Consider the following 144179-nt stretch of genomic DNA (forward strand, 5'->3'; position numbering starts at 1 on the left):
TCTTTCCTCTTCGTCTCTCTCTCTCTCTCTCTCTCTCTCTCTCGTTTCCGCCTTCCCTCCCCTCTCTCCAGCATCATTTCTCCCAGTCATCCACGTTTCTACCTCCACTGCTTCCCCTCCGTCCTCTTTCCTGCTTCCATCTTTCTTCTTCTCTTTGTCTGTTCAGCATCCCACTCTCGCTTCCTCCATGTCTCTCCTTCTTTACCCCTCCTCACCTCCACCTCTCCCATCACCCCCTCTTCCCTGTCTCTCCAGCATCCCCTTTTCTCTCGCCTCTTCTTTCCCCCTCCTCCATTTCCCCAACATTCTCCTTCCTCCCCTCCAAGCCTCTCCCCCTCCCTCACTTCCTACTTCTCTCCCCATCACCCCTCCTTCCTCCTCCTCCTCTCTCTAACCTCCCTCTCCCCCAGTCTCCTCCTCTCCCCTGCCTGCCTCCCCTCCTTCCCCACGTTGGATTGTGGGGCGGGCACCCTCGGGCAGCGGCAGACCTACATCCTCTCTCACTACTTCTCTCCATCCATTCCTTCCTCTGTCTCTTTCTCTCCCTTCTCTGAGGCTATCTATATGTTTTTCTTCTATATTTCTATCTCTAATATAAAACTGGTTATGCCTCTGTATTACACAATTATACCGTATATCCCTTTCTGTTTTAAAACCCATCGTTCTCTTTTCCAAACCTCTCTCTCCTTCCCTCTCTGAATTCATCTCCCGTTTTTCCTCTACAGTTTTCTCCCTTTCCCTTCGTATTTCTCAAATTCCTGCAATTTCACTGTGTTCTAATCTTTCTCTTCCCCTCTCTCTTATCTCTCCTGCTTTATCTACCTGTATCTCGCGTCACTGTTGTCTCATTATCTAGTCACCTTGCATGTCTCCCTCAATCTCTCATTCACTCACTTCACGTATCTACCTACATACCTGCCTGTCTGCCCATCTACCTATTTAACTCCCTTTTCCGACCCTATTCGTCTTCCCCAATTAATTTCTTCCTCTCACCTTTTCATTGTCAATTTTCATGCCTTCAATGACCAACGTTCATGAACTCTCTCTCTCTCTCTCTCTCTCTCTCATATATATTCTACACACCAGTACATATATCTCATGCCCTACACACCCACCATCTACGATTACTTTCTGGCAATTCATGCAAATTTCCCTTCACACATCTCTGACCTAGATGGTGTTTTTCCAGTTTTTGCGGAATTCTTTACATATTCTCCCAGTCGGCAAGTCATTCTGTCTCTCTCTCTCTCTCTCTCTCTCTCTCTCTCTCCCTCTCTCTCTCTCACATGGCCAAATCCACTCGTTCATTCATGCCCTCCCCCTCCCTTCCCTTCACTAAACCTGTCATCACCTCCCCGTACCACATACCAGACACACACACACTCACGCACACACAGCACAAGTCTTCAACCGCGAGAATGTACACAGGCTCATTCAAAAGCGTACACGGTAATTAATCCCGCTCTAAGGCATCTTTCTCTCTCTCTCTCTCTCTCTCTCTCTCTCTCATCATCATCATGCACTGCTATCCTGTTTCTAAGTTCCGCAGTCTCACATGGGACGCCTGGATCTCTCTCTCTCTCTCTCTCTCCTATTCCATATTCAATTTTTCACACAAACGTCAACCCCTGACCTTTCATGAACTCATACCCGGTACGTGAACGAATGCCCTACCTGCCCTTCCGTACATAAAGGGGGATGGTAAAGCATGCACGCACGCACGCACACACACACACACACACACACACAGTTCATGGTAAAGGCCACGTGAAGGAAGGGTCGTTACCGTCCTGTGTGTGTGTGTGTGTGTGTGTGTGTGTGTGTGTGTGTGTGTGTGTGTGTGTGTGTGTGTGTGTGTGTGTGTGTGTGTGTGTGTGTTCACAGGCAATACATGAGTGGTGTGCAAGACATAAGAGCTATGCTAATGATAATGAGTTATGTACGAGTGAACGTATGTATGCATATGTATGAGAGAGAGAGAGAGAGAGAGAGAGAGAGAGAGAGAGAGAGAGAGAGAGAGAGAGAGAGAAACACGTCCAGACAAGAGGCCCGCGCTGACTACCAGATCATACAAGCATGTCTGATACCAAATGTCCGCCATGGCCCATGCAAACCTTGTTACGCTGACGGCATCTCGTGTATGAAATGAGAGAGAGAGAGAAACAGAGGTAGGCAGACTGATCAGCAGACAGGCACAGATGAAGGCAGACAGATGGAGATATACAGACAGATGCAGGTAGACTAAGGCACACAAACCTATAGATAAATAAAAAAAAAACTACATACCGTCTACACATATATATAAGGTATATCTGAGAGAGAGAGAGAGAGAGAGAGAGAGAGAGAGAGAGAGAGAGAGAGAGAGAGAGAGAATCAACAATCCAAGGCTATAATTGGAGGCTGTAAAACGACAAAAACCACGATGGCAGACGTTAAATACTCTCGAACTATAAATGGAGGCAGGAGAGAATAATACGGGCAGAGAGAACAGTAAACAGACCTAGATGTACAAAGGAAGAATGAAAAAAAAAAAAAGCATCGATTAACATACAGGAGAGAGAGAGAGAGAGAGAGAGAGAGAGAGAAAGAGAGAGAGAGAGAAAGAGAGAGAGAGAGAGAGCGCAACAACCCCCCTGACTCCAAACGACAATAACAAGAAACAAACGAGCATCGCATACCAAGTAACGCCGTGCTAAACACTGTGTTTACCCAAGAACCAGTTGTGATAATATTTGCGTAAGTCCAACAAGTTCTTCACCTGTTATTTGTACCCTTTCTCAGTGTTATGCTATGTTATGCTTTGTTATGTTCTTGCGTCAGAGGTCGTCCTGTCACGTGGACTTTTTTTTTTCTACAGGTGAAAAATGGGAAGGGGTATTTCTTCTTTCTCTTTTATTCTTTTTTCTCTTGTCACCTACACAGACTGCATATAACTGAATGTGAGAGAGAAATGTGAGGGTATTCATGTGGCATTCGTTCTGGTGTGTGTGTGTGTGTGTGTGTGTGTGTGTGTGTGTGTGTGTGTGTGTGTGTGTGTGTGTGTGTGTGTGTGTGTGAGAGAGAGAGTCGGAAATGCTGAATGGGAGGGCAAGAATAGGGATAGTGGAGGGGATGGGGGGGAGGAAAGGGGGAAGGGAGGAGGGGAGGGGAGAGGCAAAATTGAGGTGCTTTACCATACAATAGTTAGAGAACAGGGGAGAGGTCAAAGGGTTGTGGGAGAGGAAAAGAGAGATGGGGAGGGGAGATGATGGGTGAGACTGAGGAAGGAGTAGGGAGGGAGGAAGAGGAGAGGAGGTGGATGTGGAGAGGCAAACACTGGAATACAGACGAGAGTAAAAATCGAGGGGAGAGGAGAGGAAGAAGAGACGAGTGGGGAGAGGAAAAAAAGAGACTGGAGAGACAGGAAGAGAAGAAGGGGGGGAGGAAGAGAAGTAAGCGGAACAGAAGAGGTAACAAGGAAAAAAGAAGAGGGAATAAGGTGAGGATACGGAGAGAGAAGATGAAAGGAGAGGAGGGGGGGAAAAGGAGGGGAAGAGGGATGGGGGAGGGTGGTCTATAATGTTGAAAAGATGGGTTACGGAAGACGTGAGAGAAAAGGAAGGTAGAGGAGTAGGAAGGGTCGGGGTGGAAGGGGAGGGGAATGGAGAACCAGGAGAATGAAAATAATGATGGGACGAAGATGTTATGTGGGGGAAGGAGAGGAGAGAGGAAAAAGAGAAGAGGAAGAAGGAAGGGAGAGGTACGGAGGAAACGAAGACAAGAAAGTGCAACAGAAGGGACAAGCAATTGAGAGGCTAACAGAAAGATGGAAAGGGATAAGATACAAAAAAGAGGAAAATAAGAGAGATGAGATTAACAGCAATGAGGTATAAAGACATAAAAATGCAATGGAAAGTACGGTGAATGAGGAAGGGGTGAGGAAGGGAGAGACAGGAAGGGGGAGGGGGAAAGGAAGGGAGTCGGAGAGGATGGACAGGGATGAGGAAAGGGGTAAGGGCAGGGGTGGTAGTGGGAAAGGGTGGGTTAGGGAGAAAAAATGTTCCATGCCACTAAACCCTCAAATAGGCCTACCTCAGTGGTGTACTGAGGGGGAGGGGGTTTGAAGGATGAGAGAGAGAGAGAGAGAGAGAGAGAGAGAGAGAGAGAGAGAAGGAGGAAACGATAATGTAAGCCGTCTATCCTAGCTGTATCTCAGTCAACCTAATCAATCTATTTCTCATCATGTTTTACCCATCCATATCTCAATTCATCCAGCCCACATGTCTTCAAACGGCCCATCAATCTATCTATCTCATCCACCAATCCACTGACAGCCAAAACCACATCCCATACCCCATCCAGGTGACCGCGACCAAAATACCTCCACGCGCCCAACCCGACAGGACGGGACAGCAATCCGTTATGGGTATGCAGGGAGGCCATGTGTGACGGACAAAAAAATATAAAAAAAAAAGGGAGACATACAGAATTCATTAAGAAAAATCTCCAAGTGCACGGTAAAAATTTGCGTAGGAAAACTGCATCAACAGAATTATCAAAAAAATAAATAAATAAATAAATACATCGCAACATCTTCACACAAAATACAGTTAAACAATTTTCCAGGACACGCGATGACGATAAGCAAAATTTCAACTGCTATATGAAAACAGAAGAAAAATACTAAGGATATATGATAAACAACTAAAATTTACATAATCCTAACTGATAAACGAAGACAACAAATACCATACCAATAAAATCCCACCTGGCACAAGACGAACTCGATAAATCCCAGGTGATACATAATTAACACACCAGCATTACTCAACTAACAGATGAAAATAAACAACTTCCATTTACAGACAGCGAAAATATATGAAACACCAACTAAAAAGACAAAAACAAGACATCCCACCTAATACACAAGATATAAAATCAATATTGGCACACGATCGAAAATACAAACGAGACCCAAAGTGCTACACAAAAACCTAAAAGTGTTTACCAAAAATGACCCCTTAAAAAGCACTAATCCGGTAGCCAGAGACGACCACAAACCCACCCTTCCCGTCCACACCGAACATCTTAACCTTTTTCTTTCACCCACACAAAAAAAACGCGCACCCTATTCAGGAACACTCTTCAGCTTAACCCTTTCAGTCCCATGACACTGTTTTCCGTTTCACTTTTCCTATTCCCTGACGACTGCATTAATAAGCTCAGGAAAGCGCCATGATGCTGAAGGGGGTTAATGAAGGCTGTCCCTAACCCCTCAATTTCTAAGTATAAAATCGTCTGGAAGCAGCAACAACAAAAATGAAAATGACGTCCTCGGGTTGAAGGGTTAATATCCGCATCTTTTTTAACACTTTCCTTTAAACCCATAACAACTACCACATTCACTACCAAACTTGATTGAATAACAACGTGAATAATACGACAAAGCAAAACGAGTCATGATAATACTGGACTGTTATGGAGACCTGGTTATTGTAGAAATGTGTTAAGATCCTTTACGAATATGAGGCCAGGCTATTCGGGAGGGTGAAGTGAAGGAAGGAGAGGGTAGCGGGGATGTGTGATGGGGGGAGGGTTAGAGTGGTGGGGGAGGTGATGTAGGGAGCGGAGGAAGAGGGGTAGTGGGGGGAGAGGTGATGTGGGGAGGGAGAGATGGAGGATGGGTGATGTGGGGAGGGGGGAGAAGGGGGTGATGTTATGGGGGAGGCGGTAAACAAACAAAAAAATCTGCCTCAGTCGAAAGGAATTTACAGATGGCGAAAGGAAAGCCATTTGAGAAACTCATTAGACTGGGGGTTCCACCTCCATTATCAGAAGACTGAGGGGGACACCATAAAAAATCAGAGCCGTAACCCTTTCTCTACGACCTCTACGGTACGGTAACTTATCGTCGATTCTGTTTAGCTCTGGGATAAAGTAGGGTAACACATTCAGCCATCTGTCTAATATCCAGGTATTCGCCATAGCCTACCAGCAGAACAGCGGATCTTGCAACCGTGTAATAAGAAAACCTGCTTGTACTGGTGGAGTTGATGGCATTTGTCTCACTTCCAGCACATGACACTCCGGAATTTTGGACAGGATAGCCAGCGTTGTACTCACTACAGATGCCGTATTACAAATTCTATATTCTTATGGCCAAGGACATAATTTATTTTTACCACGATTTAACTAAAGAAAGATTGTGTGTGTGTGTGTGTGTGTGTATATATATATATATATATATATATATATATATATATATATATATATATATATATATACCGTATAATTATTATTATTATCATTAATCTAACACCTTCATAGCGATTACGTCACATAGACATTCTATGCACATACTGTACGCACCAGAGGGATCTTACTCTGCTTAGGATACTTTTTCAATTGGAAGTTGGAACAAAATCATCTGTAAATACCGCAGCAATAATAAGATAAAACATACGTCATCGTACTAAACAGGTTACAAGAAGAATGACAGCAAAACTAAAAAACAAATACAAACTAAGCATAACACTATCCTGGTAACAAAAAGAATTCCAATTAAAGTAACAAGATCAACAATAGCTGGGAATTGAGGCGCAGTGTTGTCGTTCCTAATAATTACTTAATAATATTTCACCAGGACAATTAACAAGCCTATCATTACGATCTTAATCCCAGCTATCGTTATCTTATCAGACAGGTTTAATTAAAGGTAGGCTATATCCTTCTGACTGGCCAGGTGTGACGGGTAATGGCTAGAACCTGTTGAGAGAGAGAGAGAGAGAGAGAGAGAGAGAGAGAGAACAAACAATAAAAGTACAGAAACAGGAAACTATATAGGACAAAAAATCAAGTTTGTCATGGGTGGTGGACACGGAGGGTCAAGGAACATAAGAAGAAGGGAGGGGGGGAATGAGGAAAAAAAAGAAAAGATGGAGGAAAAGAGCAAATGATGGGGGAGAAGAGGGAAGAACGGAGGAAACGAGGAAGAATGAGGGAAAAGTGAGAAGCCTGAAAGAAACTAAGAAAGGATGGGGAAGACGGGGGAAGAATGGAGGAAACGAGGAAAGGACAGGAGGGAAAAAATGATGGAGGAGAGAAGGGAGGGAGGAGAACAGGAAGTGATGAAGTCAGGAAGATGAAAGGTGGGAGAAGGAAGACGGAAAAGATGGAAGACGGCAAGGACGGAATGAAGAAAGATAGAACAGGAAGAAGATGAAGTGTATGAAAAGGAAGTATGATGGAAAGAATAGAGGAAGGATGACAGGGGAGACTGGAAAGACACAAAACGAAGGATGAATGTGGGAAGAGAAACAGGGATTGCAAGAAAGGGACGAAACGCCGGAAAAATTATGTACCGTACGGAAAGAGAGAGAGAGAGAGAGAGAGAGAGAGAGAGAGAGAGAGAGAGAGAGAGAGAGAGAGGTGGGGGGTCAGAAAATGGAAAAAAATTTAGCATACCGTATTTAAAATTATGAGCCGGAGGGAAAGGGTGTGGGTCCAGAATCTTAAATCCATTTTCGTCCAGGATGTTAAGAGAGAGAGAGAAAGAGAGAGAGCTGCTAAGCATAACACTGAGAACACAATAACGAGGAAACGATAACTCTACCATCATTAAGAGTGAGGTAACAATCTGTATCACACCATACACATCAAAGCAATATTCCATACAAGTAATTACAAGGCATCGACTAAAATGAATCTCTCTCTCTCTCTCTCTCTCTCTCCACTGACCCAGACTCGCGGCTTTCTCGAAATCCTGAATATTAAATTTCTCAAAAACCTGACAAAAGATTCTGAACAGAAAAAAAAAAAAAAAAAGTGAAACTACCAATCAAGAATCGGACACGCCACAACTAATCCGAAGATGCAACAGTATGATGAAAACTCCGAACAGGATGAAGGTAACCGTGGGGGGCTCGTGGACTGGACTGTCACGACAAGCTTGGTAAATCTCGAGTTTGCATTTTACCGGCCACGTTCGCTCTTGCAATTAATTTATGATTTGTGTAACTCCCGTTAATCGATTTACCTTAAATAGCGAGTACACAAAAGGGAAATGGCTGGAAAAAGACTCAGGAAAAAAGAAAAAAAGTACCGGTATTTAAACTGTCGGTTAAAAAAATACCCGAACGCTAGGCACAAGCAACAAAATTGTTGTGCAAATCTTTTCGCCAATTCATCCTCCCGACTCCTGCTGTTTCCGCGTGCGTTCAGAGATGTTGGGCGTAATTTGAGTCTTACAAACTTCGCATTAAGTTGGCTAAAGAGGGCTTCCCTTTCTTAAATTGTTTTGCTGTTCGTTTTCTCAAGTGCGACATCATTATCATTCTTTTACCTTATCTGTCGGGAATGACACTCTTGAAGCCAGCTAGGAAGGCTTATCATATCTACGTGATCAGCGGGTCTTTCGTCACACTCGATAAGGAGATCGAAATTATTTACCTTTGCCTGCCTGAAGTAAAGGGTAAGGTTCAATGGTGTGTGGACTATACAAAGATAACACTTCAAGAGTGCATGCAATTTAAAATAATTAAATCTAGCAGATGGATAAAAAAGATTACAGATCTGGGAGTCAGTTAACAATAAGGAGGGAGTTTCGCCATAAATTAAATGGGTGACTCCATTTGTGAATCAACCACTACTTACATAACCAACAGTCTACTACAATTTCACTTCAACAGATTTCAGTCACTGTGGAAGGGTCTTTTATGGTTGGTTCTGGGGTCAGGCCATCCACCCGTCCAGATTATATACCGGTATCTGCCTACAGGGAAAATAAAGAAGCTTTGCAAGGGACGAAGCTAAGGGTGACCAAGAACCGGAAAAAGAACAGGCTGGAATTGCGAAGAGGAATGTAAAGGTAATTAAATGATGCTGTTGAATTTTAATGTAGCCGACGTAACGCTCTTTGACTTAATGCATGTGGACTGAGTGGGACGAAGTCGAAAAGTTGTGGTGACCAATATGAGTAGGACAAGCTATGGCAGTGTGTTCAGGGACAGGCTATGGCAATGTGTTCAGGGACAGGCTATGGCAGTGTGTTCAGAGTATCCAGGACGACCGTGACTAAGCGAGTACAGAAAATGTACGGTAATCTATAGTTGTACAAAACTGACTGAAAAATGTGAAGAATGGGATCAAGTACTTTTATGAAGCGATTAAACAAGTGTGAATAAATGTACGACTGAACTAAGAATTTCAAGACCAATGACGACTTCAACCAAAAGCTCCCGATCTATGCTCCCATTTATACTGTATTTGCAAATTCTTGAGACCAATTATCCCCTTCGAAACTATATAAGTTGTCCTTATCTTAGTAGTACATAAATTGTTTCGAGTAATGATGAACAGTATCGAGCAGCAAACAAACCCCAGACATTTCAAGATGTATGTGGCACGCAAAACCAAGCACTACAAATAAACTCGAATGGAGGGCGCTAGAATGATTCACTGCGTTTCCATGGTTACGGTTCTGGCGCCACAGCCTCCAGGGTCTATTTTACAAGGCCGGGTTTACAGTTGTCAAAAGTCTGCTCCGCCACCCAAGCCATGTTATGTGAAGAAAGAAAAAACGTGACGAAGCATATTTTTTCACAGGGACGATTCACTAATTATCGTCCTCTCTCATAATTATCAGTGCGGACGTCAAGCAAGGGCACTTTTTTTTTTTTTTTTTTTTTTTTTCAGAAGCATTTTTTCTAGTGTCAGTGGATGACTCTTGATGAAAACATTCTGAAGGAACACGTACAGCACTTCTTTTTTGGGGGAAGGGGGGGAACTTTTTTGTGAAGTATAACTGCAACATAAAACCCATGTTAAACATCAGTCTTCCAAGAAACTGGCCAGAAAAAGTCGAAGCGTCGTAAACCTACAGCTTAATAACTGCAACTCGTAACTCGGCAGTGAACACACACACACACACACACAAAGCTCATGCAAGGACCGCAGAATCCCACGGAACTCATTCCATCAGTCAACAAAATTTTCCACGACACCCACGCTATTTTTTATTATTCATTTTCTTTCCCATTCAAGACAGGTCCCAACACTGAAGAAAATCGTCGATGAAGGCCAACCTGGAGCGAACGTCCTTCTTCTTTGTTATCCTTGTCTTATTCTAGTATAGTCGTTAATTGCAGGAGCTGCCTAGCATGGGCCAACTGGCTTACTCCAAATATCCTCTCTTCTTATGCTTAAAGTAAATACATATACTCACAATAGAAGGGATGAAAGGAATACAGGTAATCCAGTAAAGCAAAGATACAAGGCAGCATACCATACGAACATCCGCGAGAGCAAAACAGTCTCTCCAGTCGTTTATATTGGAGAATATTATCTTAGTGCGGCAACCAACAATCACGGAGAAAAATTGGCGCCGACATGCAGGCAAAGACAAAGCTAAAGGCCACAAAGCCAATCGGGGGCGAGGGTGTGGACAGTCATGCAATCGGCAAAAACTCAGGACATGAAAAACTTAAAGGAGGGTGTGAGATGGAGTCATGCGCGGCGGGTGGGGGTGAGGCGTCATGCACACGGAGTAATAAGTTATAAGTTTCCTTGAATTGCTGTTGCAGAGACATAGATCTCACGGAATAATCCTTATTACTTCCTGCCACTCGCTTTGTAACTTAACCCCTTAGCTGCCACAGACGCACGTGGATTTTATATTCAGGCTAATCCAGATCATTTTATTGAGAAAACATCTAACAGTCCAAAGGTTAACTGAAATTGTTCGCAGCCCTCTGACTAAGAATTTCTCATTTGAATAACACCGTTTTGTGCTAGTCAAGAAAGAACGTTAGAAGGTCAATACGACGTGCCCCTACATCCCAGATACATACTACCTACACAGCAACACTGTCCTCTCTCCCGATTCTCCTTTCTCAAACCTTTCTGTGCTATCCTAACTCATTCTACATAATTAATTATTTCCCAAGGCCAAACAGTTATTAGGCTACATGGGATATTCTAGTCAAGGAAGTGAAGGGCGGGTGCTGCTCATTCTTCCACGTTTAAAATTACGATTTTATGATGGCCAGCCAAGCAAGGAGCACTCCTCCCGGATGCCCTAGGAACAAAGGCATTCGTTTCGTTACCTAACTTCATCTCACATCGCATGAAGACGCCAAACAAGGCAGGGATTGTATGACCCCAAACTCATCTGAATTTGAATACGAAGGACACGGAGGACCAAACCAGCTTTATCTGCATGAAATATTAGTGAATGTTTTAATGGCGATTAGGTGTATACCCGGTACATACTAGCAAGATGAGAGAGTAAGAGTGACGTTTCAACTACCAAGACCGCATGCCTGCAGGTTTATGTGCTTACATATTAGACGGATGTGGCATCGTTTGGATGTTGCCGACATAAACATACCAGTTTCTCGCAATATGTTTTGTAGTCACATACCCATCCCCTCCTACATCACATCCAAGGTTGTGGATTGATTGGCATCAAACCAGCATGAACATAAACATCTTCACAGGGCATGACGAGAATGCCACATCACAGTAAACGTACGAACGGGATATATTATCAATTTGTAACACATTAACAACTACAAGACTTCGATATATACAAAAAATTAATGAGAATAGTTTGTTACTGTACGTATCTCTCATACCTTACCAAAACTCTCTCTCTCTCTCTCTCTCTAGGCTATACAGTATACCGTACCTAGGCAGCTTTCCCCCAAAATAGGGAGGTTGCCGAGACAGGACGACACATTCCCAATTTACTCATCCACACAATTTACTCGTCCTTAACCCCAAGGGATAGAAGGGACAGATACTCACCGCACCACACAGCTTAAATATACAGTATATGGACCATTCCTATGTCCCATCTTTCTTTGTAATCCATGAAAAGCATAGGCTTAAAAAAAAAAAAATGTCTTGCAGCCTTTGGAAGCTGTAAAATTGTCAATGTAGTCTCAGAAGTGACTTCGATGATAATGACAATGCTGTTGACAAGAATATTTGGGAAACGTATTTTGCAATTAGGTAACAGCAAACAGTAGTTCACGTACCGTAGTTACTACATAAATGCCTATTATGATAAGGTACAATAATGTGACAATACTTAGTCCAATAGGGTAGCCTACATCTAAGTTTCTACCGGTATACCTTCTCCAACAGTATATAATTTCTTGACTCCAAATTGTCGGTTTTCTCGTTGATTTCAATACGGTACTTTGCACATTATTTTTTTTTTTCCTCCATCTGAATTCGACTATTCTCAGAATGAATCTGTATTAAAGAATCAGTCACTAAGAACGTCTTTTCCGGCAGGATTTGATGTTTCAAGGAAGTACTGTTGATGTAGTTTCTGTGTAGTAGTCTATCTCGTGGTAACGGCAAGTAATCAGTGAAATCAGCCAAACTGGAGCTTTCTTTGTGTAATTAGGTGCCGAAATCAATAATGTCAACTACATCATGCAACACAAATTTTGATAAAACCTCAATTTCAAACTAAAAAGTATAAAAGCGTTACATTTCCACAGCTTATATGCAGTAAAACTGGTAATATGGTATCAAAATACCCATGTGCACGTTGCAAACCTAGCTAACTTAATGTTATTATTATTTTTTTTTTTTATGTGACCGACTCTGGGCATAGGCTTCATAGCCTGCTTTCAAGGCCCAGTAGTACTCCTACGTACCTCACACCTCTACATGTCACCACTTCGGCGCTAACACCCACCTTCCATACTGAATACATGCTAGGGCTGTCTCATACAGGACTGGTGTATTGGTATTAGCGGGGGTATTTTTACGACATGTCGGCAGGTCTTCTGGTAGATCAGTAAAGTCTGATTTTTTATGAAATTCAAATCCTTAAACTGTTCCCTGCACCAGTGGGATTTGAACCCGGGTCCGTAAGGACTGCAGGCCAACTCTCTACCGATTGAGCCACTGGTATATTACCTTACGTTCCTTTTAATCTTTATTATCTTTGGCTTACCTTACTATATTTTTCTTCTCACTTGTTTTTATCCATGGAATTCCAAACCTACTCACCTAGATAATGGTAGCGTGACAGCCGGCCTCAAGAACAGCAAACGAACATACTGTGTCCCAATACCAGAAAAAAAAAAAATCTATGAAAGTCAAATCTACACAGGCTATCACATTATAATATAACCCATAATTATTGGATGGCTTGGAGCTACAGTGTTGTTTCATCCTGTTGCTAGCCCTTGGATGTACGGCATAAGGGCAGCAACGGTAGGCCTACCTAATCCCCTTATCGATCACATTATCGTATCCTGAAATCTGCCTTATATTTATAACGTACTGTAAACAACACTAGCAGCTACTGATTTCTCACGATTATATATATTATTAACAAATAAATGCCATTACAGGATTAAGACTCAATCACGTCTCATTCTAGCGACAAGACTGGAACAGGGTAACACTCATCCACATTCTAAGTAAGACACCAACCTCCCACCTGCCCTCTACCTCGCCCTGACCTAACACCTGACCAATGAGAAGGTCATGGAGAAGGGAGACGGGAGGCTGTGTACAAGAGAAAGGAAAAGGGTAGACAGAAGACAGGATACGACACAATACAGACATAATGCTCGAACATTTTAAACTCCCTAAACCAGCCAACACTCACACTAGTCATCCAATAAAGATTCACATCGATAACTCTGAGGCAAAGGCTATCTGCAAATTCGTCCCTACTGGGAGGCTGCCCCACTACCACGCCCCTATTAAATCACCATCTGGACCCGCCCCTGTGAACGATATCGGGAAGAATTGAGTGGTGAACATTCGCGTGCAATGTGATTTTTTTACGGCTTCCTCTTAATTACAAATTTAAAAAAATAATAATGCAAAAGAAATAGTAAGAACAGCTGTCCTCAAGACACCATTAGGCTAACTACAAATTGATTGCATGAAATGAGGCATGCGCAAACCACTGGCAGCAAACAGTAAAAATCTTGGCCAGTGCCACAATGTAAGTCCTGACAACGTTCAGCAGCAACAAGCACGGTGGTTTACTTGACACTTGATCCTTTTTGTCCAGCCTTGCAGCACAGGTGCACGATGGATCGCCACAATGAAAACATTACATATGGTTACAGCATATACTGTACATGCAAAGCTCGTGAGAGAACTTATGAACAGTTTTAGGTCGTTTCTGTTTCTTCATATAAAAATTAAAACAGCAGCCCTTGAAAGTGTCTTGAGAAATCCCGCTTACACACACACACATTATATATATATATATATATATATATATATATATATATATATATACACATACATATGCACAACGTAATTACGTTGCCTATGTAATCAGAGGCGTAATTCACTGTGGCTACATTTAACTGGTCGAGACTGCATTGTTAACGCTCAGTGTTTTGAATCACCTTCCCGAAAAATAATAATATTAATAATATAATAAGTAAGCATATCCTCTACCTAAGACTATAGTCATCATGAAGCAATTATATTCTGTTGCTGACATTTAAAATAATAAGGGGTGTCTGCCACATATGTTAATAGTCAAGGAGATAGAAGATGAGAAATACTTGAAGAATACGAGTGGAGGGAGAGGCTGGGGAATGAGAGGGGACTACTGGAAGGCAAAGTAAAACGGAGGGGTCGAGGATGATAACAGCAAAGGTACGAAAGATGGAGGAAAGGATTGTTGAGTATCAAAAAAGTTTTTGGGGTTGAGAAAGGTGGGGCAGGAGGATGGATTATTCAAGACGAAAGGAACAGGAAGGAACGTAACAGATGAGGCGGAAGGGTTGGCTAATGTTAAATGAATGGACTGAGAAAGATAATAACGAAGGAAATGGCAGACAAAACAGGGATGGATGTAAGCTTGTTTATCTTACAAGTTTCTATCCTGCCCCACACCCGCTGCAACATGACACGCACATGCAGCTTGCGCCTGTCAACAAACAGCTGATCCGGGCAATGCCGATCAATATACCGACTGTGAAGGGATGGTGAACATGCTATTGCTGGCAGCACACCCAGTGCCCTGACACACACGCAAAACATAAAGCATGAAAAAAATGGCTTACCTTGATTTGTGGAGGGCATGAACGTTTCTTCATGAACATATCCATCTTTGTGCAGAATTATGTGTTTTAAACAAACAGGTACGTTCACTTTCGATCTATCATTGTCTTTAATCTCTAGAAAACACTGGATGGAGTTGTAGCACAAGGCCCAGGCTTGTTCTTCCGAGATAGGCGCACTAAATGCAGTCAGAATGTTCTCAAGATTTATACAGCCGCGAGGGTCGAGCGCGCATCCAGTGGACGGGCGCTGCGACATCCTCTCCCTTCACAATCTGACACACCACTGACCGCCAGCCTGCGCGTTCATGCCGCGTGCGCATACCGCTCACAGAACACCAAAACATTTAAGGCTAACTATGCTATACAGCACAACTTGAACCTGAGTAACATCATTCGTCAACCAGACCTCGTATGAAAAGTTTTCTTGTACAGCCATGAGCACAGACTCGGCTCACCCTCTACTGGATTGGGGGAAATCATAGTCAAGCCTTTCCACCAAACGAAAATCTTGTTTAGTGTTAGGTGGCAGTTAGAGGCTTTGTTAAACTGAAAGATGTCACTAATATACTCGTAAAGTTGGGGAAAACTTCGAACTCCCTCCCTACTACTAGTCAACAGAATAATTCGGTTCGACATTTTTCCAGCCGTGGAAAAGCACATGTACTGTACACCCAAATAATGTTTTCCTTCAGATTTTTGCCTAGGAGGTATCTCGAGTCATCGAAGATATCTGTCTTGCTACGAGACTTACCAATGGGAAAGCTCCGATACATTATAACAGCCGGTCTAGAATTCGAAACCCAAGCCTTGAAATATTATTATTATTATTATTATTATCATCATCGTCATCATCCGGACCTCCTTTCCCACCCTAGGGCAGAGTGAGGAGTAGCAATGTCCAGACACCCAAAATTTGTCCACTCCAATGAGCCTCGCTTCCATTCACTCATCATTCAAGTCCCGGGAATCCTGGCTATTATTATGATTAATTTTATTATCAAGACGTGGAAGCATCTCAAGGAGCTGCTTGGAGTCCGTACCCTATTTAAGATTTTCATACGAAAGTGCGTCACGAGCACTCACGAACGAAGCTCCAAATGGTGTTTCACCAAAAAAAAAGCTCCATCTGGTCCTGTATCTAATTATACTTTTTTTTTTTTTTAATTGAGGCAAAGATGCACTTGGCGGGTTGATGATGACTGGCTGAATGCAACATGTCCAAAAAATATTTACTAACCCAAATTTCCCCCTCAGATATTTGCTGTCCGTTAATAATGCTAGATTAAGTAATGTTGCATTCAGCCAATAGTCACCCATCGGTCAAGTGCATCTTCACCTCGATAAAGAAAAAAAACTGAGTTGTACTTTTGTGCTTGATTCAAAAGCTTCCATTTGTTCGCACCCAGTAGGTTCATACCAATGCTTAGTTTTTGGCACGCACAAACATACGTGCTGCAGCACTTCCCATATACAGTACATGCTTCTCGCTACATTAAACCTATTTTCCCATTCGTACTTCAACATGGGAGAGGGTTAATTCTGACCAGCAGTATTCTCTCGAAGACATCATAGTTCTACTTAGTTTAGTAACGAAGTTTTAGAAGCCTTCACATTGCATTGGAGTAGAATGTCTTGGATTGGCGAATTTCAGTTATATATATTACACTTACACATTCAAACTGTTTCGTTTTATATATATATATATATATATATATATATATATATATATATATATATATATATATATATATATATATATATATATATATATATATATATATATATATATATATATATATATATATATATATATCATCCAGACCTCCCTTCCCATCCTATGGTAGGGTGAGGAGTGGCAACGTCCTGACAGCCCAAGTTTGCCCACTCCAATGGGCATTCAAGCCCCCGGAATCCTCTGTCTGATACGCCAAACATTCAGGCCCTTCCTCCACATGCGGTCAGGTCGTCAGATCACTTAAGCCCATACGTCGCTTCAGGTTAAGCTATCAGTTTTGGTTCATTTACATCCACTGTGATTGGCCTAGATTCTATATCATTTTGCTGTTCATTATTTTTATCTTTGTTGTAGATAACTGATCCTTGTTGATCTGTAACAAAAGCTTATCTCTCAAATCGTGGTTGGAGTAATGCACACACACACACACATACATAAATGAAGACATGCTAAGAAGTATAATAACATCATTCATTAGACCAACCCTGGAATATGCATCAGTAGTCTGCAGTCATCTCAAAAAGCACATAGACAAGATTGAAAAAGTTCAAAGGGCCGCTACAAGATGGATACCAAGCTTGAGGGACCTAAGCTACGAAGAAAGACTAAATAAACTGAATCTACCAACACTACAGGAGCGAAGGAAAAGAGGTGACATGATAATGTTATATAAGTGCATATCAGGGAAGGAGAAAATAGACATAAATGATTACTTAACACATGGAGAAGCATCAGCAAGAGGACACTGCGAAAAAATGCATAAGAAGAGAGGTGATAAAGACGTAAGGAAATTCAGTTTCCCAAACAGAGCAATTGACCAATGGAATGCACTACCGAATGAAATAGTGTGCGCCAAAACGATTCACAAATTTAAGGATATGTACGATAAATATGGTTTAAGACACGGGACAGTACGAGCTTGACTCATTCCTGTAAAGATACAATTAGGCAAGAACAATTAGGTAAGAACACACACCGCTCGCCGGCTCAGTGGTAACGCTCTCGCCTAGCATCTGCTAAGATAGGGGTTCACGCCTTGCTCGGGATGCGGAAAGTTTCAATGACGAAGTGGGTGGGTACTGTCCCCCTTGGGCAAGGGGATGGGTGTGTGCGTGTGTGTGAAGGTCAAAGCTTAGCCCTTAGATATTATGAGCTCTCAGCTCTCCTCCGGGAGGATAAAAAGCTGATCACAACCATCACGTGATCCTGACCAACCCGGTGAATTATACACACACACACACCATAACACACGCTCTTGTGTGTATGTGTGTGTGTGTTAAGGTGGGATATGTGGCACGCCAAGAAAGTTGATACAGGTTCGAAAATGCATAAGAAAGCAAGTTATTCAGGCTGATGTGGCTAGGGAACAATGGATGAATTTTGTACAGGTCTGCATAGTTTTTTTTTTTTTTTTTTGGATTCCCTGTCTGACAGATAAAGTGAAGCACATGAGATTTTAATGCTTGCGAGGTGAGGTTAGGATCTCAGGGTTTGAATGGTAATTGTGAATATGTCTGGCCTAATTTCACTGGCCATACCAGTGATCATAGTAGTTTTCACTATCATACTTTTATTTACTGATGAAGTGTGTGTGATGAGTGCTGAAGCACTGGGGAGATATAGTAGTTGAATGGATATGGAAGATGTGTAGTTTGCCTAGGAGGAAAGTAGAGTCCCAAAGGATTGGAAGTCAGGTATAACTATTCCCTCGTACAAAGGAAAAGGGGATATAGAAATGTGGGGTAATCATAGGGGAATTTGTCTTCTCAGTATAATAGGAAAAGTATATGGTAGGATACTTACTGACGAGTTAATAACAGAGGAATTAGTTGGAGATGAACAGGGATGTTTCAGGAAGGAAAGAGGTTGTCCAGATCATATTCATCCTAAGGTGTTTAGTAGAAAAGTTTCTAGAGAAGTGAAAGTTGTATGCAGCCTTCATGGATTTAGAGAAAGCATATGACAGAGTGGATAGATAAGGAATGTGGATAATATTAAGAATATATGGAGTGAATGAGAGGCTGTTGAATGCCATGCAGAATATGTATCAGTGCACTAGGATTGCTGTGCATGTGGATGAGGAACCGAGTGAATTTTTCTGTCTGAATGCTGGATTGAAACAGGGATGTGTCACATCTCCATGGTTGTTCATATGTATAGGGATGGAGTTACAAACGAGATACAAGGTAGGGCTTTGGATGTTGGAGCAGCCCTAATGACAGCAGCATTTGGAACTTCATGTTTTGTTGTTTGCAGAAGATACTGTATTATTAAGTGAAGATGAAGGGAAACTGGAAGGTTTGGCGAGTGAGTTTGGGAAAGTTTGTAATAAATGGAATCTAAAGGTGAATGCAGGGAAGAGTAATGTTGTGGTCTTCGAGATAAATGAAGTTACTGGATGCACAGTGAGGCTGGATACTGAAGAGATGGAAAATGTGAGTGCATTGCAGTACGTGGGCAGTGTGATAAGTAAGGATGGAAATTTAAAGGATGAAGTGCTTGAAAGGGTACAACAAGGAAGAAAGGTTACTAGTTCATTTGAATGCAGTGATAAGGAATAGGGGAGGACGAAAGTAAAAAAGTCCTGCACGACAATCTTGTGATACTACCCACTCTAACGTATGGAAGTGAAGAAAGTGAAACTTGGACCTTGTTGGAAGGACATACGGTAAGTATGAGAGCAGTGGAAATGACTTATCTGAAAGGCAGATGTAGAATTACACAGACAGACTGACAAACGAGAAAGTGACAGTGCATTGTGGTGTGGATGAGGATGTGACAGAAAGCGATAAGGAAAATACACTTAGTTGGTTTGGCCATGTGGAGAAAATGGAGAGTGACAGACTGAGAAGAGTGTATGTGGGTAGGGTGGAGGGAAGGGAGAGGAAGGGGAAGACCGAGGATGAGATGGAGGGATGGAGTGGAGGGGTATATGAGAAAAGGGGGTCTACGTTGGGGGCAGGGCAGTGAAATATAGAGGACGGCAACGTGGAAATGATTTGTTTGTGGCCAGCCCTTATGGAATTAAGGCATCTGGTTATAGAAAGATAGATGGCAACATCAAAACATTACTAAATTGGAATGTATTTTTATACAGAATGATCCCAAGTAAATTCTTCTTTGATTGGTGATTATTGTGTTCATATCTCACTTTAACCTGTGAAAGATATGTATGGGCAAACTTTATATTACTGTCCCACACAAATGTGTATACAAACACACACAGCAACTGATTTCTGTAAGAGAATCATGCACTGGGCAGTCGATGGCATGGAGGCAGGGCTCACAGGCAATGTGGGTGGGGAGTGACTTTTTGTGAGATGGAAGAGAAATCTACCTCCAGGATCCCAACTTCAAGCACCTCAGGACTCTATACCGTACCTGACTTGACACCAGAGCCACCACAAGTCATCTTTGCCGAGAGTGACAATGAGTCAAAGTTTACTCCATGTACAGCCTACAAGATGAGTGGCAGAGTAAGCAATGTAAAGAAATCTATACAGGTACAGTGTATAATAAATGTATTTCCTACCCTTTTCACTCCAACCTGGCCTGAAATTGCTCTCCCCCCATCATCACTGCTGAGTTCTCACAACAGATTATAGCACTGCTGTACAATGATTCCATGGTTAATGTGCATAACTGATACTAAACATGGTGTGTAATAACAGAACTGTGTGATAACAAAAGCACAGAACCTATGGGATCTATCCTAAGTGGTATCAGCATCCCAAGTGCAAGCCCAAATTTTCCTTTTTATGACAATTCAAACTCATCAAATACATCCATACTGTTTTGCTAAACATCAGAAATGCACATACTGTAGGCACAGTAAGGTTAACAGAATGTGATTAAAAGGGTATAAAGAAGGAGAAACATACCACAGAAAGACCCAAGATGGGCTTGAAGTAGAAGGTTCTGAAGCTAGGAGGAAAGTGAGTGGTTGCCATCACCTGGGACTTGAGAAGGGCCTCATCTTTGAATCCTTCAAGTCAGAAACCGCAAACTCTGTAACATCATTGTCGGAAGAAAGCAGCTCAGGTGCGTGATAATGGTATTTTTAGTTTAAATATGCACAATAACAGCATGAGTTCAGATTTTCCCCCTTTCCTTGGGGGAAGCAGCCTAGGTATATAGATAGATAGTGATAATAATCACTGCTTTAACCTTGGAATCACTGTATTAGTCATGAGGAAGTGCTATAACAAAGATGTGAAATAAGCTGCAAAATTGTGAAATTATGGGCCTAATTAATGTAAGATGGACATAATTTTCATTTACAGTACTAGAATAGGATTCTGGAGTCATTTATTTTCAATTATGTGTTTTTGATTTCCCACCTGGAGGGGTGACCCTCATATTTATCAGACCAGGCTTACCCCCCAATGAATTCGATATAACTAGGGTCTACTGTATGTATGTTATTGCAGTGATGACAATGAAACATTTTACAGTAATATAAATCCTTTAAATTTTTCACTAAATAAAACTTTTTTTTTTCTATAAAAGAACAAATATCTAAATACTTCAGAGACCCTTCTAAAACTGAAAATTAACACAAAAAATATATAAATAAAAAAACATAATTCATTTGGGCAATGCAACAATTTTTTTTACAAAAATTCTCTCCTTTTCACACAGGGTCACTCAACACAGCAACATCCAAATTCTTAGTTAATGAACTAAGCTAATGCATAACTATACACAATTTTTCTGCTCCAAATGGTAAGACTACCATAATACATGCAGCATAAAATAATGACCTGTAGTACTCTGTATAAATAATATTTTCAACAAAAATAAACATTCTGTTGGGTTTATTTCATTACTTAACTGCTTTCCTTCATTATTCACCTGTTACATCAATTAAACTGATACCAAAACAGAAACAGCACATACTACTATAACGCATGTACAAATCTTAATTGCTTTTGTTATTAAACTGTCTTCCTTCATTATTCAACTGCTGCATCAATTAGATTGATAAAAGTACTGGAACAAATACAATATACACCATAGTAAAAAGCAGGTACAGACCTTAACTGCATCCATTACTTAACTGTTTTCTTTCATTATTCAACTGTTACATCAATTAAACTGATTCTTCAACATAAACATGCACTATAGTAAAGCATGTACAAACCTTAATTGGTCTCTCATATGTTATAAACAATGGATAATTATAATTAATTTATAATTCCTTCTTTCTCATAATAAAACCTTTTTTCTATGGATGAAAATACTTTATGTTCTCAAAAGCCTTATAAGGATGAAAATTAAGAAAACAAAAATAACAAAATTCATCTAGCTGATGCAACAATTTTCTTTATAAAAATTCTTTCCTTTTAACACAAGGTAAACCAACACTGCAACATCCAAATTCTTAATTAATGAACTATGCTAATGCGTAACTATACACAATTTTTCTGCTCCAAAAAGTAAGACTACCATACTATATGCAGCACAAAATAATGACCCCTAGTACTCTGTATATATAATTATTTCAACAAAAATAAACATTATTTCATTACACTGCTTCCCTTCATTAGTTACCTCTTACATCAACTAAACTGATACCAGAACAAAAACAACACACATTATTGTTCTTTCATATGTTAACACAGGAATATTAAAATCAAAATGTTCAGGAATATATTAGTTTGAACATAATGACTTTGGCTTGCAATTTTCAACCAATACAAAAGCATTATACAGTAATCAATTTTATTTCCAAATTACTAAGATATAAATTATCCACTGAATTTTAAACAAAATACTGATTTGGAAAATGACTGCTGACTAAATTTTATCACAAACTAAATATACAACACAGAAAGAAATATCCTTCTACTATCATTACAACACAGATAATAAAATCAGCAACGATAAACATTGGATATACCACTGACACCGTGTCATCTTACAGTGGAAAAATCTCCACACTGCTTATCACCTCTGATGTTCTGCTCTTCTTCTCCTGGCTCAAAGACTCCTGAGACATGCTGATCTCGAAGTCATTAAGGCTCTGAAAGTTTGCATATCATCATCATCATCATCCAATCCTACACTGCCCCATGAGGAGTGTGGGAGCCCGGGGCTAGACAAGTTGGTCCTGACATTTAAGATGAGAGTGACCAGCCTCACTCATCCCTGACTGGTATTACGTGAGCAATAAATCCCAACCATCCCTTGGATATAAATCTTCACCAGCTCAATCCGACTGGGGTGCCGTAATTACCCACTAAACCACCGGGCGCCAAAATTTGATTATATGGTTACCAGCCAGTGTAGTAAATGGTTTCCTGGTGTACAGGAAACCATTTGGCTAATATCTATTTAAACACCAAATACAAAGGTGGTTTATACAAACTATACTGTATAGTATTATGCAGCAGCTCCTGGTTCATGTACCCTTTCAAAATTCTGAAGACTGCAAATATCTTACCACTTACAGTAAGCTGGTCATCCATAACTTTTGTCAACATACCTATGGATTTGTGAGGAAGGTACAAGTATACAGTACTGTGAAAAGGGAAGGATTACAGAAGGCACTACATCTGCATAATGCTAAATGCTATGAGTTTTCATGAGAGCAAAGCAAGTACGAGCAAGTGTTAAACTGAGAAAAGGTTGAGTTATATCCATGTGGTTATTCCACAACACCACATTCCCGTACCTGAGGGCCTTAGGCTTGTATGATTAAATTTAACACATATTCTCCTCTTTGACATGTCTCTCTCTTGGTAAATAAAATCATTTGACGGCAGCTAAAATAAACTATAAATGGCATATCATACTGAAAGAGATATATCATACTGAAAGAGATGATACACACAGTTTCTATCCTATTCACTAGAAGGATTCTCCCCTAAACTGATGAAAATCATCTGATGGTGGCAAGAGTAAAATAAGGCAATAATAACTATACTGATGGAATCAACTGAGTGTATAACAGTTTAAAAATGGAGTTATGAATAAGATGACAATGACTGATGGGAAAGGGAGAGGAAAACTAATGTACGGAAATGAAACTGTTGCTTGCTACTAATGAATGGGTTATAAGCAGACTGGTTTCTATGTCCGAATGAAAAATTTATCATGCAAACTGCATGGAATTGGAGAAAGACTTTAACTTGTGGATGATTCTCAATCCAGTTCCCTGCAGCATTGGTACACCTGAAGAAAAGACACGTGCAAAAAATTACCTATTGTAATTCATTATTTCAAAAACCAAAGAGAACAAAGTCAAACACAGTATGCTGTTAGTGCTTTACAATCTGCAAATGAAACACATGAATGTGAATATTGTACAGCTAATTATATCTATCATACCATACCATGTTTGTGGAAGAAGCCAAAGTCCTCTTCCTGCCAGCCAGTGAAACAGAGGTCGTCAGTAATGTCCGCTGCCTTCTTGCTTTTTTGTGCGTGGTGTTTCCAAAGTCTGTCTGTGGGTAAAATTATAAATGAATACATACAATGTAGAACAGCTTTAGCAAATCAAGCTGAATAGATGAATACATCATCATCATCATCATCCTGCCTCTTTTTATTTCATCCAAATGGTGGGGTGAGGCAGGGTCAGAGAAAGCTGGGAAAAGCACATGACTGGGAGAGTACTCAAAAGCATGCTGAATGGAATGGGACAAACTCATTCACTTACCATTCAAATCCCTAGAATCCTAACTTTATCTCAAAGGCACACCTTTCCAAACATAGGTGTTTTACAATTACCCAATGACTTTTGCACTAAAAATGGGATGCAAACCCTTTTCATGCACTCCTACATACCAATTACATTCAATGAGTTCAATCTTTTATCGGTTATTTAGCCTCATCATACAGTGTGACCTTGGAGATAACAAACTGAACAGAGGCTAATAAAGATCAAGGACTGAGAACTGCCATAAGCTGACCTTGGCCAATGCATGCAAGTATTATGTTAAGAGCTTTATAAACGTATGAATGGAAAACATCAACATTCAGTACCCCTCTTTCTTACAAAATCTCCAACATGCTTGCATGTGTTGGCCTTGATCACCTAATAGTGGCCCTCCATGCTACTCAATCTCTGGCAGCCTCCTTATGCAGTTCCTCATCCCTGAGAGGTCTCACTCTATGACCTCTTCACAGGTCTTCTTCAATCTGCCTTTCGCAACCCTACCCCCAACATTCACATTCCTCACTTTCTGCAACCAACCGTCATCCCCCATCCTCTCCACATACCCAAACCATTTCAGTCTAACCCTCCTTATCACAACACCAATACTCTCCAGTACCTGCCTTCTTCTTAACTCTTCCATCGCAAACCTAGCACCCCCAGACCTCGCATTCAAGAATGCATTGCACATCCACCTAATCATTGTCATTTCTGTACATTTGAGCCTGCATATATCCTCTTCCTTTACTGCCAAGGTCTCACTACCATACAACACATGCTGCATACAATGATCCTTTAGCATGGAGGGAGAGCCCTCTCAATGTCAGGAGAGGCAACAGCTCCCTCAACTTCCCCCAACCACTCCTCATTCTAGCCACAGAGCTAGCTCCAGCCCCATTTCCAGTGTATAACTTGTCTCCCAAGTAATAAAACTCTTCCACACACTTGAGAGACTCAACAGCGAGATCAATCCTTTCACGCCTGTCATTCTCCACATGCCCTCCCCTACACACTGCACACATGAAATCAGCATTATCTTGTACTCTACCTCTAATACCACTACATCTCTTCTGCACCCACTTATCACAAACACTGAACAAGATGAATTACAGTACACTTCCATTGCCTTTGTGACAAACCACACATAGCCACACTCCTCCTTCTTTGACAGTACCGCCACTAACCCTAGATACCATCATCTTTGTTTTATCAGCATTCACTCTAAGGCCCTTGTGCCCCATACCATCTCTCCCCTTCCTAAATCTTTCCTCTCTCTCCCTTTCATTCTCTGCAATCAACATCAAATCATCAACATACATCACCACCCACTGGAGACCATTTCTGAAATCGCATGAGTGGGCTTCAAGCACCAAGAAAAATAACTAGGGGCTCAAGTCAGACCCCTGATGCACACCAACATACACAAAAAATTCATCACTCAAATTTCTATTCACTCTCACCTGGGTTCGAGCACCCTTATACACAGCCATAACCACTCTAACCAGCCACTCCTCAATCCCATGCTTTCTCATTGCCCACTTCGCCACCTCCCTGGGGACTCTCTCAAAGGCCTTCTTCAAATCAACAAAAACAAAGTACAGATCCTTTTTCTTTCCTAAGTATTTTTTTTAAAGCTGTCAAACAATGAATATGGCATCATCGGTCCCTTTGCCTGGCATAAACCCAAACTGTGTCACATCAATATTCATTCTTTCTCTAATCATACCTTTTAGAACTCTTTCCATTACCTTCATAATCTGGTCAAAAAGTTTTAAAGCCTCTGTAATTTCCTCTTTCTTGGGTATCATCATTCCCCTTGTACACATTTACAATCACACTCTTCAGCCAATCATCTGGGATGAGACACTCATATATTGTATAATCAAATTTAATACATCAGTAACTAACCTCACTCCTATATCTCCTGAGACCTTCAGCATTTCAACAGCCAACTCAGACACATCTGGTGCCCTCACCACCTGCATTCTGCCTATTGCCCTGCTCACAGTAGCAGCATCAATCAAAGGCCAAGGGCCAAACATTGGATCTGCTGAAACCAAACCTTCCATGTTCCAGTCAAACTCCTCATTCAGCAACTGCTTATGATGCTCTCTCCAGGAATCTTTAATATCCTCACTGTTCACCACTACCTTTCCTTCATCACTCTTCACACACTGCTCACCTATGATATCCCTGTTTTCCCTCTTCATCCGACATGCCACCATAAACATCAAATTCTTCCTTTCAGCACTATTTAGGTTATCCATTAAACGTCTCTGAGACTCAGATTTTGCCCTGTATACATCTTTTCTTGCCCGATGCTTACCAGACAAGTACAGTAAAAGTCCTGTAATCCGAATGGCAGGGGACCGAGGGTCTTTTGGACTTCTGTTTTTTTTGGACTACTGGGAGGGACCTCTGAAAACATCAGAAGTATGTAGATATAATTAAATAAACATTTAAAATGATATGGGTTATTGTTTTACTCACCAGAAACACAAAGAACTGTACCAAGCAGGCACATCCAATTCGAAGAGCAAGTCCAAGCCAGATAAATCCTTAGATAACACTCAGAAATATTCAAGAAAAGCCCTGAAAAATTCGAAAAATTTCGCCTTGAAGAATTCGGAGTATTGGGATTTTGGGATTATTGGTGGTCGGATTGGAGGTCTTTTACTGTATTCCTCTTTGTTACCATCCCTTTTCCATTCCTGGAAAAGTCTCCTTTTCCCCCTTAACCCCTAGGCTATGGTGACCCTAAACATTTCCTATATCCATGGTACAGTAAAACCAGTTTTTAAAAATTGTGTTTTAACCCACTTATACCTAGCCAAACATATCATTTTAGTCAGACAAAGTTTACACTTCACACTGACAATTTGCAACACATTCATCAATCATAAGCATGCAGTAGAGGTGAAAAATGCCCAAAAGGTTCACAATATTTCACACAGCTCTTCCAGAATATACAACGCACTCTACCAGTCAGCATATCCGGAATGCTATATGCAGCCAAGGGATTAACTGCAGCTTCTATACCCTCATCCCATGTTACTTTATATCTTGGGAAGCCCTTTGTCCATCCACAAACTGAATCAGTAACTCTCAGGAGATTGTTCTTGAGTGGTTTGTACTGTTCATTAACACTTTTGTCAAAAGCTCCCTGTTCAACCACCACTCAATTTATCTTGCTATAGAAGGCATCCCTTACTTTAACACAGCTAGGGACTTTCTTATCGGATGCTCATATTCCTCTCTTCTCCACATTCTTGTTTGAGGAGGCTTATACATCGCAATGACATACGTTTTTCTACCATGATCCTGTAGTCTACCCTAATCACTTTGCTTTATTTCCAAAATCTGTTCTTCTTGAAATTATCATTATCATTATTATTATTAATATTATTCCATCCATCCATCCATCATCCAATCCTACATTGCCTCATGAGGAGCGTAGGAGCCCCGGGCTAGGCAAGTTGGTCCTGACATTTAAGATGAGAGTGACCAGCCTCACTCATCCCTGAGTGACATTATGTGAGCAATAAACCCCAACCACCCCTTGGATATAAACCTTCACCGGCTCAATCCAATTCGAGCACCGCAATTACTCACTAAACCACCAGGCGCCAAAATTTGATTTTATGGTTACCACCCAGCATAGTAAATGGTTTCCTGGTGTAAAGGAAACCATTTGGCTTGTAACTCAGTGTAGAGTCACACACAGGCAGAAGGAAGAGGAAAGAATGAAGGAAAGAAAGACAGAAGAGGGAGTGTAAAGCCATCTGTAAGCAGAAGGACAAGGAAAGAATGAAGGAATGAAAGACATAAGAGGATGGGAGGAAAGAAGGATGGAGGAGAGGAAAGGGCAGACACCCTAGAGCAGTACTACATCAAGTGAGTGGATGGTGAGTGCCCCCCACTTACCACATTTTTATTATTATTATTATTTTATAAGTCACAACCACGACACACCCACCAAATGTTTTTCCCTATCCTTCATCTGCTCATTATAGCCATTCTATCCTAGCACTTTTATATCAATGTCACCATTCAATCTGGTTTCTGTCTGACATGTTTTATCTGATTTCTTCTCTTTTATACTGTATCATCACTCAACTCCATTTTCTTGGCTACCAACCCATCCACATTACTGTTGCATACATTACTTTGAAAGAGCATAATAGGTACCTTATCTACTTTCACTATTTCATTTACTACTTTAGCTTTTCTGTTCACTTCCTTTATCCCTCTTGCTTCCTTGTTTTAAGTGTCATTAGTCATCAACAATAAAGGAACAAATACAATGATTGTCAACATGCAGTGACAACGCACAACTTCTATGGTAAAAAAAAAGGCAATAATCCTGAATAATAAAAAAGTCAGCCAAACTGTATAATTCATATGACAGTATAATTCACAAGAAATGAACCCACATAATTATCTTACCTAACTTCTCACGTCAACATGCTGTCTTCACATTCCATATGAGCCAAATTTTCTGGCCCCCCGAGTCAAATTGTTCATAATAAAAATCAGTCACAAAGCCACTTTCACACTCATTACACTAAATGTAAAAACATTAATTTTCCTGCTCCCTCTTCATTAACACCTTCATATTTTTTTTTCACTCTCCATCAGAGACTATCTACAGCATACACACATCTGGCTCATTTTATTTGATTGTCCGAATGTTCCTCTCGTTCTCATTAAACGCCCACACCACACGCCATTTTGTACAATAATTCTACTTTTTCCTTGGAGTAAATGCTTTTCTTGTGTTCTTTGCACTGTCAGAGTGCTTACGCATTTTAACTAAAGTTACTTTAGAACTACATGCTCAGAGTTCTGAGATGAAATGAGGAATGAGGAAAATAAATTAATAAATTAATGCTTCATGTTGGGTAGGTAGCACCCATCAAGCAGCAAATACTCTCATCTTTTTTTTTTTTTTTTTTTTTTTTTTTATCCAACTCACCAATGAAGGCATTAACCATTATTCCCAGTCCTTCATGTATGCAACAGGTCAGCTCTGGAACAGTCTTCCCTCTGTGTGTAATTCCCACTGCTTATGATCTCCAGTATTTCCAATTCAGTGTGTCCAGGCATCTCGAAATGAACAGATCTAGGATTTAAATCATTTAGCTTTTGTTTCCTTCTTCCTTGCATTAAAAAAAAAAAAATCAACACAACAATGAGAGTAAGGCATGTAGTGGTAGGTATCAGACGTGGGTCACATGGTCGGCTTGGGTCAAGGAACCCTAGCAGTGACCAACAAAAGCTCAACACTCAAGCTGTAAAACACAGCCATCTGGAAACTCGATACCTAAATGCACCCACTTCCCATGTAGTTTCTCCCACGCAACTGAGTGATATCGTGTTATGGAATAATAAAGGGAGAAATTCAATGCTCATGTTAAGTTTACTGCTTCCCTTTGTCTTAAATCACGACTCTACTGTATACTGCACAGGGTGATTTTTTAAGTTAAATTTGGGGGTGAGCAGAATGTGCATTACATGGCATAAAATATGGTAGGTTGGACTGTAGGTGAGGGCACTCACCATCCACTCACTTGATGTAGTGCTGCTGTCGGGTGTCTGCCCTTTCCTCTCCTCCATCCTACCTTCCTTCCATCCTCTTCTTTTTTCCTTCATTCTTTCCTCTTCCTTCTGCCTGTGGATGACTCTACTGTACACTAAGTGACAAGCCAAATGGTTTCCTGTACACCAGGAAACCATTTACTACGCTTGGTGGTAACCATATAACCAAATTTTGGCGCCTGGTGGTTTAGTGAGTAATTATTGCACTCCAATCGGATTGAGCTGGTGAAGGTTTATATCCAAGGGGTGGTTGGGGTTGACTGCTCATGTAATGCCACTCAGGGATGAGTGATGCTGGTCACTCTCATCTTAAATGTCGGGACCAACTGCCTAGCCCCGGGGCTCCTACGCTCCTCATGGGGCAGTGTAGGATTGGATGATGGATGGATGGATGGATGGACTGTTACAAATATTTTGGTTAGGTTTCAATAAATCAACATTGATATGGGTAATTTTGTGCCAAAAACAGTCTTTTCAGATGTCATCCATCCACCTTCAATGTACCATAAGATGGTGTCCGTCTGGCTTCGGCACCATTGAGAATTGTAAACATCATTACCAGCACTGTAGCAATCATTTACCACCACAAAAATAATAAGAAAAATGTGGAAAACAAACTTTAATAATACGAAGTGAACTGTTAAGGTCTTGTTACTGCTTGAACTAAACCATATATTTATTTCAACAGGCCATAAGTTAGCAGCGAGGCACCTAGTTTGATATGGCATATGTATCCAGTATGAGATTACATTTTCTCTCTTACTACGCCCTTGTCATCACTTTCTATTGACTTAACCCTTAACCACCAGGTGTCAGTACTGACCGTTACAAAAGAGATGGAGGTAAGCCAACAGGTGTCAACAGGAATCGTAGTAGTTTTCGCGGCACAGATTGAAGTGACCACCACTTGATCTCGTCACCAAAGGTTCGGGAGTGACTCCTCCCACCCGAGGAAAGCATACCTCAGTTGTCTCTGTGAATCTGTCTGGTGTAGGACGGTTTTTCTTAAACCTCTCATCCGATTACATTCCCACCTCACATGGACACCTTCACTTATCCACCCTTGCCAAGCCTAATAACAAGAATACTAAGAAAGGACTAAGTGATAGTGCCACAGGGTGTGCCTTGGATGCCATTGTGTCTAGTTTATCCAGTAATGGAGAAGTTATCACGTTGAGAGTGAAGCCAAAATCAGGGCAGCACGCAAATGCATGAACACATCCAGCTTTATGTGCCAAAAATTACTCCCCTTCATCATGTCCTTACACATCAACACAATGACCTACAGACCTGGGGATACTTTCTTTCACAAGAAGATTAGTTGGTGAGTAATATGGTCTTTAATTTGTTTCCCTAACTGCTACAGTTTCTGAGATATTAAGGTTTAGAAACAAGCTACATTCAGAAAAATGACCGTAGTGAAAGAGCGACCGTGCTATAAATAGCCTGGCGTGGAGGGGTTAACCATGCCTATGTATTCACTGGGTCTAAATTGTCATAAAAGGGAAAATTGGGTCTGAGCTTGTAGTGCCTAGGACCAATCAGGATAAATCCCATACATTCTGTGTATTCGTTATCACACAATTTCATTATCAAATGCCATGTTTGATACCAATAATGCATGATAACCAATGGATCACTGTACTACTCTATCATAACACTTGCCTAATTATGTTAGACAAGCTATGGGGTGCCAAAGGGGCTCTATCAATAGCTTCTTAGACTGTTCTTTGCAGCCTGTTTCACTGGCTATACATCTGGTGCATCTTTCACAAGAAACAAGGCCTAAATGTGTGCATAATGTACTGTACTACACAAACCTGCTCAATCTCCTCTGTTTCTAAATCCTGGAGTACTAGATCCTGGGTACTGAGGCATGGAGTGGCAGAGTCTACAATATCCAAGGTATTTTCAGCTGACATATGAGGAGGACTTGTAACCACACTGCTTTCCTCTTCCTCCTTCCTCTCCACACCTTCTAGACCACTTGGAATGATAAGTTGGGCCTGAGTGCCTACTGTCACATCCTGGGTACTGAGTGTTACACCCTGTGAGTGATTTCCTTCATTCACTGCAACCTCCATTATGTCCCGGGTATCAGTAGTTATATCCATGGTCTCATCTGGGGTGTGCGGCTCCAACACTTCAGAGTTCTTGCTTGTAGAGCTTCTCATGGACTTCCGCAATGATCCAATTTCCAAATCGGGGGTTGTGTCACCTTCACAGCCGGCATCAGAGACACTGCAGTGAGGAGTCTAAATAACAAGCAACATTATGTTACATTCAATAATGAATTTAGCTAAAAACTGAATTCAAAGTAAACTAACTGCATCTCTCTCTTTAACTACATGAAAGCAATACATAGTGGTTGCAATTAATGATCTATACAGTATATCTATTATCATCCAATCCTTTTTGTGCAACTAAATCAATTACCTACCATCTAATCCTTTTTGTCCAACTAAATCAATGTAAACTGACAACTACTCTAGCTTCATTTCTATGGTGTATTGTGGTAGCAATTACTGTACCAAGGTACATATCTCTATCATCCAATGCATTTTTGTCCCATCAGGAGCAGTGGAGTCTGGGGCTGGGCTACTTAATCCCTTTACTTAAAGCAAGCATGACTAGTCACTCACCTGTGAGTGGCAACATGTTAGCAAATAAACTTACACCACTCCTCGGATATAAACCTTTAGAGGCCCCATCTGGTTGGAGTGCATTAACCCACTAGACCATCATGTATCATCTGGTTATAAGGTTACAACCCAACATAGTACAGTGCACAATTTCCTGAATTAGAGAAAATCAGTTTGGATGGTCACTCAGTGAACAGTCACCTGAGGAGAGCACTGCACTGAGCGAATGGATGGTGGGTGCCCTCACCTACCACAAATTATTGAAGAGGCCCTGATCAGACTAGTAACTGGTCCCTCTGGATAAAATCTGAAGGACACTGCTGAGCACAAGCCAACACTGGGAAAATGAGACTTCAACCAGGATACAGCTACTCTGCAATCAACCATCACTTGCTGCTATCTTACACTCAGTAAAGTTCCATCTCATCCTTATCCTTCAGTCTTTAAGCAGCAACTTATCCACCATTCTACTGGGCTGTGATTTATGATTTTACAGTTTATTAAATTTGGGATCCTTTGTATTAGCTGATAAGAATGTGGTAAGAAAGTGAGATTTTATTTGTTTAATATCATTAACTTGCATAGGTTCTTAAAATTAAGATGAATGCATGTGGCAGCCATCTGGAGCAGAGTCACAAATTCTTTGGGTGTCTTAATGACCAACTGTACAATAAAAACACATAATAATTAATAACTTACCTGACTGCTCCTCATTGTATCTTGCTGGTGTGTATCCTGCTGGTGTGAATCTGAGTTCCTGGAGCGAGAAAGAATGTGCTGCACGAGCTTCCCACGAGTTATGGAGTAGGAGCTGCGATAAAGGTACGTGAAAAATAAATTCGTTCATTCATTCATCTATGACTAAAATAATAACAATTATACTACTACTACTGATAATAATAATACTCCAGTAAAAGCTCGATTAACCAGCATCTGATGCATCGGCACATCCATATAACCAGAATGCAAATTTGATCCGGCATGGGGTCAAAAATATTCTGGATACCAGACCCTGTTCCTTTTACTTCTTCAGCTCCTGACCCAGTTCCTTCCACTTCTTCAGCTCCTGACCCAGTTCCTTCCACTTCTTCAGCTCCTGATCCAGTTCCTTCAACTTCTTCAGTTCCTGACCCAGTTCTTTCCACTTCTTCAGTTCCTGACCCAGTTACTTCCACTTCTTCAGCTCCTGACCTTGTTCCTTCCACTTCTCCTTCTCCACTGTCTGAATCCTTATCTCATGATCCTGATGATCCCCCTATAATGCTTGATTAGTTCTGTACAGTACAGGATAAAGTAGTGTATGCAGCTAAGTTTTCAAAATTATTTTGGCCTGTAACATATGCTAAATTTGTAAAATAATCTTTGGTAATATTTGCTGGTTTGTGTTCAGTCCTGTACAATTTCTCTTGCTGTCTTTCTTGTGTACTGTAGTGTACCTGTACTGTATCTTACCTATACTGTATCTAATACTGAATACATGTAATTTACTTTATGAAATGAAGTCCCAAGTTTGGTCCTGTTTCATTTGTTTGACCTCCCAGAAAATTTCTAAGAGTAACATTTGGTTATCCAGAAAATTCCATATCCAGAATGGAAGAATCCCCATGCATTCCGATTAATCGAGCTTTTACTGTAGTAATAATAATAATAATAATAATAATACTGTAATAATAATAATAATAATAATAGTAATAATAATAATACTGAATAATAACAGTAGTAGTAGGCTATATCTATTCTATCATTCCATCCTACATTGCCCCATGAGGAGCGTAGGAGCCCGGGGCTAGGCAGTTGGTCCCGACATTTAAGATGAGAGTGACCAGCCTCACTCATCCCTGAGTGGGACTGTGTGAGCAATCAACCCCAACCACCCCTTGGATATAAATCTTCACCGGCTCAATCCGACTGGAGAGCAATAATTACCCACTAAACCACCAGGCGCCAAAATTTGGTTATATGGTTACCATCCAGCATAGTAAATGGTTTCCTGGTGTACAGGAAACCACTTGGCTTGTCACTCAGTGTAGAGTCACCCACAGGCAGAAGGAAGAGAAAAGAATGAAGGAAAGAAAGACAGAAGAGGGAGTGTAAAGTTGCCCATAGGCAGAAGGACAAGGAAAGAATGAACGAAAGGAAGACAGAAGAGGATGGATGGATGGAGGAGAGGAAAGGGCAGACACCCGAGAGCAGCACTACATCGAGTGAGTGGATGGTGAGTGCCCCCACCTACCACAAGTAGTAGTAGTAAAAGTAGTAATGATAACAAATAAATGATAATTATTAACATACACTCCTCATGGGGCAACACTGGATTGGATGATGGATGGATGAACATAATACAGTACTGCCCCCATACACACACACACGTGCACACCTACCTATCTACAGAAAGATGCCTCAATCCTGCAAAAGGGGTGACCACAAAAGTTATATATACTGTATATACAGTATTGTATATATATATATATATATATATATATACACACACACACACACCCATCTATCTATTCTATGGTCAGATGCCACAATCCCATTAGAGGTGGCCATTTGACTTTAAAGTTAGTTGTTTTACAGGGAGGGGCACAAATCTTCTGCCAACCCATTTGTTGATATGTAGGGAACTTGCATGTGCTGATTATATGGTTACCACCCAATGCTGTAAATGGTTTCCTGGTTTACAACATTTGGCTTATCACTCAATGTAATGCCAACTGAAAAGGAAAGGAGAGTAAGAAAAAGTGGCAGGAAAGATGGAAGCAACAGGATGGGAAGAGGGCAGACACATAAAAAGAATTATGGAAGTGAAAGAAGAAGCAAGCAGCACTATATACATACAGTACATATATATTTTCATTTTTGAAGGCTCCAGCATGCTTGCATGCATCAGCCTTGGTCACCCTATGGTGGCTTTCCATGCTGCACGATCTATTGCAGCCTCCCTGTTCAGTTCCTTAAACTGAGGTCACACTTAATGACCTCGTCCCATGTCTTTCTCGGTCTACCCCTCATAACCCCACCTCCAATATTAACACCTCTCACCTTCTGCACCCAATTATCATCCCCCATCCTCTCCACATGCCCAAACCATCTCAATCTATCTCTCCTCATCACAATACCAATACACTCCAGTCCCATCCTACCTCTCAACTCTTCCATCATAAACCCAGTCCCCCCAGACCTTACATGCAGGGATGCACTGCACATCCACCTAATCATTGTCATTTCTGTATGTCTGAGCCTGCGAATATCCTCCTCCTTTACTGCCAAGGTCTAACTACCATACAGCATTACACTCCTAACACATGCTGCATACAAAGACCCCTTTGCACGTAGGGAGAGTCCTCTCAATGTCAGGAGAGGCAACAGCTCCATGAACTTCTTCCAACCACTTTTCACCCTAGTCACAGAGCTAGCTCCAGCCCCACCTCCAGCACACAACATGCCTCCCAAATAACAAAACGCTTCCACACACAGAAGAGACTCACCAGCAAGTTCAATCCTTTCCCACCTGACAATCTCCAGCCTGCTCTCCCCGACACGCCATACACATAAAATCAGCATTATCTCGCAGTCTACCTCTGATACCACTACATCTCTTGTGCACCCATTTATCACAAACACTGCACAAGATGGAAATACTTCTCACACCCTTGTGGCAAACTGCACAAGGCCACTCTCCCTCGTCTTTGACAGTACCGCCACCAACCCTAGATATCATCACTTTTGCTTTATCTGCATTTTCCCATAAGCCCTTTTGCCCCATACCATCTCTCCACTTCCTAAATCTTTCCTCCGCCTCCCTCTCGTTCTCTGTAATCAACACCAAATCATCGGCATACAACATCTCCCACGGGAGTCCATTTCTGAAGTCACGTGAGAGGGCTTCAAGTACCATGATAAACAACATGGGACTCAAAACTGACCCCTGATGCACACCAATGTTGACGGAAAACTCATCACTCAAATCTCCATTCACTCTTACCTGGGAGCGACCACCCACATCCATAGCCATAACCACCCTAACCAGTCACTCCTCCAAGCCAAGCTTTCTCATTGCCCACTTCACCACCTCTCTAGCGACTCTGTCAAAGGCCTTTTCCAAATCAACAAAAACAAAATACAGATCCCTTTTCTTCCCAATATATTTTTCCTGAAGCTGTCGAACAATGAATATGGCATCAGTGGTCCCCCTGCCTGGCATAAACCCAAACTGCATCTCATCAATATTCACTCTTTCTCTAATCATACCTTCTACAACTCTCTCCATTACCTTCATTATCTGATCTAAAAGCTTTATACTGTACCTTTATAATTTCCTCTTTCCAGGCCATCACCCTTCCCTTTATACACATTTACAATTACACTCTTCAACCAATCATCTGGGACAAGACATTCATATATAGTCATATTTATCAGGTCAGTGACTAACCTCACCCCTATATCTCCTGAGGCCTTCAACATTTCAGCAGTCAACCCAGACACACCTGCTGCCTTCCCCACCTGCATCCTGCCTATTGCCTCACTCACAATAGCAGTGTCAATCAAAGGCCAAGGGCCAAACACTAGATCTGCTGGCTCCAAACCTTCCCTGTCCCAGTCAAACTCCTCATTCAACAACCGGCTATAATGCTCTCTCCATGCACATTTAATATCCCCACTGTTCACCACTACCCTTCCTTCATCATTCTTCACACACTGCTCACCTATAATATCCCGATTATCCCTCTTCATCTGATTTGCCAACTTAAAGACCGAAAAAGACCTGGGACGAGGTCACTGAGAGTGACCTCAGCAATAAGGGACTGAATAGGAAAGCTGCCAGAGATCAAGCAGCATGGAGAGTCGCCATTAGGTGACCAAGGCAGACTCATGCAAGCATGTTGGAGCCTTCATAAATGAATGAACAAAAACAAACAGAATTGTAGAAAATTGTCTAGTGCAACTAACAATGGGTTTTGGCATCATCCCATCATCCAGACCATTCTTTCCACCTAGGCATAGGGTAACATAGGGTCCATAATGCAAGACAAAAGCTGACAGAATGAGATGCAAACAAGGTCTCCCCAATTAAATGGGCCACACCCTGACTCACTTACCATTTTAGCCCCCAGAATCCTGGCTCCACTTCACAGGCACAACTCTCCACACTTACATACTTCATAATAACTTATCAAAGTCAATGCAATAATTTAGACATCAATCTACAAAACTACATTGAACACAAATATAAATCACAATAGCATATTGAATATGATAATACATGATGATATTTACTTTTTCTTCTTGATTCGCTTAATGAGCTTGTTGTCTAGGAGGTGCTGAATTACAGCCCTGCCAGAAGTGATGTCAACACCAAGTCTCTGGGCAAGATGTGCAGCTGTGAGGCCGCCTTTGTGACTGTCATGCAAGTACACTAGTGTCCGCCGGTAGAGACACAAGGTTGACACCTGGAGAGGTGGGGGGAGGAGGAGGAAAAAAAATCATGAAGATACACAACACTATGTACACTTGGCTTTACTCCTGCATGACCCACACAGCATTGTCAATTCATTCTCATCCTCAGGTATGAGGGTCGAATTATCACAACAATTTCTGAGCAAAACCTGAATCACTGGTGAACATAGGGAAGAGGATAGCGGAGTGTCAGGACTTGCTGTGTGCTCATTTGGGATGATGGGGGAATACATACATACATACATATATCTCTATATCTATATCTATCTATCTGTATATATATATGTATATATATAATACACTGTACATACATACACCGTATAAGGTAATAATTATCTTCCTACCTTAGGTTCTGTCATAAGAGATGGGTCACTGCAGGGATTGGCGGGTGTGGCACACATCTCACACACATGACGTTCTGGTGTATTACTCTCCACCACATTGAAGCAGAGCTGAAATGTTACTTCAAATAATACAACATACAATACTGCCTCACATACTGTGAGATATATGTTCCCAATATTCTTGCAAATGCTCATCTTAAAATGGACATGCCAATGTAGAGTTAACTTCCGTCTTAGGTTAGTCATAATGAAATTGATCCCAGGATTATATATCCTGTCATAAAAATGCCATCTCATTTTCATTATGGGCTGTTCTTAGTACCACCAGATGAATGTTTTTTCAATTATAAGTAAACCAATTATTAGTAATTATCTGGCCCCCCCCAAACACAAAAAACATATAAATACATCAATAAAAATTAAAATGAAAAGAAAGGGAGAGAGATTTATGGCAGACTAAAGTAAAAGCGCATTACTGGTGAGCTGACTGTTGACTGCATTTTTCATTTTGTTTTTAAAGGAGCCAACATTCTTGCATGCATTGGCTTTGGTAACGTACTGACAGCTCTACATGCTAAACAATCACTTGCAGCTTCCCTGTTCTGTCCCTTATCCTTGAGGTCGCACTTAATGACTTCATCCCAGGTCTTTTTTCAGTCAACCTCTTGCAACCCTACCCTTAAAGTTAACACTTCACACTTTCTGCACCCAATTAGCATCCCCCATCCTCTCCACATGCCCAAACCATCTCAAACTACCCCTCCTCATCACAACACCAATATACTCCAGTCCCATCCTACCCCTCAACTCTTCCATCATAAACCCAGCCCCCCAGGCCTTGCACTCAGAGATGCACTGCACATCCACCGAGTCATTGTCATTTCTGTAAGTTTAAGCCTGCGAATATCCTCTTCCTTTACTGCCCAGGTCTCACTACCATACAGTATTACACTCCTAACACATGCTGCATACAAAGATCCCTTAGCATAGAGGAAGAGCCCTCTCAATGTCAGGAGAGTCAACAGCTCCCTCAACTTCTTCCAACTACTCCTCCTCTACCCACAGAGCTTCAAGTCTACCTCTAATACCACAACATCTCTTATGGACCCACTTATCACAAACACTGTACAAGATGGAATTACTTCCCATGCCCTTGTAGCAAATCGCACATGGCCACACTCCTCCTTCTTTGACAGCAGCCACAAACCCTAGATACCACCACCTTTGTTTTATTTGCACTTAATCTTAAGCTGTTGCCCCATACCATCTCTCCACTTCCTATGTCTTTCCTCCACCTCCCTTGCATTCTTTGCAATCAACACCAAATCATCAGCATACAACATCTCCCACAGGAGTCCATTTTTGAAGCCAGGTGAGAGGGCTTCAAGTACCAGGATAAACAATAAGGGGCTCAAGACTGACCCACAACGCACACCAACAGTCACAGAAAACTCATCACTCAAATCTCCATTCATCGTTACCTGGGTGCAGGCACCCACATACATAGCCATAACCACCCTAACCAGCGACTCCTTGATCCAAAGCTTTCTTATTGTCCACTTCACCACCTCTCTAGGGATTCTGTCAGAGGCCTTCTCCTAATCAACAAAAATAAACTTGACTCCATATATGTACGGGTATGTGTGTGTGTGTGTGTGTGTACCAGTATATAGATAGATATATAGATATAGACAGATAGATAGATAGATATAGATATAAATAAATAGACTGATATACAGTATATATTAGGGTGTCCCAAGTTTGTGATGTTGATGGGATCTGACTGCTTGTCTCTTCGCCAGAGGGGGTTATGGATAACATATTGGTTGTGTGATTTTTTACTTGATCTGATGATATTTCGAGGACCTAATGTTTGATCACTTTCTTTTTTAATTCACAGATTATGGCAATGTCAGATACCAATGTGTGGCTTCTTGAAAAATCTCCAATATTTGAAAATGGTAAATCTCATTTACCAGGTAATATGGACGTGTTACTCTTCTTTTGTGGTAGGTGGGGGAGCTCACCATCCACTCACTCAATGTAGTGCTGCTGTCGGGTGTCTGCCCTTTCCTCTCCTCCATCCTTCTTTCCTTCCATCCTCTTCTGTCATTTTTTCCTTCATTCTTTCCTTGTCCTTCTGCCTACGGGTGACTTTACACTCCCTCTTCTTTCTTTCCTTCATTCTTTCCTCTTCCTTCTGCCTGTGGGTGATTCTACACTGAGTGACAAGCCAAATGGTTTCCTGTGGACCAGGAAACCATTTACTACGCTGGGTGGTAACCATATAACCAAATATTGGCGCCTGGTGGTTTAGTGGGTAATTATTGCGCTCCAGTCGGATTGAGCCGGTGAAGGTATATATCCAAGGGATGGTTGGGGTTGATTGCTCAAGCAATGCCACTCAGGGATGAGTGAGGCTGGTCACTCTCATCTTAAATGTCGGGACCAATTGCCTAGCCCCGGGCCCCTGCGTTCATCATAGGGCAATGTAGGATTGGATGATGGATGGATGTTACTCTTCTTTTACCATCACAGCAACCAAAAGAAGAAAGATTCACAAAGCCTCAAGGCTGTAATAATGGCTGTCTTCGAAGTGTGGTCAAGAGCCAACTCGAATATGGTAACTACCTTCATTCACGCTTCAACTAAACTGAGATTTTTTATTATGAGGTACCAAAACTTACAGAGAAACAAGAGCAAGACTGGAATGACTTACAACATGCAGTGGGAGGTAATCTAAGATGATATGGAGGATATTTTTTATATTGCCCCCTCATATGCTCTGAAATGGTGGGACATCCCTCTTGAAGACAAGAAATTTCTCATTTCTCAAAGGGCTGATCCACATGGGAGTTATATGGGCAATAAGGATTGCAAATTCAATTTAGCTACAAAAATGAGGCATGAAAAGAATTCTCTAAAGCAAGCTCATCCCGACAAGCAGAAGAGGCCCTACTGGTTGGTGTCACAGGGAAGGTATTCTGTGACAACAGTAGCACATTGTCAACTGATGATTACAAAGCCGTTACTTGTGGACCAAACTCCCCAAAAGCTCCACGAAATGATTGCCTGAAAGAGTGTATTAGTAACCTAGACCTGGCAGTGACTTGGGGTCATGAGGGTCCTTCTGTTCGGCAGGCAACAGCAGCAGCTGCAAAATCCAAGGGTTCCAGGGAAAGGACTCAACCAGGTCCAAAGCAAAGGGCTCCAATTGGGTGGCTGTCTGTGTCCATAAGTGATGAGCCAGCCCACCAAAATGTTCCAGTCTCTCCAAGCTGACCCCACATTCCTTGCCAGAGACCCTCCAACATGTCATTCTGCCTTGCCACAGACCCTCCAACATGTCATTCTGACTATTACTGTACTTCCATCTTGGAAAGAAGCGAGCAGAAGACCTGAAGGTGGTCAGTGATGCAGCAGAGAGAAGCAGTGCCCTCACTGAGAAATTCACAAGCAAACCTCTCTACTGTGACGAAGAAAGCCTCCAATTCCTCCTATGGACTGTCCACTTCCACCGACGGACTGTGAAGTGGAAGGGAATGAAGGCAGACCTCATGAAGCACGTGCTTACGTAAAATACACTGGTGCTAAGATGATGTTGAGGACTTTTGTTTATTTTTAATCATTTTTGAGAATGTCAACTGTTCCATTAAGTTTGGCTGAAGGAGAACTCATGAAATAAAGTACAGTACTGTGTTATTTGTATGTCAGTATCAGTTGTTTCATTTGGCTAATATAATGTGAAAGGATGTATTCAATCATTGGGACATTTACTTATCCTTCAGTCTTTCTGAAATTTTCCATGAAGTTTTCTGATGGGGAGCAATAATGGGACACAACACGAGCAAGATGGCATCTCAATATTTTTCTCCCACTCGTATGTGCCTAGGACACTCTAAGAGAGGAAAATGTGCAAAAGAAATTGAAAGTAGAGTGACACAAGGAAGAAAAGTAGCCTGTGCAATGAAGGCCTTGATAAGAAACAGAGGCTTGAGTGCTGCAGCTGCATGAGGCTTACATGAGGGAGTGTTAGTGCCAACTTTAACATATGGGTGTGAGACTATGGTGTGGTGTGGCATGAAAATGAAAAGTCAAGAGTAAGAGCAGTGGAGATGGGACTGCTGAGGAATGTATGTGGAGTACAGAGTGTGGATAGGATACGAAATAATGTGATTCGTGAAAGGTGTGGAGTGAGGAAGTTGGTGGACACCAGAATCAAAGAGAGTGTCCTAAGATGATATGGTCATGTGGAATGAATGGATAATAATAGAGTGGTGAAAAAAGTATACCTGTGTGAATTTGAAGGAGGGAGGCGAGGTAGGCCAAGGAGGAGGTGGAGAGATATGGTGGATGAGTGTTTAAGGAAGAGAGGTTTGGAAGTCGGTGAGGCTAGGGAACTGACAAGAGATCGAGCTGGCTGGATGAATGTTGTGAAGAGAAGTGCATGGTCAGGGATTTTGGCACCCCTTGTGAGCATGGCAGCGTCCAGATTGACTCAATCGGATATGTTTGTGTGAAGCTGCAGAATGTGGTGAAATGTTTTTGGCGTATCCTGTAGAGCCAGGATTCCGGGGGCTTGAATGATAAGTGAATGGAAGTGTGGCCTATTTGGATTGGGCAAGTTTGTGCTCTCTGGACAATGCTACTTCTCACCCTGCTCTTGGGTGGGAAAGGAGGTCCGGATGATGATGATGATGATGATGATGATTATATATATATATATATGCAGTATATACAGTAACCTCTCGAATAACGCGAGGATTAGGTTCCTGGAGAGGTCGCGTTAGTTAAAAAAGCATTATTTAAACATAATTTTCCAATAAGAAACAATGGTAATATTGGGGGTTATGTTCCTGGACTCTGGGAAAGTCTACCCATTTGGGAAGTTATGCTACTCTTAACTTAAAAGCGACAAAATTAATCTGAAAGAAAATCCACGTAGAAAATAAAAACAGTATATTTGGGGAGAAACAAACAACATTTGAGCCCTGGTTGGGCCGAAACATTGTTTACTTCTCCCCAAATACATACTGTTTTCGTTTTTTATGTGAATTTTCTTTCAGTTCTGCTTCATTCACGGCATTGTGAAAGTTCCTCAACATTATTAATGCATTAGTAGGTCATAAAAACACTACAGTTAAAGCAACATTTTCATTACAGTAAGTAGGTCACAAACAATAACAACACACAGCCTCACTTCATCTATGCATCACTTGATGTCTGCTGCTGTCCCTCCTCACCCCGCTCCCCCACCTCCTGCCGCTCCCCACTCTAAATTTGTTTGTCCCTCCTCGCTCTGTTGTCCTTCCTCTTCCTCTTCCTCTGACTCCTGTGGTACTGGTGATGAAGATAACTCCCTTAAGTTTTCTGTCTTCTTCATAAAGAACTGCTCTATCTTGGTCTGAGTGGTTTTCTTCTTTCTGTTCTGCAGCATCAAGTTGTAACAATTTAGATCTGCCATCGCTTTCCTGGCCAAATTTCGTCCAAAAATGAGCCAAATTGCTCAGAATGGGGCCAAACTTCATTTTCGAATATTATAGTTCGAATAAAACCAGTTTAAGCAACAGGCAAATAAAAATTTGTATTTTTGCATAACCTGCCACACACGGTCTATCAGCTCAGGACTGTCCAAGGCACGTGCAGCTAATGTGAAACCATCACGTATGTGTAAAGTCGGGTTAAATCGAGAAACCCTTGTTAGTTAAACATATCTCCTTAAATATTTGCTCGTGTTAAAATGAAAACGCATTTTTTAAACTCGTGTTAATTGAGAGGTTACTGTATATATATATACAGTAATCCCTTTAAGACCTGTATGCCCAAATCCCGAACACCCCAAGTCCCGGACATTTTGGGGTCGGGTCCTTGGAGAGAGAGAAAAAAAAAAAAAAAAAAAAAAAAAAGGGAGATATGTGTTCATACCTACTTTAAATTTGCCACACGGTGACCAACAGCTGTGTTTTGGCGTGTGGCTCCTCCGACGTCCGCTAGGGCGCCCCTGCATCCTCCCCAGTTCCCCCCTACCTACCGTTGTGACTGCACAATTCAGAGTGCAAAAAATTAAGTGCAGAGTGCAACACCGGCATGTTGCAACAGGCGTGGCACAAGTAAGAACAGAATATGCAATACTATAATTCACAGTGCAAAGGATTAAGTGCAGCGCAACACTGGATTACTGTACATGCTTCGAGTGCACCTTCACAACTGTCAGAACCATAAAGGAGGCGAGTTAATCTTCGCGATGGCCACGGACGTGTCGTAAGTACCCAGCACACTACAAAATATTTTCCATACTGTACTCACTTCTAATTTCTCATTCTCTGGTTCCTTTTCACTTATTTCATGGTTTCTGTCCCTTATTTGTGTGCACAGGGTCTTAAATAGGTGCTGTGCATGTCCGGTTGGGAGTTATTTAGGTGGCTTTCAAAGTTAGGTTGGGTTGGGGTCTAAAAGTACCTGTCCAGGGGCAATTTTCCCAAGTCCCGGACAAAACCAAGTCTTTGGCTTTATTACATCAGATCTTGGAGGGATTGCTGTATATACATACAGCCTGTCAAACTTCCTCTTTCTGCTCTCTAATCAATACTTTCATTTTCTTCAACCACATACAGTACCTAAAAAGCCATGCAACAAGAAAAACCTGTCTAGTTTTACTAGGCTCTGAACAACACAAGACAGAGATTTGTGGTCTCCCAATTTTAGGGGTAGTTCTTTCAAGGGTAAGGGGATTTCTGATCTATATAATCCCCTCCCTCCTCAAGTTGTAAGCAAAAGATATTATACCTTGTTTGATTGACATGTACACCTGAGATGCATGGGATAAGTAGGGTGTATTTGATTCGTGGCTGCTGACTGGCCGCTGATGATGTCATTAGAGTAAATGCAGGCATGTATTATAGTGCAACATGTGGATGTAGGTGTACACCTTGTGTGGATATAGTGCAACATGTAGACATAAGTGTCAACCACGGGTGGATAATTTACTTCAAACATCACTCATCGTTTCATTAAAGTTTATAATCAACTTTTTCTTTGATAACAGTAAACTTTTTATGCTAATTCTGACGTCTTTGGCTTCAGAAATTATTCCATATTTAAACTGGCTGCTTATACTGCAAGCAAATTACAAATATAAATATATACAAGTATGTGTTAAAATAAGAAAAGCTATAGATTTACAACATCAGCAGTCAATCAGCAGCCACAAATCAAATACACCCTACTTGCCCCATACATCTCAGGTGCATAGGTCAATCATACAGGGTAAAATGGATAGGAGTCTGTGTAAGAAGACTTGCAAGTGAGAACCTCAGCTTTGACTCTGATTCTATGTTGCTGAAGTCAGTACCTATGATTCTGTGGTTATGTGGTCACTCACTGCCTATGAGTCAGTGGTTATGCAGCTACTAAGTTTCTTTGCCAAACTTTCTTTAACTCTCATAGCAGTCTCTCCATGTTGGTAATAACCAATCAAATACTACAAGAAAGACTACATATACAATACGGTAATCTATAACATGAATATTTATACAGTACTTTCAATGTTTGTCAACACTTGTTTCTGAGGAATAATTGCAGATAATGAAAAAGACATGTCACCAACAACACCCTAATCCCCTCTACTGAGTCTACTACAAGAAAAACTTAATCAGCATGGTAATTTGAATCTCAAAAGTACACAAATGCACACTACACTTACGGCATGTTGCCACCAGTTGCAGATAACACACAGGATCATGACCCCATCATCAATATTCGCACCACAAGGACAACGCACCGGATACATCATTACATTAGCACTGTTGGTATTGGTCACCATCTCGGTCTTACAGCTGCTTACACTTTCTGCTGACAAAAGGATTAAGTGTTCCTGTGCAGTGGACTACTGTACATTTCTGGATCTAGGTATAGAGCAGATTACAGGTACAGTACAATATGCAGTTCATTCCAAGAGGTCCAGCAATCTTCTCACAGACCAACAGATGGTTCACACAAGGTCACAGCTTGGTACTACAATAATACTGAACTAATGAATTATGTTTGGATTATCTCATTCAACAAAGGCATTATCAAGAAATGTCAGTGGATCATGTGGAAGATCAGTGACAAGTATTTTAACATTATTCAAGTCCTCACCTTGCTTCTTGTCCCACTGGGATCAATTTCACAATCTTACATGAACAATCCACTGCTAAAGTAAGGACACATTCTCAATAGTTTTAAGCGAATCTATTTCTATTTAGCATGAGTCAAATTTGGCGTATCATTTTTCCACCAGACAGTACTGTATTGTTTCACATCGCTCTCATTCCAGCAGCAACAGATAATACATCATTTTTCTGCCCATCACTGTCATCAGGTGGGAGTATTTTCAAAAGCATTTCTTACTTAGAACGACATTAAATTCTATGCATACAATGTGACATGCAAATATTTACTGTTTGAAAATCATCATCCGGACCTCCTTTCCCACCCTAGGGCAGGGTGAGAAGTAGCAATGTCCAGACAGCCTAAGTTTGCCCAATTCAATGGGCCAAACTTCATTCACTCATCATTCAAGACCATGGAACCCTGGCTCCATCAGATACAAAAAAAAAACACCATATTCTGTAGCTTCATACCTACCAACCTGATAGAGTCAACCCTAATGCTGTCATATTAAAAAGGAGTGCCAAATCCCTGGTTATGCACTTCTTCGCACAAAATTCATTCAGCCAGCTCGGTCTCTTGTCAGTCCCGTAGCCTCATCAACTTCTGTCCCTCTCTTCCTCACACACTCATCCACCATATCCCTCCACCTTCTTCTCGACCTACCTCGTCTCCTCCCTCCTTCAACTTCGCTCAGATATGCCTTTTCCACCACACTGTCATCATCCATTTTTTCCACATGACCAAACCATCTCAGTGCACTCTCTTCAATTCTGGTGTCCACAGGCTTCCTCACTTCGCATCATTCACAAATCACATTACTTCCTATGCTATCCCCTCTCTGTACTCCACATACATTCCTCAGTAGTCTCATCTCCACTGCTCAATAACCATCACTTTACTCTTTTCTACATTTACTCTCATGGAACAACACTCACAGAAATCTACAAAACTCTGAAGTAGTCTACCAAGCTCTTGTCTGGTATTTGCAAGTAGAACTGCAGCATCAGCATACAACAAAGTTGAGATATTCCATTCATCACCATTCACTACCAATGCCATCCCTCTCTCCATTACTCGTGTTTTTACTTCCCTCATCACCCCATCCATTTATAAATTGAACCACCATGGGGACATCACACAACCTCGTCACACGCCCACAATGATTGTGAACCTATCACTCAGATGCCCATTTATCCTTACACATGCCTCACTACCATCATAAAACGCTTGACAGCACCTAGTTTACCATCTATGCCATACACTGCAAAACTTTCCACAATCCTTCTCTGTCTACTATGTCATATGGTATTTCCAGATCCATAAATGTCATAAAACACCTTAGAGTCCTTCTAACATGCCTTCTCTACTATCTGTCTTGGAAATATTTGATCCATACATCCTCTTCCATTCCTAAAGCCACCCTGTTGGTTACTCACTAGGACTTCTGATTTCACTCTTACTTTCTCTATAATAATTCTTCCATATACCTTCCCTACAACATTCAACAGACTTATGCCACGATAATTCTTGCACTCACTCACCTTTTTTTTTTGTACAAGGGTACAATCACCGCCTTTTTCCACTCTACTAGCACAGTTTCACTCATCCATGCCTTCTTACATGTCTCCAACATGCACTTCATTCCATTCTCATCAGTACATTTAATCATCTCTGCATACACTTCATCAACCCCAGCTGCTTTCCAATTTTTCAGCCACTTCAGCATTCTTCACCTCTGTGAGTGTCATGTTTTCTGGTAGTGTATTCCTTCTCTGTACACCCCCAAAACCAATCATGTTAACAGTCGCTTTGCTCTCTGCATTCCCATTCTTTAGACTTTCAAAATATTCTTTCCATCTGGTCCTCATTTCATCCCCATGGGATAATAATCTACCAATTACATCCTTCGCACTTTCACATTTCTTTCCAGTGTCACTTCTACATTTTCACACCTCTTTCCAGAAGAACTTCCTCTTTTCAGAGTAATTTGCATTCACTTTCCTTCATAGATCATCACTTACCTCCTCCCTTTTCCTCTTCACTATTCTCTTTTCCTGCTTCTTGATCTCAATATATTCATTTCTTATTTCAATTGAACCCCTGTCCTTTATCCACTCCAGCCACTTCTTCCTCTTTTCCTCCACTGCTCTCTTAGCCTCTTCATCCCATCATGCTGTACCTTTTTTTTTTGTTGTCACTCTTGCCACACCATACACCACTTTAGCATTCCTAACTAAGCAATCCTTACATACAATCCACAAGCTATCCAAATCCATTTCATTCCAAGTCACTGTATTCATCTGCCATTTCTTTGATCCTCAGCTTCTCGACTTTCTCTCCCTGACAGCTTCTCTTTCTCTTTGTCAACATCACTCCTCTCAGCTTGATCTTGCACCCCACAATCGTATGTCTTGACAAACCTCCATATCTTCCAAACTCACTGCCCTTGTACCAGCAACACCACCCAGCATCGATTTCTCTATGAGCATGTAATCAATCAGGCTCCTTTCAACATGATCTCCATTCCCTCTATACCACTTACATTTGGGTTCATCTTTGTGTTTGAAATAAGAACTACAAATGCACAACCTCCTTTCCTGACACGTCCTTCAGTCGCTTCTCATTATCATTCTCTCCTTGTACTCCATTATTACCCATCGGTGGGGGCGCTCGCCATCCACTTACTCGATGTAGTGCTGCTCCTGGGTGTCTGCCCTCTCCTCTCCTTCATCCTTCTCTCCTTCCATCTTCTTCTGTCTTTCTTTCCTTCCTTCTTTCCTTGTCCTTCTGCCTACGTGTGACTGTACACTCCCTCTTCTGTCTTTCTTTCCTTCATTCTTTCCTCTTCCTTCTGCCTGTGGGTGACTGTACACTTAGTGACAAGCCAAATGGTTTCCTGTACACCAGGAAACCATTTACTACAATGGGTGGTAACCATATAACCAGATTTTGGCGCCTGGTGGTTTAGTAGGTAATTACAGCACTCCAATCGGATTGAGCCGGTGAAGGTTTATATCCAAGGGGTGGTTGGGGTTTATTGCTCACGTAATGCCACTCAGGGATGAGTGAGGCTGGTCACTCTCATCTTAAATGTCAGGACCAATTTGCCTAGCCCCAGGCTGCTACGCTCACGGGGCAACGTAGGATTGGATGATGAATGAAAATGAATTGGCCAATGAACTGACTGTAAATGGCAGATGTATGCTATGAGCATATTATAAAGAAAAAGTTATGTGCTGATGATCAGGTTTGTGAGGCACCACCAGGATTCTGGGGGATTCAATGATGTGCTGATTATTGTAAAGACTATTTCATAGGGCTTGCTGTTAACAGTTCTCTCATTTTCATAATTTCTGTTCCATGTTTCTGGACCCTACTTCACCACATCTTTAAGCATGGAATGAAAATTATGAGTACTTTGCCTTCACATCTAAAGAAAAACTGATATTAAGAGCTGGCTACTAACCAAATTCAGTTGGAGGTGCACGTGACAATGGAGATACAGACTGGAAACTGTCAGGAGTACATGTTTGCTCCTGAGTTGGAATGTCTGGCACTAACTGGTCCTCCTGTGAACTGACTCTGTCTCGCATGTCTGAGGGCTTGTCCTGTGAAGTGTTGGAGGGAGTTGGGTCCAGAGTGGGAGAAGCAGGGTCCTCAGCAACATCAAAAGTAACAGCATTGTTCAAACCTGTTAAGACAAAAGTAAAGTTTTTTTACTGGAACAGTGAAAGTAAAGTAGCCACCTTGGCAGTCGCCACAGGGAACTGTACATGACTGAAAGCAAAGTTGCATACCTCAATTGTTACCATATTTTAGTCATGATTAAGGAAGCAAGCTTTATATATCATCATCATCATCAGCTGCAGCAGCAGCAGCAGCCACTGCTGAACAAAGGCCTCCCACAACCTTCACCACAAGTTTCTTGACTGAGCCAGTCTCTGCCATGTTTAGCCAACACACTTCTCTATTTCATTTTACCATCTCTTGCTTGGCCGTTTTCTTTTACGTTTACAATCTCTTCGAGTCCAGTCAGTCAGTCTCTTTTTCCATCTGTTATCCTTTACTCTCGATACATGACCTACCCACCCCCATTTCTATTCTTTTATAACTTCTATAATGTCTTTGACTTTAGTCTGTTCTCTCACCCAAGCTGATCTTTTCCTGTCTCTTAACCCCCGCCGCACTTATCACCTCATATAAGGCGATATGCAGGTCAATCCTGGCTGCGTTGATCACCTCACATGAGGCGAAGGGTCTCCACGCCACAATTTCGGGCACGAGGAAGCATCAGTGGTTTCCATGGGAACGTTGACTCTCCCTCTCCATGAGAACAATGACTCTCCCTATATGCCATAAGAGCAATTGCCAAGCCCTGCCACACCACAGTTGCCAAATACCGCATACTTAGTAATTCATTCTCATTCGTAGCCTAGCAATGGCAGATTCACGCCCATCTACCTCCCACCATGCTTGCAAATTATTGCCACCCTCACACCCACCCAAGAGGTGTAAATTACAAAAAGACAAGGGTGATGAAGAGTTCGAGCTTGGAAGCACTTGATCTGATGACAAAAAAAAAAAAAAAAAAAAAAAAAGTCCTAAGACAATAACTCTGGGAAGGTAATCGGGTTGATAAGAATTAGCAAGGTGGAAGTTAAAGAGATTCCCAACACTGACCTTTACATTGCTCTTTGAGAATGGGATATTGATTTTCCATTGACTTTTGTCAGTTTCCAGGTCTCACAATCGTACCTCACTGCTAGGATTATACACTCGTTATACTCTTCTTGGTTCATACGTACTGGCAAGCTAATTTTCAGGAAGTCTCTATGTTTACTAAAAGATTTCCATTCAACTGTAATGTGCCTTTTGTTAGTTTTAGTATTTGCCCCAAGTAACTGTACTCCTCAACTTCTTCAAGAATTTCTTTCCTTATTCTGATAATGCTCTTTGGTGTATTTGGGTTAAACATTTGTTTTACTTCGTTTCAGTTTTATCCCTACTTTGAGACTTTCTCAATTTTGGTCATTTATCATTTCTTGCAATGTCTCTGCTGTTTCTCATTGGCTAGTGGGCAGGTACTTCCTACAAAGGTCCTTAAATGCCTTCTCCCCACACTGATACAATGGACTTATTTAGCTCTTTGAACAGTGGGAGTTAACTGTTTGCATATATATATATATATATATATATATATATATATATATGGTGTATGGAAGGAAGAGAAGACGGAGGGGGGTGCAAGGAACAGTGTGGTGGACTGAAGAGGTGAAACAGGCTGTGGCACAAATGAAGAAAGCATACAATGAATGGATGAGAAATAGGGGTGTGGAAGAAGTTGAGAGGCGGAAGAGAGAGTTATATGTGGAAAGAAAGAGAGAGGTGAAAAGATTAGTAAGAGAGAGTAAGAAGAGAGTGGATGAGGAATTTGGAAAGAATTTGAGTGTAAAGTGGAGGGACTGTAAGAAAATGTTCTGGAGAGAAGTGAAAAGAGTAAGACAGGGTGGAAGTGAAGTAAGGAGGGGAGTGAAAGATAAAAGTGGTAGATTACTAGTGGAGAAGGGAGAAAAAGTGAACAGATGGAGAGAACACTTTAAGGAATTGTTGAACGTAGAGGATGGAAGTAATGCGAGTATAAGTGGCTGGGGAATGGCTGGGAGAAGGAGGGAGGTGAGAAGACAGGAAGAAATCAGTAGGATAGAAGTTGTGGAAGCAATGAAGAAAGTTAAAACGGGGAAAGCCCCAGGAATTGATGGAGTGTGTGGTGAAATGCTGAAGCATGGGGGAGAGATAGTAGTAGAATGGATGTGGAAGATGTGCAGATTGGCCTGGGAGGAAGGTAGAGTCCCGGAGGATTGGAAGTCAGGTATAATTATTCCCTTGTACAAAGGAAAAGGGGAAAAAGAAGTGTGTGGTAATCATAGGGGTATTTGTCTTCTTAGTATAATAGGAAAAGTGTATGGTAGGATACTTATAGACAGAGTTAGAGAAAGAACAGAGAAATTAGTTGGAGAAGAACAGGGAGGCTTTAGGAAGGGAAGAGGTTGTGTAGATCAGATATTCATTCTTAGATCTTGAGTGGAAAAGTTTCTAGAGAAGAGAAAGAAGTTGTATGCGGCTTTCATGGATTTGGAGAAAGCATATGACAGGGTGGATAGACAAGGATTGTGGAAAGTGTTAAGAATATATGGAGTAGATGGGAAGTTGTTGAATGCTGTGAAGAGTATGTACGATGGTGCGAAGGCTGCAGTGCATGTGGATGGTGAACTAAGTGAATTTTTCTCTTTGAAAGTTGGTTTGAAACAGGGATGTGTCATGTCTCCATGGTTGTTCAATCTGTACATGGATGGGGTAATAAAAGAGGTACAAGGTAGGGTAGTGGATGTTGGAGTGGCCCTGGTGAGAGAGGATAGTGTTTGGAAACTCCCTGTACTGTTGTTTGCAGATGATACTGTGTTGTTGAGTGAAGACAATGGGGAGCTGCAAGGCTTGGTGGATGAGTTTGGGAGAGTGTGTAAGAAACGGAATCTAAAGGTGAATGTAGGGAAGAGTAAAGTGATGGTCTTTGAGAGAGGTGAGGTTAGTGAATGTACAGCGAGGTTGGATGGTGAGGAATTGGGAAATGTGAGTACGTTTAAGTACTTGGGTAGTGTGATGAGTAAGGATGGAGGTTTGGAGGGTGAAGTGCTTGAAAGGGTACAGCAGGGAAGAAAGGTTGCTGGTTCTTTGAAAGCAGTGATAAGAAACAGGGAAGTGAGCATGGAAGTGAAAAAGTTACTACATGACAGTATTGTGATACCAACTCTAACGTACGGAAGTGAAGCTTGGACATTGTTGGAAGGACACAAGTCAAGAGTGAGAGCAGTGGAAATGAGTTATTTAAGAGGAGCCTGTGGAGTCAGGTGGAGAGACAGGCTGACGAATGAAGATATAAAGGAGCGTTGTGGTGTGGATGTGGATGTGATAGGAAGCGTTATGAGAAACACACTGAGGTGGTTTGGCCATGTGGAGAGGATGGAGGGTGAAAGACTGACGAAGAGAGTGTATGTGAGTGAGGTGGAGGGGGAAGAGGGAGGGGGAGGCCGAGGATGAGATGGAGGGCTGGGGTGGAGAGGTATATGAGAGAGGGGGGTGTGAGTTGGGAGCAGGGCAGTGAAATGGCAGGGGACAGGGCGACTTGGAGGCGATTTGTTTGTGGCCACCCCAGATGGGATTGAGGCGTCTGGCAATAGATAGATAGATAGGCAGATATATATATATATATATATACTGTATATATATATATATATATATATATATATATATATATATATATATATATATATATATGTAGCAGCCATGGCTCAGTGCATTAGAGCGCTCTGCTCTGGCCAAAGAGTCAGAGGTTCGAGTCCACCCAAGGGTCATTGGTAGACATCAGGAAGGGCATCCAGTACTAAAGTGCTACACATTCCAAACCTAAGTCCTCTACCCAAGGACAATGACTTGAAAATGAATGACAGAGGGACAGAAGTAACAGGAAGAGGAAAGTAAGAGCGAAAAAGAAAAAAAGGGGAAGAGAAATGTACAGACGGAAAGTGGGAGAAGGATAGAAGAAGGGAGACGAGAGAGACAGATAAGCTGCGGTCTGCCGAGATATTTCCTACTTATTAAAGCCTTTAACAAACGGCCAGTATATGGGGCACTGTACTGTTTTATATCCCATACAACGTACAGAAATCCCCAAATTATCCAGCATAAATAATTCAGTCAAAGCCACGTCAGATAATGCTCCCCCCCCCCCCTTGATAATGATGGGGCATAACCCCAACAAAAATCTTATACAGTACTATAATGCATTACTATTCAAACATAGTAAAAATAACCCCAAATACTGTAGTTTTCCTGACAAACAGTACAGTATTTTTCAGTAATATATACACCTACTGTAGTACAGTAGTACAGAAAATGATTTTGTTGATTATTCCCATATGGTTAGAGATGCACTGTTGGTTAAAGTTGTAAAAGAATGATATTTAATTTTGCCAGATTTTTGCTTGTCAGAAAATGATATTTATTGGTTAATGTCAGATAATCATAAAAGTGATGTACAGCATACTATTTTCTAATTATATATTAATGATTCCATACAAATAATGAATATGAACTGTTCATGGTCTTCTATCTACTGGTATCTATAACCAAATGCCGCAATCCCATAAGGGGTGGCCACTTGTCTTTGAGTTAGTGGTTTTACAGGGAGGGACTCTAACCCCCCGCCAACCCACTTGCTGACATGTAGGGAATATGTATGAGTTGGTTATATGGTTACCACCAGGCGCTGTTAATGGTTTCCTGGCTTACAGGAAACCATTAAGCTTGTCACTCAATGTAAAGCCACCTGAAAAGGAAAGAAGAGTAATAAAGGTGAGAGGGAAGATGGGAGAAATAGGAAGAAAGGAGGACAGACACAGAGAAAGAATTATAAGGTGAAGGAAGAAGTAGGAAGCATTACATCAAGTGAATGGGTGATGGTCACCATCACCCACCACAAATGGCCTTCTTTAATTATCATAATATAGGCTATTTTGGACATACTCGGAACCAGTAGACAATTGATTCTATCAAACTACCCTTCCCCCCTAATCTGTTAAGTTGAGTGTGGGTTTACCACATAACCAAAATGCAGGATACTAGCAATGGTAGTAAGACTGTATAAATAATGCACCTGGTGATGACATAAGAGGTGGGGACATCAGGATGGGGGAATGGCTGACAAAACTTCGGGTTGGAAACTCTGTGGAGTTGTATGGTTCTTCCTTCTGCTCCTCATTGTTCATGACAGCCTCCTGGGGATATCCATTATCTTCCACCTCCTATGGGAAAGCAAACATGGAACCAATCTTAGGGACAAATGCTACAAGAGCCTGAGATGGACTTGGAAATCTGACCTGGGAAAGTTCACAGCCTATGTGCATAGCTTACCTGAGTTCAGGTCACCAAACTCAACTTTGTCATATATTCAACTGAAGCTAAATCTAACTTCACAATGTTAGGTTCAGGCTTCCTATTCAGTCCCTTACGCCTGAGGTCACACTCCATGGTCTCGTCTCAGGTCTTTTTTGGTCTGCCTCTTGCAATGCTACCCGACATTCACAAATCTCACTTTCGACACCCAATTGTTATCCTCCATCCTCTCCACATGCCCAAACAATCTCAATCTACCCCTACCCATCACAACACCAATACACTCCAATTCCAACTTTCTTCTCAATTCCAGTCGTAACCCTAGCCCCCCCAGTTCTCGCATTCGACACACTACACATTCACCTAATCATTACCATTTCTGTACGTATGAGCCAATGAATATCTTCTTCCTTTCCTGCATAGGTCTCACTACCATACAGCATTACATTCCTAACATATACCACAAACAAAGATCCCTTAGCATGGAAGGGGAGCCCTGTCAGTGACAGGAGAGGCAACAGCTTCCTCAACTTCTTTCAACCATTCCTCACTCTAGCCACAGAGCTAGCTCCAGCCCCACCTCCAGCACATAACATGTCTTCCAAATAAAGTAACATAACTCTTCCACACACTCAAAAGACTCACCAGCAAGATCAGTTCTTTCATGCCTGACAATCTCTAAATGCTCTCCCCAAAACGGTAAGCATAAAATTAGCATTTTCTTGCAGTCTACCTCTAAAACCACTTCATCTCTTATGTGTCCACTTATCACAAATACTGCACAAGATGGAATAACTTCCCACACCCACGTGGCAAACTGCACATTGCCACTCTCCCTCTGCTTTGACAGTACTGCTACCAGCTCTAGATATCATCACTTTTGTTTTATCTGCATTTACTCTAAAACCCTCGTGTCCAATACCATCTCTCCACTTTCCTTTGTCTCCCTTTCATTCTCTGCAATCAACACCAAATCATCAGCATACATCTCCCACAGGTGTCTAAGGCCTTCTCCAAATCAACAAAAACAAAGTAAAGACCCCTTTTCTTTCCTATAAATTTTTCCTGAAGCTGTCAAATAATGAATATGGCATCAGGAGTCCCTCTGCCTGGCATAAACCTAAAATCCATCTCATCAATATTCACTCCTTCTCTAATTGGCCTTCTAAAACTCTCTCCATTACCTTCCTTATCTGGTCCAAAAATTTTATGCCTCTATAATTTCTTCTTTCCAGGGCATCACCTTTTCCCTTGTACACATTTACAATCACACTCTTCAGCCAGTCATCTGGGACAACACACTCATACATCATCATATTAAGTGATTCAGTAACCCCACTCCTGTATAACAAAGCTAATATATTATCATGTAAGGATTTCTCAATTCACAAGTTTCCATTTCTATTTCTTATCACTGCTTTCAACACCTCAACAACTTTCTCTATTCCAATTTCTTACCACTGCTCTCAACACCCCAACAACTTTTCTTCCCTGTTGCACTTCCTTCCTTTAGTTCATCTTAATACTACTAAAACTACTCACAGCAGTGTCTATATACCTATACTCTCCCTCTCTCTCTCTCTCACACACACACACATATATACAATAAACCTTCATTAGTCGAACTATATGGGGTTCTAAGGTAGTCTGACTTACCAAATTTTCTGACTGACCAAAAATACTTGCAAAACAAAAAACTATATTATCCTCCCAATAGTCACAAATCATATGATTACTTGTTTATTAACACTAAACTAAAGAAGCATTTATAAAGCAATAAAAATAAACTATAAAAGCAATTCAGTGCATGTCATAGGTTAGGCTAGGATAGGGGGTTGCATAGATGGAGGAGTGCAACAGTCACTTAATTAGGTAAAGTTCTGCACTTATTTACTTTACTTTACAATCAATTAATCTAAAATGTAACACTTGTTATATAATAAACTAAAATGCAGCACTTAGAATATAAGAAACTAAAATGTAACTCCTTGAATAAACACTCACACCTCGGTCAGAGTTCGACTTACCGGAAATTCCACCTTCTGCAGGGTCAACTTATCAAGGTTTTACTGTACATGTATAATACTGTGTATATATATATATATATATATATATATATATATATATATATATATATATATATATATATATATATATATATATATATATATAGTAAATTCAAATGAATAACAGTCACTACCCGTTATGTGATGGGGTTACGTCAGGTCATACCTTAATGTATAACGAGTTTATTGTTAATCAGGAGATTGAAATATATTATAAAAGCGGGGCTATGTCAACTCAACTTCCCAAAGTCACCTACCCAAGACTGAAACAAAAATGACAACCCACCTTAATCACTTCCTGTGTCGGTCCAAGTCGTCTCCAAAACCAAAACAAACACTATCATACCAATACAGGTGACTTACTCACGTACAGTAAATCGTTGCAACAACACAATAACCACACTTGCATAATGCTGGCCTGGTGCTACACGATGTATACTGTAGTACGATGCTTGGCTGAGAGGTGACGATAGCAAGGGAGCACACGTGAACGAGTGGAATAGACAGGGCTTTGAAGGGGTGGTGGGACTGTGCAACTGAACCAAAACAATGCTCTACATGCTAGGACCGCCATCTTGCCTGAGACGAGCGACAGTCGCCTTGCATGTGCCTGGCGCTTCATACGAAATTTTCCGGTGGCAATATTATTATATTGGGAAATACAGTACATCGTAAATTGGATTTTGGAGTGTAACTTTTTTGTTATCGTTGTAGCGAATTATCATGTACCGGTTCAACGTATAACGAGTAGTGACTGTATAAGGTATAGTTGATTTTACATGGTAATGATCACAGTGGTATCTGACAACACATTTTTTGAGAGGCTGCATTATCACCTACCATACATTATGATTTCCACGTAAGTTATGTTGGACCGAGTATGAAAAACAAGTTCATTTAAAAGATCACAATATCAACTGACTACAAGAAAATTATACCAGAGCCTACACTTTATGCCTGGTATACTAATGAACAGTATGCACATCACAGAGAACAGGCTATAATAACAATAGGTAACACAGCCAAGATTTATTCATCAAAATATATAGTGTGAACCAGGTTATATATTAAACACATACAAATGTAATGGGATGTATAAAAGCCTGCATTGCCTAGCGGCAATGTGGGGATCCTCTCTTTGGCTCAGTGGTAACTTGAGTACATATGAGGCGCGAGGGCCTGAGTTCAAATCCCGCCCAGACCAGTGATTACTTTGTTAAGTTTCATTCCCACCTTTACATTGGCTGGCAGAGGCGTGGGATGTGAGGCAGGGCTTAGAGGGCCATGATGTTGTTGACAGTATCTTAAACCTTACATCCCGGGGGTGAGCTGTCTGTGTGGTTCGCGGGCCCCCACTGACGGTGGCCTCCAGTGGGCTATGCTACCATGTGTCTTTGAAACTGACCAAATTAATCACCAGGGGGAGAAAAGAGTGATGTAATGGGGTGTATAAAAGCCTGCATTGCCTGTAGGTAGAGCGGGGATCTTCTCTTTGGCTCAGTGGTAACGTGCGCGCGTATTAAGCACGAGGGCCCGGGATTGAATCCCAGCCAGACCAGTGATTAATTTGTTAAGTTTCAAACCCACCTTTACACAAATATATCAATTTCCTAGCCCCTTCAGTCAAGGTATTTCAATCTGGCTAATACCAAATTATTGTATTCAGCTTAGGTACAACATAAATAGAGTTTCTGGGATTAGAAACAAGTACAACATACCCAGGCTGTAGGGGTTACAAACAATCTCTCTTACCTCTTCGGCCTGGGTTTGTCTTCTTCATTTATCATGGCTAACACTGATGTGTTTATTCAGCTTAAACTGGATATCTCTATGGCTGTAGGAGTTAAAATTAGCTACACAAGCAATACCAGCAATACTGGTAACAAGCCTTATGCATGAACTACATAAAATGCTTCAGACTGCAAACTGAATTATATAAACCTACAACTGTATCAAAAAGTATATTTATTACTAAGATCTGTACACATACCTTAGAACTGTTAGGAGAATTTTCATCTGTGGAGTATGTTTTCCTGTCCACACTCACCCGCACCTTCACAGTATGGAAGCGTGTACTTATGTCACCAGCCTATTGGTAAAACAGTTACATACAGCTATCAATTTGAATGAAGGCCACTTCAAGACTAGACCTTCTCAAAGGGAGAATGACAGCCAGAATTAACTCTTCCTCATTCTGGCCCAATACAGATCAGAATGGGATGTCACAGTGAGGGCAATGAATGTGGCTAGCTCTAGCTATTACACTGTATGCTTCTGTATCAGTCTGTGCAGTCGTGGTCATAAATAGTCATAAATAATCACCTATCCTCCAGTACCACATGCCTCAGGCTGGCTCCTTCATGCACGGCAAGTCATAGTGGAGTACAAATGTTCGTGGGCCCTTCGGGACCCTCGCACTTGCTCCTGCGGAGGGCTCTCGCATTTACGAACTGTTTTAGTGTAACGTTGTCACTTGGATTTTTTGCAGTTAACCAAATGATCATGTTATCTGCAGCTTCGGGAATGGCACCCAAGTTGTCCGAACGCAAGTCCTAAGCACACACACAGACACACAGCTACTGCTCCAGTTTATTTTAGTTCTACCTCTGGCCAAAAGATTCTACGGAGATCCTATGCCGGGCTTCGGAAGCAGCATTTTTCAGTCAAAATGTGATCACTCATTAAATATAGTAACGCAGACACACGGCTACTGATACAGTTTATTTTAGTTCTACCTCTGGGCAAAAAATTCTACGAAGATCCTATGCCAGGCTCCAGAAGCAGCTTTTTTGGGTCAAAATGTGATCGCTCATTGAATATAGTAAAAGTTTTTCAATTGTGATGGGACCAAGTTTTTTCACATCAGCAAATTTTTTGCAATTTTTGTGCCAATTTTGGTGCGATTTGAATGTGTAGTTTCGGCTGCCCAAAACACACACACACACACACACACACACACACGCACGAATACTGCTATAGTACATTAGATGAGGGGCTGAAAGGGAGGGGTCAGAGAGAGACAGGAAGGTGGGTGGGGGGACGAGTGATGGTGCGGAGGTGGAGTGAGCGAGGGGGGGGGAGGTAAGGGGGAGAGAGAATGAAATGCGAAGTGGTGGTCACATTATTCGTCTATTTTCTTTCATTCAGGGCATGATATAAAGGAGTTAATATTTCATAGATAAGGCTGCATTACACCTTGTATAGAAATGTCAAATAACAAGCTTTAGATAGGTGGTGATATCAAGGGCTGACTCGTGAGAGAAATATACTGACGTGACAGATCAAACATTAGTGCAGAGCCAGAAGTTTCCAGCAAAACACACTATTGCCTTGTCCACCAATTTGTAACTAGTGGTATTTTGTCAGAGGAAAATATAATTCCGAGGTGATGAGAAGGCATTAGGGTTGTTGGATGGCCATTCAAAGCCATACCAGCATGAGTCCAAGCAAAAGATTGTGAGAGATATCGTTATTATATCCACCAATGTGCATACAGTAGACATAAAATTTATTTACCTTTTATGCACAATTATGTTAAACAGCCTTTTCACACAGAGATGCCATAAATAGTTGACATGATGGTGACTGTACACAGGGAGTGTATACCGAGAGGATGATCATATTTACTGTGGACACAGCCATGTCAAGGGTTGCATATGATATTTAGTTACAAAAATTAATTACTAGTAGGAGTACAGGACCTTTCTTACATTACAGAAGTCAAAGCCATCCAGATTCCATTCTGCATCCACAGTCAAACACGAAGTGGTGCCAAGGCACAGCAGACCCATCCCCGGCAGTCATTTTAGTGCTGACATATAAAAACAACAGGATATCTAGTCAAAGATGTCATATATCAAATCTGGAATAAATCAGGTGAAAATTTACAATTTTATGCCCATTTGACCCACCTGACATTGACCTCCTAAACTGCTAAATGGGGGGACCCCCCTGATGTAATGAGGCATGTTATAGGATGCAGATTTTGAAAGATGCACCTTTAAGTTTTGGTTTCACGTCGATATGACGAATTTGAAAGGGGTTATGGCGAATAAACTTTTTTTTTTGGGGGGGGGGGGCTACAACCTGGGCCATGGCCCAATTTGGCCCAAAATTTATTCAGGTGATCAGAAGGTCATAGCTCATCATCCCTGTAATTTTAGTTAAAACCAAACCAGTAGTTTTCGCATAAAGCTATTAACAGATAGACAGACAGATGACAGACAAGCCCAGTTAAAACAATATCTGTCCCCGAGCCCCTCCAGGGCGGGGAGAGGTAATTACACGGATAAAAACAAATACCTGGCTCTGCACTAATGCTTGATCTGTCACATCAGTATATTTCTCTTGTGAGCCAGCCCTTGATATCACCACCTTTCTAAAGCTTGTTATCTGACACTGCTATACAGCATTATCTACCAAACATTAACTCCTTTATATCATGCCCTGAATGAAAGAAAATAGACAAATTATGTAACTACCACTTTGCATTTCATTCTCCCTCCTCTACCTACCCTCCCTCCCCTTTCTCCCTCCACCCCAGCACCATCATTTGCCCCACCCACCCCCACCCCCATCAGCCTTCCCTTCTCTCTCTGGCCCCTCCCTCTCAGCCCTTCTTACTCCAGTGACTTGCCACGCATAAACGAGCCAGTTTGAGGCTCGGAGTACTTGAGGATAGGTGATTATTTTTGACCACGACTGTACATGTCATAGGTGTAAAAAATATTTTTAAGTAATGACCTATTTAAAATTCATAAAACACACACACACACACACACACACACAAGCATTACAAATTTAAAGGCCCACACATGAAACTCAGGACCTGTGACAGAACAGTGTCAATCAAAGCTGCAATACACACACACACACAAACACACACTAAATATAAAAAAGAACCTAAGCTATTTTATGGGTCTGTAAATGGTAAAATGGAAGTTAAGGACAGTACAATACGACTGAGAGATGGAGACGAAACTTACAAAAGAGAAGATTTGTGCGAAATAATGAAGAACAAGCTGCAGTCAATGTGTTGGAAGAGGAATTTAATGAACCTGAAATGGAACCCAGGATGACGAGAATAGCAGAAATTGCAGATGACATGAATGAGGAGCTACAAATGATGAGGGACTTGGATGTGGGGAAAGCAATGGGACCAGATAGTGTGGCTGGGTGACTCCTGAAAGAATGTGCTGACCAATTAGTGTGGCCTATTTATGTCATCATTAAGAGCTCTCTCGAAAACAGACACTTACCTCAAGACTGGAAAACAGCAAAGAGAGAGGAGACAGGGAAGATCGACTCAAGTACAGACCTGTGTCACTTATTTGTGTTGTTTGTAAAATCTGTGAGATAATAATTAAAAAAAATGGATTTAGTATTTAGAAGACAATGAAGTGATAACACCAAGACAATTTGGTTTTAGAGATGGAAGATCTTGTGTTACTATCCTATTAAGCATCTACAGTAGGGTAACAGACGTCATACAAGAGAGCGTGGGGTGGGCAGATTGTGTCTATCAAGATCCCAAGAAAGCATTGACAGGGTGCCATATAAGAGACTGCTGTGGAAGTTGAAGACCTTTGGAGGAGTGCATGGAAAACTATTAAAGTGGAAGGAAGATTATCTGATAGGAAGGCAGATGGTGACTGTAATAAGGGACAAGGTTTCACAATGGAAAATGTGACCAGACGAGTACTCCAGGACTCTGTCTTAGCTCCAATTATGTTTCTGATGTATGTAAATGTTTTATCAGAAGGCTTGAATAGTTACATGAATATGTTCACAGATGATGCTAAAATCATGAAACATATTAATGTACAGATAGTTGTAGAGAACTGCAAGAGGACTTGGATAAACTCCACAGCTGCAGCAAAACTTGGAAAATGGATTTCAGTGCCAAGAAGTGTCATGTATTAGAAATGGGAGTAAGTGAAAAAAGACCACACTGGACATACAATGTGGGCAATGAGATAATTAGTAAAAGATAAGGAGGATTTGAGAGTGATTGTTCAGGATGACTTGTCACCAGAAAAGCATATTAACAGAATCATTGGAGGCACTATGGAATACTGACCAATATGAGTGGCTTTTACTTATATGGATGAGGAAATGCTGAAGGAGTTGATAACGACCATGATAAGACCAAGACTAGAGTATATGGCTGTGGTATGGTCACCTCATTTGAAGAAGCATACTGATAAACTGGAAAGGGTTTAACAGATTGCTACAAGGATGATAACATGCTTAAGGGAACTGACCTATGAGGAGAGATTGGAAAAAAATGAAGTTAACAACACTGCACGAGAAGGAAAACATGAAACTCGACCAATTAGAAATGTAAGAGAACTGGAAAAGGTGGACAGAGAGTGATCACAATGTTGACAAATGTAAGAGAACTGGAAAAGGAGGTTAGAAAGAATCTTTTTGTGTTGGTTGATGGAAGAACAGGAGGTCATGACTTCAAGTTGTGGAAAAGTAGATGTCTTAATGATCTTAAAATATACAGGTTCCCGAATAGAAGCATGGGTACTTGGAATGACTTAGACGAGGTAGTGGTGCAGGCAAAAAGCATTCATATGTTTAAAACTTGACAGGATAAATGTAGATATGGAGACAGGACATGAGCTTGGCTCAATTCCTGTATACTACAAACAGGTAAATACAAATACACACACACACACACACACACACACACACACACATATACAGTATACACATACCCGGATAGTGATTGGTTTCTCACTGAACCAGAAGCAACTGTGACCACCTTCCTTAAACCCTGGAGGCTCATAATCAGGTGGAGTAACTGTAAAAATTAATACACTGTAATTAAAAAAAAAAAAAAAATACATATGAATACCAACACTTTCCAGTCCATATTACCCAAAGCCAACTCTACAATTATTAAACATAAAAATTCATATTTACATGGTACGTGTCCAAAAAATATTAGTTTTCCATCTACAGTGAATTCAAATGGAAGAAAATAGTAGGCTTCCTTTCCTTGATGTATTAGTCCATAGACATGGCTCTTGTTTCAGTACCTCTGTTTACAGGAAGAGTACCTTTACAGGACTTGGTTTTAATTTTTCGTCTTTTGTACCCGGGGTCTTTAAACTCAACTCAATTAAGACTTTGTTAATCAGGTGTTATAATCTTTCCTCAGATTGGAATCTGTTCCATTTAAAAATTAATAGGCTGAGAACCCATTTCTTGAATAATGCATATCCTTTGCATCCTTTTGAAAGTACCTTGCATATGGATTAATTATTCAGTTGCACAAATCCTGTTTTTTAGTTCCTAAACAAGTATTTTACATTAGTCTCCCTTATTATGGGCACAGCATTTTCTCATCAGAAAGGATCGAATTAAATAAAATGCTTAATATAGTTCATCCACAGGTTTCATTTAGGTTCACCTTTACAAAGTCACATACTACAGGTATAAGGAGAGATTCTCAAAAGCTTTATGCTCGAACATTGTGTATAAGTTTAATTGTTCCTACTGTAATGCCGGATATATTGGGAGTTATATTTGAAACCAGAAAATTAGAATGTTCGATCACAAAGGCCTGTCATATAGAACCACTTTACCACTGTCAAACCCTCCCTTCTCGGAAATTAGGGAACATTCTCTTGTTTTGGGTCATAGTTTTGATCTGGATGATTTGAGATTTTAATGACTAATAGAGATAAAACTAGTCTTAGAATAGCAGAATCATTGTTTATACATGACTTAAAGCCTTCATTGAATACCTATGACTCTTCCATTAAATTATTTACCAACTGACTCATTATGATTCCACTCAGCAGTCTCATACAGCTCAACCATGTTTACTTTTTCATAGGCTTTTGTGTACTGACCAGTGGCTTTGTGTAGTTGTCTTGGTGCAGGCCTGTGTAAGTTAACTCTTTAGTAATTTTGTGAATGAAGTATAAATACTGTAGGTTATACCTGTATATATATTTTTATTACAACTTCATTTTTAAATTTTTGTATATATTTTAGTCGTATTCAGTATTCTGTGAAAGAGGTGTAATTTTTGCAACTTCATTTCTCAATTCATTTTCTATATATTTTGCTTTTGTCTGATGATGGGGCTGGATTACCTCGAAACGCCACTACTGCAATAAAACACGAACATGGTCAGAGTTCATCGTGTCCTTGTCCTGGTCTTCAGTTTTATCTGTGCCATCAGGTTCCCTACTGGATCCTCAGTTGTTAATATTCTATATATATATATATATATATATATATATATATATATATACAGTAAGGTCCCGGGTTACGTCAGAGTTCCGTTCCTGAGACATGACGTAAGCCGATTTTGAACGTAACTCGAGTTTTATACAGTACGTCGTATGATTATGCTTACCGCAATGCATCTTACAGATTTTTCAACCATACATTGCATACTATACATGTAATAATCTTATAACAGGTATGTATAAGAAACATAGTCTTTTGAACTGATGATATTTATTGAATAAAATATAAGTTGTACTAGCTAAGAGTCTTCGTCACAGTACCGCACTCGCTGCGGTAACAGCACTTCTCATCGTCATGGCAGCAGAGTTACGCCACCACTGCCTCACCCACAACTGAGTCTGGCTGCCGCTCCCTCACTCTCCCGTCCTTACACACGTGCACACTGCCAACACACATTTTATTCCTATATTCAAGCACTTTTCATACTTCATCATACAATAAAGTTTACTGTAAATTACTGCCGTAAAATATGAAATAACATCATTACCAGCACGATAATGTAAGCATTTCTAACATCAAGTTTGATGGCTTTTTTTTTTTTTTTTTCTCACTCGGACAGCAAAATTATTTCAGTGATAAAATGACCGATTACTGTATGGTACTGTAATAAAAGATGCATACTATGTGTCACTACATACCTTCTGACATCAACTTGACTCGTTACTGGGGTTGCGATGTGGAAGGCACTGCATCAGGGGAGTCAGGGACCGGAGCAGGGGAGTCCAGGGCTGAAGCAGGGGAGTCCGGGGCTGAAGCAGGGGAGTCAGGGGCTGAAGATAGGGAGTCAGGGGTTGACGATGAGGATGAGGTAGCAACTGGTGGTGAAGTTGTGGCTCGGTGTTCAGTTAAGCAGAAAAACTGGAGAATTGAAGACTGCTTGGCGGCATATTTCTTTCGTCATAGATTTGACGATAACAGGACACTGCATCCTCAATTCCCCTGTACACTTTGGCAAACCTCTCTGCATTTGGGTCCTGATCTTCAAATGCAGCCATTGCTTTTTCTAGGAAGTCGAAAGCATTTGCCATTTCCTTAATCTTAAACTGTCTTAGCGGTTCTGCCTCATCACTTTTTTCATCATTTTCCATTTGCTTTCCTAGGTATAGCAAGTCTTCATTACTCAGCTCTTGATCATGTGAATCAACAAGTTCATGTACATCACTCTCGTCTATGTCCAGATTTAAATCGTTTCCAATTTTCACACAGTTGCGCTTGACTTCGTTTATACTGTCTTCATCAAATCCTTTAAAGTCATTTACGAGGTTAGGGCACACTTTTTCCACACTCCGTGCATATTTGTCTCAGTCACTTCAGCCCAACATTCTCCAATATTTTTAACTGCCTTATAGATGTTGAAATCTTTCCAGAATTCTTTGAGTGTTACTTTACCATTTTCTGTTGCTCGTATTGCCTGTCTGAATGTTTTTCTCAGGTAGTAAGCCTTGAAAGCTCTTATTACACCTTGGTCCATGGGTTGTAGGATTGATGTTGTGTTTGGTGGCATAAACACAACTTTTACATTAGGGTGCAACTCTGTCAGGCTCGAAGGATGACCAGGAGCATTATCAATAATGAGAAGAGCTTTGAATGGCAGATTCTTCACAGCACAATACCGTTCAACCTCTGGCACGAAACACTTTGAAAACCAGTCAATGAAAATTGCACTAGTCACCCAAGCCTTTAAATTACTTTTCCAATGAACTGGTAGGCTAGCTTTAAGGATCCCTTAAGAGCTCTTGGATTTTCAGGAGTGGTACACGAGTAGCGGTTTTGAGCTTGAAATCGCCTGCACAGTTTCCCCCAAAAGTAGCGTTAGGCGCTCTTTGGATGCTTTGTGACCTGGCATGGTTTTTTCTTCTTTAGCAATATAGGTTCTGTTAGGCATTCGTTTCCAGTTTAGTCCCGTTTCATCAACATTAAATATAAGTTCTGGAATGTAGCCTTCCTTCTCAATCAACTCCTCCAACTCTTTAACGATATTTTTGCTGCATCGTCATCTGCACTGGCTGCTTCTCCGAAAATTCTTTTGCTGGTTAGGTTTGCTCGAGCCCTGAACGCAGGTAAACCAACCTTTTGATGCCACAAATGTCTCGTTGGTCTCACTTTCCTCACTTTTTTCTTTCTTAAGGTCTTGGTAGAGTGTGCGTGCTTTTTCACAGATTAACTGTTCACTCAGAGGCATGCACCGTTGATTATTGTCCTCAATCCACAGCATTAGCATCCGTTCCATCTCAATCAACAGTCCCGATCTTTGCTTGGTAATCACAGTTGATTGCATGGGAGTTGCACCTTTAACGTGAGTCAAGATACGTTCCTTGTCTTTGAGGATGGTAGCTACGGTAGTACGGCTCATCCCAAGCGCATGCCCGATTGCTGATGCCTTTTCTCCTTTCTCATTACGCTTAATAATATCGACTTTTTCACGTAATGTGATGGTCTTGCGTTTCTTGGAGTCGTTATGGTCACCAGGAAGCTGTCTCTTAGGCATCTTGGAATCAGGATGGCGAAAAACACAAGAAAATGACGGTATCACTGTATCAGGCGGTGGTAGCAGTGAGACTGAGAGCGATTGTTGGTAGTCAAGAGTGAGGCGGGAAAACGCCAGAGACATCTCGCGGTACTTAGCAACGCTTCAAAACCCACTCTTTACGTATTTTTTCTTTATTTTCTTATATTTTAAAATTTCCACTCACGGACCGACTGTCGTAACCTTGAATTGACGTAAGTCGATACTGACGTAACCCGGGACCTTACTGTATACACAAGCGATGGACTGATTCAAATGTAAGTGTGATCTATAACCAAAAACTGTTCACTGCGTACCCTAACCATACACAAGCAGTCAACTTACGAAAGTAATTGGTTCTTAACCCCTACACCGAGGGCATGTTTACCAATGTTTTGCGTGTGTCGCGGAGTTATTCGGGCTCCGACATACTCTCAAAAAATATTTGCCAAAAATCAGCTATTAGTCCTAGAATATTAAAATTACATATGCTTATGGCACATACCTTCAGCTTTCTCCTGGAATGTTTGTTGAGCCTTCGTCGGTTACCGTAGGACTTGTGGAGACCTCTGAAGTTGGGTAACGAAGTCTCCACTTTACACTTCCCGACAACCCGTAATATGATTACCACAGCCAGATATTAACACTATAAACACTACTCTATGATTTTCAAGTAGTTTGGGATCCATACTCCAAAAAACAAAAAAAACACTGTGAAAGCAATGAAAATTACGAGCGCGTCTGACCATCGCACTTGCGCTAATTCGCTCTTGGTACTCTGTCATTTATTATTCATAAAACCCCTCACACTTTATATTTCTATTACTATATAACACTTATATATATCTACAGTCTTTATCCATAAGTTTCCTTCAGTAGTATTAGTTTATTGTCACTGTAGGGATTCAATTTCTTTCAGTAAAATACGTAGCATTCACTTTCTCGTCCTGTATACTAGCATTGAGAGTGATTCTGTCACTTTCAGTTTCACTCTCGTAACTCATAGTATTCAGACATGCTAGAGTGAAACTTTCACTTTCATTACTCCTAAGGTATATACTCGTATTCTTGTAATACTACTCATTTACATTTCTAATTACGTTCTCTATTTTATTTACGTTATTTACATTTCTATTTTATTTACACTGTGTTATGCACTGTCACTTGAAGTAACCTGTAAAACTATTTTCCACTGCTGACGTATATTCACATTCATTACTTTCACTTGCTGTTTACACATTATTTACAATTCCACTTGCACTGTTTTACTCAACAGAAAGATCGTAGTCACTCATCAATTGTCAGCCCTTTACCTCTTTCCACATGAGGTTTAGTAGGGGGTAAAGGTCACAGGGCCCTTTGCATGGGAGTGAAAAGTCCCTGAAGCTAGCAAGAGCGAACAGCCGTACCTCCACACTGGAAGATGAGAGTGAACTGATAAGGGTGGGCCGGGGTGGTGGCCTACCTAGGGAAATCAGTACTCCCAACGTTAGCCTCTTGACACAGCTAATTTATAGCAGTGAAATGATTGGCAGGAAATCTAGACAATACATTATAAATTAGGTAGTTCCAGGTGAATATAAATATCACAAAGGTTTCTCCCTTCCCTCCTTATATGTATATTTATTACGAAAATAGATTATACAGCATATTTCAAGGGGAAATACACAGCGAAAATTAGCGAACGAGTGCAAGTGAGGTGTTGTCAGGTGATAATTAGCCAATTCCAGGTGTATGGCACTCTCACTTATTTCTTTCTTGTATATATTATTTGGTATAAGAATAGGGCATAGGGCTTATTTCAATGGATGAAATCAGTGAAAAATTCCAGGGAAGATTTACTTAGCGTAGCACGGCCGGGCAGGCGAGAGGATAGGGTAATGGAGGGGGGTTGGGAGGGGAGTCAAGAACGGGGAGAAATGGCTAAATTGTCAACAATGGATGGGAGTACAGATGAGATTAGGAGTGCTGACTAGTGTTGGACACTGGCAGTACTGATAGATGATACAAGCCCCCACCTGGAAGCCCGAGTGAATTCAAAATAACACAGAATCACAAAAGCGACGCCCCGCGGTATGATCCCTTGCTCCCAAGCGTCACGAAAGTGACGCCCCGCAGTTAAGGGGTTAAAGGTCTTTTGCAAGTTGTTTTTTTTCGTAAGTCCATCTCTCATTCTTATACTGTCTCTCTCTCTCTCCGACCCAACCCTAATCCCATATTTACTGAGGTCACAAACTTCTTTCCCTCTACTCCATCACCTTTCTACTCCATACCTACTTCTGTGCTATCCTCTCTCTCTCTCTCTCTCAAACCCAACTCTAATCCCATAATTACAGTACTGAGGTCACAAAATTCTTTCCCTCTACCCCACTGCCTTTCTACTCCATACCTACTTCTGTGCTATTCTCTCTCCCTCTCTCTCTCTCACACACACACACAGATTAAAGCCCATTATTGTCTCTACTCCTTCACTTATCCCCTACCCTTCCCTGAACTGCAACAGACATGTTGCCGGTTCTGGGTAAACATGGCAAGTGCACTCTGCCATGTACTTAGAAACTTACGGTATATGTATCTTTTAATTTAATTTATCATTTGCACTGATCAAGACGTGATAACTTTAATTCTTTGTGTGCTGGAAGGAAACAGCCACCATGATGGCAATGATGTCAGTATTCATACTGCAGACAACACTCCAATCCATCATACAATACTTTACCAGTACAGGAGATAACAGTTGTACCTACATGGCCACCATAGATCCAAACTACCCCCTTCAGGTATGTTGTGAAGGAATACTTTTCATGGTGTAAATGGGTGGTACCTGTTAGGTAAGTAAATTGTGGTGAAATCGACCAGAAGCAGCTTACAGCTACACCATTCACGGGTGGTACTTGTACCTCATGAGGTGGAAAGTGTTTAATGTATGACGTACAGTATCAGTCGTATGAGTTTATAATGGCATTATGCTCATGCATATTTAATATTTGGCCTCTTCATTATTAATTTTCTGAATGAACAGTTTCAGTGAGCGACTCTGAACTTGATTGTAAAGTACCTTCAGTAGAGTGCGATGAAATACCGAATCGGCGGTCATTTACCGTACCAACACCAAATCGGTACTTTTAATTAGTGTTATACATTTGATCACCATTTAGGTTCATACTCACCTAAATATCTGAAATCTGGTCAGATTTTTGTATTTGATTTTATTTAAAAATCAGGATTCACAGTGAAAATGCGCTAAAATTAGCAGGTGTTTCTCCTTTAGCTCAACTGCTTGCCTTGGCAGACTTCTGCTTTGTATAAATGTTAATTTAACATACAAATGCATTTATTTGCACTTTAAATCAGTATTTGTGCAAAACAGAAGTCTGTCAAGGCATGTTGGCAATCTAAAGTAGAAATACCCGCTAACCTTAGCACGTTTTCGCTCTGAATCCTAATATTCTATTAACAGTTAAATTAATCTTAGTTTTTTTTACCGAAATCCAGATAGTTAGGTGTATATGAACAAGTATGGTGATGAATATAATATTTTTACAACAGTAAAGACTGCATTCCAGCACTGGGAACTTCCGACGAGCAGCCAGCCACCACTGCTTTCGTTTATTGTTACTGGCTGGTACACAAAGGAATAATTTCCATGGTGTGCTTTTGCCAGTGCACTTACACACAGGAACGAAACATTAGCAATTATTCCTCTTGTCACTGGGCATTCTTGGAGGTCAGAAATAAGCACAATGTATGCATGCTAAAAGTAAACACAGTAGACTATGCCGCCTCAGTGTGAGTAATGACGTCACGACCAATCAAAGGCCATTTCACAGTCACGTGATTTTTCAGCTACTTTATCTATTATTTTTTTCATGTTTCTGCACATTTTTTTTTTGGAAATAATGGTTGATGTAGCTATTTTCTGCACATTTTTTACCCATACAAGTATCATACTTCAAAAAAATTTTGACCAGAAACTCGTCTATTAACACCTCACCTCCTTGTCTGTGTCTTCACCTGATCCTGTCCTTCCTTGCTATGACTGACCCGCCACACACACACACACACACACACACACATTTTTTTCGTATCTGCAGATTTTTCGTAAGTCAATCCTTCATAAGTAGGGGTCTGACTTTACTATAAAAACAATTAGCAATGTTTTACAAAGTTTAAATGTTGATTAACTGCCTTATAGCAAACACCATGTTGACTGTATGCATCTTAAGACTCTCTAACAGCTGAGAAATAAAAAAAAAATTGCAATCAATAGTAATTACTGGTACTCCCTGGTAGACTACCAGTAAGCCTTTTCAGCATTCACTGAAGATGATGGGGAGGACAATAGGTGATAAACATCACTACTCATGACACTGTCTGCTGGTGGTGAATACAGTTTACTGATTTCATCCGCACAATATCTGCATAATGTATAGATGCAATACTTAACTGTCTGTCTAAATCTAAACATAAAGATCTTACCCTCATCATAATAGCCAAGCTTCATAGAAAGGTATACCCTCCTAGGCAAGGGCTTCAGTGCCTGAGTAAGAAGCAGGACTGTTCGCAACATCTTTACTGTTGATTTTCGCACATCATAAGCCTGCTCATCAAAGCTGAAAGTGGAAGTTAAATTTTAAGACCTTGGGAAGTGTTGGAGTACAATCTGAAATTTTGGGATGTGTTGGAGTAAGATTTGAGATCTGGGGAAGAAGAGCAGGAGTACTAGCTGAAATTTGGGGATGTGCTGGAGTAAGAGTTGAGCTCTGGGGAAGACGAGCTTGAGCACAGCTGAGATCCAAGGATGAAGCATAGATCTAAGAATGAAGTGTCTAAGTATGAGTTGTGGTCTGGGACAGAAGTGTTGGAGTAAGAGTTGAGATCTGTGAAAGAGGTGATGGACAAAGCTGAGACCTGGAGGACAAATTCTGTACAGTGATAATATTTGGGAAAACTGAGCTAGAGTAAGAATTCACATGTAGGGAAGAAGTGTTGGAACAAGAGTTGAGATCTGGAGAGGAAATGTTGGAGTAAGAGTTGAGATCTGATGAAGAAGTGTTGAAGTAAGAACTGAGATCCAGAAAAGAACTGCTGGAGAAGGAGCTGAGATCTGAGAATGAAATACTGAATTAAGAGTTGAGATCTTGGGAAGAAGTGTTGTAGTCATTATAAATAACAGATGGAAATGGTACTGCTATGCATTCAAATGTTATCTGTATAAATCTGAATAGCAGTGTGCCATACTTGAAAGGGTCAGCCTTCCTGACTTGGGTTCAAGTATATAAACAGTACTTGAATTTAAGTATACAATTTTACATACCTGTACTGGTACTTGGCATTAGAAAAAGTCAGTGTACCAGATTTGCACTTGTACTTACCCCTTTGTAAATGACGATTTAAATACATTTTAAAGATGTGCTGCATGTAAACATACACAATGTTAAAATTCAAGACATTTGTCATTTATTAAGATTAGTCATACTGAATGCAATAAAATATCTGGCACCTCTGCAAGGTGGGTTTCAACAGACATCATCATGATTTTCTGCCTTTAATCTCACAGCAGCTGCCACCCACTTACTACATTACATATCAGTATAGGCTACAATGAAATGATAATTTCTACACTTTCTGTTTCCCTTATTCTGAGCAGCATGTTCTTGCAATTGGCAAACTAGATATTTTATTTTATTTAAGTTAAATGGAAACTCCTGAGGAAAAAGTAGTGCTTTCTAATTTACAGTGCAGTCTTAATATTAACCCCAAAAGACCTATGTCTGATGATAGTCAGTTTTGGGTCCTGCTACATAAACTCCTAATACTGACAATCGCAGGCAGGCTAAATTTAAAAACATAATTTTTTGCTTTTTCCTTTTTTATGCCCATTCCTTCAACTTGTTTCATGCCTAGGCACATAATTCATATTGACTTAGGTGATTTCTGTAAGGTTACTTGGCGAAAATAATGTATTTTCCAAACGTTTCCAACTTTCTTTCTTCCACAAGGGGTGACTTTTTTTTATCTTTGATGGTTGATAGTCCGGTAACCATTAGACATATGAGTGATATATAAATTTTTCAGGTGTGTAAATTCAAGCTCTTGAAATCTAGAAGACCAAAATTTACCTTGGTGAAAGTTGAAAAATTGGACCCGAAATGTGATGGAGGGAATAACTAGAGTGGGAGATTTGCTGCCTTTAGGGGTTAAGTGAAGGATGCCAAGGCTTATTTTATTATTCTGTTCACACAAACTGAATTAGTATTTTCTTCACCATTAATGATGATGATGATGATGACAACAATGATGATGATGATGATGATGATTAAAAATACATGAGCATCTGATTGTGTACTTGCCTGTTACTACTGGCCCCGAAGCCAGTGACTTCAGTCATGCCATCTGGGGTGTAACGGAACTTGAATGCGTATGCCTCCAAAGCTGAATTTAGATTCTCACTATCTTCATGGATTGCAAATGTCATCTGGCGCAGCTGCAAATAAGTTGACATTCAAATGAAACTCTTTACTACAGAAAACAAATGTACACCATTAGACTGTAAACCACATAGTTTCAGAAAAAAGAATTACAATAAGCAAGAACCTTTTTCTTACTAAGTATAGTACCTCCAGGAGATGATGGAAACCATTTAACGAGATCCATCTATGGCAAAAGATAAATGAGGAAAAACTACTGGAATTAGTTGAAGAAATTATGTTACCAAGACATGGCTATATGGGCTGGGCATGAAAAGACCCTTGGATTACTAAAACTATTTAAGGGATCATAATTCTTCAACTATTGACGGGTGAATGCACATTCATCATCATCATTATCATCATCACACCTCTGTTTCTCACCTAAGATGACGTTTGGTAGGTTCAGGTAAGCAAAGCAAGAGAGCACAATAAATGCAAAACCATCAAGAGTATGTCTAGTGAAATGGTCCAAACTCACCAGTCAAGCCCCTGTTATCCTGGATGCACCTCACAGGTCTTACCAACTCCACATGCACAAGCATGCACACCCCTCTCACCTCTACCTTGATATCACAATGATCATCCCCTCAATGCCCTTGTATAAACAACACTCTCAAACATTATTCTCTTTGCAAGCACATCAACAATCACGTTTTGTTCAAAACTCTTAATCTTCTCTCTTTACAACATATCTTTACACGTTTCTTTGTGCTAAACCCTTGTCCGCTGGGTCATGAATATACTCATCATGATAAAGGGGTTCTACTTCCTTCAACTCAAAGATATATAAACAATCATGGCTACATTGTCAAGGGGCCCATGGCATCTCGTGAGTCAACCAAGAGAGCAAGCTGCTGCATTAGTCACCTAATTATCACCAAGGATAAAATAAGGTATGAGATTTCTATGTCATCCGATTCCTCACCAAACCCCACATGGCATGCCACCTCCAACCCCCTACTCCTACCAAAATGTCCAAGAAATAGGCTTAGATACAGCACCACAGAGCATGATTTGGACATACTATAGTAGGACTCGCGTAAATTTGAGGCTTTGGTGTGGCCCGCACCTGTGTACAATGGTGCCACGTTTCCCCAACTTGCGATGTGAAACTGACGCTATTTAAGTACAGTACAGTCCCAGCTATCCGATATCCAGACAAACGGAATACTCAGAAAAACGGGAAAATTCAAGGGCTGGTAAAAATGTCAGTAAGTTATAACTGTGCACCAATTTGAATGGACCACCAAACCGTCGTTTGATCGTGTCACGCGAGGTTGGGTGAAGTCAGACAAAGCGAGGTGAAGGCATTTCCGGCTAATGTAAATCCCTAGCAAATCCTCTTAACCACCCCTCCTCTCCCCCTCTTTCCCCTACTTGAATTCAGTCATCCTCCACACCCTCCAAAAATCACCAGTCTGCTTTTTGTCACCAGACAGTAAACAAGCTCTCTTGCTATTGTGTTCCTCCGATAGACGGTAATTTGTACACTCCAAAATGCCTAAAGTGCAAACTAAACGTAAGCGTATCGTGCTTACCTTGAAACAGAAGCTGGACATATGCAAATGACTTGAAAAAGGTGAACATTATAAAACACTAATGGCTGAATATAAATGTTAATAGGAATGAAAGTTTACTTTGTTGGAAGAAAAATAAATAAATAATATGCCTGCATTTCATACGTACATCATTTATTTTATTTTCTGCAAAACAGCTGAGTGGCGGGTGAGGGGTGGAGTGATGGAGGTCAGGTGGGGAAGAAGAAGAACAGTCGGGCTCAGAGAAACGTAAACAAAACTAACGTGGGGGCACAGGTGTCGTGATAATTCTACAGTGCAGTCTTAACACATCATCACTTCACTAATAAATGTTCAAGCTTTTATTTCTTTATTTTATTTTTCAATTTTTATGAGTACAGTACATATAATGAATACAGTAATTCAGTAAACAATGGACTGGTGCAATTTGCAGTACTGCAAATTGCTAGACAATTCAAGCACGTGCGTTATGACCATGGTGTGTGTTTACAAGGCAGTTTTTCAGGCGGAATCTCTTAGTGTCTCTTAGTGTAACCCCTAATGTGACTGGTGAGTACCTGAACTGTATTTACTGCTGTGATAGCCTTTGTATAGATCTGACTTGAAAATCAGAAATACGGGAAAAATCTGTAACCGGGAAGGTAAATTCCCCAAGCCACCCAGTTAACTGGGATTGTACTGTACAAGGCAACACAAATACGATAAATTCAGATGAATAAAACTTACACTTGTGTATTTTGATGGATGAATCAACAGTAATCTTATTATGCATAAAATATTTATACAGTAACACAGAAACATGGCATACATATTGTACAGTGTTGCTAAATGAAATTGTAGTCACTTTTAATGTTTTTTAGCGTAGTTTTAGGGTGGGTAATAATATCACAGTTATGGATATAAGATAATGAGCCTGAAAAAAGAAGAAATATGCCAATATCCAAAGTAAAAGAAATAATTCATATAATTCTTGTGAGTGGTAACACTGACACACCCAGTCTGGCCTAAGGTAAAGTACGTACCCCTCCGTAGACCCAAGCATAGCTTGTACAGGTGTTGCTAGAGAAAAATGCTCACATTTACTGGCTTTTACCATAATTTTAAGGGCGAGGAATAATCACATTTATAATCATAAGCTAATATGTAGGACAAAATAGTAGGCATATGCCAATACCGAAGTAAAAAAAAAAAAAAAAAACATTATTCACTCGCGAGCGGCAACACTTCCACACAAAGTCGGTGGCCTTGATCTCAGGGGTGGTGTGGAAATGATGTCAAATTTACAATATATACAATATTATGTAAAGGAAAATATCCAAATTGTCTCTTGCAATAAGAGAGAGAGAGAGAGAGAGAGAGAGAGAGAGAGAGAGAGAGAGGCAGGAGAGGGGCAAGGTTGAATGCATTGTCGGCATGACGGGGGGTGGTGGTGGTGGAGGCATTGTCAGGCTGAGAGAGAGATGGAGAAAGGGGAGAGAGAATGAATGAATGAAAATCAATCATGGTACTGCAATAACGGGTCATCTGTCGCCGTATACAAAAAATGATAAATATCACTAAATATAACAAAACCAAATTAACAAATGAAAGCACAATTATAAACAACTTATAAAAGAATCAAAAGTACTCAGGGTGGCTCACATCTCCTGCCAGGAGAGAGAGAGAGAGAGAGAGAGAGAGAGAGAACGGTATAGAAAACGTGGCAACACTGTACACAGGTGCGGGCCACACCACAGGCGCAAATTTACGCGAGTCCTACTATAGTCTCTCCTCTGTCGAGTCACATGTCGTCATCAGCAGCAATGGCATATCACAGGGAGAACATGATGCCAACAGTGTTATGTCACCCACACTCGCCTCTTCTCATACCATGCCTTTTCTGGGGAAAAGAATGTGTGTGTGTGTGTGTGTGTGTGTGTGTGTGTGTGTGTGTGTGTGTGTGTGTGTGTGTGTGTGTGTGTGTGTGTGTGTGTGTGTGTGTATTTACCTATTTGTAGTATACAGGAATTGAGCAATGCTCGTGTTGTCCTGTCTCCATATCCACATTTATCAAGTCTACCTTTACACACATGAATGTTTTTCTCATGCACCACCTCTTTGTCTAAGTCGTTCCAAATATTTAAGAATATACCTAATTGTGATATACACGGAATGTACTATGCTCGTGGGTTTCCGTCGCTGTTTCTCAATAAGTCGAATTTAACTTTAAACTCGTTTAAGTTTTTTGACTGGACGATCTCTGTCCAGGCTATTCCATAAGTCTATACTTCTGTAAGGAAAGCTATATTTCTTGATATCCTTCAAGCAGCTTGACTTTTTCAATTTCATTCCATGTCCTCTTGTTGCTCTCTTATCCCATACAAACAGATCTTCTTTGTCAATTTTATCTACTCCCACCATGGTCCTGAACACCGCAATCATGTCTCCCCTCTTTCTCCTTTCCTCTAACGAAGGCAAATCCAGTTTTTCCAGCCTCTCTCTGTATGACAGGTCTGTCAGACTGGGGACCATCTTGGTTGCTGTTCTTTGTATTCTCTCAATCTTGTTTATATCTTTCTTTTTGTGTGGGCACCACACTACCGCTGCATATTCTAACCTGGGGCGGATCATGGCCACTATCAATTTCTTCATCATTTCCTCATCCATATAATGAAATGCTACTCTTATGTTAGTCAAGAGCTTATAAGTCTCTCCAACTATCTTGTTAATGTGCTTTTCTGGTTACAAACTATCTTGGACCAGCACTCCCAAATTTTTCTCTTCTCTCCTTTTTGTGATTAATTCATTACCCAAAAAATAATTCAGTGATGGTCTCCTGGTACTTTTACCCATTTCCAATATTTTACATTTCTTTACATTAAATTTCATTTCCCACGTCCGGCTCCAATTGTGTATCCTATCCAAATCCTCCTGCAGTATTTTACAATCCTCCTCAACCTCTATCTTCCTCAAGATCTTTACATCATCAGCAAACAGACTCGCATAACTGTTCACTCCATCTACCATATCATTTACGTAAATGAGGAACATTACTGGCGCCAACACTGAGCCTTGAGGGACTCCACTTGTTACTTCCCTCCATCCAGACATCTTTTCCTTTATTACTGTCCTCATTTGTCTGTCTCTCAAAAAGTCTCTCATCCATTCCAGAAGTTTCCCCTTTAGTCCTCCTATATATTCTAGTTTCCACATTAGTCTCTTATGAGGTACCTTGTCAAAGACCTTCTCTAAGTCTAAGTACACACAATCCACCCAACCATCTCTCTCCTGTACCACATCAATCGCTCTTGAGTAAAAGCTCAACAAGTTTGAAACACATGACCTTCCGCTTCTGAATCCAAACTGACATTCAGCCAAAATATTCATCTCTTCCAGACATTTTATCCATCTGTCTTTCAGGATTCTCTCACACAATTTTGCGACCATGCTGGTTAGAGACACTGGTCTATAATTCAGGGGTTCTTCCCTGTTTCCTCCCTTGTAAATTGGTACCACATTTGCCCTCTTCCATTCTTTTGGCACTTTCTCCTCTTCCAGTGAGCATACAATTAAGCTGTGAATTTTATCCGCCAGTTGTTCTCTGCATTCCTTCAGTACCCAATTAGAAATTCCATCAGGTCCTGGGGCTTTCCTTACATCTTGAGTTTCCAGTAATTTATACACTTCCTGCACCTCCACTTTTATATCTTTCATCACCGGAACATTTCTAATCACTCCCTCCCCTTCCACAAGCTCCTTTTCTTTAGTGAAAACTGACTGGAAACGTTTGTTCATTATTTCTGCTTGCATTGCCGCATCCTTAAAGACCTCTCCATCTACTTTCAGCTTGGTGATTCCTTCCTTTTGTTTCAGTTTGCCATTAACAAATCTATAAAACAGTTTGGGTTCATCCTTGCATTTGTCAATTATACCTTTTTCAAAATTCCTTTCTTCTTCCCTACGTATTCTTGTGTACTCATTTCTTGTTCTTTTATATTCTTCTTTTGTTCTGTCGTTACCTCTCTTTCTCCAATTGTTCCACGCCTTATCTCTCTCTTTTTTGGCTATCATACACCTTCTATTAAACCACTCCTTTTTCCTGTTTTCTTTCCCTCTTACTCTTGGTACAAATTTTCCACTCCCAAATTATAGAGGTCTACAAAGATATCCCACTTCCTCTGTATCTCTCTTGTTTCTCTGAATTTTCTCCAATCCGCATTTTCAAAAAAGTTTCTCAATCCTGTAAAATTTGCTTTGCCAAAGTTGTATCTTCCCTGTCTATGAAGCTCATCTCTTGGCTCGACGTTTCCTATTAACATCTGGAACTCAATGACCACGTGATCACTTTTTCCCAAAGGACAGAGATATTCCAATGATTTTATTACATCGGGTTCTTTGGTGAACAGTAAATCTAACATTGCTGATGTGTCCTCACCTCGAAACCGTGTCTCTTCTTTGACCCACTGCGTCATCACATTATTCATTATTATATTTAATAACATAGTGCCCCACGAATCCTCGCCACCTCCCGAGTACCATTCCTCCCAGTTCACCTCTTTACAATTAAAGTCACCCACCAAAATTATATTATTGCTTTTCTCAATTATTTTTTGCAAATAGCTAGCCATATCTGACAACATCTCATGGTATTCGTCATCCTTCCATGCTCTCGTCTTTGGGGGAACATACACTACCGCCATATCTCTCTTAACATTCTCTCCAGTTTCTAATTTCATATATATCACTTCAGCCCTGCCTTCTCCCATTTCCACAGTATCTACATTTATGTTGTTCTTCACTGCTATCATCACTCCTCCTCCCTTTTTTTCTTTTCTGTCTTTTCTCCACAGTTTGTATTTACCATCTCCCAAATGAACATCAATATCTTCTCTTAATTTGGTCTCTACAAAGCACATGACATCAGGTTCATGTTCTCTCAAGAAATCATTAATTTCGATCCTTGTCGATATGAAACCATCAACATTAGTATATATCACCTTCAAATTATTTTTGACATTATTAATACCCTCTTCTCTCCTACTCTCTGTCCATACCACTTCCTCAACTTCTGATCTTTCACAACCATCCCCCCTAGTTTCCTTCACTTCTATTTCCTTAAATACCATTTCCTTACTTTCATATCCAATACTCTCAAAAAAAAAGTATTACGTTCTTCCTCTGTCCTCTTATCATTTTTTTCCTTTACTTCTTCCTTTAATGATTTTAAAACTTCTCTTTCTTCTTCATTCAGATCTTTTCTTATTATAATATTTTCCATCCCCGCCTCTTCGCTTAATTTCCAGGTCACTTTAAGTATCTCATTTATTACACTTTCTGATGTAAACTTGACTCTCATTGGTCTTGTTTCTCCTTTCTTATAAGGCCCTATCCTCCTTACTTCCTCAATTTCTTTTACCCACTTGTCTCCTTCGGGGTCAATCTTGCCTAATATTCCACTCACCATGTTCGTGTCTCTCTCGAGTCTTGCGAACCTAACCTTTTCTTCCTCTTCCCTGTTTCCAAATACTACCACACATCTGTTCCTTTCTACAGTTTCTCTCACTATTTTCTCTTTTTTCTTCAGTATTTTCACTACATTTTCTTCCATTTCTTTCTTGTTCATTTCCCTTTCTTCCTGGATGATCTCTCTTAAGCTGACCACTTCTTTCTGTTCTTCTTCTACGTGTGCCCACTTTGCCTTATGTTCTTCTGATACATTACTCACCTTTTCCGTTTTATTAGTACTCTCTTCAAGTTTCCTCCTCAGTTCAACATTTTCCCTCTTCAAATTCCTAATCTCTTCATTGGCTGTTTCGTTGGACTGGATTAGACTCTGTATGGTGGTTTCCGTATTTCCTGACACATCCTTTATCACTAGATTCTCTACTTTTTTTTCGAGTTCACTAATCCTCATAATTAATGTTTTCACCAGGTCCATGACATTAGTATTAGCATCAAATCCTTGAAATTCCATTCCCTCATTGTTTACATTTTCGGCCATGTTTAATGTAAAGTACCTAAACAGCTGTTACCGAATAAGCCACAAACATTCATGTATACTATTGCCAACAAATCTTTACATTTTTGGTAGTCTACTAACTTTCATTATTTTAAATTTAAAGAAAGACCCTAGGAGACAGGACAGACAAAATTCCTGAAACTACTTCCTCACGAGACAATGTGTGTGTGTGTATTTACCTATTTGTATTTACCTATTTGTAGTATACAGGAATTGAGCAATGCTCGTGTTGTCCTGTCTCCATGTCCACATTTATCAAGTCTACCTTTACACACATGAATGTTTTTCTCATGCACCACCTCTTTGTCTAAGTCGTTCCAAATATTTAAGAATATACCTAATTGTGATATACATGGAATGTACTATGCTCGTGGGTTTCCATCGCTGTTTCTCAATAAGTCGAATTTAACTTTAAACTCGTTTAAGTTTTTTGACTGGACGATCTCTTTGTCCAGGCTATTCCATAAGTCTATACTTCTGTAAGGAAAGCTATATTTCTTGATATCCTTCAAGCAGCTTGACTTTTTCAATTTCATTCCATGTCCTCTTGTTGCTCTCTTATCCCATACAAACAGATCTTCTTTGTCAATTTTATCTACTCCCACCATGGTCCTGAACACCGCAATCATGTCTCCCCTCTTTCTCCTTTCCTCTAACGAAGGCAAATCCAGTTTTTCCAGCCTCTCTCTGTATGACAGGTCTGTCAGACTGGGGACCATCTTGGTTGCTGTTCTTTGTATTCTCTCAATCTTGTTTATATCTTTCTTTTTGTGTGGGCACCACACTACCGCTGCATATTCTAACCTGGGGCGGATCATGGCCACTATCAATTTTTTCATCATTTCCTCATCCATATAATGAAATGCTACTCTTATGTTAGTCAAGAGCTTATAAGTCTCTCCAACTATCTTGTTAATGTGTGTGTGTGTGTGTGTGTGTGTGTGTGTGTGTGTGTGTGTGTGTGTGTGTGTGTGTGTGTGTGTGTGTGTAATTCACCAGGTCAGTGACACATTACTGGGCACCACATTTCTTCCCTGTGCCCAACAAAACCCATTAATTTTTACCACCACACTACTCATGGCACATATATAGATTTTATCACATGTAAGACACAAAGTTACTGTATTGTTAATAAACAATCCTATAGCCTTGTGATGTTGGTTTGACTATTTAACTTACATATTGGTTCTCCATTGCTTGAAAGCATCCCTTCATCCATGACACTAATACATTGGAGATGTGACACGAGGAGGTGTCAAGTAGCATTTTCAGTTTTAGCCCATCCAAGTCTTTATCACCATAGGCAATCTGAAAATTTTCAAGAACATTGCAAAATTAACCACTTCACCATGAAAACTGTACACTCAACCCTCAACTATCACTCCCAATTGGTCCTGCTATGGCTGCACTACAGCCGAAACCGTGATAGCCGAATTGAAGAACTCATGGAAATAATTCTAACTGGTGCCATGACCTCAATACTTACTCCTAAGATACCCATTTTGTACCACATACAGTATTAACATATAATAGTCCAAAAATGAGCATGTTTTATGATGTGATCATGATTCTTATAAATACCCCTCATAGTTGATTCACTGATGTTATATTTCTTCCCCACACTTCGCTTGGTCTCTCCACTGTCTATGAGTTTCACATTTCCAGTTTAACTGCATAACTTAGGTTCTGCCTTTTTTTTACTTCCCTGCCAGGTGCCGCAGCATTATGTTGGGTGATGGTAGTGGGACAGGGAGGGGGTACATTGGCCATGGTCATATCATAAAAAAGGTTATTGTTCTCGCTGTCACTGTTCACGGTCTGAGGGTGCGCACTTGAATGGTTTGGCGGGCAGGAGACTCGGTCGGACGGTCAATCAGCGCTTGGCTGGCGCTGACGTCACACAACCAATCACGGAGTGAAGCTTTTGTTGGCTGGGAGGAGCACTGGAGCCCAGCCTTTTTGAAATTTTTGAACATTTCCGGTGCGCGATAGCAGGCATTTAGTGTGTGATAAAGGTACTTGGGTAGTTTTTTATATAGGCGTGATAGCGAGATACGCTATAGCGGAACCCGTGATAGCCAAGGGTTGAATATATATTTTTTTCTGGTTTTAACCTTGTCCTATGCATGAAACTATGAAATGTTACACTCTTACTGCTAATACCATCTGCAAAAAGCAGTGCCACTACCTTCAAATTTACTCTCTCAAATGCAGATAATCAAATGTGCTAGGTATCTGCATAAAGAAAGAGGTGTTGTACTCCACCTAAGCATTCAAGATTGGGAGTTGGAAATTTTAGGCCAAATAAGAGTACAGTAAACGGAGTATACTTGCACAGTCCTTTGCAACATTATGTGGGCAATTATGCCAACTGTTCCTTTGACTTAAGACCCATTAGGGCCACAAGATACTTGACCACCTTTGTACACTATGCCAGCATGGTAACCATCCAACAAATTAAATGGTTTCCTGAAGAACTGAAAAACCCTCTGATTTATAACAGCATATTCACCTGACGGAGGGTACCACAACAACGGGTGGGTGGAAGGTTGGCATACCCACCTACCATCTGCATGTAATGTGCAAGGATAGAAAACACAGAAATCTCACTCACTGGTTTCTCCAAACACACAAATCTTGCTAATGCACAGACTATTCAGAGATCAAGAAGTGTGCTTGAAACTGTGACTACAATTGAGCTTATCAGCCACACAAATAACAATGAAATCATAAAATTAGTTGAATGATAAATAAATCAAGCAATTCTTAGGACCGAGAAACTTTCATCAATATTATGGTGATACAACACAACAGAACAATAGCAACAAACATACAAACACATGGTTCAAAGGGCACTAGGCCACTGTGCCTACAAAATGGAGCAAATAAGTAAACTGTTCTATGCCTTATCACAGAGGTGTGTCTGGATGAATCAGATTGCAGGATAACTCATTCCTAGCATTACTCTGACAATCATCAACTTGACGTTTTATAAAATATTAGGAGTAGCTTCGATATTAATAAAATATACTAGAGCTACAGCACCTTTCTTCTCTACCTTGCTACTGACACGATAATAATTCCACCACCACTCTACTTTCTGTCCATCACACACAGGTGGTTGAATCAGCATTTTCTTTTTGCACAAAAAATAATGATCAAATACAGTCATGAAAGAATTAATGCACATACCAAATGCATACCTCTGGAAAAAGACTGCGTAGGTAAGTGACAGATGATATCCCCACAGCCACTAACTTCTTCACAAACAATAAAGACTGTTCCCTGGTCTTCTGCTCCACGGGAAACAACGATGGCCACTGATGGTAAAAGAAAAAAAAAAAACTGTATTAGGGTTAACACTGTTAAAAGTTTAATCTTCATGATAAATTTGATTATTGTGTAAACTGGTGTTTCTAGCAAACAGCAAAAGAAAAAACAGTACCGTATTATTAACAAAACCAAATAACATGCTGCATAACATTGCATTTTATCCCTTTAACAATGCGATATTCTTCCAATCCCACCAAAACATAAAAGTCAGTTGAAGGAATGCCCAGAGTGCAATACATGCACCCTACAACTGGTCTAACGGCCACATACGGTAGACCCTCATTATAACAGACCCCAGTAGAGCGGATATCAGATTTAATGGACACCACAAAGTCCACCAAACTTTCATCAGCTACCACAAACAATGTCCATTAAACAGGGTGCAATGGGAAGCAATATATGTGTTTCCTATCCTTTTTACTCCAAGCTGGCCTGAAATTGCCCTCTCACCACTGTGATTAGAGTTGTAATAAGACTACCTAGTAAAACTCTACTAATCATGAAGAAGCCCAAAGACAAGGATTCGAGATATGCTGTAAAAGAGCAAAATCATGGGCCAAGTTAGTGTAAAATGGGTATAGTTTATATTTTTGGTACTAGAATACAGTATGCTATTGTACTTGCTTATTTTCAAACATGTGCCTGAAATCCCACCTCAGGGGAAGACCCTCGGATATGATGGACTATCGGCTTTGACAATCCTGGCTTTCCCCCAATTAGTTTATTATACCAAGGGTCTACTGTATTTGACTCTGCCCACAGATTTTGACCTTCAATAGATTATTCTCAAAGTCTTGTCACTTCATTCTTATTTAACAAAAAATAACACAATAAATCACTCAAAATTACAGTATATCGCACTCCACTGATCACTAGCCCTGCAGGAACACAGTTGCATTCAACAACGATACGTTGCAATGCAAGATGATGACGTAACACGATGTAGCACAGGCAAGCATAAGGGAGGTCTTCACTTGGTTGCTGATGATGGAAGAGGGACGCTCTGGAGCACTGAGGCACGCGCCACGAGACAACGATGGTTACGCCACTGCAGTGATGCGCGATTGTTCTATGCACGTAAACAATGTTGGCCATCTTGCTGGGCACAGGTACCTGCCTAGCTTGGGGGGGGGGGGGGGGGAAATCACATAGAAACCCATCAGATAACCGGGGACTGGCCATCAATTGGCGAGGATGGGTGTTAATTTCTTTTACATCGCAAAGGCAGGGTATCACATAAATGGGGATCATATGGTGGGGTACAACTGTATCCTAAAAATCAGCTGACCACAAAACACTGGTAAAGGCTTTGTTTACAACAACTATGTCCACTCATTTCTCCAGACCTACACCCAAAATTACATCACAGGGTAAATCTAGTGGCAAAAGGATGAATCCTGAATCACCAGAATTTGATGAGTTTCAGGGAATAACAACGGAGGAGTGGGTAGTGGCTGAGCATGAGGTTATGAAGAGGTTGGAATTGTTAGAAACAAGAAAGCAGGTAATTTGTGAATCTAAGGATTTTGGTAGGGATATCACTGACAGGTTGGCTGTTTTGAAGAAGAGACTAACTGAGAGGGATGAAATGAAAGAGCAAATGATACAGGCTGAGAAAGAATTAGCAGCATATAAGACAAAGGTGGAAAGTCAAATTAAGAAATTACAGAAAGAGAACAAAACATTAAAGACAAGTCACAGAAGAAATATGTGCAGCATGTGAGGTGGTGTGTGGGGTGAAAAGACAAAAGGGGGTGCAAGGAACATCATAATGGAATGAAGAAGTGAGACAAGCTGTGTTGCAAAAGAAGAAAGTATATAGCAAGTGAATAAGAGGCATGGAGGAAGTCGAGAGGAAGAACAGAGTTATATGTAGAGAAGTGGAAAGAGGTGAAAAGATTAGTAGGAGGGAGTAAAAAGAAAGTGGCTGAGGAGTTTGGAAGGAATTTTAGTGTATAAAGAAGGGAATATAAAAAAATGTTCTGGAAGGAGGTTGAGTGTTAAAACTGGGTGATAAAGACAGTAGTAGGGCGAGAATGATAGAAGTGAAAGACTGCTTGTTGAGAAGGGAGAAAAAGCGAGCAGATGAAGAGAGCACATTAAGGAACTGTTAAACACAGAAAATGAAAGTAATGCGAGTATCAGTGGCTGGGAGAAAGACGGAGATGAGAAAAGAGGAAAAAATCGGTAGCAATGAAGAAAGTCATGCTGGGAAAAGCCCTAGGAATTAATGGAGTGTGTTGTGAAATGCTGAAGGATTGGGTAGATAGTGGAAGAATGGATATGGAAGATGTGCAGATTGTCCTGGGAGGCAGGTAGAGTCCCAGATGATTGGAAGTCAGGTATAATTATTCCCCTGTACTTTCCTTCCTTCCTTTTCTTTCTTTCTTTCCCTCTTCCTCTACTCTTCCTTCTGTCTACAGGTGACTCTACAATAAGTGACAAGCCAAATGGTTTCCCATACACCAGGAAACCATTTCCTACACAGGGTGGTAACCGTATAACCAAACTATGGCGCCTGGTGGGTTAGTGGGTAATTACAGTGCTCCAATCGGAGTAAGCCGGTGTCTGTTTATATCCGTGGTGTGGATGGGGTTTGTTGCTCACATGATGCCACTCAGGGATGAGTGAGGCAGGTCACTCTCATCGTAAACGTCAGGACCAACTTGCCTAGTCCCGGGTTCCTACACTATTCATGGGGCAACACAGGATTGGATGATGTATGTATGTATGTACAAAGGAAAAGAGGAAAAAGAAGTGTGTGGTTACCACAGGGACATTTGTCTTCTTAGTGTAATCATTTCGCTTCATTTATAAAGGCTCCAACAAGTTTGCATGCATCTGCCTTGGTCATCTAATGGCAGCTCTCCATGCTGCTCGATCTCTGATGGCCTCCCTATTCAGACCCTTATCCCTGAGGTCACACTCTGTGACCTTGCACCAGGTCTTTTTTGGTGTGCCTCTCACAACCCTCCCCACAACATTCTCACTTCTCATTTTACACCCAACTGTCATCCCCCATCCTTTTCACATGTCCATGCCCAAACCAACTCAATTCACTCCTTATCACAACACCAATACACTCCAGTCCCATCCTTCCTCTTAACTTTCCCATCATAAACCTAGCCTCCCCAGGCCTCACATTCAAGGACACACTGTATATCCATCTAATCACTGTCATTTCTGTACATTTGAGCCAACAAACATCCACTTCCTTTACTGCCCAGATCACACTACCATCCAGCATTACACTCCTAACACTTGCTGCAAACAAAGATCCCTTAGCACTGAGAGAGAGCCTTCTCAATGTAGGAGAGGAAACAGCTCACTCAACTTCTTCCAGTCACTCCTCACTCTAGCCACAGAGCTAGCTCCAGCCCCACCTCCTGCACATAACATCTCCCAAGTAACAAAACTCCTCCACACACTCAAGGGAATCCCTAGCATGATCAATCCTCTCATGTCTTACAGTCTCACTGCTGTTACTTACGGTAGCAAAGAAATTCACTTCCTTTCAGAAAGTCATCAAAAGACAGGTAGTGCAGTGGTTTGAAGTCATTAACAATGGCTTTGTCCCGTGTGCAAAAGTCTGAACTTCAAACTTCCAAAAATTACTTTTTTTCCCTCATACTGTACCAGTACTGTAATACCATTAGGAGTTTAGGTTTGTCAACTACTTTAAATGTTCTGAACTTTACTAGCCCAACCTGGGCACCAACACTTTGAAAAAGGTAACAGTATGTGACTAGCTGTTATTGTTATCCTAACATATAGTGTTTCTCTCAGTGCAGAAAAATACAATTTTGAATCCAATGAATTACATGATAAAACCTTGAACCTCTGTCTCTTCGCCGCACTGTTGCATCATTATCTCTCTTCTATCGCTACTTCAATGGTCATTACTCCTCTTAAACTGCTTGCATCCCTCCACCATTATGGAGGGCATGTAGTTTCCATCTAGCAACAAACTCTCATCGCTTTTCTGTCCATTTAAATGGTATATATAGCTCAACAACGCTTCCCATTTACAGCAGATTTATACTGTACCTTTTTATTAACAATACCTTCGTTCAGTCATTATGTCTTATAGTAAATGGAGCACAGTAATACTTCCTGAATATGATGTCACATCCTAGAATTTCAATGCAAGTAATTTTTAAAATATTAACTACAATGCAATGATATAACTATGTAAACAACATCATCATCATCATCCAGACCTCCTTTCCCACCCTAGGGCAGGGTGAGGAGTAGCAATGTCCAGATAGTGAATGGGGCACTCATCATCCACTCACTTGATGTAGGGATGGAGGGATGCCTTATGGCCTCTACACCGAGTGATAATACAAATGGTTTCCTGTACCCAGGAAACCATTTACTAAGTATGCAAAATATCTCACTCAAGATTTACACATTACTCACAGTGCTGATCCCCTGGTTCGCACGCACCATCTGAGCAGTAGCCATTATAACAGTAATGAAATCAGAGCCAGATTCTGCAAAAGAAAAAATAAGAGAGAAAAGGTTAAGACATGTACAATACAAAACCAGATAAGCCCGTGGTACCGACAGAAATGAGAAAAATGCACTGAAACATATGCCGAGATAACTACAGGTTGCCTGAAGACTAGTTTCCCTTGTACATGCCAATTAAGAACAAGCATTAGGAACTTTTAACATGAGCTCATTCCTCACTACTAGCAGCGCAATAATCGCCACAAAGAGAATTATTTCTGCAACCAGCAGACCCCATATGGTGGGAACATTAAAAATTTTAAACCTAATTTCTTTCCTCTCATCAAACACTTCATTAAGAAGAGAAGGTGATTAATCCAAAATACTTCCATCAATTCCATCAGAAACAGTATTCATAATTCCCAAATACTACTACTAGCAGTGGCAGTGGTGGCAGCAGCAGCTCCAGGCTGACCTGCAATGTGAACCCAGAGGACTACAGGCTGAAGCTGTCAAAGGGATCACTGTAATAGGCATGAAGATATGCTATGACAAGGATCTAAAGTAAGCCGCAAAAGGGCAAAATTATGGGCCATGTTAGTGTAAAATGGGTATGGTTTACATTTTCGGTACTGGAATATGCCATTCTACTCAATTATTTTCAAACATGGACTCAAAACCCCACTTCAGGGGGGGTGCCCCCGGATATATCAGACTATCCGCTTTAACAAACCTGGTTTCCCCCAAGTAGTTCGAAATAGCAAGGGTCTTCTGTAATATAGTCCGTTATTACAAGTCAACAATCATGAAAGACGGAGGGGCAATTTCAGGCCAGACTGGAGTAAAAAGGGTAGGAAATGCATACTGCAGACTGCACCTGTATGGATGGCTGTAGGCTACACTGTTTACAATGCCACTCCTATTGTACATTTTACACTGAGTTAACTCATTCATCATCACCATCATCAAAGATGGCTTCTGGTGGCTCTGGCATCACATCTGGTATATAGAGTCCTAAAGATGCTGGAGGTTGGGGTCTTGGAGGCTGTAGTGCTGGGTCCTGAGGCTATGTGGAAGCTGGCTGAAGAGGCTGATGCCACTGACACAGCGGAGGTCTCTTGACCCTCTGTGGAGCTTCTTGGCATTAGGAGAGGGCACAGGATTGAAAAACTAGGAAATCTTCAGCAGGATCTTCCTTGGTTGCTGCTGCTGCAGCTTGATGAGCCACATGACTGCATGATATTGAGCCTGAGGTCCTCCACCTATCTATAACAGTCAGGACTGTCTTCAGTATCAATCCCTGCAGCTGAAGATAGTCCATGTGTCTCCCCCACCTCTTCACCTTCCTCCTTGCTGGCATCTTGTCTTCCTGTAGTTCTGCCACAGTCCCCTCCTCTGTCTGGTGATGTCTAGGGACACCAGCAGAGTCATCCAGCCACTCTTGCAGCTACTCCACAGCAAGGTTCCTCTGCCCTTCAGATGCCAACATTTCCCTACAATCATTGGTGGCTCAAACCCCTAAAAACCATGCTGTGGTCTTTGGAGTTCTTAGGAGTTTCCATGCTATGGTCTTTGGAGTTCTTAGGAGTTTGCACCATCCATTTTTGAGCATGGCAAGTGGCAACGCACTTCTTCCATGCCTCAGCCCAGTTGAAGATGGTGTCCTTGATGGTGCATTTCTTAAGACTGTGCAGGGTTCTCTTGCCTCTGGTGTCCTCATAGTCAGCCTGGTCCATTCCAACCTAAGTCACAATGAGGCACTGTTGCAAGCAGAGGCTTCTGCTGTGCCTCTGGTACTCTCCATGACTCCTTGACCCATGGGCTGGACAAGGGCAGTGGTGTTGGGTGGCAGGGACACGGCCTTGATTCCCCCATCGTTCCTGCAGAGTTTGCTGGAGAAGGGAAGGGCTGGTGTGTTGTCCAACAGCAGGACTGCTTTCATGTCATTAAGATTCATGCCATACCTTTTTTGGTGCTGCCTCATGGAAGGGTCAAAGCTGTGGTGGAACCAGTCACTACTGATATCCTGGGTAAACCAGGCAGATTTGTTCCCGTGGTACTCCACAGGAAGCCTGATCATGATGTCTCTGAGTGGCCTGAGTTGTTTACTCTAACCTACTATGACAGGCTGTAGGCGATGAAAGCCTTCAGCATTGGCACAGGCTAGAAAGGAGACAATCCTTCATTATAATACGTCCTGGAACCCTGTGCACTTTAAGGAAGATCATGCCAGAAGAGGCCAGCATCGTCTGCATTGTAGATTTGAAACTCAAGCAGGCCTTCTTCCTCCATCAACTTTTGAAGAAACTGGACAAGCAGCACCACAGCATCACCACTGGCGATGAGCATCTCTCCACTTATGGCCTTGTTAACAATGCCATGGTGCCTCCTGAACCTCCACAACCAGCCATCACTACACTTGAAATCTTGTATGCCAAGGTGTATAGCAAGCCTCTGTGCTGCATGTTGAACATCCAGGCCATGCACAGAGACACCCTCAGCTTGCTCCTGTATGTGCCACTGATACACAGCTTCATCCAGCTTCTCATGCAGCAGCTTCAAGGTCCTGAACAAATCCTTCCTCTTCCTCAAGTTTTCCATTTTCTTCACTGTATCCTTTATTTTATCTTTAGCCTTCTGGATGTCGTGAAGGGTCATCTTCTCAAGACCATATTTATGCATGAGGTCAGCCATCCTCATGCCTTTCTTGTGGACACTGATCACCTTCATCTTCTCTGCAATGATCATAATCTTCTTCTATGCTTTTTCAGAAGAGAAGGTGTTGGGAGATTCTTTGCTAGAAGCCATTTTTCACAATCGCAACGGGGAAACATTTGGCAAAGTAGAGACTTGAGACGTGTATGCGGTTATCTAACTGCAACGAAAGATGCAGCAAGACTGAGGCCGATCACGTGCAATAATATGTGTTCACAGATTACAGTTCAGCACAGACCTGCCGGAAGTAGCCCAACTCTTCTAATTCCAGCCTGCAGATCTCCAACCTAGCCCAAGTGGGTGGGAAAAAACTGCTCCCAACTTTGGTAACTGTGTTATGCATCGCCCCACGCGTGTGAAGTGGCTCGTAAGGGCCACATGATACACCCCATTTAACAGGTATTGTACAATACAGTATAGCCAAGGGGCTGTTTGGTGGGCTCAGAGCCATTTGGAAGGGCCATGTGACGCGTCTCATTTAACAAAAATTATTCGGTCTAGCTGACAAATTGTTTGGTGGGCTTTGTGGCATTTGTTACCTCTGATATCTTCTATAATGAAGTTCATTATAATGAAGGTTTACTGTATTGATAAATCTAGAAGAACGGTGGCAGTCTACAACAGCTGCCACAGAATGACCAGAAAGGAAGCTAGAGATGAAGGTACAGATAGAATGATACAAACTGTAAGAGGGCAGTATTGATATAAAAGATTTATGCTAAACTCAATCAAAAGCCTTTGAGATGTCAAGTGCAATAGCAAAGCTTTTGCCAAAGTCCCAAAAGGAGGATGACAAGGAGTCTGTACTGTAGATGAGAAGATCGCCAGTGGGGCATCCCTGGCGGGACCCACACTGATGATCAGAAAGGTGACACTGACAGGAAAGGAATTTTCAATTTTTTCTGTTATGAATAGATTCAAAAACTTTAGAAATACAGGATGTTAAAACAACTGCATGATAGTCAGAGAGGTGGGATAGGCTGAATGAGACCAAACTTCCAGCAAGAAGAAAGGTACACGAAGACAGACAAAGGCGAAAGAGTTTACCATGGCAAGGTATAAGCACAGTAACAGATTTTGACGACAAGCAGAGGGAGCCAATCAGGCCCATATGCCTTGCTGCTGGTATTAAGGCCAGTGAGGACAGAAACTACATCAACTGCAGAAATTTTAATGTCAGTCACAAGAAAGTCAGAAAGAGGAGGTGATGGAGGTGCAGTGCCAGAATCTTTTAAGGAGGAACTGGAGGAGAAAGTCTGAGCAAAGAATTTTTTCAGTAAAGAAACAACTACAGAACCATCACAGGTTACTAATGCCACCTGGCCCAATGCCTGTAGATTTCTTTTTTTTCTCAATAATATCTATTCTGGAGTGAAGGGTGCTGCATTGTGATCAACTGGAAAAGACTGCTCATATTAAGAGGGTTGTTTTACAGACTGTGCATGTTGGTGTTACGTGAATCACGTTTACCTTGTGCTGTACAAGTGTGTTTGCTTGTTCTTTGTAGGAAGGGATGTGTTTGGTGTTGAAGGTCATGGTGGCATGGGTGCCGGAAGTGCATGTTAGTAATTAAATACTGATGCTGTTATGCATTTTGTACAGCCGACAGCATGTCCGTGGAGTCACAAAGGTCTTACAGTTTCCTATTCTCTTTGTACTAATACTGCTGTTCATCTAAATGTTTAGTTCTTGAGGCACTGTGATGGCATCTTGTTTGTGTGGGAAAGGTGAGTTTTGCTTAAATCTGTCACACTGCCTTATGATGTGGGCAATCTCAGGAGTAAAGTTTGGAATGTAATGTATTCTCTTGCCTCATGAGATGTGGTGTTTGTCTGTGTTGAGTATATTTAATTTTATAATGTGGTGATGGATGAATTTTTAGTGCGCTGAAGTACTGTTCTGTTTCTTCAGTGAATTTTGTTCAGTCTGCTTTCTTGTGGTTTGTGTAGGTGAAGTGTGATTGCTCAGATTTGGAAGGATATTTATTGTAAATTAAAAATCCCTTCTGGAAGCAGAAGTTTTCAACTAATGTACACAGTGTGCCCATCACTTTGTTTATGCAGTTCTAGGCAATCTGTCTTCCATAATCATGTGTTGGAATTGCCTTCTTGTAATTTTTTTAAAACGGGAGAATTCTCCAACTACTAGTTGTTCTCTTGAAGCAGTTGCAGAGTGCCTTGTTTTCTTACATTTTAAACAATTCAACAAATTGCTGTACAGTAATTGCAAGGCTGAGGATGAGATGAAGGGATGAAGTGGAAAGGTATATGAGAGCAAGGGATGTGGGCTGGGACTGGGCAACATGGAGGCGACTTGTTTGTGACCACCCTTTACAGGTTTAAGGCATCTTGCAAAAGATGGATAGGTGGATTGTTTAAATTAGGTAAATAATGTGGCTTGCAATTACTGTACTGCAATTTGTTCAAAATGTTACAAAACATTCTACAACTGCTTCAAGAGAATAACTGGAGAATTCACCCCTTTTACAGAAGTACAGAGGTATTCCCAACATATGATTACTGAAAGCAAATTGCCTACAACTGCATTAACTAAGTGGTAGGCACAATGTGTCCATTAGTCGGGTGCAACTCCAAAACACCAACAACAATCAGGGCTATTACTGTTGTTGCTGTGATCCTAAGTTAAGTTCATCTGGATGTGAAATCCAGTGAACTGTAAGTTGACGCAGGACCTCAGCTGTTTACCACCATCCTTTCAAGACTGCTATTGGGTGGAAGTCATAATGTTATACCGGTATGTTCCCACGCAGATCTCCCTCTAGGCACCGCAAATTCGTGGCATATTTGTAAAATGACTATACTTGCCAAGATCTCAAGACTAACTCTAGTCTTTAAATCTTGATACTTGCAACGAACACAGAGTTAAGATTTATCATTTTCAACACGCTGAATATTTCTGGCAACTTTCCCACTGCATACACAGCCGATCCTTTTCGACCAGTTCTGGAATATTTCCATCCTAACATCCACTAATGGTTTCTAAAAATCTACTCATGCCACGTCAGTATAGCCACTGGGAGAAAAAATGTGATTACTGAACCCTTAGAGGAAACTGCATATCAACTGTTGACCTACCTGGCCTACGATTGACTACTGGTATGGTGAAAAATTTTTCTTTCAAAACTTCTATGCCACCATAAATTACTTCATTTACATCATTATCGAGAAGGGCGTGGATGTGGTACGTTGGATCAGGCTTTCGGTCAGTTAGGAAAGATGCTTTACGGAAACCAACCGTCCCTGCCCTGCAATCCTCTGAGCATGATGTACCCTCATCCCATTTACCATACCACACCAGCTATGGCATCAATCTAAACTCCAATTTTCTTCCTGAACAACAAGAACCATATCATCTACTTTTTAAACAGCATATTAATGAGAAACCACATCTATGTTTATGAAGAAAAAAAAAAAAACGAATATTTAACACCCCACCTTCAACGTCAGCCGCCAACACATGGTACTCCAACGACGACGCAGAAAGTTTAGCCGCAACGTTGATTGTTACAAATTGGAATGTTACATGATAGAAATGTATTTAAATATGCTAATTTTTGCCATTAATCCTGAATGATTATTAACCAATATTCAGTCGGTTTAGGACAAACATAAATATATCTCTAATAAATACAAATAAACCGTCCCACGGTGAAGATCGGATCAAAACGCTCCTCTTCACTGTTTTGAAACTATTTTTTTTTTAACCAACTGATTTACAGGAGATAGTGTCCCAGCTATGGGCTCCTACGCTTCTAAAGGCTGGCTGGTAACATCACCTTTCTTGTGAAGCTGTACGGAAGACCCATTCCACCATGAATCAGCTGAAATAAAAACAAATGTAAGTGGAATAGACCCACAACGTGTACTCAGTTTGTGTATTATTATTTTAGAAAGTTACGGCTAGCCTCAGAGAAAGTCTGTAAAACTAGGGAGACTGGAATATGTTAGGTTTGGCAGCAAACTTTTTCTTCTATATACTCTCGTTATTTTATGGTAATATTCATTTATCATTGCTGGCAGAAATAGTTTCTTTATGCAGCCATCCCTTTTTGTTACTTGCAACATGGACTTGCAAAGCCTAAGGCGGTGAATATCATACAGTATTATCTGATGATAAGTACTGTACTTTGGTTTTGTGGCACAGAAACACATTAGAATTCAGTGCAATATAAATTTGAAAGAAAGCCCAGAGTTGAGCAACAGAACTAACGCTTATACTGTAGTATCAATTCTATTCTCAACTGCTTAATTTGATTTTTTTTTTTTTTTTGCCATAGTACACGTTCACTGGGTCACATTCATTCATTCATTCATTGCCAGACGCCATGTATCCCAGACAGGGTGGCCAAGGGCTTAGAGTTAATTGTTTTTACAGGGAGGGGCACTAATCCTCCACCAACCCCACATGACACGTAGGGATGCCAACAGCATCTGGTGTTCCCAGGCGGTCACCCATCCAAGTACTAACCAGACCCATCTGTATAAAGACTACTTGCTCAGTAGCCTATTTAAGGTTCATTTGCCAAGCCCCCTTGGCAGACTCCTAGGGGGCCGGGTCCCCCAGTCAGATCCAAAGTATATATATGTGGACTTTGGTCAGACCCATTGCCTTCAGTGTTGTTGCCAGCTCTCCACAAACGGGGGGGCCTCCCAAGGTGGGGCTAAACCCTATAATGAGGGGGGGGGGTACATCCGCTGCATAATGTGCGCATAATTATTACATACTTCAAATTTTCAAATTGGGGTCAGAAGGGGTGAAGGGTCTGGCTGAGGGGGGGGGCGACTGGTCCCCTAGGTTCCCCATAGTTATGCCACAGCTCGCTTTCCCATTGGCCCCATTTCTGATTATTTATTGTGCACACTGTGTAGAAGTGGGCCTCCCTACAAAAAAGGCTTGGACTTACCCAAGCCTTATCTGTAAAAACGTGGTTATGTCATTTTCTTCCTCCAGCGCTGTTGGGAACTGGACTTTAGATAGGTGAGAATTTTCGTCTTGGTTAACAAGGATGTTTGAACCATATACTTCGTCTATGTAGCTCGGATCTGTCTAGGTGAGAAAACATTTCGTCTAATCCTTACTTGAACATGCTTGGTATGGTTGCACCTGAATGAATTCTAGCTTTCCTGATGCACAACCCTGTTCTTAAATATTTCATGGGCTGCACTGCTGTACGATGCACTTAGAACAAGTGTTTTCCGGCAACTATTTTATAAATTATCGTTATAGGTCATCGGCTCTGTTAAAGACATGCTCTGGATCTGTCTTTGGAGTAGCCCCGCTCTGGGTTTCCGGTTGTTTGAGTTGAAGGACCCGACCAGCGGAACCCTTATCAGCCATCCAGCAGCCTTTGTGTTGACGCAGCATCACAAAGGGGATGCAGGTGCACTATAGGTCAGCAGGCGCCGCAGCTGGGCACCTGCAACTCTCGCTCACCCGCACTCCATTATTTGCGTGTGTCGGTCTATCTATCTATCTATTGCCAGACGCAATAATCCCGTAAGGGGTGGCCATTTGACTTTGAGTTATTTGTTTTACGGGGAGGGGTACTAACCCTCCACCAACCCACTCGTTGACACGTAGGGAGCACGTATGGTTTGGTTATATGGTTACCACCCAGCGTTGTGAATGGTTTCTAGGCTTATAGGAAACCATTTGGCTTGTCACTCAATGTAAAGCCACCTGTAAAGGAAAGAAAAGCAATAAGAAGTGACATGAAATATGGGAGAAATAGGAAGAGAGGAGAGCATGCATAGAAAATGATAAAGGCTAAGGAAGAAGTAGGCAGCACTACAACAAGTGAGTGGATGATGGTCAGGCTGGTATATTTGCGGATGTTGGGGTCATTTGGAAGTAATGCAAGTGTGTGTGTGAATTTTACATTACAGAAAGGAGCCTCACACACCACCAATGACTGAGTCGTATTTCTGTATGTGTATGTGTGCGTGTGTTGGCCTGTATGTCTGTCTGTCTGTTTGCCCATAATAAAACATACCGGTATACTTTGTAAATAAGATTTCTGAATGCCTCAGTGACCTCAGTGAGGCCAAACATCACCTGGAACAATCCTCAACCAGAAGAGCTGTCTGAAAAGTAACAGTCGAATGACCTATGATTTTCTTGCATTTGCTGATAAGATATATATTGCGTTCAGTGGTTAGTACTGGCCACTTCAGATGCTGTTAAAGTTTTTGGAGATCATATTAGCCATGCTCAATGTGGTTGGTTAGTTTAAATCATGTTTTAGTTCATTAAAGTCAGGTCAGGTCCAGTCAGGTCCAATTAGATCATTTGATATTCAGACCCTTAAAAGCTGAACCAGCTTAGTTCAGGGGCATTCATTCAGAACATTCAGAACAGGTTAGGTCCATTCAGGTTTAATGCCACTTCATGTCCAGTCAGGCTCTGTATATCTATTTTGTCTTGGATCATTTGGGGACACTGTCAGTCCTATTGTGTCAGTTCAGTGCCATTTAGGCCCATTAAGGTAATTTGAACCACTTTACCACCTCCCTGAACAATCTGTTAAAAGAATTCCCCAGATCATCCAAAACAAAATTTAACTCTTTTCCTTTCTACATCTTTTTTCTGAAGTTGTCAATAATGAATAGTCCATCAGTGATCCCTTTGCCTGTCATAATTCCACATTGTATCTCATCAGTATTCCCTCTTTCACTTATCATAGCTTCCAAAACTTTCTCCATTACCTTCATTATCCAGTCCAAAAGCTTTTGCCTCTACAGTTTCCTCTTTCCAGAGCTTCACCCTTCTTCTTATATACATTTACAATCGCGCTCTTCAGCCAGTTATCTGGAACAACACATTCATACATAATAGAATTTGTCAACTCAGTAACTAAACCCACTCCTGTGTTGCTGGAGGCCTTCAACATCTGAGAAATCAACACAGACACACCTACTGTCTTCCCCAATTGCATTTTATTGATTGCCTTGCCTGTGATACCAGAGGCCAAGGGCCTAGACCTGCTGTCTCCAAATTTTCCCTATTCTAGTCAAACTCCTCATTCAGCAACTGGCTGTAATGCTCTCCAAGCATCCCTAATATCCTCGCTATCCACCACTAGCCTTCCTTCACCATTCTTCACGCACTGCTCACTGATCATATCTGTTTTCTCTCATCATCTGTTTAGCCACCCTAAATACCTCATTCTCCCTTTCAGCACAACTCAGGTTACTCAGTAAATGTCTTCTGATTTTGCACTATATTGTATAGCTACCTCCTTTCTGGCTGTACATTTAGCTGAGAAGTATTCCTCCATTACCATCCCTTTTTCATTCCCTAAACCATTTTCTTTTCTCCATGACTGCATATTCTACTCCCTCACCCCACTACCACATTATCTTTTATCTTGGGGGTCCTTAAAATTACGAGAAGATAAAAAGTAGTGGTTATTTCCTGCAGCACAAGTTTTGTGATAGGTGGGAGCGCCTACCATCCATTCACTAATTTAGTGCTGCCTTCAGGTGATTCCACAGTTGAAAAACATTGTTGTAATTCAAGAAACTTTCCTATGCTGGGTAGTTACCATATAACCAAATGATGCCTGGTCACCTAATAGATTAAGGTACTCCCAAACAGTTGGACTGTCAAGGGTTTACGTCCAAAGGGTGGCTGGGGTTTATTGCTCAGATAATGCCACTCAGGTAAGTGAGATTGGTCACCCATGCCTTAAATGTCAACTGAGTAACTTAACTCCAGGCCACTATCCCCCTGATGGGGCTGTAAAGGACTGGATGATGGATGGATGGTATAAGAACAGATGATCAAAGGTACCTTACGAGGTGCTATCCAAAATTTTCCGAACTGGTATCAAGACGCCTAAGTGGGTTGTAGTAGCATGATGCACCTCCAGGTGGCAGAACTAACATGCATTGTGAGTCAGTGTGCCACGCGGCACAGAGCTAGGCAGACGTGGGGATTAGTGAAGTTCATTTGTTTGCTGTCATGCACGTCAGGTGATTTTTGAGATGTATATAAAAAAGGAACAGTGAATGTACATAAAATTTTGTGTGAATCTCGGGAAAAATGCAACAGAGATCCTGGCAATGATTCAACAAGTTTTTGGTGAGTAATTTCTTGGTCAAACACAGGTGTTTCAGCGGCATGCGCGGTTCAAGGCCAGTCAAACATCGGTTGACATCAACCACACAGGGAGGCTCTCAACCAGCACAACTCCTCAAAATGTTGCCAAAATTCAGCAGCTCACTTGTGAGGATCGACACTGCAGCATTCACAATGTTTGTAAGGAAGTAGGAATTGCTTACAGGACATGTCGAGGATTCTCACTGAAGAATTGGGCATACACCACATCGCAGCCAAATTTGTCCCTAGGTTCTTGACGGCTAACCAAATGCAGCAATATGTTGATGTCTGCACTGAGGTTCTTGGACTCACCTCAGAAGTTGAAACCTTCTTGTCCAGGCCCCTTGTGACTTCTTTCTGTTCCCAAAAACGAAGATCAATCTAAAAAGGGGAATACCTTTTGATACCACTGAGGACATCCAGAAGGAATAGCAAGTGGTTCTCAACACTCTCGTCAAAAAGTACTTCCAGGGAGTGTTCCAGCAATGGAGGATGCGCTGGGACTGGTGTATCAATGTGCAAGGGAACTACATCAAGGTTGATGGTGGTCAATAGCAGCTATGGTGAGTTTTCAGTTTTATATAGCACAGCCCGGAAAATTATGGATAGCACTTTGTATTTTTCATGGTAATGTAGGATGTATACTACATGGTTATTTATTTTACATAATTATCATTATGAGGCTGCATTTTAAAATTTTCCATTTTCCTTAGAACCACTGGACCCAAGCTTTTCAGAGTTGAGAGTTTGTATAGTATGAAAGATGCAAAATTTCAGGAATCAACTTGGTAATGACTCATTTCATTAAATTGACATTTATTGTAGTAATGCATATTAACTCTCCTAATCACTACACTACACTAAAAAGATGTATATATGTATAAAAAGCCACCTTTATTCTACTAGATTTATTAATTCATCAACCATTATACTGTACATACAATGTCAGAGGACTAGTCTGCTTAACAAAATAAGTCCCCTCTACAACAAGATAAAATCATTTACTTACAATACTTGGCATCAACAGGAGTAAGGGCCATTAATATGTACACAAACAAGTTCTTAAGAATAATCCCAGAAGGCAAAAATGTGGAAGATGGAATTAATATTTCATTGTAACATTTAGAACGGCAAAATATATAAAACAAATATATATACTGTTCATGCTTTCAGAAGAAACATCTTGAATAAAAAGGAGGGGAGGGATAAAGAGTAGGTGAACATTACTTGTACATGTTGCTGTGTATGTTTCAGTGAATTTTTGCAGTGTAACTGAAAATAAAGGCACATATGCTAAAACTTTAAAAATGAAAGAAAAAATAATTCCATGATTACAAAATGGAAAATATTAACTAAAGAGAATAAAGCTTTTTAAAAACTAGTCTAAGCATACAATACATTGTACCACAGTACTGTATGAAAATTTTTATCATCAACACATTATCAAAAATAAGGGGAATTCATGTGAAACTGCTCAACTTGAGCAAGACTGAACAAAGTAACTTTTGAAAATGTCCATATTATTATCCAAATATTAATGTATACCTTGCTAACTTCACAAAACTAAATTCTTTAACAGTGTAGCACAAAATACAGTGCAATACTGTACTCTGGGGCATAATTACAAATTAAAAAACAAGTATTCAAGCACTTTGTGTTATATTTTCATCTAAATGCAATAATTTGTAAATACAGTATATGTATACATTGCATCTTTAATATTTCAATATTTTTCAGTGAAAAGACAGGCTAATTTGATGTAAAATAGCTTAAAATCATATATGCCTATAAATGTAAGTTTTATTTATATTGTAGCGACTAATACTTGTTATGGGCATGGTGTGATTGTGTATTAATATGAAACAGAAAACTTGAAAATATGCAGTCACAAAAATCAATTTCTTAATAAGAAAACATTTCCCACCAGGACTGGAATGTTGATAAGGTAACTAATTTTTAAGGCAAGCATTTTTCATTGCAACACATAGCTACAATGAAAATAGAAAAACTTGGGTTACAACCTACTATGTCTCCAACACTAAATAACAAATAAATACAGTATGTAGTAACATCTTTGGCTACTAAAAATAATAAGAGGCAAGTATCACAAAGGGACATGTGGCAGAGTTTTCAAAGTTTTATCCAATTTTATCCCAACTAAAAGTTAACGAGACTGAAAAAGATCAACTCCAAATGTGATCCACACTTCTACATTTAATATCCCCCATTCTGTCCCATTATATCAATGCCTATAACCGTTTACTAAAATTTAGAATAATGCTTTAGATCTCTGCCCCTTCCCATGAAAATATTGTTAATCAACTATCAAACTGATTCGATTAAATATAGCTAGTACAATTAAATATGAAGGAAATTAAAATATACAGTTGCCCAGTTCTTGAACTACTGATATGGATAAAAAAGTGTGGAGGCTGGAGTCCATTGAGAGCAGATTTGATTTATTTACGCTTAAAATGGGCAGCTATTTACAATTTCACACATCACTTGACTTACACTGTATGTACATAAGTATGATACAAAGTTCATTCTCTTCCTGATGTTTATCTATTTTGTAATCTTTTGATGACAGAAAACACATTATCATTGTGGCAAGTCACAGAAAGTAGGAAATGCACATTTTAAACACTACTTTTTCCCAATGCACATAAACTGTAACTTTTTCCATATATAATGTTGCAGCCAGTAGCCAGCCATAACCCCAGGAGATTTTGAATTACATACATATCAAACTCTCCTTATGATCTGTAACTACACAAAGCACTTTAAAATAAGCAGCACAAAAGTCCAATCTCAGTTTACAGTGCCATCATTTATTTATAGCAATGAAACAGTCCAGGAGTTTTCAGAGTTCTGTCAGAAATCTTTTTATTTTCATATCTCATCAATACTGAATCAACGACAACATCCATTTTTGTTCACACACCTTATAATACTTAAGAAATGGGAAAAATTATACACTGTACATGACTGATTCAATTATTGATACATACTGTCTTTCAATCTTACTCAATACACTTCTTGTTATTCATCACACGATACTGATCAGGTTGAGAAAAGTGGTTTAATCACTCTTCATGATTTCAGAAAGGAAAAGCATTGTTAGGTAAGCCCCTCCAATTTTTTTTTACCTTGAAGCCATTTTCCCAGAAACAGCACTTTTTATCTATATTAGCTGACACAAAATATTGATTTTTAAAAAGGCAATCCTTCAGGAGCTATGGAGACTGTATACAAAAATTAACCTCCATGAGGAGGTATAAAAACCAATGAGTTTTGGTGGTGGCACAGTATACAATTCTCCATTTTTGTTGACACTGAGTGTTGTTTGGTAATGTGGTGGGTTGTGGGGCAGAGGGGTATGGTGGGGTGGAGTGGCTGCCTGCCAGGCTTCACCGTGTAAGGTTGTCATGTGCTTGCCTCACCCGCGCTTCTGTCATGTTGGGCAGCAACTTAGTAAATAGGTCTCTGATAAAAGTATCTGTAACCCCAGGGCTGGAGCGCTCCGCTGATTCAAATGCTGACTTGAGTTCCTCAATAGCATCTGTAGTGCGGTGGTGGGTGTCGACACCTCGACCTGTTTGCCGATGCCGACGCTGAAGCTGCACGGGAAAAATTAAAATTATCCTAAATATTTTCCCATAGCGCATGGACACATGCAAGCACGCATGCATGCAAACACATGAGCGCACGTGCAAGCACAAGTGTGTGCACATGCACATGTACGCACACACGCACGTACACACACACACACACACACAGATGCAATCTCACTCCCCTCTTGTGCTGCAAGAAGTGCAAGGCTATTTGCAACATAAGTGCTGAACAATTAGGTCACTACATTATTATTCCCACACAGAGACAGAAGTTATTGGCCATTCATGACAAGGATCCACCATCATCATTTGCTCATGGGGTGGAACCAACAGATTTCCTCCCACAGTGCTAAAGGTTTTTGTACACGACATGTGTTAGGAGTGTTATGTTGTATGGTTGAGACTTGACAGACCTAAGTAGTAGGGGAAGAGGATATTCGCGGGCTTAATCGTGCAGAAACGTCAATGGTTAAATGAATGTACAGTGCATCCTTGAATGCAAGGCCTGGGGGCTAGGTTTATGATTGTAAGAGTTAAGAGCAAGGATGGGACTGGAATGTATTGATGATGTGATGAAGAGAGGTACAACAGATTGTGAAGGCTTGGACATGTGGAGAGGATGGGGGATGACAACTGGGTGCAGAAAGTGAGAAGTGTGAATGTCGGCAGTAAGGTTGTGATAGGCAAACCAAAAAAGACCTGGGATAAGGTCACAAAGTGTGACCTCAGCATAAAAGGAACTGAATAAGGAGACTGCCAGAAATCAAGCAGCATGGAGAGCTGCCATCAGGTGATCATGACCGACGCAAGCCAACATGCTGGAGCCTTTATAAATTAAACAAAACAAAACAAAATGAAACTACTGCATGAATATACTAGTAGACTGAATCCACCCTTCCATCATCCAAACTTCCCCCCCCCCCCAATCAGGATCATAGCAGTTCAAGGGTATGTTACTCAGTTCCAACTTCTAAGGTATGAGTGACCAGTCCCCCTTGCCCTTGTGTGGCATTATGAGAGCAATTAACTCCAACCACCTGCAAGATATGAGCCATTACAGGCTCAATCCAGTTGACCACTGGTTATATTGTTATCTCCTAACAGAGCAAGTGGTTTTCTGTTTTACATGAAGCCATTTGGTTTGTCACTTACAGTAGTCACCAAAAGGCTGCACTATACTGAGTGAGTGGATGGAGGGTACTCCTACTTTACAAATCTGTGCTAGAACCAAACATGCAAGCAGAGATCTGAGAACAAAATAAAAATAAAAATGAATGATAAATGTATTTAAGCTATGACATATCAACACTACAGAGAAGGGTGTTAATCATCGGATACTTGACTAAATAGGGGCATACCTCAGAAATGAGAGGAAGGACAACTCCTGAAAGAGTGGTAGTGGCTGTGGGCACTTGCTGTGGAGGCGATTTGGCCCGCGGTGGCTGTGGATGTGAGGCACTGTGACGATGCTCTGGCCGTTTCACTTCCCTCCCATCCACTAGACTCGACCGGTTGTCTCTGTGGTTGTGGCGGCGGTCATTGAACTGGTTACGCTCAGTCTCGTCTATCCTGGCATCATCGCCATTGGTGTGAGGTTCTCCCACCCTGCTATCCAGATTCCGGGACTCACGACGCTTCTCATTCTCATTAGGAGGCGGTGGAGCCACAGAATTGGGTCGAGTCTGAGAATACAATAAATATTTTTTTTCTACCTATGATTTTTTTGCAAGAGTCTCCTAACAGTTCTATTACAGAAAAGTCATGACACATACTTGGTAAGAAAATGGTCATAAAGCCAATCCTCATTTTTAGTAAGAGATGGTTCCAATTATCAAAAATGTTCTGATACAACTGGAACTGTAATTTGAGGAGCCTTTCATAGTCAATGTTTCTGTAGTTTACTGTGGATTCAATAATCAAGTAAAGCAATGGGAAAAAAAAATTACAACGAGAAATTACTGCCTCTGTAAGTTTAATAAGAGGCTTTAAGTTTGGGTTTTGTTTTTCCTTAAGCTGAAGAGGAGGCATAAGTTTGGCTTTCCTTGTTCCTTAAATTGAATAAGCAGCTTTTAATTTGGTTTTCTGTATTCCATATGCTGAATAAGAGTTTTTAAGCTTGGTTTTCCTTATTCTGTAAGTTAAATTAAGAGGCTTTAAATTTGATTTTCCTTATTCCATATGTTGAATAAGAGTTTTTAAGTTTGGCTTTTCTATACTAAGTTGAATAACAGGCTTTAAGCTTTGTTTTCCTGTCTTGATATTTGCTTTAAGATAGTTGAGACAGTATTTCATGGTTTATAAGTAATGGTAATGGAAAAGTAATTACCGGTACGTACGATGTTTCAGCCTAAGTCAAACGCTATAAATGTGAAAGTATCTTGGCTCATACAGAATTAGATGAAGTAATAATATACAAACAGTTTATATATATATATATATATATATATATATATATATATATATTTTCATCATCTAATCCTATGTTGCCCCAAGAGGAGCGTAGAAGCCCAGGGCTAGGCAAGCTGGTCCTATCATTTAAGATAAGGGTGACCAGCCTCACTCATCCCTGAGTGGCATTACATGAACAATAAACCCCAACCACCCCATGGATAGATACAGAGGGAGAAAGAGAGAGAGAGAAAAATATGAGCCATAGTTTAACCCATACGACGCTCACAATGTAGATCTACATCTCCTACAGAAATGCCAGTGACAAAGATTTACATACTGCAGAATTGAGAAGTAAGCGCAAGCAACCGAAGTAAAATGGAAGGTAATAACGTATCTCGCTAACTTCTGACATTTCTCCACTACGCTTACAACACTGATTTATAGGAGCACGGGTGGTGAGTGACAGTCTTCACAGGCTCTCAGCCACTCCGCTCTCTCAGTAACCTTGAAGATTTAAGAGGTTGAGTGGCACCAACCTGACTCAATTCAACCACACTCTGGCTCTGGTGATTACTATTATTAGTGCCAGGGATCTTATATTTATGTATTAACCCCATTTACCCCCTCCCCCCCCCCCCAAAAAAAAAAAAAAAAAAAAAAAATCCAAAATTGGTTCACAAGCTAACACCCCCTCTGCTCTCTCAGTACCCTTGAAGATTTCAGAGGTTGAGCAGTGCCAACCTGACTTGATTCAACCAACTTTCTGGCTTTGGTGATTACTTTTAATAGTGCCAGGGATCTTATATTGATACACTAAGCCCATTTAGCCAGAAAAAAAAAAAAATCCAAAATTGGCCAGTGTAGAGGGGTTTCTCTCTCCCCCCCCCTTAGCACGGTATGAGTAAACATTACAGTGTTCTGAAGTTACCATTTCCCCCTCCCCCCCTAATTTCATCAAAGTCCAGTTTTATGGGCACCAGACAGAAGGGTGGGATGCTCAAATGTTGGCAGGCAAATTTCAAGGTCATTATCTGTTCTAGTTTATCCACCTGAAGGAAAATTTATTCATATTTTTGGCCCAAATTCCAGTATGTATGCTGAACTTCTCCTGGAATAGCTCAAGATATATGTCACAGTTATGGGGCAGGGAGGAAGGATGCCATCTTATCAAGTCCATTTTCAGGGGGTTCAAGTAGTGAAGCTTAAGACGATTTACAGCTATCAATATTGGTAAATTATCTGCTATACACAAATACACAATTCAACAAACTGTACTGCATTTAATTATGGTCCAGTAACTTACTGGTGATGATGCCTTTTCTCTATATAAGACTCCATTGTTTTCCTTTGGAGGAGAGTGTGCAATGGGAGAGGTAGTGGAGGAAGGGGACTGGTTATTGTATTGATGTGGAGGAGACGCAGATGTGGGTGAAGTGGTAGTTGTCAGGGCAGCTGTAGGGGCAGGGGTAGTATTTGCAGTTGGTGAAAGGCCTTGAGGTGGCGCTCTTACTGTCATTACCCACGGAGTATCCTCTACATCACTCTCCACTCTGCTGTCTTCCCTGCAAAACACAAACACTGCATTAACATACGGTGTTCATTCATCCATCCACCCAACTGAAAACAAGAACCACTCCAATAACTGCCAAGATAAAAAGGGGGGGGGTGTAACCCTTGTCATGAGCATTTTCATAAATACAGTACTCTGTTCCAGTATTTCCATCCTTTGTCCATTATGCTTCCACATCAAATGTACTTTGATTTCAAAGGTAGGTGGTGGTGACCATTATTCACACATCTCCCAACTTCTTAGGTGACTTTAAGCTGGGTGACAATTCTAATAGTTTCCTGTAACCCAAGAAACCAGTAACAATGCCAGGCAGTAACCATAAACCAAATAATGGGGTCATGTGAAATCTACCATGGTGAGTGGATGATGGTCGCCACTGCCTACCACCAAGGAAAACATGTAAACTGGAGATAAGAAAAGATGCTGATGCTTGCTTGACACCAGCAAAAATGAAGTTCCCAGACCGTCCCAAAGGGAAAACGTGTAATGGTGTGCTCGCTTTGTATGAGTGAACAAAACATTGCCAAACCTGGGTGATAGTCAACATGCTTTGTAATGCATTTGAACAAGAGACAAAAAGTAAGGTACTCTCCTCAGCTTTTTCAGATGATTCTAATGCCTTTATGCATCAGACGTTGCACAAAAGCCTCTTCTTCAGGGTGTTTCCAGTGAGGAAATGAAGAGTAGATACTATATCCATTTTCATTTCAAAATCTACAACTACCTCAGCCCTGCTAGACAGAAAATTATAGGGTAATGAAAAATTATCAGCGATGACAATACAATAAAATTAAGAAGCAACATCTAGTCTGCTATAATGATCACAACAAATTATGCAGAATATCGCCTTCTATAAAGGAAAACCAATATTGTACTGTACTATGACTTACGAGTCTGATGGATCTGAATCAGTGTCTGTGTCTCTGTGGTTCTCCCGGTATAACCTATAACGGTCAATCAGGTCCATGAGGTAAGAATTCTTCTTTGCCTTACGGATAAATGGAAACTTGAGCAATTCTTTGGCAGTTGGTCTCTGCAAAGAGAAGACAGTGTTATTACAGAATTTTTTGCTATTTAATCTAAAATACAAATATATAATACAATACAGACTTCATTATCATAGACTAACTGGGGGCAATGGTGGACTGCATATCTTATTGTTCATTATATACAACGTCCAGTATGGACCTGCTATACCAGACCTATGGTCAGTATATATGAAAAACGGTCCAATAGGTTCCCCCCCTGTCAGACAAGTTATAAGACGTCAATGAATCTGGTCAGATGGTTCTCATTATATGAGTGAGATATGTTAATGGAGGACTGCTTGGATAGCGAAAACACACATAATGGAATAATAAATAGAGTAGTTCGACATTTTCAAATGTTTAAGTAGTTTTTGGACACAAGCACTTCAAATTTTAGAGGTTGTACTGTACGACTGTGTATAAACAAATTCTGCATTCAAGATGCCTGTGCTGGAGGTCTGACCGTGAATGTATATAAGAACAGTGATTATTATTACTGTTGTTGTTGCTGCTTACCCCAATGTCTGGCTGATCAGATCCATTGACCACTGGCATGCAACTACTTCTGAGGGGGCTGTTCTACAGGTACAGTACAGTACAGTACATACACTGTGTAGGGATTTGGTGCCTCCTTGTGTTAGACAGTATCTCACTGGAGTTGGACCAGTGTACTTCCCATTATGAAGCACAGGGAAATACGGTATGAGGTGATTTGGCTCCTTGGTGTAGGCCACAGCTGCTCTACCCAGGGTGCACAGCATCATCATGTGTAGGCTCCTTGTCAGCGCCAGTGCTTCTTGCTGAGCGACTCTCAGTGTGTTAGTGCTGTTATTGTGGCCCAAGGTTCATCTGAACATGAACCTGGTGGACTGCAGGCTGAAACCGTCATACCCCAACTGTTAATTATCCTCCTTTTGGAGGACAGGGGGGAACTGAGAGACATTTACTGCATGGCTATATCAGTGCCACTGCATGAAGGCATCAATTTCCTGCACTTTCCAGAGTGTTGTGCTGGTGAATAACAAGACTAGAACTAATGGAGGTATGATGATTAAGAATACCATCTGATAAAAATGAGGAAAAAAAAAATGGATGAGGCTATGGGGATCCTTAATGAGAGCCACATAAAGGCTTGCTGAACAGAACCTTAAAGAACTCAATATTTGTCTTGCTCTGGTTTCTCTGGAGAGAGAAAATTCTCACTCTCAGTCAAGGTGCTCAATATTTGAGGTTTACTCCTTGCTCTTGCTCTCCTGCTGCTTCAAAGGTGCCCTGGGGCCTACTTGTTCTTGCTCTCATGGTGCTTCTAGGGTACCCTGGGGTCTACTACTCATTCTTGCTCTCATGGTGCTTGTACCCTGGGGCCTACTCCTTGTTCTTGCACTCCTGGTGCTTCTAGGGTACTGTGGGGCCTACTTGTTCTTGCTCTCCTGGTGCTTGTACCCTGGAGCCTACTCCTTGTTCTTGCACTCCTGGTGCTTCTAGGGTACTGTTAGGCCTACTTGTTCTTGCTCTTCTGGTGCTTCTAGGGTACCCTGGGGCCTACTCTTCTTGCACTCCTTGTGCTTCTATAGTAACCTGGGGACTACTCCTTGTTCTTGTACTCCTGCTGCTTCTACGGTACCCTGGGGCCTACTCCTTGTTCTTGCTCTCCTAGTACCTCTAAGGTACATCCAAAAAAAGTAATGCAGAGTGAAAAAACATGTTATGGCAAAGCCCAAAACTCATTTTCACACAGTGAAGTTTGGAGTACCTGCATCACCAGGACCTGCCTGAGTCTTGATTTCTCTATTTCTTCATACTGCATCAAATGAGTCTGCACACAGTGGTGATTGGCAAAGGTCATCAGACATTATGAAGTATTATAACTAGAGATAGGACCATGCACGCTCTCCTCATCTGAGTCTGGGAAGATACTTTCCAGTTCAAGGTATTTTTAAAGGTGCCTCGATATTTACTCTATATGAGTGACAATGTTTCCCCTCCCCCCTTCCATTAACCCCTGTGGGACAGAAACCCTTACAATTGACTGCAAAGTTAGAAATGGAATGCAACCCTTGCCATGTGCATCTCCATACATATTTCATTCATCTATTACTAGCCTTCATCAATTGCTTTACTTCCTCAACTTGTATGTCTTGGTTTCTCACATATTCATACATCATATCCAGTTATCTCCTTGGCTTTCCATAACTCCGTCTCTATCAGACTCATATACAGTACACTGCCTTTTTCACCACATACCAGTACATATCCATTCTGTCCAAATAACCATACCATCTAAGCACTCATATACTCCTCTACCCTATAATCAACAGACTTCCTTTATCCACATATTTCAGGAATCTCTATTTCATATCATATAAAACTTATGCAATCAGATCCTCCCAAATCTACTTTGAGAACATCATAAAACAACAAATAATTGTAAAAAATTATTACTCTTATCATACAACTAACTTACATTCTCTGGATCCTTATTTAGACAGGCCTCAACAAATTCCTTAAAAGGTTTGCTATAGTTGCCAGTAAGCTGGGGTGGGTTGTTCTTGGGTATGAGGAAGAGAACCCTCATGGGGTGGAGGTCACTGTTGGGAGGCTCACCCTTTGCTAGTTCAATGGCAGTGATGCCTAGTGACCAGATATCCGCCTAGATGGGAGAAAGAAACGAGGATGATTAGTCCACATTCACGTCTGGATGCATCATATCTTTACTTCTGGCACATAAAGGGTGATTTGCATTATCCTCTACCACATATACCAAGGGGTGGCTGGGGTTTACTGCTCACGTAATGCCACTTGGATAGGTCATGCTGGTCACTCTCATCTTAAATGTCAGGACCAACTTGCCAAGCCCTGGGCTCCAACGTTCCTCGTAGGGCAACACAGGATTAGATGATGATGATGATGATGACTAATGTATGGCATCAATCATCTACATTACAAATAGTTTTCACCATCATCACTCCTGCCTGATTTCCCACACACACAGCAAAATTATATTTTTAGAATACAAAAATGTCCTTATTATTAAATGAGGATGATACACTCTTAACATTTTTATCTGGCTGTTCAGAAGTTAATTCTGGTCTTCAAGTAACATGCTGTGGCTTCTTTGACACAATACTATAACAGGTACACGTATTCTTCAACTTATGAACAAAACTGGTTTCTTGAGGTGCTTTGTAGGTTTATTTTGCTCACTAATCCAACTTCACATATATAGAAACTAAATACCATTCACTGAGGCAACAACCCCCCTCCCCCCCTCTCATCACTATGTATAGATGTAGACACAAAACAGACACTTTCGTAGCCTGTACACACACAAACTTGGGCATCTCTGGCTGATGAGTTACAGTGAAGAAAGTGGGTAAGTGGAGTGATATCAAGTGGGCTAAATGGATGGGAAGACCAAAATGATGGTGACAATGATGATGATGATGATGATGATAAGGAATGGAATGTTGTTAATCAATCAGATTTTCACTCCATATTTCCTACTACCAACGGACTTCACCCAGAAATATCCAAGTAGCTAGCTAAAATGTGTGAGTGTCTGTTTCTTCACACATGAATAGCTTTGAGAGGCCATATTATTTAGGTGGATCACTGCATTAATAACAAAACTTTTACTATGTCATTCATTCACTCAAAACTAACATAAAAACACTGCATACAGTGCACATTATTCTGACTTCCAATTAAAAAGAAAACAATAGCATGTACTATAATGCTCACACAATACTACTCAGAGGTAAGCAACTCATTAGTGTTCTCTTAAATGTCTGGACCCCAGACACTTATGCAGTATCTGATAATCTGATAGACAGAAGAGTAGTGTGAGGATACTAACCTTGGAGTCATATGCAGACTGCTTTATAACCTCAGGTGCCATCCAGAAAGGTGTGCCAACAAATGTATTCCTCTTGCTCGTGGTGTTGGTCAGCTGTCCCGCCACACCAAAGTCAGCCAGTTTCACATCACCCATCTCACTCAGCAGGACATTCGCAGCTGAAAATTATCAAACGTCACATGAATGACAATCCTCCTAGAGATTATGAATGCAGTCTACACAACAACATTTACAACAATGATGCTAAAAGACCAAAAAATTTATCAGTGCGACTGATAATCCAAAATCCACTATATGTACAGTCCTGTGCTTGTAAATTTTTATGCTAGGAGTATTGACTTATCAAGCTACAGTATACATCAATACAGACATACACAGAGATAATTTTTTCAAACAAAATATTTCAAAGATGATCAATATCTTCACAATTCAGATTTCCCATCTTTAAACCTAAACACTGTATTGATGATAAAGGGTTATGTGAACAAACTTTTGTTATGTTGGCTATTGTGAAACTACACTCTACTGCAATTCTAGTTCGATTTCTCATATCTGTGCAAACATTTAAAATAAAGGTCTTTGCAAATGCAAAAATATATATATATAATCCCTGTAGATTTACTAACCAAACAAAAAAGGGAAAGAAGATGTTAACACCACATTCATTATAAAGCCATAATTATGATGGCATCTCTTGTGAACTGTGCATTTACACATGTCTCTACCACCTAGAGTAATCAAACGTGTTTTACATCCTGCCTATTCAGACAGTGTAACTTCTGAGTTTGATTAATTCATTAATGATGGGAAACAGGGAATATACTGAAAAAGTCTCAACCCTCTGACTATGCCTCACCAACTTGTTTTACCATTCCCAGATGATAGTGTGAAACAAAAGTAAATCCACCACTGCAAATGTATTAAAGGCTATCCAGTTTAATCTTTTGAGTGATAATAATGTATACATTTTGGTTTACTCCGACTTTATGTAACTATGAGAAACCACAAAAAACAAGTTTTTCACTCTACGCTCCTAAGGACATCCCAATAAAGAGGCTTTAAGCCACATATTTCACCACCCAAGTACTGTACAGTCTTATAACTGGTGATGGGAAGGATCATCCCAACACTCAAGAGAGCTGAGGGGAGGATACAGTGTTTCTTGTCTCTGGTTTATAATGCCTCACAAAGCATGATGAGCTTCCTCCAAGGTCACTGATGTCTTCTCTGCTTGTTCAAATTAGGTACTGGTACCATGGATGCTATTCCCATACATCTCTAATCAGATGGAGCTAGAACCATCAGTTTGGGACAGCTGCCTTTCACTGCCATCCTTTCTAATATTTGCTTTATTTTTGTTCTTGTACTTATCCTAAGGTGTTCCACACTGTTGTCTAGCTACTGACTATCAATGTACTAACTCCAAGGCAGTGTGTCGAACCTGAACATGAGGTTCAGCATGAAGGATGACAAAACTATCACATTTCAGGATTCTCATATTTAAGACATAAACTACAAAAGATGATAATGTTTCCAGAGTACTCAAGACAACCCATTTTTGACAAAAAATCTAATAATGGCTGGGCAAGAAGTACCAGTAACTGTAATCACGCATGATATAAGCTACCATCAAGAAGCTTCCTTACCATGTTCAAACTACTGAAAAATGTTTAATCCATTACAGAGGCAGCAACCTAAGTGTGTAGATGCAAAGAACCATATGTATGAACAACCATTCAAGCAAGAAAAATAATGCTCATATCTGAGTCAAAATTAGATGACAAAATTAATTAAAGGGCTGGGAGAAGAATGAGAAAAGCTTAGTGTGACATCATGTTGCCATCTCCTCATGGAAAGTTCTGGGTGACTTATCATGGATAAAACAAATCAGTGATGAGATGTATATCATGATACAGTGTTTGGGGGGAGGAGGGGGGAATGAGAATATTAATTGTAGCACCTCTACATACTGATGCAGTGAAGAGAAACTTCTGTATTACCTTACCACTCTTCTCAAGATTTTGCAGTAGCCTATAAGATAAGCTACATACTTAAAAAATAATGCAAGACCAACAAGATTTATGAACATCCCAAATCTAACCATGTCCAAATTCAGTAAACTGGATATTTTATGGTAAGAAAACAATTCCTTGCCTTATCAAAGAATAACCAGTACAGCATTCCTGCACAAACAAAAATTACACGAAGAAGATATACTCCATTTCATTCCTGTATATTTCATTTAGCAAAACCTGTGTATGAGATCCATTTACTTCCCCCTCCTACCCCCCTCCACCCAAAAAAAGGCTACTGGAATTTTTATCACTTTCAATGAAGCTAGAACTTTAAGGGATTTATATGGAACCTATAGGACAATCTGAATATTTGAATATATATGCTGACCTTTGATGTCACGGTGTAGCTTCCTCTCTGAGTGAAGGTAGTCGAGGCCCTTTATGACCTCTCGCAATATAACTGCAATGTGCATTTCCTCAAAGTTTCCTGCCTTCATCAAGTCCAGTGCTGACCCACCACCCAGGTACTCCATGATGATCCATAACTTTGTGCCTGTGGAAACAGTCAGTATGTATGATAAGTATGTATATAAAATCAATCAGTTAATCTCTTGCCTGCGTGTGTGAGCATACCTGCATGCATGTGTACCGTATTTATCTAGTTGTAGCATACAGGAATTGAGCTAAGCTCATAAAGTCCTATCTCTGGGTCTACTTTTATCTAATCTAGATTTAAACACATGGATGGTCTTTGCTAGCACCACCTCATCTAGGAAGTTTCGAGCATCTATAATTCAGCTGGAAATGCTAAACAATTTTTTTTTATCTTTATGGCATCTGCTTTTACTCAGTTTATATCCATATCCTCTTGGTCTTCCATCATCAACCACAAAATGTTCCTCTCTGTCCTTTTTTTCCAATCCTCTTATGCCACTAAACATCATTATCAAATCTACTCTCTTCCTTCTCTCATCTAGGGTTGGTAGCTTCAACTTCTTCAACCTCTCCTCACAGGAATACTCTCTCAAGCTGGTATCATCTTCACAGCCATTCTTTGAACTTTTTCTAGTTTGCCAATGTGTTTTTTTTTTTTTCAAATATGGCAACCATATTACTGCATATTCTAATCTCAATCTTATTATAGATATTTTTTACTGGTACTCTTGCAGAATCTCCTCATCCATGTTATTAAAAGTCACACTCATGTTTATAACCAGTCCATACATCCCTCCAATATTTTTGTTAAAATGCTTTTCTGGTGATAGGTCATCCTGTATGGTCACCCCCAAGTCCTTCTCTTCTCTTGCTTTGCTGATTATGTGTCCATTAATACAGTAAGACCTCACTATAACGGACTAATTGGGGCCAAAGCCATTCCAAAAAATGCAAAATTCTGATAAAAGCGACATCCGGAATTCCCCCCGCTAACCTGGACTTTTTCCGATATATCAGACATTAGTCCGGATCACATGAACGGTTTTTAAACTGTTTTGACTACTACTGCAGTACTGCACTGTGTTATAACTTCATTACATTAATCAAATGGTATAATATATATACAATAATACTGTACTGTACACTGATAAACATGTCTTTCATTTAACTTGTTGTGGTAAACATAACTGGAGTGGTCTGGCAGTCCGGACTGCTTCTGGCTTTATCGGACTTTTTCCGATATACTGTATAGGAATTTAGTCCGGCAGCTAAAGTCTGATAAAAGTGAATTCCGGTCTATTGAAGTCTGTTATATCAAGGTTTTACTGTATGTCCAGCCTGGTCTTTTTTCACTCTTCCATTTCTAAAACATGCCACTTTTTTGCACTGAAGTTCATTTTCCAAGTCTGACACCAGGTAGGTACAGTAATTTGTTCAAATCCTCTTGTAATTCCTTACAGTTTGCAAACAGCTGTTATATTACTTACCTCCAATCTGAACCAAGACAACAATGCATAATGGCAGTGCATATAATCAATTACAGTACAACAGTGCAGTACATCAATCACCTTTGAGATAGGATCCATAATACTTGGTGACATATGGAGAGTCACACTGAGAAAGCACCATTATCTCCTGCTGGATATCTTCTATTTCATCCTCGGCCTCCTCCAGGTCTATGATCTTGATGGCCACCACCTGAGTTGTTCGCTTATCAACGCCCTTGAACACCTCACCGAAAGACCCCTTTCCAATCCTCTCTTGCTTGGTAAAGATCAGCTCAGGGTCCACCTTCTGTAAGAAGACAAGAAAAGCATACTGTCATTTAAATTTGATACTGAGATACTTTTCTGGTACAATGCCATGAAATTACAAAAAATACAGCACAATCTTCTTCTTGTGGGTTTAAGGGTCACAGCCAGAAGTCACAAGTAATGGCTTCTTGCATCTAAAGATTCTTTAAAGTACATGAACTGTATTGTATATTGCAAACACTAACAGAAGGATGAAAAATTCGCACAAGCCAGAAAATTAAATGCCAATGCTCAATGTGAAAAATTCCTGACACAAGCTTTGCATCAGCACAGTTCAGCACATCTGTTCAAAAAATTATACTTATGAACAATGTGATACAGGAAACACATGAAGAACAGTAGTTTAGTTGATGGTACCTGTACTTTTATTTTTCAAATTAAGTTATCAGGTGAAGATTGGCAACTTCTGGTGGTTTGTGAATGCTCCCATTAGGTCTATTAAGAGCTTTAGCCATCATTCCAGCACTTCACATCCACTATGGATGACACTTCAATTCAGGTTCATTCAGGGTTCACTAGTTTTATCTATGTTATTACACGTCCAGTCAGTCCATCATACCCATTCCAACCTGGTCAAGTCATTTTAGGATAATTCAAGGCAATTACTGTTCGATTCCCTACATGTCATTTCTATCATATTCAAAACTACATAATTCCAGATTTAATAAGGTAATTTCATGTACATTAAGGCCAGTTCTGTGCAGTGATTTGCCTACATGGAGTGAATAAAGAACAAGAGATCAGCTATGAGAGTGAATGACTGTGGAACTGCTGAACAAAAAATAAATAAAAAGCAGGAATGGGATGGAGGGAAAAGGGAGTGTAGTGCGTCATTAATAAGAAAGACAGCATACAGTCAGTACTTTCCAATAAAAGAAACTCTTTTGTAGATGGAACATATGAATAGAACATAATACACTCTCTGCCATAAAACAACCATTACAACAGTCAACTTACACAGTATAACAAAACCTTCAAGTTACGAAGGAGAACCAGGTAAGCAGGCATGGGAAATAAAATGTAGGTTAACTTGGCAGTCAGGAATGACAGAAGGTAGTTAAGGTCGACACAGCAGTCAGGTGAGAAGGAAGATAGGTTTTATGCAGGAAGAAAGGAAGACAGACTCATTTGGCAGGCAAGAGGAACAGAAAGATGGGAGACAGAAGAGGCAGAAGGTTGCTGTATAGAAGGGAAGATGGGTTGACAAATAGCAAGGAAGGAAGAATGTCAAGTGTGAGGGATGGGAAGCTAGGAGATGGGTGGGAAGGAATGCTGGCATATACTGTACAAAGGAAGGAGCAGGTTGCCTGAGAGAAAGAAAGGAAGGAAGCAATGAAGGCAAAATGGAAAGCAAACAGTAATGATGGCTCGAAGGCAGGCAGGCAGGTAGGACGGAAAGTAGTAAGGAAGGAACGAAGGTGACAGAGAAGAAAGGCATGAATGAATGAGTGAATAAGTAAATAAAATGAATGAAGGTAAATAAGTACAGCAGTAGAGGGCTAAATACGTGAAAAGGAGTGAGCAGGATGGGCTAGGATGTCGGGAGAGTATAATCCTACGAAGACAGTGTCTTATGGATAGATCACGCCGCACTGATGGAATGAAACTCCAGTTTAAATATTTCTTCAAGTAGAAGAGACAAGAAAAGAAAATGAGCTTGCACTTGGCTCACATACCGAACAAGCAACGATACAAAATCAGGGACGACCATGGAACTTAGGTTCAATAACAACTTCACTGGGCATTCCTCAAGACACAGATCATTTGATCAGGTTCTTATTAGCAATGAATGCCGTGAATAAGGTCTGCAAATGGGCTGTCATACTGACACTGGTTAAATGCACATATATAGGGAAGCAAAGTCACAAGTATATTAAAAATCAATAGCAGGCGCGCGCGTGCGTGCGTGCGTGCGTGCGTGCGTGTGTGTGTGTGTGTGTGTGTGTGTGTGTGTGTGTGTGTGTGTGTGTGTGTGTGTGATATATAAGTAAGTGGAAATGGAGCTAGGAATGAGATGAAAGAACAGCGAGAGGAGAGAAGGAATACGAAGGATGTGGCGTAAGTGAAGAGAAGCGCAGGAAGACAAGTGAAGCAAGGAAGAGAAAGGCGAGAGGAAGGGAAGAGAGGCAGGGATGAGGTGGGCAGGATGGGATGCGGTGGCAGGAGTGATGGTATCGGGTTACACACAGTCTTCGTAGCAGCTCACAGTAGTGGGGCCAGGTTAAACACTAGAGCTTCGTATACAATGCTCACATGATTGATGGACTTTAGCTACGATATAGCTAGACAGATGGGTGTAAGTCATTTAATCACTACGTAAGGTATTGAAGATCAAGACAAAAAGAAACTACTAAGTAAAAGACTGAGATAGCGAGGTGGACTTCAGTTAAAACACTGACAGTGCAAGAAAGCTGGGATGCAGATCAAGGGTTTGTTGCTAACACAGCAGCAGCAAAGTAGGTAAGAATGATATGACCGATAATTATACAGTGATGCTGCTCGGACAAGGACATCGTATGTATAGGTGACAAAGCTAGGGTTCTGGGGCTAGGCGCTATGATGAGGTTTAAAGCCAAATGTGGTTTGGGATACGGTACAAATAAGGCAATAACTGTGGGATGCAAAAATATTAATCTGATACAGTGCATGGTCAGTTGGAGGTGGGGTCCTTCCCTCAATTACTGTAAATAAATTCATCTGACGGTAGCCATATTAAAACGTTAGTAACCCGGCCGTCCACTACAAGGAAAACAACTGGTTATGAGAATGGGATTACGATATATCTAAAGGATGGACTAGAAGTACTTAGGCTATGTTGTTGACAGAGGTCGTAGTATGGAGGATAAACTGAAGGAGGAGGAAATGCAACAAAATGAAGTGGCAAAACGTTACAGTGGTGACGAGAAATAAGAATGTAAGCTGCTGAAACAAGTTACTTCAAAAATGCCTGTCCAGTGACACCGAGTTAGACTGACAAAATGAAACGATTCGTAGAGACGTAGCATGGAGTCTGATTTATGAATATAAAAAGATATAATGAGGAGGTTCAGTGATGAGAAGTGAACGTAGTAAGAGACTGACTATTCACAACACGAGAGAGCTGGTTGCAAGGACACGAAGAACGAGAAAAAGATGGAGAGATTAAGCGCAACAGAACTTGGGGAGGAGAGTGTCGTGGGTAGAAGGGTCGTTAATGAGTTGTGAAAAAAATGCCAAGAAGCTGTTTGCTCATGCCAGCCCTAACAGGAAGCGGCGTCTGGCAACGGATAGATACAGATATCGACACCGAGACCCATACAGAGACATAGATAAAGACGGAAAACACAACGACAGCTGGACTTGGGCTTACTCGTAGTGTGTCTGGCACGTCCCACACTGCAAAGAGCTTCACATCTCACTCCATCTTCAACACTCCATCTCCACCACCTTCACTAGTTTATCTGTTCTTCAACCCTCTATCTTCATTATTTTCACTTCACTAATCCTTCAATGTTTTCATTATACTTCTCTACTCCATCTCTACTGTATTATATAAATTTTCACCGCCTTCGTTCTCCACAGGCGAAGTCCCTGTTCGCTATATCCACTTTCATCACTACTCCATGTCTTCATCTTCACAATCTTCACTACTCTGTCCCTCTTGCTATCACTCCTTTCCGGTTATCTTTAATACTGCCTCACTCTTAACTTTTTGTTATTCCTGTATGATTTTATTCAGCTATGGAAGACTGAAGACTATGCCACACTTTTCCTTTTACTCTTTTATAATCTATTTACTCTTTTCCCCCAGCTACTCAATACATATTTTGTTCTATAACATATATTTCAAATTTCTTCACTAATCTGTACCTTCCTTCAATCTTTTTCCTGTCTTGTACTGTTGCTAAACCATTCTGCTTCTCATCCACGTTGCGAAATTTCCTCAAACATTAATTTCCTGTCAAAAGCCGTCTTCAACTTCCTTTCCGCTGTTTTCTAACTCTTACTCTTTGGTACGGTATCCTAGTTTTTTTCTTTTTTTTATTAATGTCACCTCTACTGTACTATGTTGTCCTTCCATTTCTTCACGCCGTAACTCTTAAGTTTTTTCCCTTTCCTACGCCCTCATTTCTTACATCATCCACTCTTAACTCTTTCATTACCATCGATTCCCATTAGCTTCCGATAAAAGACTCAGCTTCCCGACTCACTCCCCTTTTCTCTTTTTCTCCCGAAGCACATCTTACTCTGCCTGCTGTCACTTCATCCGTAAAGTACTTCCTCTCTTCACATTCACTTTATTTTCTATCTTCCTGTTTTTTCTTCATTCCTTTTTCCCTCTCTTTTATTCCTGATCCATGAAGTTTCTTTCCTCTCTGATTCCCTTCCCATTCAAACTACCGGTACTTCCCCTCTTACTTCCTTTCGCTTTCCTCAACTGGTCTTCCTTTTCTTAATCTTACAATCCCTTATGGAGTTTCTCAACCCCCCCCCCACTCCCGATGGAAAGTCTCTTTTTTTCCCCTTCTCTCCTTTCCCTTTCTCTATACTTCTCCTCAAACCCCTCCCCTTCGCTTCGCTTACAAATCATCTTTTCCTTCATCGCAATCCTTATCGCGTTTCTCCCCCTCCTTTTATTCCCGATGCATCTATTCCTCTTTTCTCTCTTCCCATTTTCCATACGTCCCTTCTTACCCCTTTCCGTCCTTTCGCTCTCCTCACAACACGTCTTTCGCTTCATCACAATCCCTTATCGAGTTTCTCCTCCTCTTTTCATTCCCCATGCAAGGTTGGCTGGCTCCTCCAACCCCTACCGCTTACTAATGACTCAACCAGCCATCACCCTCTACTACGTCTCTGCCCGTAGTCATCGTTACCACTCTTACGTTATCTACGCGTTTATTACTTTACCTATCATACCCTAAAAAATTAACTTTCGCTTAGAATATTATATATATATATATATATATATATATATATATATATATAATATATATACATAGATAGATACAGAGATAGATATAGATATATATATATTCTCTGGTATTGTCAACCTAATCTCTCTTTCCGCATTCAATTCAGTAAAGTCCACATCAGTACTTCAACATTCCTAACCAGCCAACCTTTCATTAAATACCTTCAATATCCTCTCTACCTTTTTAACAAGTCTTCGTGCTTAAAGTCTGTAGTATTGAATAACATTCAAACATCACTATTAAACATTTTTTTTTAGCTGGTATCTTTCCAACAATAAATACTCTTTACTCTCCTCATTTATTAATCAACCTATCTTTTTCTCCCTTCTTTCTGTCTCTCCCCCTCTCCCCTCGCGGTAACACGAGAGGTATCCTTCCCTTCCTTCTTCCTCTCTCTCCCCTTCTCTCTTTCCTTCCACACTTCCTCCTCCCTTATTCACACACATCATTGTGTGTGTGTGTGTGTGTGTGTGTGTGTGTGTGTGTGTGTGTGTGTGTGTGTGTGTGTGTGTGTGTGTGTGTGTGTGTGTGTGTGTGTGTGTGTGTGTGTGTGTGTGTGTGAGAGAGAGAGAGAGAGAGAGAGAGAGCGAGCGCAATTATCTCTGAGAATATATGACTTTCTGCACAGGAAGAAAATATTTGTTGTATAAGACAGAGTTGGAAGATAATGTACGCTTGTGAAAGACTGTTAGTGTATTTTGTTACGCGATTTAGTGTTCTTATGTAGGACTGTGCGCGTCAGAGAAAGTGTGTTTGCGAGAATGAGTGTGCCTGTTTATGTCTGCATGACTATGTGACTATGCATGGTAAAATGTGAGAGGAATGTGTTTGGGCAAATGAGTATGTATTACGGTGTAATTTCTTTCGCCGAGGAGGTTATGTTTGGGGTTCGGATTGTATGCTTGTTTGTTTGTATCCGTTTGTATCTGTCATCCTGCGTGTGTCCCATAATACTGCGAAAAAAAATTATTGGGTGGAACTGCAACAAATCTGGAATAATAATCGAGGACCATCTGAGGAGCAAGTGATTAATTTTGAGGGGAAAAAAAAAGAAGAAGAAGAAGGGAGGCTGGTGCTGCCTTGGCGAAGGTATGCCCTCTCTGAGTTTTCTTGTTTAGTATCTAAGTGTAAGGTTTCCGTATATAAAGTGAGAGTATGCTTGAGGAAATGTGACAGCCTTTATTATGGACCAATGTGGTGGTGTCTATAGTTCTGAAAATTGTGTGTTTTATATGTTGTGGGTGAATGTGACGATGTGTAAGTCACTTGGTACATAGATCAAGCGGCCACACCCACGCCCACACCGCCACATCTTACATAAGCTCTTAGGCATGCACGATCCCAAACTAGCACTCTCACACAAAGACTACCCACACGATCTCGCAGATAGCAAATCGATATAACAGATCATAACTCCCTCCCCCCTCCTCTCTCTCTCTCTCTATTAAGCAACAATCGGGTCTCTATACTCTGCAGTGCACTACGTCATGAGCCACTCCAGACGTTACCTATCCAGAGTTACGCTCGGCTGGGCTAAGAATCTCTACAGTAGGTGCTGCGTAATGGTCAACATGGGCCCTTGCCAGAGTCGGTCTGCGAGTTGCCAGTCGGAGAGCTACTCAGTTACCTGGTACAATATCTTTCTATTTATCCGTATTTCGGTAACAGAGTCAGTCATCTGGGATAACTCTCTCTCTCTCTCTCTCTCTCTCTCTCTCTGGTGTGGATGAAGTATATTGTAGCTAGAATGGTGTGGGTAGAGATATACAGGTGGACTGAGTGGAGTGTAGAACGCTTACAATCAGGCTAAAAGGTGTAGGTGAACATATCTGGCAGGTAGCACAGAAAGTGAGAATCGTAATATGCAGGCAATGAAGTATAGGTAGTGCCAGGTATGAACATAAATGAATGGACGTTGAAGTAAGCCAAAAATAGCGCGTGCATCCAGATATCGGTAGTTTTAAGGTAGCGTGTGATACTGTAGATGGATATGGGAGGGAGGGTGGCTGGGAGAAGGGAAATAGCTGAGTGGTGTGAGTAGATCTGGTACTGACTGGCTACATCATCGCATCAAAAAAGAGCAACACATTATTTTTTCTCACTGGCTTCTATCTCTTCTTCCTCCAATCCCTACCCTCATCCACTTAACACTTCTTTCTATTTTGATTCCTTGTTTATTTTTTGCTTTTTTTTTTATTTGTTTACCATCATCACCCTCTCTCTGTTCTTAGTATTCTGCCTAACCTCCTCCCCCCCCTCCACCACCACCTTCTACGACTTAGTCATGCACCACCGCCGGGGAAATCGTGACCATAACTGCAGGATAAAGTAAGGTCGATTTACCAACTTTCTCCAGATCCCTTTAAGTCCATGAAGTTTGAATCGTGACATCGATAACAAAGCAGAGAGTTTTTGGAGAAACAGAGCACCCCTGAATATAAACAGTTCCAGAACGTTTTGTTACCACTTTCATATTTTATTAGAATGGAAAAGTGTACAATACTCATTATCCGTGAAGTGTATGAAAGAGCAGGGCGAGTGAGACTGAGTGAAGCCGCCAGAATGGGAGAAGCTAAAGGAATAGATGGGAAGGTAGAAGCTGATGAAATAACGTGCGTGCAGTAGGTGCCATTAGTATACGTGTAGAGCAGGTGACAGAATGAGTGGCGTGGAGCGGGTGAAGTGGATCCGGCAGGAGAATGAATGAGGTGCAGAGAGTGAGTGGGGCAGGCAAAATGAATGATTTGTGCAAAGTGAGTGGAGTACAAGTGTGATGGTTGGACTGCGTTGGTGCAATGAATGAAGTGCGTGAAATGAGTGGGGTATGAGCGAGTGGGGTGGGTGAAGCAGCTGACATGAATGAAGTGTAAGGAATATGAGCATGTGAAGTGTGGACGTGAGTGTTGTGGGTGGGGTGGATACGCTGAGTGGAGTGAGTGGAATGAGAGCGAGGTCATGGGTCAATGGAAGGTGGGCGTGGGAGGCGACTCATTATCACCACAATTACCTCAATAACAGCAATTACTACCACTATTACTCGCCACCCACAACACGTACAACAAACACTAATATATGGTACTGGTTGCAATGTAGACGTGGTCGGTGTAAGATGCTATGGCCGTAACTGGTGATAGTAACTGTTGCCGTTCATGATGTGTTATGGTTATGGTGAAGGTACTGTGGTGTGGTGGTAGTACTGATTGTGACGTAGATAACAGTGGTAGGGGTGGTGGAGGTAAGAAAAAATCAGCTTGTTAACTTACTAAACGGTGGTGATAGTGACTGAAGTTGTGAGAGTGGTAGTCATGGTGGTGGTGATGGTGCGAGTGGATGTCGAAGTGGTAGTATTAGGCAAGTTATAAGGATGTCGGTGACTGATGCGATGGTGGTGCTGGAAGCTGAGGCCGAAATATCAACAAAAGACAGAAAATATACCGTAAACAGCAACTATAACAGTGATGATGATGGCAATGGTGGTGGTGATGGTGGTGGTGGTGGTGGTGATGGTGGTGGTAATGGTGGTGGTGGTGGTAGTAGTGATGGGAGGTGCAACGAGTACAGGATTGTGTAAAGTAGGTCGCCTTCTTCCTTACCTCCCCTCTCACCAACCACCCCAACTTCTTACTTACTTCCTTCCCTCTTACTGTGCTCATTTCTTACTTCCCACCTTCCTTCACCTTACCATACACTTTTCTGTGTGTGTGTGTGTGTGTGTGTGTGTGTGTGTGTGTGTGTGTGTGTGTGTGTGTGTGTGTGTGTGTGTGTGTGTGTGTGTGTGTGTGTGTGTGTGTGTGTGTGTGTGTGTGTGTGTGTTTCCTGCCATCAATACTCTTTGCCTCCAACTCTCTCCTCTCTCTCCCTTTCTAATTTTGAAGCCTCCTTCCCTGTTCCTCCTTCCTCTCATCATATTCTTATCCCTATTCCCCACCCACCCCTCCTTCTTTCCCTCTTCCTCCTCCTCCCATCCGCCAACCCCGTCATGACCACTGAAGCATGACGCCGTGAAACACACCTACGGGAACCTAACACGTTCCTTGACACTGTTTTGGAGCCGATTGTTGTTGTTGAATGTGTACACCAAAGGGAAAACTGTTAACAAAAGATGTATTTATGAAACAAACCAGTGTATTCGTTAAACAATGCACAAACATGAACCATCCGCATACCGCCGTCATGTGTACATGTAAAACAACGCAAGAATATTTCACGTCCTTTTATCATATGCAAGTGTGTGTGTGTGTGTGTGTGTGTGTGTGTGTGTGTGTGTGTGTGTGTGTGTGTGTGTGTGTGTGTGTGTGTGTGTGTGTGTGTGTGTGTGTGTGTGTGTGTGTGTGCGCGCGCGCGGGGGGGGGCATTTACTGAGCACATTTCTTTTTTGCCCACGATCAACCACAATAATTTCACCATCACTGTCAATGTCATTTTTTGGAGGGTGTTAAATAGTATATCCGTCTATTCTTATTTCATTTCTATCTCAAGATTTCTTCCACTTTCATAAAATATACATTCTCAGTCCTTCCTAAGTTTTAGCGATTTTTTTTTTCCCCTCAAAGTTCCCTTCTTAATTTACAGTACTTTTTTACATAGCTCTTGCTTTCAGCATATTCCCTCTTTCATCCATTCAAATTCCTTTCCTGCATTTTCCTAACCTGCTTTTTGTTTCTCTTCCACTTTTTAAAAGCATGAACTGGGCAAGTTATGTTATGCTGAACAAACAACAGATGGACAACTAGAGTAACTGAGAGGCAACCTAGAGATGAACAAGAAGAAGAGGCAGTAGTTATGCACGTATTCTAAATATCAAGATGGAGAGATGGAATACCAAGATATGCTCGACTGGCGTGGAACATCCTCACACCATACATAACAAGAGTAAAATTAGATGACCGAGGCCTTTCCTGCAGTGGACTGAACAAAGGCTCATGATGATGATGATGTCCTAAGTTTTCCTGATATTCATAATCATTAACATTATCGTGATACAGAAGGGAAAAACACAATAAATTTTACTTTCCACTTCCGTTCCCAGACCTTCACACATATGCTGCATGCAGACACAAACAAATATCACCGCAAACTAAAATCAGACATCAAGTACTGATTCTTCCAACATCCTCACGTATAAAACAAACACAAACAAAAACATTATATACATGTGTGTGTGTGTGTGTGTGTGTGTGTGTGTGTGTGTGTGTGTGTGTGTGTGTGTGTGTGTGTGCAGAGGGGGGGGTGATGGAAGGTGACGCGTGTGGTGGTAGAAGCAAGGTGGTGACGGTACAGTTACGCCAACACACACAGACAACACCTTTGCGTTTTATGTCACTCTCACAAAGACACAACGACGTAACGAACATGTCAGTCTGCTACCATGTGTTGTTGGCTCGGTGAGAGGACGGAGGGTTCCATATTACATTCGAGCAACACATCCGACAGCACAACATGGCCACAGAGGTAGAGAATGGAGTCAGTAGGATATGTGTGTCGAGTGGGTGAAGGTGGTGATGGTACAGTTACATGATGACCTCCACCGACGGCCCTCCACCACCTCTGCATTACTATCCGCTATTACAACCATTATTCCCCTCCTTCGCCTCCCTCCAGCATAAACACACACACACTCTGAAACACACACACACACACACACACACACACACACACACACACACACACACACACACTGTATTGTAAATACAGTGCGTGGGATGGGTGAATCAATCACAGAGTTTTATTCTGTTTCTCAAGATATCTTTAGGGCGTCTCAAGGATACAGGGAAGTACGAGAATTACCAAGATCTCGTTGGTTACCAGTGATGGAAAATAATCATATTTCAATAAGGCATGACAAAATTTGACCATAACTAAACCTTTTATAAAAGGAAAACGATCTTCCTAAGTTACAAAAAAAGAAATGATCTCGTCCAGCAGATAACCTAAGCATTCCTCATATCAAAGAAATGACTGCTGTGAAACCACATAACTACATCCCCATGAGTGCCAAAGAACATCAACTGACTACAAGGTACATTTTATATACAGAAGTTATCTTGGCTCTAAGAAAGTATATGAATAAGTCTCAAATATTAACAAACTATATGAATATCCAAGTAATAAGGCTTAAAGAGGTAAGTATACATAAGGTACTGATACTGTATGAGAAATATCAGTGTTCTTATGTTAATGCTTACAAACAAACCAGGCACTGGATGATGTGCATCTGTGAATGCTACGTACTGTGTGTGTGTGTGTGTGTGTGTGTGTGTGTGTGTGTGTGTGTGTGTGTGTGTGTGTGTGTGTGTGTGTGTGTGTGTGTGTGTGTGTGTGTGTGTGTGTGTGTAAGAGAGAGAGCGAGAGAGAGAGAGAGAAATATGGTTCTCAGTCAGCTGTGCACGTGCATACTAATGTGTCCATGTACAGCCATCCATGTGGTGTGTGTTCATGTAATAAGTGCGCATTGTGTGTGTTGCTACTACATTCTTAATAGCTAACATGAACACTTACTACATATATTGGAGGAGTAAGACGGTGTGGAAAGAGGTGGTGCGTGTTCTCTGTAATGGGAGAGCTATGCAGGCTGAGTTTTGACCAGCAGTGTCCAGTGCAGTAGTGACAATAAGGAAAGTGATGCAACTCTGCGACGAAGAGACTGAGAGGGATTGGAGAAAGCCTGATGAGATTATAAGTTTTCTATTCCATCTTGGTCAATAGTGGTGATGTGAACGTGGCGAACCGTTCGATGCATAAGTTACATCTAACGCGCTCATACAGTGACATACAGGCCGTCGTGTACGATATGCAAGGGGAAGGAGGGTTATTTTATCTTATCTTTGTCGTCTGCCTGTCTTTACATTATCATATAAATTATATGAATTTTTGACTCAATGACCGAAAAGAACTCAAAACCAGAAAACGAAAACTCGGACTGAACCTGACCTAACCTACTTCAACCAGTCCTACCATACGCTAAGCAATCCTAACCCCCAGGGTGGGATCAGGTATGGAAAGGTTAAGTGTGATTAAAGTTTGGTCAGGTCATACATATTTACGGATTCTCACTTTTGGCTTATTGAAAACGTACAGCTTGGGGCACACGGTCAAGAAGCAAATACAGTAATATAAGTAATATATCTATCTATTTATCTACACACACACACACACACACACACACACACACACACAATAATTCATGCGGTACAAACCCGGCCATGAACCCTGGTATAGGAAGTTGTGTGTAGGACCGGTTAGGTTAGTTGGCTTCCATGATAAAAGCGCGGCTGGCCCGATGGATACCACGGCGCTCAGGGACTGAAACAGGTGAATTCTCTTGACCTAGGGTGAATGGATGGATGGATGCGTCAAATGAAGAATACTCGTACAGACGGTGAATCGCGAGATGGATGAACTGATAAATGTGACGCTTGCAGAAACTGGAATTGGTGGATGACTGGATGATTCAGGATATGGAAGAATAAATGGATGGACTGGGATTCGGATTGCTGGAATGAAGGGATAAATTCATTTAAAAACTGACGCATGGGAGGATGATTAGCTGATAATGAAGGGACAAATGATGAACGATTATTCAAACTAGCAGGTGAATGGAAGGATACATGAATTGCCTGGATACACAAACAAACGAACAGAGCCAAGACATGAGGATGTGAGTAAGGGGATGAGTGAGTATGAAGGTGTGAGTACATGCAGCATCATAGAGCTGCCTTGCCTCCTCTCACTTTCCTTGCACACCCCAGTCCTACTTTTTCCTTTGTCTCCCACACTCATCGTGCATCACAAACATACATCGCCTTGTTCATCTACCTTGCACTCATCCACGCTCAACACATCAACAATGCTCTCTGAACGTTCTTTTTTTACCATATTTCGAATTCACGAAACTGTATCAGAGCTTCCCTACAGGTAATATGCCAATCCAGCTCCTGTTTGTCTTTCTTCTCTCCTTCCAACACCCCTGTCTGCAAAGTACCCTTCCCGCTCCCCCCCCCCTCTTTCTTTTGTCTCCTTATTCCCTCTTCCACCCTCAGTTTCTTACGATCTCTTATACCCTCTTCCTTCCACTCGCACCCACACTCTTTCCTAATTTACTGCACACTCCTTCCTCCGCCCCTCTCACACCTTTCCTCCTTCACTCCCGCTTTCCAGTCCCCCATGCCCCTTCTCCTCACATATTTTCTCCTTTCCACAGATTCTCTTCGTCCCCCCCCCCCCAACACACACACATACACGACCAGGGCAGGGATGGGCGGGCAGGGAAAGTCAGCCATGCACGGGAGGATCAATGACCACTGTGTCTTGCTTGGCCAGGAGAGGAAAGGAAAAGAGGAAAAAGAGGGGGTAGAAGGAGGGGAAAGAGAGAAGAACAGGAAGGGAAGATACAAGAGAGAGAGGAGGAGATGGAGGAGGAGGGGATAGGTTAGGAGGGGAAAACAGTGCACCAATGAAAAGATAAATGACGAAGTAGACGAGAAGATTTAGGATGGAAGAGGTTATGGATTACGGAAAACCTGTGTGTGTGTGTGTGTGTGTGTGTGTGTGTGTGTGTGTGTGTGTGTGTGTGTGTGTGTGTGTGTGTGTGTGTGTGTGTGTGTGTGTGAGAGCGCGCGCGCGCGCGCGCGCGCGCGCGTTTGAGAGAGAGAGAGAGAGAGATGACAGGAGGTACAATGAAGGTCCATGAGAAGGGAAAGAAGAGCACGAATGGCAAGGAAGGAAGGCAGACAGAGGAAATGAGTGAAAGAAGAAACACGTGGAGAGAAAGCAATGGTGAGGGACGGGGAAACAAGGAAGAGGAGGAAAAGAATATGGTGGGTAGTTAAGGACTGGCTAGAAAAGGGCATGGCAAACAAGAGTAGGATAAGTGTGGAGTACGACAAGGCAAGACACACAAAGGCACAAGGAAGGAAAGGCATGGAAAGTGAAGACCATGGCAAAAAGTAAAGGGGAGGGCAGAGCACAGCAGGGCAAACGAGAGCTGGGGAGAAAGTGACGATCGGGGTCGGCCAGGGCAGAGAAGGGGTGTGGTAGGGAGGACGTATGTGGAGGGGAGGAGGGTGAAGATGGAGAAGGGTGGATGGGATGAGGACCATTAGAAGGGAAAGAAGAGGAGGCGAAGGTGAGAGAAGAAATAAAAGTAAACGAGATCCTGGAGAGAGACAGATAAGATGGGCTGTGCGGCGGGGGCAGAGAGAGGCGTTGTAAATTCAGGAAGAAAAGTAAGACGGAGAGAGGGTAACGGGAAAGAGAAAATGGGGACATAAGATACCATTACTGAGGGGAAGAACGACGACTGGAAACAGCAATCTGAGAGGGAGGGAGGGAAAAGGCAAAAGAGAGAGGCAGATGGAGAAAACAAACTGGACGCACAGAGCTAAGGGAATAAAGGAAGGGAGAAGAAAACAAAGAGTAAAGGTGAGGCGGCAAGGAGAGAGGGTGAGAGGGAGGGAGGGACAGGTACATAATATCTGACCGAAAAATAAAATTGGGATTAAGGAGGAGGTGAAAAGATTGGAGAAATGTATCAAGCTACTGAGAAAGATGAGGAAGTGCGTGAGGTGAAAAATGAAGTACAGGGGGATGGGAAATAAACAGAGAAGGGTAAATGAAGGGAGAAAACAAACAAGGAAACCGAGGAAATGAGAAGAGGGAAAAAAGGAAGGGGACGTGGAAGGAAAATTATGAAAGAAAGGTAAGAAAATGAAAAGGTACAAATATTAAATGAAGAAATTATGCAAGATGAAAAGAAATCCGGATAAGACGAGGAAAGGAGGGAAATTAGTACAAGATGAGAAATGGAAGGGATACAAACTGGAGGAATGGGTGGAAAATTAGGAAGGATACAAGGATAAGAATAGGGGAAAAAAATACTAAGAGAAGGAAAAAACTGGTGAAGCATAACAAGGCCAGTAAATCAACAGGAGTGAAAAAGGAAAAAATGCTGGAAGATGTGCAAAACTGGTTAAGAGAGAGAGAGAGAGAGAGAGAGAGAGAGAGAGAGGGGGGGGGGGTAATAATAATTAACGAAAACAAAACAATAGAACTGTGGAAAGATTAGTGGTATAGCTAGGAAGATTACGATGGCGAAGTAAATTTCAGCTCGATGTGCTGAAAGGGGGATGGAGGAGGAGAAGAAGAGAAGGTAGAAAAAATGAAGGGACGAGGAGAAGGGTGTGGAGAGAAGAAAACCGAGGTGAAACCGACAATGCGGACGGAACAGAAGAAGTCGATGAGAAAGGGATAGGTTAGAAAAAGGGCAATAATGAGAAGAGAAAGGGAGCATATGAAACGGGACAACGATAAAAAAAAAAGGGAATATTAAAGTCGGTAATAAAAGGACATTGGACAGAGACGGAAAATATGGAGACTGAAGAAGAAAATGTAGGAGGATAGGTTGAGAAGGAAGAACTAAAATGGAAGTGTGAAGGTACTTTCATCACAGGCAACAAAAACTAGACTTGATATCACCCTCAGTTCAACACCATAATCTCCCTCCAACCTCCCTACCAACTCTTCACCCTCGTCACCGCTCTCATTACTCACCTTCCCTCATCACCTCTCTCCTCATTCACCCTCGCCTCCATCACCTATACCTCAATACTTCCCTCTTCATACACCCACACCCTCATCATCAATATCTCAACACCTCCCACCCCTTACACCTTCACTCTCATCACAAATACCTCAACACCTCCCACCGCATACATTCTCACCCTCACCCCCGAACGCCTCCCTCATCCCCAGCCTTCACCGACCTCACTTCAGCCCTTATCACCTCCCACCTAACTCATTCATTCATCTCCCTCCCTCTCACTATCATATCAAAACTTTCCTCATCTCACTTTCTCCTCACCCTTACTACAACCATCATCACCGGCCACATCACCCACACCACACCACTGCCGACTCAACAGACCATCATTTTCAACAGTCAATGCAACCATCTTCTCCACAACCCGAGACCCCCACATCACACTTCTCAGTCCAACAATACCGATTAACACTCCATAATATACACCGGCATTCATTCTCACTAACTAATACTTTCACAACCTGCATCCTTCACCTGCCTCCGCTTCACACCAGCCCTCATCCCTACACCGGAGGAGAGGTGTTTGCGGAGGGAGGGGCGGTCACTGCTCATAAAACAAGAGAATGGGTAAAAGGCGTGAGGAGGGCAGGTTCACCGGAGCGCTCCCTTTGGCCCACTTGCTGGATGATTGATTCCATGGTTGCCTCACACACCACCGAACCTCACACACTGACTTAAAAATGCAAAACCAGGTCAATGAAAAAATACTGAGCACATACAGGGGCTAAAATGCCTACCCAGAGTGAGGTTATGGTATTCATTTTCCTTCTCTCGGCATCTTCACCATGATTACTGTATAAGAATATCAGTGTAAATCGGAAACAGGAAGGAAAATATACTGTAAAAAAATTCCTCGACATTAGTCACAAACCCAGCCCCTTCCCCCCAAAAAATGCATATTATGCCTATCCGCGTGGCCAACCTTGGGATAGCGAGCTATAACCACCAACACCGTTACCTTACGAGGACACCAGTTATTGAACCGATTTTCACACGTAAGAAAAAAATAATAATCAAGACTGCAAGGTGCCGGCTGATGCAAGAAAACGCTAACCAAGACAGAAGGAAGAGCAAAGCTGGGGAGTGTATGAGAAAGGGTGGTATGTCGTGGGAGCAGCAGGGAGAGAAATACCATGAGGTCGTCTAATCGAGGCCATCCCATATACTGTATAATGCAGCGACAAGGTACACAGCTATATATAGACAAACAGGTAGGCAGCAATTCAAGTTACAGTTCTTTCACCTTAACTAGGCTCAGATTTTCGTCCTCTTGTAGCCACTTTCACGTACCGTAGCTCAATCGCAAAAGACAATTTGACAGCTATATATATCCTCGCCACAACACTTTTCCAGTGTGATTCTATTGTTACACATCAGCAATCAAAATGCAAAAAGGGCAATTTTGGCCCAGTCTAGAGCAGAATATAAACACAAACGAAACTGGGGGAGGAGGGGTGAGAGAGATAAGAACACGGGAGCTTTCCCGGCCGGCAGCAAGCAAAAATAACTACACAATAACCACCCTCACGACAATCACCACCACCATGGCCTGAATCAGCCTTACTCCGCCGGTCATATGCCAAGCACACGCCCAGGGACTCAGCACGACACTCAGGCAAACAAGCGCAGAATCAGGTGAACCATTGGCGCAGGTTGCACAAGAGCCTAACCCAAGCACACAGCCAATCGCTTACTTTTGCAAACATTCCAAGACACCACTGGGGCACCTCTCACTAACCATGGCAGCGGGATATGTAATGGGACCCACAGATATGCGAAAATGTTATAATTCTTGCAAAGCCGACTTAAACTGGAGAGAAGTAAGGAACAGTAGGCAGGATGGAGGTAAGGAATGGCAGGTTGAGTGGGCTGTATTATGCTGATACAGACACACACGTTGTAAGGTCGACAAATGCTTTTCCTATGGTGTGGTATCAGTCTGGAAATAACTTTACAACAACGCATAATACCGGTATGTATGCCAATAATAAGTTTAATGTTTGTATCTGTGTGGGTTGCAAATGCTTGTGTACGAGTATGTGTGTGCGTGCCTGTGTGTGTATGTAGGCGACCTTGGGCGGGTGACGCACGCCACACCCCTGCACTCAATACCAAGCCACTATCACCACAACAACGCACCGCCACAAACAAAACACACCGCAATGATACGTCTAGTAGAAAATATTGCCTACAAACCCCTGCTAACACAAAACATCAACTCTGCAAGCATACATACACAAGTACGCATGACCGCGCGCGCGCGCGCGCACTCACTCACTCACGCACGCACGCACGCACACACACACACACACACACACACACACACACACACACACTAATATGTCACGAATCAATTCGCGACATTTCCTTTTTGTGAGAAGCCACGAACTATTAGTGGAAAACTCACTGTGTATCGCTCAGTTAACCGTTTCTCTCTCCATTTCGGGGTATATTTTTCAAATCATTCGTCACCGTTTTCAGGGGTGACCGATTTGATGCACGTCACTAAGTGCGCTACTGAGCGATACTATTGTTTCTTTATCGTTCGCCTCTACTTCCCTCAACCGTTAGCCACGCCTTCTTCTGGTAGCTTGTGCGTCCTGCCTATATATTATTTGAATGCAGTCTTGTGTTTGTTGTGACGGAGGAAGGTCCTGTGCTCCAAGAAGTGTGAGAGGTCGCTAGCACCCAGGCTCCACTGAGACAGTTAATCCAGTCCTCCCACCTTAGTGGTGATACATAGCATTCATCGACTGGTATTTCTTTTGTGTATTTTGTAGTTTTAAGAGCTTAGTTAAGGTGTTTTTCCCTAGGCGTAAGTATTTAGCTATTGCGTGAGTGAGCGAGTGCGTCTCATTTAATTGATTTGAATTGTAACGTTAAATTTATTTTTTGTAATTAATAAATTTAACAGTTCCTTTCTTGAGCTTAATGTAAAGAAAAATCTTGTTTCATTTAATCCAAATTAAGCTTATTTTCCATATAGCTCCTAGCTTGCATAAACGTTTTACTATTCAAAACTGGTACTTAGACCAGTCTTGTATTAACTTAAAATCCGTTGTGCCAGGAGTTAATGCATCAGCAAGAACCTGATGTTATTATTATTAGTATTAGTTATTTATTGTCAGGGGTGATGTAACTTTCTCCAGAGGCTAACAGTACAGTAATTCAGCAATTGTGAGTAATTAGTCTCTGCTGTGTACTGTTGAGAAAGTTTATAAATTCTCGTTCTTAGAGAATCGTGCACAAGCCAGCGTAAAGTAATCGTTGCTTGATGTAGCAAGACAATCATTGTCTCTGCTCTTCAATATTATTGAATATTATTATCAAATTAAATAATATTTAACCATTTATATATCAAAATTACCGTGACATTATAAAAACCCCGTGACAATTGGCGACCTCATTCCAGGATATTAACTCCTAGCTCTAAAGCTATTCACGAGATAGTGCTCACTCATTCATATTTAGGTATTTATCATTAAAGTTTATAGGCACAAGCTTACTGGTGTTTACCCTTAATTTAGCAAGTGAATTTTGCTTTATCAATCCATAGAGTACTTAACTCTAGTTTATTCTTGGTAACGCCAGACGATTTTATTCGCTCCTGGGAAGTCGCCGTACCATTCTGTTTATTATTGAGTCTTCCCAGTCATTTACATTTTTGATTTATTCTTTGCCAGTTAACTAGATAAGACTGGTCGCCACTAGCTTGTGTCTGTACTCTTTACTTTTGTTTATTAGTATTCGTCGCTAAGCAGTCAGTACTCAATTTCGGTTTGCTTAATAAGTTAGCGCCATGGCTACTACTGTACTTTTACAGGAAGCCAAAGATATGGGTCTTTCGGACCCAACCGAAATTAAAGAGTATATACTCTCACGGCATAATCAGGAACAGCAGCGCGAGAATGATGCCCGTGAAGAGCGTAAGATTCAGCGCGAATGCGAGCGAGAACAGCGCGAATACGAGCGAGAACAGCGCGAATACGAGCGAGAACAGCGCGAATACGAGCGTGAACAGCGAGACAAAGAACGAGAACACGAACGTGCCGAGCGAGAAGCACGAGAAAAACATGAACTTGAAGTGCTGAAGCTCAAGCGAGATTCCTTGGCTTCAGATACATCTGGTGCAGTTGGTCAAAGCTCCACGAGCGTTCTCCCTGCACATGTCCTGGCGACCCCACGCATCAAGCTTCCTTCATACAAGGAAAGCGAGCGAATCGAGCCGTACATAGCTCGTTTTGAGGACATGGCAGACTTATATCAACTGGATGAGGCAGCTAAGCGGCTTCAGTTTCTTAGCCTATTTGAGGGCCCTGCCCTCGATATTCTCCACAGAATTCGTGGAGACAATCTCACATATGAGATGATGAAAGCTGCACTCATTAAGGCGTATGGTCTCACAGTAGACGACGCCAAAGTTCAGTTCATGCGAGCTCGTCTCCAAGACAAGGAGACAGCTGTTCAGTTCCTTGATCGTCTCACAGCTTACTTAAATGAGTGGATGGAGAAAGATGAAACTCCTTCCACGCGTGAGGGGATAATTGACCTTATGCTGCGTACACAGCTAGAGAGGTCGTGGCCTGCTGAGCTCATAGCACAGCTTAAGATCTGCCAGGTGAAAGATGCCAGCCAAATGGCAGAGAAGGCTGATGCATTCTTTACTGCATACGGGTATCAAGCTCGTAAGCAAAACACCTGGAGCAGAAAAGATACTGCCAAGTCTGGGAAGCCTTCTCAGACTGAATCCCAGCAACAAGGTCATTCTCAGAGTAATGGCCAAGGTCCAAAACCGCAGTGGAAGGACCAGGGGCAAAACACTCAGAAACCTGAGTGGAAGAGGTACAACAAGTACCCTAACCAGCAGCAGTATCAGCCACGCAACCGACCGACGGGACAAACTTTTTCACCACCAGCTCAAAAGAGGCAGGAAGCAAATGCAGCCTTCATTCCTCAGCAGCAGCACGGTGGTCACGTCCCTACCAGTGTGGGTACTTCCCCACAGTTCACTAGTCCCACAGTGACAGTGAACCCCCCTCCACAGATGGCCAATGTTCCATCTTCTCAAGTATATAACCCTCAAGGCACAATGTTTGCCACATCAATTCAGCAGCCTCATGGGTGGCTAGCTGCTTCCTCCACAGGCCCCACCACAGGTGACAGTACCTTCCTTGTACAGCCAGGGTTTGTGGGAGGCATTCCTGTGAAGGTCCTGAGAGACAATGGTTCCTCAGGTTGCTCTGTTAAGCAGAGTTTAGTTCGGCCTGAGCAGTATACAGGTCGACAGATCCATGCAAATCTTATTGATGGATCAGTGAGATTGTTCCCTGAGGCATGTATCCAGGTGGCATCTCCATTTTATACTGGTACGACACTTGCAGTTGTCATGCCAGAGCCTCTATTTGACTTAATAGTAGGCAATATTCAAGGAGTCAAGGATAGTTGCTCCGATGATGGCGCTACTCAGACTTCGGCTGCTGCGGTAACACGAGCCATGACTGAGGCTCCAGACTGTGTCACCCCAGTGATCATTGAATCGCCGCAAGATCTGATGTGCAGTCAACTTGTTGTACAAGAACAACATTCTGACCCGACACTTGCTGCCGTGCGGAATAAACAAAAGGGTCGAGTGATTAAGTATTCACGGGAGGTCGAGCCAAGTTCCTTCGCAAACAAGGACGGCTCTACCGTGAGTCACGAACACCCGAGGGCGAGGTTCGACTGCAGTTTGTCGTTCCCGCCAAGTACCGCCCAGCAGTGTTACAATGGGGTCATTGTCCAGCCTCAGGAGGTCACCTGGGCAAAAGGAAGACCCAGGGCCGTATCCGAGCTGACTTTTTCTGGCCAGGGATGGGACGAGACATAGACAGTTTTGTCCGTTCCTGCAGTGTGTGCCAAAGTATCACCACTGATCAGGGACATGTCCTTCCTGTGCCATTGCAACTACACCTGTAATCTCCGAGTCAGTTGAGAGACAGGGTAGTGGTGAAGTGGGTGCAGACCAGATGTCTCGCCCATTGGCCCCACAGGACACAGCATGTCCAGGGCCTGTACATACATATTATGTACCGTAAGTTAAGGGGGAAGTTGAGAGGCGACTTGAGGCTATGGAAGACCCAAGTTTGCACAAGGATTCTCAGCTTCCCGAAGCTAATATAAGTACTGTAGGTTAAGGGGGAAGTTCGAGAGAGAACTCCGCAGAGGCGACTTGAGGCTATGGAAGACCCAAGTTTGCACAAGGATTCTCAGCTCCCCGATATTAATATAAGTATTGTATTGTAGGTTAAGGGGGAAGTGAGAATTCCGCAGAGGTGACTTGAGGCTATGGAAGACCCAAGTTTGCAAGGATTCTCAGCTCTCCGATACTAATATAAGTATTGTAGGTTAAGGCACAGGTTGAGGACCCGTGTGCGGTTCGAGGCTATGGAAGACCCGAGTTTGCACAGGGATTCTCAACTTGCCGACCATAATCGTGTGCTAAAATTAATGGCGACCTCGAGTGTACTTTTCATAGCATGTACTGACTGCTAGCCAGAGAGAGTAATTGTAACATAATAAGAATTTTGTCTCATTGACACTTTTGATGCTCCACCTTAATTGGTTTTGCAGGTTCAGCAATGGGTGTAGCAGTTTTGCTGTGCGGGCCAGCTGATCGTCTGCCGCACGCTGCCGCCTCTTCTCCTCTGCCTTCGTCGTCGCCATATTATTTACTGTGTCATTTTACACGTAGGTACAGTTACACTGCAACTGTCACACCTACACTGTGTATTACATACATCACACTACACAACAATTAGTTGTCAGTGTAAATGTAGCGACTTTTCGCTCAGTTTGACCTGAGTACAGGATTTTCACCGTCGTCACGGAGTTTTTCCCTCAAGCTTGCTTCTATTAACGTAAATACGAGGTTTTTTCGCTCACTGACGACTGCGACTTTCTCCTGTAGCAGGATAGCACACACACCACAGTGTGAATCTTGTGTGACTGAGTTAGGATTTATATGTATGTATATTGAAATCTTTCTTCTGAAGGAAGAAAGATTTAATTTTCATGGGGCGTAATGTCACGAATCAATTCGCGACATTTCCTTTTGTGAGAAGCCACGAACTATTAGTGGAAAACTCACTGTGTATCGCTCAGTTAACCGTTTCTCTCTCCATTTCGGGGTATATTTTTCAAATCATTCGTCACCGTTTTCAGGGGTGACCGATTTGATGCACGTCACTAAGTGCGCTACTGAGCGATACTATTGTTTCTTTATCGTTCGCCTCTACTTCCCTCAACCGTTAGCCACGCCTTCTTCTGGTAGCTTGTGCGTCCTGCCTATATATTATTTGAATGCAGTCTTGTGTTTGTTGTGACGGAGGAAGGTCCTGTGCTCCAAGAAGTGTGAGAGGTCGCTAGCACCCAGGCTCCACTGAGACAGTTAATCCAGTCCTCCCACCTTAGTGGTGATACATAGCATTCATCGACTGGTATTTCTTTTGTGTATTTTGTAGTTTTAAGAGCTTAGTTAAGGTGTTTTTCCCTAGGCGTAAGTATTTAGCTATTGCGTGAGTGAGCGAGTGCGTCTCATTTAATTGATTTGAATTGTAACGTTAAATTTATTTTTTGTAATTAATAAATTTAACAGTTCCTTTCTTGAGCTTAATGTAAAGAAAAATCTTGTTTCATTTAATCCAAATTAAGCTTATTTTCCATATAGCTCCTAGCTTGCATAAACGTTTTACTATTCAAAACTGGTACTTAGACCAGTCTTGTATTAACTTAAAATCCGTTGTGCCAGGAGTTAATGCATCAGCAAGAACCTGATGTTATTATTATTAGTATTAGTTATTTATTGTCAGGGGTGATGTAACTTTCTCCAGAGGCTAACAGTACAGTAATTCAGCAATTGTGAGTAATTAGTCTCTGCTGTGTACTGTTGAGAAAGTTTATAAATTCTCGTTCTTAGAGAATCGTGCACAAGCCAGCGTAAAGTAATCGTTGCTTGATGTAGCAAGACAATCATTGTCTCTGCTCTTCAATATTATTGAATATTATTATCAAATTAAATAATATTTAACCATTTATATATCAAAATTACCGTGACATTATAAAAACCCCGTGACATAATACCAGCACTCTCCAAAACTCAATGCACCAACAATTTCACCAATAATTCTCGAGTTATTCCGCACGTCCCCTTCAGAGCTGCTTTCGCCCTGAACCAATAGCTATGAGAGGAGAAAATTTTCAACTTGGTAAACGTGTGTGGTGGAGAAACGACCCTGAGGACTGGCGAGGGTGTGGCTTGAGAGTTAAACGGGCACTAACAGGGGACTTAACAACCTGAAGACGGCAATAAACAGTGACTTAAGAAGGAAGGGGCACTTAACATTAGGCACTGGATCTGGAGCGGATGGAAAACGGAGCGTAAAAAGCGAGTATTAAATATGATACGGTATTGTCTGAAAGGAATACTGGACCTAAGGGGATAGGAGGCACTAACAGGGACCCGGCAAGAACGCCGAAAGGGTTTTCGACACAACACAAGGAAACGCACACAAGACACGTGTTTTAAAAGGAGACTTGGCATGGGTTCACTTCAGGCTTGACATGGGATCGCTACACGAGGACTGGAAACATAAAACTTGGGTTCCTAAAAGTGATATAATGACGGAGTATGACAAAGGTATAATCAAAGAAGGATTTAAAAATACTATTATAAAGGGACCACGGCAACAGAATATCACTCGGCAAGTAAATAAACAGGAACTTCACAAGAAAATGCTTAGATAACTAAAAAGTGAGAATATGACTCTGGAGGGAGTAGAGATTCGCAAAGAAGTGCCAACGCCTTCGTGATGTGCTTTGATGTGACAGTTTATAATAATACGGAAAATCAAACGCACAAACCGTCATTCTTTAATATCTGAGCAGCATTCTTTATTCCCCCCTGTGCAGAGTACAACTCATGTGTGGGGAGGCTCCCCACATACTTGTACAGCTCTTCTCAACAACGTGGAGTCAAAGACTTTTCGTCTCATTAACTCTCCTCCTCTTACTGCCTCCTTTCATCCTCTGTCTCGTCGCCGCACTTCTGCATCTTTATCTCTTTTCTATCGGTACTTCAATGGTAAATGCTCCTCTGAAATGCCTGTTTACATCTCTCCACCACCACGGTGGGCAAGTGGCACCCATCTAGCAGCAAACTCTCATCCCTTTTGTCCAGCTCACTAATGCAAGAGTTAACCGTTAATCCCAGCCCTTCATGTATGTAACAGGTCGACTCTGGAACTGTCTTCCTCTGTCTGTATTTTCCAGGCATCTCTAAATGAACCGATCATGAATTTTACTCTCTCTCTCTCTCTCTCTCTCTCTCTCACACACACACACACACACACACACACACACACACACACACACACACACACACACACACACACAAAAGCACCTCACAACGCTAGCTTGGCCACTGCAGAGTTCCCCGAGTCACTGGCAGTATCTAGAGCAAATGACGGCCACACGCACGCTTTCTCCCCCAGGCTATCATCATGCCATCACCGTAATCAGCCGCGGATTGCCCCCACTGCAGGACAAAGACATACACAAGCCTTCCCAGTATGTCTCAATAGGCGGTCAAATTACTCCCTCGCACACCACACAAACTTACGGAACTACTGAAAGCTCAAATCCATTTACCTTTTTTTCAAGGCTTCCAGTACTAAACCCCATCGCTAGGACGACATAATATCTTTCTCGCGATCTCCAGACGTTATTATTGAGCTGCGAAATAAGATCTAGCATTAGAAGAGTTACTGAAGGCCGTATCCAACCCCTCCAGATCAAAAAGTTCACTCAAAGCTGCGTCAAACTGTCTGGTGATAACAGGAACAAAAATCCTTTAGCACTACAGAGGTAAATATGAAAGATAAGCCTTCATTATCCATGTTTTTATTCCATCTTTAAACTAACCTAATCCCACATCGCTTTTCCAGATCACTTCTCAATATATCACCGACTATTCCACCCGTGCATAAGTCACCGATATTTTCATCTGCAGCGGGATCCTCCCCCCCCCCCCAAAAAAAAAAAAAAAAAAGGAGAAAGCCGGGAAAAAAAACTAAAATCCTCCGCAGACATCAATTCCATCGGGGAAATGGAGCATTCAACAGCGTTCCTATTTTTAAACAAGCGAACACAAGAGAAATTTCACACACACACACACACACACACACACACACACACACATTATATATATATATATATATATATATATATATATATATAAACAGGTGTCCCATCTGTGTGTGTGTGTGTGTGTGTGTGTGTGTGTGTGTGTGTGTGTGTGTGTGAGATCCTATTCTGCCTCATTAAGAAATAACATTAATTACATACATTTAGGTCTATGATCCTTCGATATTGCTGTCGATTTCCTCATTTACGATTTACTATGCAAATCGTCACAAACAATACCTGGTAAAATACTGACTACTTGAGTTCTGAATTAATGGCAATTCATGATGAAACAGTTACTCCGGCGAAAGAATGTAGACAAATGAACACAAGGGTTACAAATGCGGTTTCGTTTTTGCTATCTGGATAGTTGGTGACAATCATTACTAGAATTTTTGATAAGAGAAGTCTACTAGAAGGAAGTGACAAGATAGTCATCTCTCTCTCTCATAATATATATATATATATATATATATATATATATATATATATATATATATATATATATACCTGTACTGCAGAGGTTTCCCCGAAATGTGAATCACAACCTCCGCATGTGACACACACACACTGCTTCTGAGGCGTGAGAGGACAGGGAAAAATGATGAAAGACATGAAGTACGGCGA

The 144179-nt window shown here is 41.3% G+C and overlaps 3 protein-coding genes across 5 annotated transcripts in view; all 3 read right to left on the reverse strand.

Annotated features, from left to right (window-relative positions):
• Positions 1-15297, reverse strand: part of spir (spire type actin nucleation factor) — a 315119-nt gene extending 299822 nt beyond the window's left edge. Inside the window, exon 1 of the mRNA XM_080282611.1 lies at positions 15042-15297. Within this exon, the coding sequence (XP_080138737.1) occupies positions 15042-15297 (256 nt within the window). The remainder of the gene's footprint in view (positions 1-15041) is intronic.
• Positions 15298-22696: 7399 nt separating this feature from the next.
• LOC145412982 (uncharacterized) lies at positions 22697-90235 on the reverse strand. Its single transcript, XM_080282805.1, has 16 exons — positions 90191-90235; positions 85639-85755; positions 83615-83743; positions 74787-74913; positions 74539-74548; positions 72906-73039; positions 64372-64457; positions 59637-59735; positions 55342-55489; positions 50098-50322; positions 46180-46325; positions 38478-38585; positions 37954-38126; positions 33376-33487; positions 31855-32289; positions 22697-22801 (listed from the first exon to the last, which is right to left on the reverse strand). The coding sequence occupies exons 1-16, from the start codon at positions 90233-90235 to the stop codon at positions 22697-22699; spliced, it is 2199 nt and encodes a 732-aa protein (XP_080138931.1).
• An 11735-nt stretch (positions 90236-101970) lies between these two features.
• Positions 101971-144179, reverse strand: part of GckIII (Germinal centre kinase III) — a 169907-nt gene continuing 127698 nt past the window's right edge. For all 3 annotated transcript variants that reach the window (XM_080282612.1, XM_080282614.1, XM_080282613.1), the window contains exons 2-9: positions 117537-117762; positions 115922-116086; positions 113519-113676; positions 112127-112312; positions 109525-109667; positions 108368-108626; positions 106032-106355; positions 101971-104679 (exon numbers count right to left, since the gene is read on the reverse strand). In XM_080282612.1, coding sequence (XP_080138738.1) covers positions 104470-104679; positions 106032-106355; positions 108368-108626; positions 109525-109667; positions 112127-112312; positions 113519-113676; positions 115922-116086; positions 117537-117762 — 1671 coding nt within the window. In that variant the 3' untranslated portion in view covers positions 101971-104469. The remainder of the gene's footprint in view (positions 104680-106031; positions 106356-108367; positions 108627-109524; positions 109668-112126; positions 112313-113518; positions 113677-115921; positions 116087-117536; positions 117763-144179) is intronic.

Source organism: Coenobita brevimanus, chromosome 94 (assembly GCF_032717465.1).
Source record: "Coenobita brevimanus isolate Jiangsu-jjx chromosome 94, ASM3271746v2, whole genome shotgun sequence".
NCBI lineage: Eukaryota > Metazoa > Arthropoda > Malacostraca > Decapoda > Coenobitidae > Coenobita > Coenobita brevimanus.

What these genes read in the sequence shown, in the direction of transcription:
- LOC145412982 (XM_080282805.1), bottom strand. Translation starts at nt 90,235, where the DNA reads ATGGCTACTGCTCAGATGGTGCGTGCGAACCAGGGGATCAGCACT. An exon ending in AGAAACCAATCACTATCCGG is followed by an intron (nt 59,736 to 64,371) that starts GTATGTGTATAC and finishes TTTTACCAATAG; the next exon opens with GCTGGTGACATAAGTACACG. An exon ending in AAACAGAGGAGATTGAGCAG is followed by an intron (nt 22,802 to 31,854) that starts GTTTGTGTAGTA and finishes GCAAACTTTCAG; the next exon opens with AGCCTTAATGACTTCGAGAT.